The following is a 144,179-nucleotide window of genomic DNA, read 5'->3' on the forward strand; positions in this document are numbered from 1 at the left end:
AGAGATAGCGGATAAGACGGGAGTGGATCAAGTGTTCCAGGAGTTTAGAGATGAAGGGAAGATTAGAGACAGGTCTATAGTTAGCGGCAGTTTTGGTCGAGGGATGGTTTTTTAAGTAGTGGATGTATGATGGCATGCTTAAATGAGGAGGGAAAGATACCAGAAGAGAGAGAGAGGTTAAATATTTTTGTCAGGTGGGCGGTGACAGCAGGGGAGAGGGACTAGAGGAGATGTGACGGAATCGGGTCACTGATGCAAGTGGTTGGGCGAGAAGATGCAAGGAGCCTACTTACTTCTTCTGTGACTGGTTTAAAATCAGAGAGTGAGCTAGATGCAGTGAGGGGGGAAGGAAAATGCATGGTATGAGGTGATTGGGAGATAATTTCCTGTCTGATATGGTCAATTTTTTCTTTTAAGTAATTGGCCAGATCCTCAGCTCGAAGCTCCGTGGTTGGGGCCTGCACTCTTGGGTTGAGTAGGGAATGAAAAGTGTCAAAGAGATGTTTAGGGTTATTGGACAGTGAGGTGATGATGAGGGTGTTGAAATAGGTTTGTTTGGAGAGGTGAAGGGCAGTGTTGTATGTTCTAAGCATAAGCTTATAATGGATGAAATCTTCGTGTAGCTTGGATTTTCTCCACAGACGTTCAGCGCACCTGGAGCACCGCTGCAGGAAACATGTTTGCAGGGTGTGCCAGGGTTGTCGCCGTCTGTGTCGTGTTGTCCTATGTATAGGAGGTGAAATTTCATCCAGGGCGCTTTGAAGTGTTTCATTGTAATGCTTCAGTGTAGAATCAGGACATGAGAAGGAGAAGATAGGGGCCAATGATGACTGCAAGTTCTTCTTAAGTTTCTGAGTGTTAATGGCCTGTATGTTTCTATAAGTGTGGACAGTGGGGGTGACCTGAGTGGGATGGCAGTTCTTGATAGAGAATAAAAAAAGATTGTGGTCAGAGAGCGGGAGAGGGGAGTTTGCGAAATCATCCACTGCACAAAGCCGAGAGAAGACCAAATCAAGGGAATTTCCGTTTTCATGCGTTGGAGAGTTAGTAAGCTGTGTAAGGCTGAACAAGGAGGTTAGAGATAAAAGGTGGGTAGCAGATGGGGAGAGGGAAAGAACAATGAGGATGTTGAAGTCGCCCATGATGAGGATGGGGATGTCACAGGAGAGAAAATGTGGAAGCCAGGTGGCAAATTGATCCAGGAACTGATGGGAGGGGCCGGGAGGATGATACACCAGCACCACTCGCATGGAGAAGGGGGTGTAGGGTCTGACGGCATGGACCTCAAAAGAAGGTAAGACAAGTGAGGGTACTTGAGGGATAACCTGAAAGGTACATTTTGTTGATAGGAGCAGACCAACTCCTCCACCTGCTCTATTGTCTGATCTTAGAGTATGAGAAAAGTGTAGTCCACCATATGAAAGAGCAGCAGCAGCGGTAGTGTCTGACTGCTGGATCCAGGTTTCAGTACGAGCCAGGAGGTTAAGAGAATTAGAAAGGTAAAAGTCATGAATGAAAGAGAGTTTATTACACACTGAGCGAGAATTCCAAAGGGCACAATTAAGGGAGACAGAAGGCAAGCAAGGAACATAAATAAGATTAGAGGAGTTTCTGAGTGTAACAGTTGGGGGGGTTTGACTTTCTATAACATGGGGGACCAGGGTTGGGAGCAATGTCTCCTGCGACTAGGAGGAGGATAGAAAGAGTGAGCAGATGGTTAAGTGATTTGTGAGAGCGTCTCTGATGTTGAATGGTGGGACTGAATGGATCTGTGCAATTTAGCAATGTTAGCAATGTGAAAAGAGCGTGAGTGCTATACATAGGAGAGGAAAGGACTGAGGGGCCGATATGGATGGAGTGTAAAGAGTTAATGCCAGGGCGGTGGATGTGTATGAATGCAGCGGCCAGGATATGCACCAATGCATATGGTATATATTTGTTGTAATCGAAATGTACAGGTAATAGATGTATATAATCGTCTAACTAATTCTGTCTGTCTCTCTGTTTATAACGGAAATCCCAAGTCGCTGATTGGTCACGCCCGGCCGGCCGCAACCAATCAGCGACGCGGGATTTCCGTTACAAACAGAGAGACAGAATTAGTTAGACGATTATATAGGGAGCCGTGTAGGACGCAGTTGCAGAAATGAGGCCCTCACAGGAACAACTGTAATGTGGACATATCCGTGATGCGGTACCGTGCATCCCCATGTATGAGGCCGGCGTGCCGTCCGCTGCGGCAAGTCTCGCGATATGCCGCCTGCTCTCGCAGTGAGTTAGGCACCGGCTGTGGTTACCTGGCAACGCACTGACTCCAACAACTGAGCAGCGCAGCTATGGAGGGAGACAGAGACAACTTCTACCTGGACCGTATCCTGCATTCTGTGAGGAGGACGGCAACCGGTGTGAGGGGGCGGCACAGGGGGACTGTGGGGAGAGGCGGCTGTCACTGCAGCGCCGGCGTATGGGACACATTATGCGTCACAGCCGGCGTTATGCGGCTATCTGTGCCTGGACGGTGTGGCCGCTCCATGCCGCCCTGTGTCCTATCCTATATGACGTGTTCTGCCCTGTGTGTGTATGGAAGCAGTGCAGAATTATCTAAAACTAGATGGTGGCCCGATTCTAACTCATCGGTTTTCTAGAATAGGTATGTAGTTTCGCGGGCGGACTGCACCTGTCGCAGTCCGGCCGCGAATCTCGCGTTGCTGATTGGTTGCGGCCTGGCGCAACCAATCAGCGACATGCACAGTCCGACCGCGAATTGGCGCGGAATGTCGCACGCCACCCCTACCGTCGGGAGATCTCAGCGCTGAAATCTCATTCCTCGAGATCATGGTCCCGAGATCACATCTGCGCATGCGCCGGTGGCCATTTTTTACTGGAACCACCGCACATACAGGGAACCGTGGAAATGCCGGGGCTCTGGCCTGTCGGAAAATGACGGCAGAGCCCCAGGGCAGCGCCGGACACACATGCAGCACTGCTGGGCACCGGAGACAGCCGCAGCACCGGCCAGCAACAGCAGCGGCCAGCAACAGCCAGAGAAACCCGGCAGCAGCACAAGACCCCCGCAGCAGCGGCGCACATCGGAGCCCCTCTCATCCCTGAATGCGGCCTGCAGCATCACCCCACTCCTGCTTCCTCCAGCAGCGACCCTGGGACTCCACTATACCGCAGCCCCCAACCCAGGTAAGCAATAAGATGCAAGGATTTTATAAGAGGCACCACCATTTTATTAAAAAATATTTTTTTCTTATTTTTCTCCTCAAAATTTATGGTGCGTCCTATAATTCGGAACGTCTTATAAAGCGAAAAATACGGTATATACCAGATATAAGCTTGCACAACTTGAACAGACATACAGTGGGTCAGTCAGCAATAGTGCAAGTTCCACCACTTAAAAAGATGAGAGGCGTCTGTAATTTACATCATAGGTAGACCTCAACTATGGGAGACAAACTGAGAAAAAAAAATCCAGAAAATCACATTGTCTGTTTTTTTTTTCATTTTATTTGCATATTATGGTGGAAAATAAGTATTTGGTCAGAAACAAGCAATCAAGATTTCTGGCTCTCACAGACCTGTAACTTCTTCTTTAAGAGTCTCCTCTTTCCTCCACTCATTACCTGTAGTAAAGGCACCTGTTTAAACTTGTTATCAGTATAAAAAGACACCTGTGCACACCCTCAAACAGTCTGACTCCAAACTCCACTATGGTGAAGACCAAAGAGCTGTCAAAGGACACCAGAAACAAAATTGTAGCCCTGCACCAGGCTGGGAAGACTGAATCTGCAATAGCCAACCAGCTTGGAGTGAAGAAATCAACTGTGGGAGCAATAATTAGAAAATGGAAGACATACAAGACCACTGATAATCTCCCTCGATCTGGTGCTCCACGCAAAATCCCACCCCGTGGGGTCAGAATGATCACAAGAACGGTGAGCAAAAATCCCAGAACCACGCGGGGGGACCTAGTGAATGAACTGCAGAGAGCTGGGACCAATGTAACAAGGCCTACCATAAGTAACACACTACGCCACCATGGACTCAGATCCTGCAGTGCCAGACGTGTCCCACTGCTTAAGCCTGTACATGTCCGGGCCCGTCTGAAGTTTGCTAGAGAGCATTTGGATGATCCAGAGGAGTTTTGGGAGAATGTCCTATGGTCTGATGAAACCAAACTGCAACTGTTTGGTAGAAACACAACTTGTCGTGTTTGGAGGAAAAAGAATACTGAGTTGCATCCATCAAACACCATACCTACTGTAAAGCATGGTGGTGGAAACATCATGCTTTGGGGCTGTTTCTCTGCAAAGGGGCCAGGACGACTGATCCGGGTACATGAAAGAATGAATGGGGCCATGTATCGTGAGATTTGGAGTACAATCCTCCTTCCATCAGCAAGGGCATTGAAGATGAAACGTGGCTGGGTCTTTCAACATGACAATGATCCAAAGCACACCGCCAGGGCAACGAAGGAGTGGCTTCGTAAGAAGCATTTCAAGGTCCTGGAGTGGCCTAGCCAGTCTCCAGATCTCAACCCTATAGAAAACCTTTGGAGGGAGTTGAAAGTCCGTGTTGCCAAGCGAAAAGCCAAAAACATCACTGCTCTAGCGGAGATCTGCATGGAGGAATGGGCCAACATACCAACAACAGTGTGTGGCAACCTTGTGAAGACTTACAGAAAACGTTTGACCTCTGTCATTGCCAACAAAGGATATATCACAAAGTATTGAGATGAAATTTTGTTTCTGACCAAATACTTATTTTCCACCATAATATGCAAATAAAATGAAAAAAAAACAGACAATGTGATTTTCTGGATTTTTTTTTTCTCAGTTTGTCTCCCATAGTTGAGGTCTACCTATGATGTAAATTACAGACGCCTCTCATCTTTTTAAGTGGTGGAACTTGCACTATTGCTGACTGACTAAATACTTTTTTGCCCCACTGTATGTAGCATTCAGGATTAACGGCTTGCTGGCATAGGCCTCTTTCACACTTCAGTTTTTTACAATCAGTCACAATCCGCCAGGTTTTGAAAAAAACGGATCCTCAATTTTCTTTTGAGGATCCGTTTTTTTTCCTCATTGACTTCCATTAATGGCGGATTGTGACGGATTGCTGTCCGTTGCATCCGTTTTTTTTGAGGATCCGCCAAAAGTTGCTGTCCGTCACCATCCTCAAAGATTTCAAAACGGAGCTTGCTGCGTTTTTTAATCTGGCGGATCCTCCAGACACTCATTTAACCCGAAATTCTTTCTGGGTGCCGGACAAAAAAAATTCTCTCTCTCTCTCTCTCCCAGCGGTTCCTTTAAATTTCCTCATTTTCAGGATCCGTCTGAAAACGGATCCTGTGCCATCCGTTCACATCAGTTGAGAACGGATCCGCTTGTCTGACTTTTTGGCGGATTTGAACTGATGCAAAAAACTGAAGTGTGAAAGAGGCCATAGAATGGAGTGGATATAACTGCTATCACTGGTGTTACATAGGACTGCAGGTAGCATCTACATTATCTGAAATCAGAACGGTATTGTTGATGGTGTAATGTTTCTTCTAATGAGCATAAGGTAGAGTGATAGGATTGTGAGCTCCTAAGACCGGAGATGACGGGAGTGATAAATGGGCCTAATTTAACAAAACTGCCTAAAAGAAAAATCTCTCTGTTGCGCATAACAACCAATAGTTCAGTTGTAATTTTTTTAAACTGTTTATGTAAAATGAAAGCTGCGATTGGTTGCTATAAGAGACGGTTGTTCTTTTAGCCAGTTATGGTAAATCTGCTCCATTGTTCCGTTTTCTGCAGGAATATGACAGCGCTCTATTAGCCATGGTGTATGATAGTAGGCCGTGTTTAATACTAGGACTCTGTATATTGTGTGTACTCTGCTTGGTTGGCAGCTCTCACCCTTGACGCTACTATGTCCCTTCTCGTCACCTGTGCGCGCTGTGTCATGTCACTCTGTTGCTATGGAAACACATGCAGCCTCCTTCCTGCTGACTTCAGGCCTACGTTCCAGACTTGTGTTCACAGGCCAAAGCCTTGGGCTGCCACATAACAGGTGACACTGAGCCCCCCATTTATTAAAAGCCCAAAGGATGGGAGAATGTGGAACGTTTACACGTGCGGTTATGCCAGCTCCAGCCAATTATAGATACCAAGTAGAACCCTGAAGTTTGGCACTTAAGTCTTTTTACAAAAATGTAAGGCTGCCCACCTAATCTTCACTGCTGTTTGAGGCCTTCTACTGTAAAGTTGCTTTAGTTTGGATTGGTACAGGCTTTGTGTTGCACGGTGGATGATGGGGATGTTCACAGCTGTCAGACTGTTGTACTTTTCCATTATAGAGGATGAGTGGTGCCACCTGCAAACCCCGAAGCAGGAAGAGGAGACCGGATAATGCAGAGCTCTGCAGCAGCTGACATGACCTTGGCTAACAAACGGAAGCGCACCAAGCCCTCAGCAAACTGTAGAACTGCAATGCCAAGGAACGTGGATGTTCATCTTATTCCAAACATAATAGGTGCCCACTCCACCCAAAGACATGGATGACTGCAAGGGCATGACCTCGATATGTCATAGCAATGACATCACAACTATTTAATTGAGACTACAGTCTAGCCTAGATATACTGCAATTGTAACACGATCATCAGCGAGAAGTATTTGATCTCATTGGTTTTCAGCCTCTATATATAAAAAATATTCGACAGCAAGCAAAGATCTTAGAAATACTAATTGAACCTTAAAAATACGTAAAAGAAAAATTTAATTTAAAATAGGTATTTGGTGTAACCACTCTTGGCCTTTAGAGCAGCCTCACTTTTTTTCAGTACGCTCAGACAGTTTTTGAAGGAACTCGGCAGGGTGGTTGTTCCAAACATCATGAAGAACTAACCACAGATCTTCTGTGGATGTCACTTATTATTATTAATTATTTATATAGCACCATTGATTCCATGGTGCTGTACATGAGAAGGGGTTACATACAAATTACAGATGTCACTTACAGTAAACAAACTAACAATGACAGACTGATACAGAGGGGAGAGAGGACCCTGCCCTTTCGGGCTTACATGCTACAGGATGGTGGGGAAGGAGACAGTAGGTTGGTGCGTTGCAGCAGTTCTGGTGTTGGTTGAGGTGGTATCACCGGTAGTGGTGAGAGAGAAGGAGGTAGCGGGGTCATTGCAGGCTGTAGGCTTTCTTGAAGAGTTGGGTTTTCAGATTCCGTCTGAAGGATCCAAATGTGGTTGATAGTCGAACTTGTTGGGGCAAAGAATTCCAGAGAATAGGGGCTATTCGGGAGAAGTCTTGGAGGCGGTTGGGTGAGTAGTGAATAAGTGTGGAGGAGAGACGGAGGTCTTGGGAGGACCGGAGGTTACATGAGGGAAGGTATCTGGAGATTAGTTCAGAGACATATGGGGGAGACAGGTTATAGATGGCCTTGTAGGTCAGTATTAGTAATTTGAACTGGATACGCTGAGGGAATGGGAGCCAGTGAAGAGATTTGCAGAGGGGAGAAGCGGAGGAGTAGTGAGGAGAGAGATGAATTAGTCGGGCGGCAGAGTTAAGGATGGACTGGAGAAGTGCGAGGGTGTTAGCAGGGAGACCACAGAAATGGATGTTTCAGTAGTCGAGGCGGGAGATGATGAGGGCATGCACAAGCATTTTAGTAGATTGAGGGTTGAGGAAAGGATGGATTCTGGAAATATTTTTGACCTGGAGGTGACAGGAGGTAGAAAGAGCTTGGATGTGCGGTTTGAAGGACAGGGCAGAGTCAAAGGTTACTCCGAGGCAGCGGACTTCCGGTACTGGGGAAAGTGTGATGTCATTAATTGTTATAGCTAGGTCGGGTAAGGAAGATCTGTGAGATGGAGGAAAGATGATGAGTTCAGATTTGTCCACATTGAGCTTGAGGAAGCGAGAGGAGAAGACGGAGGATATGGCTGATAGACACTCTGGGATTCTGGACAGCAGAGAGGTGAAGTCTGGGCTAGAGAGGTAGATCTGAGTGTCATCAGCATAAAGGTGGTAGTGGAATCCGTGGGACTTTGAGTTGCCCCAGACCAAGTGTATAGATTGAGAAGAGTAGGGGTCCTAAAACAGCCTTGGGGGACTCCAACAGAGAGAGGGTGGGATGAGGAGTTGGTGACGCTGAATGTGCGGTTGGAAAGGTATGAGGAGATCAAGGATAGGGCAAGGCCTTTGATGCCGAAGGAGGAGAGGAGCTATAGTACGAGGCAGTGGTCAACTGTGTCGAATGCAGAGGACAGGTCGAGAAGCAGGAGTATAGAGTATTGTCCATTTGATTTGGCTGTAAGTAGGTCATTAGTAATTTTGGTCAGGGCTGTCTCAGTGGAGTGATGGGGCGGAAACCAGATTGTATATTGTCAAAGAGCAAGTTAGATGATAGGTGGGAGGAAAGTTCAGCGTGGACGTGCTGTTCCAGGAGTTTGGAAACGAATGGGAGCAATGATATTGGGCGATAGCTGGACATAGCGGTTGGGTCGAGGGTTGGCTTTTTAAGGATAGGCGTGATTGTGGCATGTTTGAAAGCAGAAGAGAAGGTACCGGACGTTAGTGATAGGTTGAAGAGGTGGGCTAGGGATGGGATAAGTGTGGTGGTGAGGTTGGAGAGGAGGTGGGATGGGATAGGGTCGATTGCACAGGTTGTGAGGTGTGATTTGGAGCAAAGGCGATTAAGCTCCCCTTCAGTGATGTGGGAGAGTGAGGTTATGGGGTTTGGGCATTGGTCTGGTATACAAAGGGGTTGTGGTGGTTGAGTGATGAAGACTTGCCTTGTTTGGTCAATCTTATTTTTAAAGTGTGTGGCAAAGTCCTCTGCAGAGATGAGGGAGGTTGGAGGAGGCAGTGGTGGGCGGAGGAGGGAGTTAAAAGTTTTGAATAACTGTTTGGGGTTGTAAGATAGGGAAGATACGAGGGTTGTGAAGTACGCCTGTTTAGCAGAGGTGAGGGCAGATTTGATATCGAGTGTTGCCTGTTTGAATGTGGTGAAGTCATCTTGCGAATTTGTTTTCTTCCAGCGCCGCTCTGCAATCCTGGACACTTGCCGGAGCTTTTTAGTGGTGTTATTGTGCCAGGGTTGTCTGTTGATACGTCGCATTCTGCCATGAACGAGAGGGGCAACCGCGTCAATGGCTGATGCAAGAGTGGCATTGTAGAAAGCAGTGGCACCATCTGTGTCATGGAGTGAGGATATGGATGCCAGTGGTAGAATAGAGTCAGAGAGCGTGTGGGTGTCTAGGTGTGCAAGGTTTCTGCGGGGGTGCGCGTGTTGCTGGACATGGATGCCAGGTGAGGACAGGGATGAGAAAGTGAGATGTTGGTCAGATAGAGGGGAGGTGGTGAAGTTAGAAAGAGAGCAGAGACGGGTGAAGATCAGGTCTAATGTGTGTCCGTCTGTGTGGGTGGCTGAGGAGGACCACTGAGTAAGTCCAAACGATAAAGTAAGGGACAGGAATTTGGAGGCTGCTGACTGAAGGGTATCAGTGGGGATGTTGAAGTCTCCCATGATGATAGTGGGGGTATCAATTGAAAGAAAATGAAGAAGCCAGGTAGAGAATTGGTCAATGAAGACAGTGGTTGGGCCTGGAGGTCGGTATATGACGGCCACTTGGAGGTTGGAGGGAGAGTAGATGCGGACAGAGTGGACTTGTGAAAATCCTTGTCTCTTCATATAATCCCAGGCAGACTCAATGCTGATGAGATCAGGGCTCTGTGGAGCCATAATATCACTTCAAGGACTCCTTGTTCTTCTTTACACTGGATTTTTTAATGACATTGGCTGTATGTTTGGGGTCGTTGTCCTGCTGTAGAATAAAATTGGAGCCAATCAGATACCTCCTTGATCGTACTGCATGATGGATAAGTATCTGCCTGTATTTTCCAGTTAATCTTGACCAAATTCCCAACTCCATTTGCTGAAATGCAACCAGTACCTCGTAAGGACCCTTCACCATGCTTCACTGCTGTCTGCAGTGCCACTCTCCAGGCCTTCAGAGATCAAAATGCCTTCTGTTACGGCCAAATATTTCACAATTTGACTCCTCAGTCCAGGGCACCTGCTGCCATTTTTCTGCACCCCAGTTAGTATGTTTTTGCCCATAGTTCAGTCGCTAGGCCTTGTTTCTATCTAGAAGATATGTTTTTTTTTTTGTTTTGTTTTTTTTTTTTTTGCTTCAATTCTGTCATGAAAAATTCTGTCCAGACTTCTCCAAACAATAGTTGGGTGTAGCTGAGTCTGACTGTTTGATGCCCGTTCTTAGCTGATGGCACTGCTGGACATTTTCAGATTTTGAAGAGAAGTAAGCATGATGTGTCTTTCTTCTTCTGCACTAAGTTTCCATGACCTACCTCTGAGATTGCAGCCCTTAATTTTTTGGTGTCCTCAGTGGTGATAAATGTAGGCAGATACTTAACTATTTTGCAATACCATTAGGAAGAATCTGGCTCCAAATTTATTCAGCAGGACAACGACCCCAAGCATGCAGCCAGTGTCATTAAGGCCTCATTCAGACAGCCATACATATTCTATCCTGGATTTTGTCAGGTACCCACTAAAAACTATGGTGCTTTTCATATGTTCATGTTTTTATTGACTCTGCGTCTGCAAAAAAAGTCACGGAGACATGTCCTTGTCAAGGTTCAAAATCAGCCATACAAGTCTATAAGTCTGTGGGTATGAGATAATCACAGCAGCACACAGATGCCATCTGTGCGCAGTTCTGTGTGCTGTTCGTTCTTAAAGGGAATCTGTCACCCCTGTTTTGAGATATCATATAATGATATCATTCAATTGTGTGTCACATAAGGATTCTCTTAGTATTTTTGCTTCCCCCTGACCCCGCACCTTTCATGCATAAATACCTTTTTTATATCGGTTCAGATGTATGTAAACTGCCGCTGGGCGGGGCTTATTCAGCGGCTCCCCCCCCCCCCCCCCTCCCTGTCTTGCTCTACATAAGAAGAAATGCGTAGAGCAAGACAGGGGGGAGCAGGTGAATAAGCCCCGCCCAGCGGACCGGACAGCGGCAGTTTACATACATCTGAGCCGATATAAAAAAAGGTATTTCTGCATGAAAGGTGCGGGGTCCGGGGGAAGCAAAAGTACTAAGAGAATCCTTATGTGACACACAATTGAATGATATCATTATATGATATCTCAAAAAAGGGGTGACAGATTCCCTTTAACATTGCTAAGGATTGTAGAAGCTTTGTAACTTACCGTATTTATTTTTTCATACGTGAAAATCACTGATAATCAACTGATGGTAAAAATGGAAACACTAACCAAACTCAGACCTTTTTTTTTTTGTGTACGTGAAAAATGAAGGACATCTAAATGAAAGCTAAGAACTATCTTCAGTGTAAAGAATAAAAGGTCCTGGAAGAGATAATATGGTCCCCATCAAGCCTTGATCTCAATGTAATTGAAGAGACAGAAGGATTTGCACAAGGGTACGTCCACAGATCTGTGGTTAGTTCTCTAAGATGTTGGGAACAATCAAGTTTCTTAAAAAGCCGTTTGCAAGCAGCTCTAAAAGACTTGATGCTGTTGGAACACAAAAGATGTTCACAAACCAAATATTGACTTGATTTAGATTTCTTTTGTTCATTCACTTTGAAAATAAACCATTGACACTTCTATTTTTGAAAGCATTCTTACATTGCAGCATTTCTTCCACACCTGCCTAAAACTTTTGCTCAGTGTAGTGTGTGAGTATATACCTGTCTATCCAATGTGTGTGTTTTATAGTGTTTGCAGGCCATCAGATGGCTAGACGAGTGTGTGCCAGGCTCCTCTACCCTGCAGCTGAAACAGTGAGAGCCTGGACTGCAGGGAATTGATGGCATGTGAGCCGCCTCTGCACCGCCGAATGACAGAGAGCTCACGGAGTGTAGGGGCCACCACATCTGCTTCCTGTTTTATGCCCTTTGAGGAATGAACCATTTTATACGAGACAGGTGCACTAACAGACTTCTGGCGGCCCTGCAATTGGGTGACCCCGTCTCCACATTGGGTACCCCAACCTTAATTAATAAAAATAAAACTGCTTGGATGGGATTCCAATCCTATATAGGTAATTGGGTCAGTGGAGGTGACCACGGTTCAGGTGTGATGACAGGTGGCCACCAGGGAGACTTGGCGACACTGATTCCAGAATATGACCAACTAAAATTCTTTTAAAACATTATTTTATCCAGCCCCCAAAAATCAAAGTAGATTCTTCACTGCGCAGTCATGTGGAAAATGTGAGTTCAGTCAGTAGTCGACTGCACTCTCTCCGCTTGGAGCGGCTCAGTGCGTGCGTTTCCCATCTGCCCAGTACAGACAGCCCACATGTTCTCCGCAGCCTGCAAGAGTCGCTGTTAATGCAGCAGCTCAATATCTGCCTCCCCTCCCCCCACCATTCCCTGCACTGCAAGCACCATGGGTTTTTTTTCTTCTTTTTACTCACAGCCATCTTGGCTGGAGGTTCTGTGCTGGGGCTGGCTCCTGCAGCTAATGCCGTCTGTGGGTTTAGTGAAAACTCCATATATTAGTCATAGGATTTGAAGGAAGGTCCATTGAGAGAGATCCATGTTTTTGTTTCCTTTTTTCCTTTTGTTTTTGGTTATCCATTTGAACTCACTTGCCACTTTGCAAATGTTCTTGTACATGGAGAAATAGTGTAATGTTTTTGTTCCCATCCAGTACGCCTCCCTTCTTACCATAAATTGCCACGGTTGTCTATAGAAGTTTAGATTATTCATATCAGGGATAAGGCTAGGCACAAATGAGTGCATGTGCCAAACCATGGCCATAAAAGCATAAGGTATATGCATGCTAGGGTCAAGTTGGGATGGATGCCTCGGAATCTGTCCACTATGGAGATCGTCTAGAAAAAAAAAAACATGGTGGCCCTTTGTAATAGGAAAGCACATTCTGCTTCTCTTTCCTATACCGTTGTTATCGGTATGCATGCACGTCAGACAGAGGATGCCAAAAAAAACCCCCACACATTTGTTGACTGAGCGCATATTTCCATGTTTCAATGCATTTATGAACCACAGCAACTCATCCACAAAGTGACGTGGTTGTCGAGTGTTTAGGGGCATAGTACATAAGTCACCAAAGCTCTGCTGACTTGATAACTGCAGGACTTCAAATCTCTTGTGGCATTAACATTAGCAAAAAAACTGCTTCATGACATGGGTTTCCATGGCTGAGCAGTTCATACAAGCTTTACATCACCAAGCACAATGTTAAGGGTCAGATGGAGTGGAGTAATGCACGCCAACTCTTGAGCAGTTGAAACCTGTTCTGTTGATTGACGGATCACACTTCTCTATCTCACATCTGATGGATGAGTCTGCATTTGATGAATGCGAGAAGAATGTCCCCTCCTGCACTGTGCTAGCTGTAAAGTTTGCAGGTGGAGGAACAACACTATGGGATAATTTTTCAGGAGTTAGACTCGTAGACTCCTTGGATCCATAGTAAGGAAAACCTAATGCTTCATCAGACCAAGAAATTTTGGACAACTGTATTTTTTTCAGTTTTGTGGGGTCAGTTTGGGTAATACCCTTTTCCCAATTACTGTGCCACAGTGGACAATGCAAGGTCCATAAAGGTATGGTGGGTTGAGTTTGCAAATACCTTTGGGATGAACTATAATAGAGATTTCGAGTGAGGACCCTCTACTCCAATATGAATGTCTGACCTCAGAAATGCTCTTTTGGATGAATGGGCAAAAATTCCCACAAACGCCTCCAAAATAAATTAAAAAGTATTGTGGAGCAAAAAATCACTGGCTCCCTGCTCAACAATACCTATACATGCTCTGGGCCTATCAGCGACAAGCAGCGGATGATGTAATGGAGGTCATAATGACGCCGTTGCATTGGGCAACCTGCTACATAGAGGAGACACTTGTCGAGGGAGCGGTGGCAGGTGAGTAGGATCCAGTTTGATTTTTTTCCTTTTACAAGTTACCATGTCCCCCTCTCCCCAGAGAGGGGGACATAATATATCGCTGACACAATAGGAGCCATTATAATGTCTAGGGTGCATATAAGTCGGGTGTAAACCGTAAACTGGAAGGTCCATGCAGCAGTTATTTTTTGTAGTGCTCAACTATAAGGGGCACTCACAACCAGATTCATATAAAAAAAATGTCATTGCGGCTTCACATATTGCCATGGAATACAGGAACGTATAGGCTAACAACATTTTTGCATGTAACCCATGCTTACTCTAAACAGTCATGATAGGCGATGCACCTCATTTTTTACTTTGTACCAGCACTCCTTACATTTGGTCCAGATGTTTTTAAATTATCAGCTTCTAGCTGTCTGTCTGAGGCTGTGCGGAAGTGAGGTTTTATTTTGGCTCCTTTCACTAGGTGTTGGTGCTGTGTGGCAGCCTTTGTTGCTGTGACTCCCAGCCGAGAGGACTTTGCCTTGCAGCATGGGTGCTGTGGACTGCTCCCCCTGTAGATGCACTATCACTTTGGTGGTGGTCGGTGCATGGCGCCACATGTTTAAGGTCAGGGACCCACTAACAGGTTTGCTATGACATGGCAGTAGGCCTCATACAGTCTGATCAGGATTTTGTTTAGCTGCAATAGATCAGTGTATGAGTTTTGGGTGCGTGGATCAAGTCTTTATTTTTGTACAGTTTCAATATTCAGAGTTGTCCCTTATTTTTCAAGACTTCCGCTCCTTCGCCATGGCAGATGGATATCCGCTTCTGAACCTTATCCTAACTGATGACATGCCTTTTTTGTCTAATCACTGCTTGGAGTTTTTCACATTTTCTGTGTCTTGTTTCTTCACTTGCTTTTTGAAGGTTAGCCACAGGTTCTGAATGGGATTGAGATTTGTGGAGTTTCCTAGTAATGGCCCCAAAATGCCAACGTTTTGTTCACTGAGCCATTTTGTTATCACTTTTGCCTTGTGACATGGTCTCCATCAAGCTGGAAAAAGCATTGTTCATCAACAAATTGCTCCTGGATGGTTGGGAGAAGTTGCTCTTGAACCATTGCAGTGTTCTTAGGCAAAATTGTGAGCGACGCCGCCTCCATGTATAAAAGGCACTCACACATGAATTGTCTCCGGATGCTTTTTCTGTTGGCATGACACAGGAATCATGGTAGCGATCACCTTTTCTTCTCCAGACAACCATTTTCCCATCTGAATTGGGGCTTCATTTTCTTTGATGACCTCCGCCCACCGACTGTTTGGGTTATCTAGAAAAATGATTGTCTGGAGAAGAAAAGATGAGCGGTGTGTGGTTGCTTTTCATCCATGGATGGTGCTCACTCACAATTTTCCTTAAGGATACAGCCAGGAATAATGAATGGGATCTATATACCTTCCAAGAGCAAATTCTCCCAACCGGGACCGTATCATAGGGCTAAAGTGATGAGTGGCTTGGCCAAGGCCAACAAATTTTTGAGATCTGTGGAGTTTCCTGGCCGTAGCTCCAAAATTTCAATCACATTGTGAACCTGAGATCAACCCTCAAAAGCAGGAGGACAAACAAATACACTAATTCTTATAAACGGAGGTATAAACTGATCTTGGTTTTATAAGGGGGCGTAATCTGGTTGTGCAAATAAGGTTAAAGTAGTTGCAATTCATATAAATCTGTTTTAATTGCAAACTCAATCCACTACGTGGAAAGTCCACACTGGAGAGAAGTGTAAATCTAAAGATGCTCCAAATTCAAAACTGTGCAGTATAAAGATGCATTTATTCATATAAACATCATAAAAAAAATATTTGGATCTTTTCTGGTGCCTGGAGGACAAGCCTTCATCTGATCATGGCCAGATATCAGAGTCTGCTGCGACTCTTGTTCTTTTGTTCACAAAACACCATAAGCGAAAGATGTGGGGAATTTGGCAGAATTATGTGACAGATGGAGCAAGAAAGCAACTGGAGTGATGGGCAGCAGTGCCTGCAGCATATGCCTCTGCATGTATTTCAGTGTAGCGGTTGTTCAGATGATCAGAGTGATCGGGGAGGAGGTCACCATGTGACTGATAGATATCCCCTACTTTAGGCTCTGCAGACGGCATCAATAACAGAATCACGCAGTGTACAGTAGAGCAGCTGCACAGACGCTGTTGTAACACACCAATTATAATATCAGTGGATTCTTATACAGATTACTGGATGAGGGTCCTACAATATGTAGTACCGGGAAGTTATTTACTAGTCTAAATCAGTGGGTAGTGAGCAGCCTTCTCTTTCTGTCTTGGTCAAGAATTGAGTCGGAATGGGAAGGTTCCAATCATCACGTGATGCTCCTTGACAGATATTAATGCCTGCTGTCTGGCAGGGGACACAGTTGCAAAAGTGGAGGAATGGTTCTTAGGGAGTAGTGATTATTATTATTATTATTGCATCCCCTGGACCAAACAAGTTTTTGTGAAAATCGACTTGAAAACCCTTTTAATGAATAAGAGAGCAGAATTGTTCTGTACAGATGACTTCTTTCAGGATCAAAGAACTGTGGGACTGATTCAGTAAGACAGGAATTAGCCACCCTGGTCTTGATGAGGGGCCGTGCTGGTATTAGACTCTCCTGATTCATGAAGAGGTGCTACGCCAGAAACCTCATACCAGTCCAGTACTGGAGTGAGATTTCTGGCACATCACAGTTCATCATAAATTAGATGGGCTGTGGCATCATGCCACTGTCCAGCCTCAGCCTTTCTGATTTTGGCAGAGCTGAGAAAAACCTGTCGTGAATACCTCGAAAGTCCTAAAATTTAGGAGCAACTTCAAATTGTGCCAAAATGTTCTGACTTTTCAATGCTTTTATGCCAGAGTGCTTGTGGGAAAAGCTTGGGAGTTGGACACGATGACCCCAGAGGTCCCTTACAACTCTACCATTCTATGACTTACTTACAGGGTACATGCTCATTTTGTTTGTTTGTTTTCTTTCTTGGTTTGTCTGTTAAATGGCAACAGTGTGAATGTGCTCCTCCACATTCCACATATACCAACTTATGTTCCAGCTCATTACTTTAGTTTTGCTGTAGTTTCTTGTACTTTGTCCTGGTCCTGCTCTGCCCCCACCTACCTTGAGGTCGGCTGACATAAGGTGAGGTTTAATACTAGAGATTGGAATATCGCTGATTGCGTGCACCTTGTCGCAGTGGAATGGCTTTTACATTTTTTTTTTAAATCAAAATAGTGTTAAGCACTCCACTAACTTTTTTTCTACATTAAATGTGTATGTACATGCATGTAATGTAGTGTGAATGTATTAATATGTTCACCTACCACCGCTTTCTCTGGTGTCCAGCAACGTGCTTCTCTATAATGTCACCGCTCGGCAGACTGGCCAGATCATGCTGTGCTCTGCGTGACCTGGAGGGCTATCTTACAATGGCAGCCTATGAAGCGTCAGAACAAGGCTCCATAGGCTTTCATTGTAAAATTGACTTGTGGCTCATGCATAGAGTGTAGAACGAGACGGCTAGTCTGAATCGCGGTAATGTCACAGGCAAGCGGAGAAGTAGAAGCTGGACACCAGAGAGCGCAGCGGTAGGCAAGTATATTAATACACTCACATTACATACATATACAGTACATACACATTTAATGCATAAAAAGTTAGTGGGAGTGCTTCTTTAGGTATGTTATTTACATGTACTACTATTTACTTATTACAGGGTATATGCTAATTTTGTTTTGTTTTTTTTCCATGTTTTGTGTGTCTCCATAGGCAAAATTTTCTGTGAAAATGTAATGTACACTGGTGCTGTAGATTCAATGATAGATCTGATAGGATCCAGCATAGGAGATTTGATTGCGTTAAAGGTTCTCAGCGCATCATGGCACAGCAAAACATGTAACTACAGCTTCCCACCTGCTTGTTTTCCCTCTGTCTCCACCCTTGATAGAAAATTCTCGTGAGTTTGTTGGGCAGTCGCTGCTCCTTCTAGCCCATTATATCCACTGCATTCTGTCACTTTATAATAAGAAATGTTCCCTCTCTTTTTCACGTCCGGAGACCTGTGCCCATCTATTGCTTCTCACAGCTGCGTGTTTGCGACATTTGTACCCAGCATAGTTAACATTGCAAAAAACTATTCTTCCTCTGCTTACATAGCCTAACAATTTCAATGTTGAGTGTATGAACCCACTATCGGGAATAGCAGCCTTTTGGACATAGCGTATTTTTGCTGCCTCCAAACGATGCGTTGTAACTATGCGGATTTAACGCGTCTAATGCATGGCTATGGTGAAACGACGCAGCGAAGACTAGCATTTCCGCTGCTGAAATCAACATGCTGCGGCTCGTAAACCCGCACCGCGGGTGAGTTTCCACAGCAGTAAACAGAAGCATGGGATGTCCATAAATCCAATCCCCTGTGCTTGTAATGTACAACGCATCGTTTTGGACGCAACACAAGTGCACGGCGACAAAACGCTATTCCTAATCGTGAGCACACAGCATTTTTATTTTTTCCCAAAAGTGAAAAACCGTGGAATTATGAAAATCACAGGATGGAGACATGATAATGATCTTCAGATGATGAAAAAATGGAAACCACATTTTCAAAACATCTTGATTTATTCAGTATTGAGTATGAGCACCACAGGCAGAAATACACTCCTTGGGCAATGCCATAAAGAGGCCTTCACAAAGGAACGCAAAAGTGTCTCAGGAATCATTTTTCAACATTACGCCAGGCCTCATGTTGCTTATGCTACTGTGAGCAGGCTGTGTGGCCTAAACGTGCAACTATGGCCCGCAGTGTCTCCAGACTTGTCTCCCATCTGGGACCTCATTAGCCAGCAATTACACAGGAGCTGCCAGCAGCGGATCTTGATGATTTGCCTAAGTGCATTAAGAGCGGCAGAATGTTCCTCAGACAACCATTAATAACCTCTCTGATCGCAGCCAAGGCCATAAGTGCGGGGATTTCTGCACATGGCGCTCCTACTCGATAATAAATATATTGGGATATTTTGAAAATTTCCATTTTTTCATCATTTGAAGATTAGCAACACATCCCTCCATCCTGTGATTTCCAGCAATTCATGACTTTTTCCTTCTTGGTGTTGCAATTTCTATGTCGAGGAGAGTATTTAACATATAGAGGATTGTCTAGACTTGATGCAATTGTGACGGTCCATAATCTTAAAAGATTCACATCAAGACCAATCTAAAGTCTTTGAATATAAACACAAAGTCAGTCAGGCAGAAATTTTGAAAATTGTTAGGAACTGAAACATTAGGGCACCATCATCGAGACCAGCGAGTTTCACTCCGGTCTTGATGGAGGGGAAGGGTGTAGCGAGGCTCAAATTGGCGTGCACCTGTGTTTGCACCATTACCAATCTCTCTCCAGTCCCTGTTCAAGTAAGATTTGTAACAAACACCAATACTTCTCTTGCCCCTGTCCTGCCTGAACGCCACCTACTTAGAGCTGAACTAAATTTCATGGGAACACCAAAAGTAACTTTTAGCACAGCCTTGAGTTTTCAAAGCTTTATCTGCCGTAGAAATTTTGATAAATTTGGTCCTAAGTAGGGTTGAGTGAATAGCTTTGCATACCTGGAGCGCTCCCAATAATCAGCTGTTCGGCTCCACCAGCTGCATGTGTCGCAGCCTGTGTGACAGTCACATGTGCATGGAGAGCCCAGCAAACAGGCAACAGATAATCGGGAGCGCTCCAGGTATCCGGGTTCCCGATGCAGGTATTCGGTAAGCACTATAGCTCTTCGGATAAGCACTTATCCAAAGCTATTCGCTCATCCCTAGTCCTAAGGATATAACATCTTTAACTATTTTTTTGGGGTTTTTTTCACATAAGTGCTGAAATTTGCAGAGTGAGGCTATTGGGACAAATGTAGATATAACAGATATAATAACTGAAAATGTCACATTGATTTTTTTTTTTTTTCTTCTTCTGCAGAAAAATTCCAAATCACAAAGCACCTATGAGTTACCAGCACTGTACAGGACAGAGGATTACTTTTCTGCAAGTTGCAAATATAAGAGAAACTTGAACTGAGTCCCAGGAGTTAGCCCCTGGTGGAGTGCACCACGGGCTGTAAGTATTAGGCTGGTGCTCCGCCGTGGTCACGCATGGAGCTGCTTACTTGGATGCAGATGTGCACTTAGTGCTCAGACATTTATTTTGCTTGCACAATGTTCATTAAAATGAGTTATAGAAACAAAATCTAAAGTTAGTTTTCTGTAAAATGGGCCTAATTCACATTTGGTTCCGTAATTGCCTGGTGGTGCAAGCTTCTCTGTTTAGCAGCATTTAGGATGTCGCAGGTTTCTAAGTTCTCAGAAAGACTGACATTTTGGGAGCTCGTAAAGCAGTATCTCAAAACTCAGCAATGAGGTGATATCTCCGACACCAGGGTGAAGCTAAACCCATCAGGCTAAGTTCCCAAGATGAGCTTTTGATGTTGCAGATTTTCTGCACCAATTAGGTTACTTGCATTTTTATCATGTTGTTGGCTTGTTTTATGTCATTTTAAATAAAGCTGCTTTGTTTTTGATACTTCCTGGTATTTGGCTTTGATAAAAATTAAATTGAATGTGTTAATACATTTCCATCGCGGAAACGAACATGGATGTGCATTTTTTGCATGCGGTTTTTCCGCATCTAATACAAGTCTTTGGGGAAAATCTGCGCACAAAACTGTGTACCCACACGAGAGATTGCCATGTTGTGGATTTGAAACTCGCACCACAGGTTAGTGTATGCAGAGATAAAATAAACCACAGTGTGCAGGAAATTTCTATAAATCCCATCCACTTTGCTGGAAGTGTAAGATGCTGCGTAGTTGACGAACCAAAAACACAGGGCATCAAAAACATATTGTGCGCACACCGTGTGAAGTGGAGTGAGATGGTGGAAATATACAAAAGGTAATTCCATTGTTGTTTTTGCCTTTACAGTGCTCAGAATGCAGCAAAAATGATCTCACTATATGATCCTCTACATTAGTAAGATGACTGATTAAAAGAAAATTAATTTTTTTAACCACTAAAATAAAAAAAGCATAAACTTTACACTTTTCTCAGACCTGTAGCTTTTACAATATTCTGTAGGCGTTTTTAGTTTGTGGTTTGTTTTTTTTTGTGCTGTAGTTTAGTTTACTGATACTATATTGGGGGGATATATGGTATGTTGATCGCTTTAAATTGCAGTTTTGGAAGAGTGGGACGGCGAGAGCAGCAACCAAAAAAATGGCAATTCTGTTCAGTTTTGTTTTCTACATTTACAGTACGGTTTACATCTTATTAGATTGAACTTTAACGGACACAGTGGAACCAAATGGTTTTTATTTTTTTACTTTATTTTTGAATGGGGTAACGGGTGACTTTTCAATTTGTACTTTTTTTTTTTTTTAAGGGACTTGATTGCTCACAGTTTAGACTTCTATACTGGCTGGGCTTCATAGGTTTACTAAGATAGTAGAAATGGGGACCTTCAACTGGACCCTGGCTGCTTTGGTAACCCTTAAGACTCCCTTTGATCTCCATTTCATTGCTGCTGACTGTGACTGACAGGGACATTTAAATGGTTAGACAGCAGCGATTAGAGCCAGCTTTGGTCACTGCAATTACAGGCAGATTCTGTGAAACACAGCCAGCGTGAATAGGTGATAAAAAGGTGGTGTTCCACTAAATACATTTAAGTAAAATAAAAAAAGGAGCGGATTCATCAAAGCTTGTAAGTCAGAAATCTTTTATAAAGGACTAAAAAGTTGCAAAAAGTTTGAATGGTGAGGGAACACTTAGCTAATTTAAATCTCCTGGTCCCGATGAATTACATCCTAGGATACTAAAAGTTAGAAGAGGAAATCGCAGGACCACTAGCCAGAATTTTTGAAAAATCCTGGAGAACATAAGAAGTCCCAAAAGACTGGAGGACAAATGTCCATTTCTTCAAAAAAAAGTAAGGAAGATGGAGCTAATAAATTACAGGCCAGTGAGCCTTACTTATATACCAGGAAAGATCTTTGAACAAATTATTAAAAAAGCATGTAAGTACTTGGATAAGAATACAGTAATTAACCAGAGCCAGCATGTGTTTGTAGCAAACAAGACATGCCAGACTAATTTCATTTCCTGCTATGATGGAATCACTGACTGGGTGGATCAGGGAAATGTGGTATATATAGTATATGTTGACTTCAGCAAAGCATTTGATAGAGTATCTCATACTATGCTTATTGAAAAGATGACCAAGTATGGGACTGACAAGGCTACGGTTAGGTGGATTCATAACTAGCTCAGTGATCATAAAGAGTGGTAATAAATGGTTGCACATCCAATTCAAAGTGTTTCAAGTGGGATACCACAAAGCTCTGTTTTGGCCTGAGTGTTAAATATTTTTTTTTATAAATGATCTAGATAAAGGGAACTGAATGTAAACTAATCAAATTTGTAGACGATGCAAATCCGGTACGGATAGCTAGCACGAGAGAAGACAGAAAAGATTCAGAAGGATCTAGATAAGCTTGAACAATGAGTAGCGACTAATAGACTGGTATTTAATGGAGAAATGCAAGATTTTACATCTGGGCAAGAAAAATGGAAGGAATAGAACTACTAATAGATCACAGACTGCACGTGAGTCAACAGTGTGATGAAGCAACAAAAAAGGCAAACAGTTCTAGGATGAGCATAGAGTCTACATCACATAGAATAATTATCCCAAACAGTTAAATGATCTAGGAATATTTAGCTGGCAAAAAAGGCAAGACATAGCCATCTGCAAATATCTGAAGGGCTGTCAGTGTACAGGAATCATCCTTATTCTCATTTGCACATGAAAACACAAGAAGCAATGGAATGAAACTGAAAAGAAGATACAGAAATATTTAACTTTTTGACAGTGCGGGTGATCAATGAGAGGAACAGGATGCCATGGGAGGTGGGGAGTTCTTCAATGGAAGTCTTCAGATACTGGCCAGACATCTGTCTGAGATGGTTTAGTGAATCCTGCATTGAGCGGAGGTTGGACACGACCCTGGAGGTCCCTTCCAACTCGAACATTATTTGATTCAGTTCTGCCAAAATAGGTGAAATTGAAGAGAAGCCAGGGAGCAACTGGGTTGTGCATGAGCATACACTGTACCAACTTTTTTTCCACCAAGTGCACTCATATTGGAAACACAGACATCTTTCCTGTAAAGAAGGCGCAGCAGGGTGTGTGTGTTTTATAGCAGGTGCAACAAGTTAAATGTCAATAGACTGAGGACTCGTTCACATTAGACAATTTACCCTGTTATACCACCAAAATGCCTACATGTTTGACAGTCATTTTACAGCCTGTTTAGACAGACCAACCATGCTCACAATGCAGTGACCACTCTGTAATAAGATCATGCAGTGCACATAGGCTGTCATTGCTTTTAACGGTGTATACACAAGACGATGCTGAAAGCGATGAGCGAGCGTGATCTGCAGCCTGGTTACACTGCATGATTATCGGGAAGTGAGCCTTCATTGGTTCTCCATAATTGTGCATTATAAAGGATCCATTAGGCTATGTTCACATGCAGCGTTTTTTTATGCAAATTAAAAGCTGCTGTTTACAGTACTAGCAAAAGTTCTCACAGACAATCTTGCAGTCTTTAAATTCAGTCCCCAAAACAGTGTTTTTAAAATATGCAGTGTGTCAATTCTTTCACCTATAGAAAGTGGAACAAATGAAGCTTTTTTTGGGGGGAATAAAACTAACTTACTATGGGCAACGCACAAATGTTATCAGCACAAAAGAAAAACACCTTTGCTGCAAAATGGGCGTTTTGAATGCATTTTTACGACCAACAGAGTAGACTTTGCAGGGGGAACAAAAACAAACGCATGTGAACAGAGCCCAATATAGTGCTAAGAAAGCTATGGAGTAGGGAAACTTCCCTACTTATCAGGCAATGGCTGGGAAGTTGTGTAGAAATCCGTATCTAGAAGGATAGCTTTACGACCTTGCCTTAGGCTACAGTAATAAAAAAGAGCGGTCATTAAATCACTCACTCTAATAAATATGACTGCTCATGTCATAAAAAATTAGGTAGAGGATCCACTCATGTCAGTTATGCCATAATTTTGAAAAGTTTGCAAAAAAAAAAAAAGTCATCTGTAAAATAAACCTTTTTTTATTTTTAAACATGGATAGCGAAGCCGATCCACTCAAATACGAATGAATTCCCGCTTCATCTCCTCTTATTGATTTATCAGGACATTCACATCAAAACCTCACTGAGGAAAATACAGTTTATGTTGGAATCCACACCAAACTTGGCCCTATCAAATTGGAAAAGGCTGCAAATTGTATTTATTTTTTTTAAACCCTCTTAAATTAACCACATCAGGTCTGAAAACCAAAATCACAAAACACATTTCTCAGCTTTTTTTTTTTTTTTGGCAAGTCTGCAGTGGATATATCCAGGTCACTCCTGGCTGGATTGAATAATGAGGTAGCGGAGCGACCGCTGGTGTAAGTGGTAGTACTAGTGCTGGACAGAGCGTGCACATTGCTCCGTCTCATCATTGCTGCTGCAGTCATTACATGAACTATTTCCTATTAAAAACGTGTCCAGACCTGCTTCACATGCAGCGAGAACCGTGGCCCTGTGATTGGTCGCGTGCCCAGTCGGCTTCCCATTACCTCACTGTAAGGCTATGTGCCCATGTAGCGATTCTGAAGCAGAATAAACCTGAGCAGAATCGCGCACCCTGCTCCTGGGAAAACACATGCGTTTTTTTACGCACTTTTGTAAGCGTTTGTCAAGCGTTTTTCCCATATAATTGATGGTATGCAGAATCGCGTGTGATTCCGCAAAATTAATGACATGCTGCGTTTTTAATCGCTAAGTGTTTCCGCAGCGGTTAAAAACGCACCATTGGCACAACATGTGCGGTTATCAGTAAAAAATCAATTGGATGCTTTTCTTAAGCGTTTCTGCAGCAGAATCGTGTCTAAAAGCGCTGCGGAACCGCTTAAAAACGCTACGCGTGCACACAGCCAAGAGGTTGCAATATGAAAGTTCTGTTGCCATAGAAACCTGCCATTTACTTGTACATAAACTACAGTATATGGAAAAGTATTGGGACACTCCGGTTATTGAATTTAGGCTTATCATTCAGTCCCCCGGCTCCTGCCTGCTGTATAGTTTGGTATAGAAGGGAAATGCTATGGGGATGTCTTAACTTTGAGGGAGGCCCGTTTCTGTCACCCAGTTGATAACGCAATGACCATAATAGCATGTTTAAGGGGAATTTGGTAATACCAGGATCGGCCACTGCAGAACTTAGGGTGCGTGCACACGCTGCGGATCCGCAGCGGTTTTGGTCCTGCGGCGCCGCAGCAGTTTATGCTGCGGTGTACAGTACCATAATATCCTATGGGAAATGGAAACTGCTGTGCAGACTATGCGGATTTGCTGCGGTTTCTAATCTGCAGAAAGAATTGACATGTCAATTCTTTCTGCGGTTTCCCATCTCCTCCATTGTAGAGGTGATAAACCGCAGGCTAAGCCGCAGATAAACCGCAGGTCTTTTGACATGCGGATTTTGCAAAATCCGCAGGAGAATCCGCAGCGTGTGCACATACCCTTAAACCTCAACCCCAGTCAACAAATATGATCATTACTACAACAGATTGTGAGCCCGGCCTCTCCTCCAACATCAGTGTCTGACCTAACAAATACTCTTCTGGATGAATGGGCAAAAAATATGAAAAATCCAGCACACCCCTCCAAAATCTTTACACTAACTCGGTGAAGAAAACTAACACAAATGTCCAAAAATACACAGTTCTTTATTGAATTTAAACAATAAGACATAAAATAGATGTAAAAGGTACCAATGTAGATGTGTGATGGTCCAGTGGGAAGAGACATTAGCTATAAGAATCCAGATATAACCACCAGAACAATATATAGGTTCCGATCAATAAATATAGGACTATTCCTGTATTCTGATAATAGATGTATAAATAGTTCAAATGGCAGAGCACGTAAAATAATACTAAAGGTATTACCTTAGCCCTGACCACGGGCAGAGACCAGAATACCATTATGATAGTGAATATATGTCTCTTCCCGTTAGACTATCATACATGTTTCCCTCTGAGGGTCCTTTTGCACCTATTTTATGCCGTATTATTTAATTTCAATAAAGATCTATTTTTGGACATTTGTGCTTGTTTTTATCAGGGAACTATCTTCATTGAGTTGAAGTAATGAAATGTTCTAGATAAGCGAACCGAATGTAAACTAATCAAATTTGTAGATTCTACATCTGGGCAAGAAAAATTAAAATTACATTTACAGAATGGGAGGATGGTAGGAATAGAACTAAGCAACAGCATGTGTGGAAAAGACTTGGCTATACAATAATGTCTGTAAAGCGCTGTGGCATTAAAATAAATACTAATAGATCACAGACTGCACGAGTCAACAGTGTGATGCAGCAGCAAAAAATGGCAAACAGCTCTAGGATGTTTTAAGAGAAGCATACAGTCTTTATCATGTGAGGTAATTATCCCCCTCTATTCCAGATGAGGCCTGACCGAGTACTGTGGCCAGTTCGGGGCACATTTTTAAAAAGACACTGAAAAACTGGAGCAAGTTCAGAGAAGAGCTACCAAGATGGGGAGTGGACCTCAAAGTATCTCCTACAAGGAATGGTTAAAGGATCTGGGAATGTTTAGCTTGCAAAAAAGCAGTCTATAAATATTTGAAGAGAGGGCAGTGTAGAGGGATCATCCTTATTCTCATTTCCACATGGAAACACAAGAAGCAATGGAATGAAACTGAAAAGCCGGATTACTTACCGGTAATGCTCTGTTAGTGAGTCCACGACAGCACCCACTGGAGGTATCGGATCCGCCCCATTTGGAACAGGAAACCCTACAGGAAAGATAAAAGGGGCGGTCAGCCTTTCCTCCTCAGTTTTGCATTTCAGAGTACCAGGAGGACCGCCAAGGATTAGGCAATGTTTTGTACTTATATCTTTACTTATCCAACTTTAGCAGATATACTTTTAACATTGATATTTGTAGCAGGGAGGGAAGTGAGCGGGTGCTGTCGTGGACTCACTAAAAGAGCATTACCGGTAAGTAATCCGTCTTTTTACCCTTCGCCACGACAGCACCCACTGGAGAGATTCCAGAGACCATCACCTGGGTGGGACCACCGTGCCAAGGACAGTCCTGCCAAAGCTTAGGTCAGAGGTAGACGAAAGATCCAGTCTATAGTGTCTATAGAAGGTAGAAGGGGATGACCAAATTGCCGCCTTACATATGGTTTCAATTGGAACGTCTCCCCTCTCCGCCCAGGAAGCCGCCATTGCTCTGGTGGAATGTGCTCTGATGTTTCCCAGAGGTTCTTCATTTTTTGCAGAGTAGGCTAAACGAATGGCATCCCTGATCCATCGGGAAATGGTGCTTTTTGTGACTCCATACCCTTTCTTAGGGCCCTGAAAAGAAATGAAGAGAGCCCTACACTGCCTCCAGCTTTCAGACCTCTCAATATACTTTAGGACAGTTCTTCTGACGTCCAAAGTGTGGAATTTCTGCTCTTCCGGAGTGGAGGGATCTTCAAAGAAGGTTGGGAGGAGTATCTCCTGAGACCTATGGTACCTTGTTGATACCTTAGGCAGGTATGAGGGGTCTGGCTTCAATATTAATCTATCCTGATATACCTGCAAAAAGGGTGGATCTATGGACAGGGCCTGGATATCACCCACTCTCCTAGTGGATGTCAGTGCTACCAAGAGGGCCGTCTTAAATGATAAATATTTAAGGGCTATCGTATCGGTTCAAAAGGTTGTTCTGTAAGGGCGTCTAACACCAAGTTTAAGTCCCACGTAGGGATTGTGGGTATGTGAACCGGAGTTATTCTTTCACATGCCGTAATGAATCGTGATATCCACTTATTCCCTGCTATATTATGGCCATACAGCGCCCCCAACGCAGACACCTGTACTTTCAGTGTGCTTACTGACAAGCCCAATTCCTTTCCCTTTTGTAGGAATTCTAAGATAGGGACTATCGGGACTTCTGCTGTATGAGATGCTGTATGAAACTCTAGGAATTTCTTCCATATTCTTTTATAAATTTGGGTTGTGGACTGCTTCCTGCTCTGCAGGAGCGTAGTAATTAATGATTGCGAAAACCCTCTTGATCTTAATAGGTGCCTTTCAAGTTCCACGCCGTCAAGTGTAAGTTGTCCACTTGAGGGTGGAAGAAAGGGCCTTGGGAGAGTAGGTCGGGGTTTGGGGGGAGAACCCAAGGGTCTGTCACTGACATAATTCGTAGCCACGAGAACCACGGTCTCTTGGGCCAGAATGGTGCTATCAGGATTACGCTCGCCTTTTCCTCTCTGATTTTCTGAATCACTTGTGGCAGGAGAATCAATGGAGGGAAGGCGTATGCCAGCTTGAATCTCCATGGGGCCTGAAGGGCATCCAGTATGTCTGGGTGATCTGCTGGAGACAGGGAAGCAAAGGTCTTTGTTTGTCTGTTTTCTCTTGTGGCAAAGAGGTCCACTTGAGGATGCCCCCATAGAGCCACTATGTTCTGGAAGATTTGGTGATTGAGGCACCACTCCCCTTGCCGAAGTGTGTGTCGGCTTAAGAAATCTGCTTCTTGATTGTCCTCTCCTCTGATATGAAGAGCTGAGAGGGACAACAAATTGCTTTCGGCTAAGTCTAAGATTCTTGCCGCAGAAGACATCAGAGTCTCTGATCGAGTACCTCCTTGTCTGTTTATGTAGGCCACTGTGGTGGTGTTGTCCGACAGGATCCTGACATGTTTCTGTTGGAGCTGTGGAAGGAAATAATGTAGAGCATAGTATACTGCTGTCAGTTCTTTTAAATTAGACGAGTATTCTCTTTCCTCTCTATTCCATCTTCCTTGACAAAAGCTATTCCCCATATGGGCTCCCCAGCCTTGGGGGCTAGCGTCGGTGGTCAGGATACTAGATGGTACTATGACCCATGGGACTCCTGAGGATAGATGGTCATCCTCTAGCCACCATTCCAGAGAAGTCAAGACCTCCTGCGTTAGAGTTATCTTACTCTCGAGGTGACCACCATGTCGCCTCTCCTCCTGGACGATCTGATGCTGGAGTGTGCGGACATGATAATGGGCCCACCGGACTGCAGGGGCACAGGAATCTAGCGACCCCAATAGCAACATTGCCCCTCTCAGAGACATGCGTGGTCTATCTATGGCTGCCTCTACTTTTTCTTTTGTTAGTGCAATCTTTACCTGCGGAAGTAGACATTTCTGGGTTATGGAGTTCAATTGGAACCCCAAAAACATCTGGAGGGATTGCGGAACGAGCCTGGACTTCTGTATATTGATGATCCAGCCTAGGTCCTGCAAGGATGAGATTGCATCAGCCACTCTTTCGGTACATTGGGTATCCGAGTTCCCGATTATTAGGAAGTCGTCTAAGTAAGGTACGATTACAGTATCTTTTTGACGAATATAGGCCATCACCTCTGCCATCACCTTGGTGAAGATTCTTGGCGCTGTTGAGAGGCCGAAAGGCATGGCTGTGTATTGAAAATGACGGACCTTGCCATCGAATACCACTGCGACCCTTAGATATTTTTGGTATCTATTATGGATAGGAAGATGATAATAAGCATCCTTTAAGTCAATCCCCGCCATCACACAATTTGGAAAGAGAAGCTTTATGGTGGATCTGATTGATTCCATCTTAAACTTATAATTTTTAATAAACGTATTAAGCTTCCTTAAATTAATAATTGTTCTAAATGTACCATCTGGTTTGGAAATTAAAAATAAGGGAGAGTAGAACCCTCTACCTTCCTGTTCCTCTGGGACCTCTACTAAAACCCCTTTGCATAGTAGGCTCCGAATCTCTTCTTCGAGGGCCTTTTGTTGGGCCATAGAGTTAAGGCGGGTTAGGACAAAGAAATCATAAGGATTTTGAAGGAATTCTATTTTCATTCCTTCTTTAATAATACTCAAGATCCATGGGTTTGAGGATATTTGTTCCCATTTTGGATAAAAGAACCGTAATCTACCCCCTACAGGTGGGTCTGACTCCTTAATTTCTATTTTCCCTTCGGAACGTTGGACCCCTGAACATGGTACCCTTTTGTTTCTCTTCTTTTGTGGCCCATCTATTTGGCCTTTCCATTTGCCTCCTTCTTCCAAACGGTCGCCTCTTAAAGGTTCTCCTATAGAAAGGGATAGAAGAGTCAGGGAACGCCTTCTTCTTTTCCTTTGGCGAGTATCTCGTCTAGGGCCTTCCCGAAGAGAAACTCACCCTCACACGGGGTTGCACAGATCTTAGCCTTTGATTGCGCGTCCCCCTTCCAGCTCTTCATCCACAACGCCCTTCTGGCGTTGTTCACTAGAGCTGCTGATCTTGCTGCCAGCCGTAGTGTCTGCCGACGCATCAGCCATAAAGGCAGCTGCCCCCCTTATCAATGGGATAGCGGTCCTTAATTTTTCTCTGGACACCTTTTGCTCTATTTGTTGATCCAGCTGGTCCAACCACACGACCATGGATCTAGTGGTGCATGTGCTGGCTACCGCTGGCTTAAATATACCCGTGGTAGACTCCCAAGACCTCTTCAATGATGATTCCGCCTTGCTGTCTAACGGGTCTGCCAACAAGCCTGCGTCCTCTACTGGAATAGACGATTGTCTCGAAGTAGAGGATATCACGGCATCCACTTTTGGCACTTTGGTCCATTTTAATAGTTCCTCATTGCTGAAAGGATACTTTCTTTTTGAGGCTGATGGGAGAAAACTTCTTTGGTCATTTTTTTCCCATTCCCTCTTTATTAGGGCCTTAATTGCCGGTATTACCGGGAACGCTCTCCTTTTCTTTTCCGCCAATCCCGCAAACATTATGTCCTGTGCGGTTTGGGCACCCCTTGGTTCCTCACACCCCATAGTGCTTCTCACCGACTTGACTAGGTTGTCCACACTGTCTAGGGGGAAACATGACTGTCCCTCCATGTCTGATGATGACGAGGATGTTAGTGAGGAGTCAGAGATTAACCCCCCTTCTTCCTCTGACTCTGAGCTGAGGGTTAACTGTTTCTTGCTGCCAGTCTCTGAGGGAGTTTTGGCGCGATTAATAGCCTGTATCTCCTCCCTGATTATAGCTCTAATGTCCTTTGTCGACAATGCGGTCCCTTGCTTTGTCTCTTTGGTGCACTGCTTACAGAGCTTCTTAGGGTAGGAGTCAGGGAGAGGTTCCGAGCATAGCGCACATTCTTTATGCTTGGATTTATCCTTTTTCTTGGTCTAGAAGGGGACACCAAGGCGGGGGGGTACGAGAGGTCAGCTTAGTATATGCTTTGCACACTCACCCAGTGAAGCCTTATATTACCGGATCAGATGGCTGAGACGTCCTAGGCCTTGATTCTCCTGCTTCATTCCTGCGGCCGGTGTTGCGGTCCCTGGTGGAGCTACCTCCTGCAGAATCCCCCGCTGGAGCGTGTGCTTCCGTTGGGGACAACATTGCTGCATCGGCGCTCAGCTGCGCTGCTGTTTAAATAACTCGCTCTTTTTTTTTTTTTTTTTCTTCCTGCCGTCCCCCGGAAGTTGCTCCTCCTCCCAGAGATCACCGCGCGCGTGCCCGACGCTCTCAGCCATCCCGCCCCGGAAGTTCAACCATTACTTCCGGGGGGGGGGGTCAGGAGACTGTGCGCCGGCCGGCTACCGCGCCGCTTCACCGCGCGGCCCTGCTCTCCATGCACCGCCACCGCCACTGGCGCCTCCATCCTCTCTCTTCTGCGCCACTGGCGCTCTTACCGCTCCCGGCAGCGGTGCGTCCCGGTGCCTGCCGACGCTCTCCTGGGTGAGACGGGGCGGCCCTCCCTGGACCCCGTCATCACCCTCCGCTCACCAGACGAGGGGGGAGCCGTCTAACGGAATCTCCCCCGACGCTGCCTCTGGACCGCAGCCCCTGCCGTTCCCAAGGAGACTGCACAGGCGGCATGCCTGGCCCAGGTATTCTTCCTGAAGGATATCGTGGCTCCGTTTGGAACAGGAAACCAAAACTGAGGAGGAAATGCGGACCGCCCCTTTTATCTTTCCTGTAGGGTTTCCTGTTCCAAATGGGGCGGATCCGATACCTCCAGTGGGTGCTGTCGTGGCGAAGGGTAAAAGGGAGATTTTTGAGCGTGAGGTAGATCAATGAGTGGAACAGGCTGCCACAAAAGGTGGCGAGTTCTACTTTAACCCCTTTCTGACATCAGATGTAATGTTTCGTCCACATGCCATGGGCCTATTGGACCATGGATGGAAAATTACATGTGAGGGTTGTGCGGGTAATCACCACCGGGTGTCAGCGGATTCTGACAGCTAACAGATTAGTTAGGATTAATACAGTTTAATTAAACTAGTGAGAAGTGTAAAGGAAACATTATAAAACTAGGGAGAAAAATACAGCAATAGGGTTTTAACAAAGGCAGATAAAAGTGTTTAAATAAGGTTATACTAACCTGATTTAGTTGTGTATACACATTTCAATCACTTGTGCATCCAGCGGCTGCAGGTCTAACCGGAAAAAACAAGGATTTGTTGATAATCTGTGCTGCTGGTATCACATACAATAAGTCTAAATCCAGACTGAAAGTACATGCATTTTTTCTTTATTTAGTCAATGCGTTTCAAAGTACCACAGACTTCTTCATCCAGACAAGAAAAGCAAAGCTTTTTTTGTCCAGATGAAGTCTGTGGTTTTTCTTGCCGTGATGAAGAAGTCAGTGCGTTTTTAAGTACCACAGACTAATAAAAATAACGCATGCAGATTATCCATAAACCATTCTTATCTGTAAAGTAAATGTTGGCTGACCAAGGTGAAATTGAACAATTCCTTATCAACTCAAGGGCCGACCAAAGTGTCAAAGTAAACAGTGTTCTACAAAGTCAATGCTCTGTCAATGGATTTAGGTAAACTATTCCCAACCATGTCACCATCCTCCGCTGTTACATATGCAATTATGTATATTTTTAATGAACTCATTAATTTTTTTTTTGTTCAGAAGTCACTTTTTTCATAAATATAGTGTAGAAAAGAATTCTGATTAATTTTACCCAAAATATGGTTTCACATGTCTTGCATTGATGACCTGAGTTCATGCTTATGTGGTGGAATCAAAGCTTAAGTTTGGGATCCTGAAAAAGGCAGCAAAAGCTGCTGTTTTAATATTGTCAAGAGCAGGTTTTGTCTGCAGAAAAAAAAAAAAAAAAAACACATAATGCAATGTGTGAACATAGCCTTAGTGTAATAGGAATAAATCCAGAAATTGCCAGGCTGAGACAAATTAAAACATGATTTCAAAAGTCACAGAGAAAACCAAAACAAACCCCATACAAAGTTTACATAAAATCTAAAGACTGGTGGTAATTAATAAACAAGGCCCAAATGAGATCATTTATTTTACAACCCTATTGTCAGCTGTTCTGATAAATCAGGTTTCTCATCAGTGTGCTCTGTTCTTTAGTGATATTTGTATGAGTGGCTTCACATACACACCTTATTCCATCCTGCAGAAGAGATTGCTACTGGTTAGTATAGAATAGTCCAAAAGTCATCTTATCTGATATATCTATTCTGCAGCAGCCGAACCTCATATTATAGCTCAGAGGCTACAAGCAATTAATAGGACAAATCTTGGTGTCGGACGTTCATGATGCAAGTCCAGATTGGCTCATGGGCTCCTGATCCAAACTTTTCCCCTATGAGCATATGTGATGAGTTTTGGGACAGAATATCAGCAGCCATTGTTCTGGGACCGTGAATGTTTACAAGTCTCCTTATGCTGTGAACCACTTCTGCAGCACTAGTGCCATGTATAAGAAAGTGTCCCCTTTGCTAGAGCCAGCAGGAGGGATCCTGTAGTCCTATATCATACTGTACAAACCTTTAATCAGCGCAGCACCTCGTGCTCATAGATGACAATATTTTATATAGAAGGATGCAGCAGATAACACTGACCTCTGCTGAGCATCCTCACTAATACAGGCTGATAACTATTCTTTCTATAGTTTTTCTGTAAGGCATACACATATTAAAAGCTGTAGGCCACAGGGATGCCACCAAGCAGGACAATACTGCAGATACTAACGGGACACGATAAAGGAACAAATTTAACTGTCCCAACAGTACAAACAGTAAGGATATGTTCACACATCGCATTTTTGATACAAAAAGACAGCATTTTACTATACCAATGTAAAGATTTCAGAAAGCTGCAGCCTATTTTTTTTCTTTGTCAAGTTGAAGCAATTCCATATCTGCACCATTTCAATTCACACTCAAGGCTCGTTCCGTTAACATGAGCAAATTTTCGGTCCAAGTACTGTCTGTGGATAAAATGCACAGCATCTGGACCAATATTACTCAATGAGGCAAGGTAGAAGTGTTTTTTTTCTAACCAGCACATGAAGAAATAAATTGCATCATGCTCAAGTTTATTTCGTAAATAAGATGAGATTCTCCAATTCAAGTCTATGGGTGTTGGGGGTGAAATCGGATGCCGTATGGAGCCACACTTTGATTATTAGGTATGCATTACAATTCTGTAACAGTAAACCGTAAATGGTCCTGTAAATTAATAGCTGCTGCAAAAAGAAAACTCACCCCATTTTTCTGAATGAAACTGAGCAATTTTTATACGGTCGTGTGACCCTACCCTTATGAAAGGGGAAAGAAAAAAAAAAGCACATCAAAAATGTGTTTTTAAAGCAGAATTTTTCCTTCTAAGAGACAAGAATTTGCTGCAGACATTCTGCATCAAAAACTTACATACCCCAATAGTATATTCAGCCAGAGCAGAATAAAAGTTTGTTCTTAGAACAGCTGCTGAGGAGTTTTACCTGAAACCTCGTACCAAAATTGCTGTAACCTGGCCATTTGCGGGACTTAGCAACGAAAACTAATGGCAGCAATGGCACGTAGTAAATGATTCATCAATAGGGATGGGCGGACGTGTGGAAGTTCGGTTTTGGTACTAGAACTATCTAGAACTATAAATGAACTTGAATCAGAACCCGAATCCCATAGAGGTCCATGGGAACCCAAACTTTGGTGTTGTGAAATGGTCTCTCTCGGAACTGCAAAATGGACTTCCACCAGAAGTGAGTGTTCGGCGTTCAGCACCGGGTATCCGGTACAAACCCCAAACTCTGCAGTTTGGATTCTTTCAGATCTATTCATGAATTCTTGTCACCAACTAGCACTCTGTGGATCTAACTCCTAAGACCTTCGGAGCTTGTATTTCTTTAAACATATTCACAAAAAAGATATCCAAACCCGATTTACTTTGGGGGCCAGTTTTAGGTAGGTTCTAAGACTTAAATTAGTTTTAGAACGCTGGATTCCTGCATGCCCTTACGACATGACTATCATACTTAATGAATTAGCCAGTCTTGACATAGGTAGGGCTTCCGTCGTATTCAGAGGGGTCAAATTGCTGAATTATCTGCAATGATAAATCGCTGCAAATATGGGGCAAGGGGAAAAAAAAAAACAAAAACAAAAAAAAAACAACTTTCCTCTAAGAGTTGAACCTCAAAATCCAGAGAAATTGGGTAGCAGAGGAACAAATGCAAAAAAATTTTGTTTGTAAAAGTACAAGTCATCAAACCTAGTGGCAGCAGTTTGTTGCTTGGAAGTATCAGAAGTTAAGATACCACACAACAACTCTGAAAAGGAAAGTTTCACTGGTTAGTAATACACTGTCTAATGTAACTATAGAAACAGGATGGACTGGTTTCCATGGTTACAGATGTTGGCAAGGCAAGGCAAGGCTTGGGGTATGTTCACACAGAGTGTACTTCAAAATTTGTACTGTGAAACCAAGCACCGAGTGCAATATCCCATCCCTACTTGTTTTCCCACCAAACGTCATCCTTCTCTTGCTCTGGTAAAGCCAGAGCTGTTAAAGAGGAGGTGGCGAGATGGATGCCAAAACTAGTAGGTGGGAAGGCGGACCCGAACTGTTTAGCCAAGCATTCACAGAGCTTCGTCTGATCATTTTGTGCAGACATACTCTCTTTAAAACAAAATACCAGAGTACATGGTTCATTGATACAGGAAAGGTTCTTCTGTTGCGGGTTTTAAATCCGTACTGTGGGGAAGGGAGGACGAGCAACATGTTATTTACTGAATCCACATCAAACCGCAATTTCCATGTGGCCCCAAATGTAAAATATACTATATACAGCAGGTGAAGTATTGACCATGTCACCAATTTTCTAATGTATTTCTAAAGGCATTACTGACATTGAAGAATTCTCACCGAATGTCAGTAAAAACCCATTCAAGCCACACTAAAGAAAATCAAACCAATGAGGTCATAAATTAATTTGTGCGCAATGAGAAATGACACAAAGAAAACGCACTGAACACAAGAAGAAAGAACAGTCCAAAAGCCATGTAAATGCATGACACCAGCTGGCATCTATTAGAAAGCAATCCTGACACTTTGTGAAAGGTATTAGCTGGTTCAACTGATGACCTATAAAAAGGTGTCATTACCAAGGTACCACCCAAGAAACATCTCATGTTGGGTAACACCAGTGAGCTGTCTCAAGACCTTTGCAGCCTTGTTGCAAAACATACTGATGGCATTAGTTGCAGAAGAATTTCTAAACTACTGAAGGTTCCAGTGAGCATTGTTGGGTCCCTAATGTGGAAGTGGAAAGAACATAATCTCACCATAAACTAGCTACAATCAGGTGCTCCCCACAAGATTTCAAACCAAGGAGTGAAAAGAATCAAAAAAGTTCTCCAAGAGCCAAGGACCACCTGTGGAGAGCTACAGAAAGACCAGGAATCAGCAGGAACCACTCTTTTAAAGAAAACAATAGGTAATACACTTCAACCTCCATGGCCTGTATGCACGCTCACCACACAAGAATCCATTGCTGAACGATAAGAATGTTCATGCGAGTTTACAGGTCGCTCATCATCATTTAGACAAGCCTGTGAAATACTGGGAAAATATAGTCTGGTCAGATGAGACCAAAAATGGAACTCTTTAGATGTCATAATACACACCATGTTTGAAGGCCAAAAGGCACTGGACAAATATACCAATAAATTCTTGATATAATACTGCTGACATCTACCAGGATGATGAGGATAAAACAGGGGTGGATATTTCAGCAAGATAATGATCTCAAACAGATCCAAGGAAACTCAATTGGTTTCAGAGGTAGAAAATAAAGCCGCAAGACAGGCCCTGCCAGTCACCTGACCTGAATTCAATAGAAAATGTATGGAAGGAACCAAGAGAGCATGCAAGAATGGACCAAAACCACACCTGAGCAATGCATGCTACTAGTTTCTCCATCCAGGAAGTACTTATCAAAACACGTTCACCTGTTTTGTTTTTTGGTGCGTATTACATGTGTCATTTGTCTACAGTACATGTTTAATATAGATGTGTTTTTGGTGACTAAAAATAGCAAAACAGATTTGCGTTTTTTTCTTTTTGCAATCTCATTGCTTTCTATGGGTAAAATCTACTGAAAGAATTGACATGCTGCAGATTTTAAAACACTGCTGTTCTCAAATTAAGTCAGGAGAAGAAAAAAAAAAGCCAAGCATGCGCACATGAGAGTTCTGAAATTTCATCGTTTTAGCTGGAACGGTAAAATGCAGCTTCTTTTTCGCCTGAAAAAACCCCCCACAATGTGTGAACATATCCTTTCTTAATTTGCAGGCCTGCAAATGTTTATTGGTACTGTGTAACTTTTGCTGAGTGTCAAGTCTAGTAACCACCACCAATGCAACCTATAGATCAGCAGCCATAAATGCAATATTGAATGGTTACTTTAAAGGGAAACGGTCATAACAAAAAAAAAATGCAATTAACCTGCAGATATGGGGTTAATCTGTTGGAAGGAAATGAACAGTATCCCTCCCCCCTGGCTACAGTGAGCAGCTGGAACCACACCCCAGCACTGACTGACAGCCAGCTAAGCACCGGATCCCTGCCGGGGCCACCACTCACTATATACGGAGCGGTGATAAAGGCGTCACGACTTCAATGACTGGAGGCTGTCAGGAGAAATAAAGTAAATTTCCTCCCGGTAGCCGTGCCTTCAGTGCGGCAGCCACACAGCTTCACAAAGCTATTAACCTGCAGACTAACCCCATGTCCTCAGATTATTAGTGTTTTTGGACATGGCAGATTCCCTTTAACGTAATATGCAAATATACATCTATAGAAGTGGACGTAAAGATTGTCATCACCCTAGTACATATATCCACAGAACCAAGCCAAAGATTGACATTAAGCACAATACAGCTTTTTATTTAGATGCTTAAATGAATACAAAGGGAAAGAAAGATCACAAAATACTACTACAACAGTGTGCCAAATAGTAGATGGAATAAATGAACATCACTAGGTGGGCAACTAAATATACTAATAACGAAAATACGGCATTGTGTTTTCTGTCTTGATACTTTAAACACAATACATATTATACAGACCTCTACCTTTAGAAAGGTATCAGAATATGTCAACTAGCAAACATTGTGTGTGGATTTTTTATTTTTCTTCTTTGCAATGGAACTCCCTATTTTAAATCGTGCTTACAGACAGGGCAAGCGGCCATTCTGAGAAATGATCCAGCACCCTGGCTATACCATCATTGGGGTCCATTTATCATCATTGTGACATTACCTGCCTGCCAAGAAAAAAAAAGGCTTGGCTTCACTCCTTTCCCAAACGTTCGCTCTGCTGAATGGTCGCCGCAGCAGGATGCTAGCACCGTGGACACTATTATAAAGTTACCTCTCTTCCAGGATATTAGGTTTTCCATCAGCTCAATTTTTCAGGGTTTGGGGGCAGCAAACAAAGTATTGATTACAATAGTCCAGATATATTTTATATGACCGTATCCATCTTCAGATTGTACAGATTATGTGCAAAAACCAAAGTTCTTTGAAAATTCTTAAGTGTTTTTTTTTTCCATATTTTTTCCTCTTTTTGTTTAACTATTGCAGTTTCAAGCCTTTTGCTAAGTAAACTAGATACAGCGTTAATTACACAGCAGGCCATCACTAAATTAGAAAAAAAATCTATAGTGGGTACACAAGAACAATTTGATAAGTCACTTTGAAGAAGTCTAAAATACTGTACAAATATACATTTTGCCTATTCAGAATGATTACATTGACAAGGGTAGTGAGGGAAGAAAAAAAAAAAAAATTAGTATCCCAAAAACCTATACACAGTGAGCCACAAAATTTTGAATAACCTGCAGAGGGAGTCCTGTAGTTTAGAGGATGGAAACCTTGCGCTCTGTGAGGTTTGCCAGGTTTCTCTGCATCAAGTCATTTTTTTTTCTTTTCTTTTTTTTAAAGTTTTCTTTTTTTGTAAGAGAAAAAAAATAGAAAAATAACACAAACTAATAATGATCATGAAAAACTCAAAGGAAAAAAAATGCAGATAAAACATCTGAGCATTTTGTATCATCCAATGTTGCGCGTCACATCGGTATGTGCCAAATGCAGGAGGACATAAAGAGCCATCGAAACCAAAGAGTGGATAACCCAGCGTCCAACATCGTCACCGTGCAGTAAACAGTACGCTGGGGTAGCTTATCAGTTCTGCTGTAATGAAAATATCAGCTACGAGGCTGTACACACAAGTGGTATCTAAAAGTTTAACCTATACTTGTTGGCTACTGAGTCCTACTCCTTGTATACTGTTGTGCATTTTATCTGTAACAGTCACGTTAAAGTGATCTTTATCTTCTCGGTCGTTTGTGCTAGTCTGCCATTCCATTGGTTTCTCAAGCAAATTTTCCTCTTTCACGGACATGTTAGGTAACAAGAGAGACTTCTCTTTAGACCAGAATTCATCGGATTTGTCATTAGAGTTTGTTTTGCACTTGACTTCCTCCTCGTCGCCCTCAACTAAATTATCTTTTTCAATATCTTGGCCGTTTTCAGGATCTTTACTGTGGTTGGAATCATTCATCTGAATTCCCTGCTTCACTTCCAGATTGCTGTCCTCAAAGTCCAACTTGGATTTCATGGGCTCCCTCTCTGGGATTGTGATCTTTTTCTCCGGCACAGGGGAATCTTCCAATTCTCCGTCGTTGTCAGAGCTGTCCAAAACGATTGCATTAGAGTGGTCGATCGCCTTTGATGGAGTGTCAACACTTTGGTTTTCTAGCGCTTTGACAGGTTGCTCTGAAAGACTTGTGTTGTGTTCCGAATTCGTGGACTTAACATCCTTCTCGGGGGTTTGCTCAACACCACTTTCGTTCGAATCCTCTGCTGCATTTTCAGATGCATCGGACGAGCTGGACTCGTTTAATTTCTTCTTCTCTATTGTTTTACTCGCATTAGGGGCAGACTGACTTTCGTCGATGTTTTCAAACTTCCATTCATCACCAAAGTCCATCTCGTGTTTGACTTTATTCAGCTCCCTCATGTTGAAGCCCAGCAAAACATTGAGCGTGTATCTTTCACAATCTCTGGTGCACTTTTTTCTTTTATTACTGAAATGGTTAGAAATATCATTCTTCCATAACCACAAACTGGCTGCCAACTTTTCAATTTCTCGTCTGCTCGCATAGGGCTGCATATTGAAGTATTTTGTAAGGAATGTCTTTCTGGCTTCATAGGAGTCATCTTCGTGGCCCCTGGGGTCCAGAGCCAAGACCACTGGCTCTTCAGGCTTATCATCTAAAATAATTGGGGCATCTGGGTCGTCATCAGGTCTTCTCCTTTTGGCAAAAGATAAATCAATAAAGTCATTGGAACGTTTCATTGGTATTGGTTGAGATGGGTTGATTTTGATGATACCACCAGTCTTCTCTTGCCCGTTCTGGGTTTTGCCTACTCCTCTGCAATGTACGAGATGCAGCGTAATAGTTGAAGCTGTCATGTTACTCGTGTACACTCCTAGACAATGGATGCATTTGTAGGTGAGCTTTTTCTCAACAGGATGGACGGTCTGGATGACTTGATGTCTTTCCCTCAAATGATGGGCAAGGGCATCAGAAATAGGACCCTTCAAGATGGAAAAGCAGAGAGGACAAAGGGTTTTGCCTACATCTTTCTTGTACGGCACAGCAGTCTGTGGTACATTTTTGATGGGTGGTTCCACCTTCTCCACTGTCTTTGCTTGCGTTTTTGGAGTAGGAGGAGGAGTAGCTGGTTGGTTCTGGGCATGGTAAGCTACAGATTCAGCCGGGGCATCCCTTAGGTTGTACGTCGTGACCAGTAAGTGGATATTGGTGTGGCTTCCTTGTTGTAATGTCAAGTCGAATGTCAAAGTGGAATCAGTTTTTGGCGCCATTTCTTCATCTGCATGAACCATTCTCATGTGGGCTGCCATTTTCTCAACGTCGTTGAAAGTTGATCGACAGTAAGGACAGGAGAGGCCATGGATCAACATGTGGTTTAGCAATGTGTCAGTTGGCAAGTATCTGTTACAGTATAGACATTTGCTTGTGAAGTTATGTATTTTCATTATGTAGTTTGCCACCGCTGGGACTTTTTCAGCTTTGTGCTCCTTTTCAAAGTGAATGCTGTACACATTTTCTGGAAATAACTCGTTGCAAATTGTACATATCTTCCATTTTTGGGTAGAGGAAGGGTTGGCGGCTGCTGCAGCAGCGGCGGCCGCCGCAGCAACAGCAGCAGCGGTGGGTTTTGCACCAGGCTGAATCAGGCCACGAGATGGAATATGGGTTGGCGTCATGGAAGCTGGTTTAAGGTGGCCACCTGAAAGGCTGGAGTTTCCAGACTGAAGAGAGTACCTTAAAGGAGCTTGCGATCTTTGCTCATTACTAAGAGAGTAAGATCTCACGTTACCACCAGGAAGCATCTGCTTCATTGACTGGGATTGCTGAGGGATCGAAACGGGGGCATTACCACCCATTCCTAATCTCATCTGTGGCCCAACAGGATACCCTGAAGACAATCCTTTCACCCCATAGTTATTCTGCTGCATATGGACGTTGGACATCATGTTAGGATTCATTGAAGGCTTTGGTATTGAAAGTCTGTTCACCATTTGTTGAGAAGGAAGAGTTCTGACATTTCCTGGGGACATTGGACCCATTCTTGGTGGAATGCCCATGGGTTTTTTATCTTGTGGCTTTGGAGCTATCAGCATCAATGGCTTTGATCTAGGAACGACCACATTTGTATGTCCTATCATTGCTGTCACTTGGTACCCAATTCGCTCATGGTCTTCAATTACATGCTGAACTAAGGTTTCGTATGTCTTAGGCATAAACAGGCATCGCTTGCAATGAATGCTGCAGTCATTGCTTGGGCTTGCCCCTATAGGCATGGCGCCATTCAGTGATTTGTCACTGGCTTTTGCAATGTATGGGGCCGCGACGTGCTGGAAGTGTTCCCTGTATATGTGTTTTCTCACCACATCATAGAGAGGATCTCTGTAAGTGCACTTTTTACAATAATAAACCGCTTGCTCCACGCTGTCGGCCTGCTTAGGTTTAAGGCTGTCGAACTTTGCTTTATCTTTAAAAGCGCTGATGACTGGGCTGGGCTGAGGGTTGTTTGGTGCGTGGAATACCTTAATGTGCATTTCCAAAGTCTTTCTGTTTCCATTGTAGGTACAGTATGGACAGTTCAGAAGGATCCGATTCTCAAAGTCTTCATTGTGGACGTTTCGAAAGTGACTTTTGTAAGCAGAAAAAAACTTGGACGAGAACGGACACTGGCTGCAGCAGAACTGTTTAGTTCTGTAGTCCTATAAGAAAAGAGAAAAAGTTTTCAGCACGATTACATCCAGCTCATTCACAATATAAATACATTTATAATTAAAACATATATATACATATACATATATATATATATATATATATATATACACACACACACATACATACATATATACACATACATACATATATATACACACACACACACACACATACATACATACACACACACAAACACACGCAGCTGTGGCCAAAAGTATTGACACCCCTGCAATTTTGTCAGATAATACACTTTCTTCCTGAAAATGATTGCAAACACAAATTCTTTGGTATAATCTTCATTTAATTTGTCTTAAATAAAAAAAAAAAACACAAAAAGAATTGTCTTAAAGCCAAATTGGATATAATTCCACACCAAACATAAAAAAAAGAGGGTGGACAAAAGTATTGGCACTGTTCGAAAAATCATGTGATGCTTCTCTAATTTGTGTAATTAACAGCACCTGTAACTTATCTGTGGCACCTAACAGGTGTTGGCAATAACTAAATCACACTTGCAGCCAGTTGACATGGATTAAAGTTGACTCAACCTCTGTCCTGTGTCCTTTTGTGTACCACTTTGAGCATGGAGAAAAGAAAGAAGACCAAAGAACTGTCTGAGGACTTGAGAAACCAAATTGTGAGGAAGCATGAGCAATCTCAAGGCCACAAGTCCATCTCCAAAGACCTGAATGTTCCTGTGTCTACCGTGTGCAGTAAACATATGCAAGACACAAGCCGCGGAGACACCATCACATGTTTCTCAACGCAAGCAATGACTAGCCAGGTCTTTCCCCGGGAGGGAACAACCACGGGAAGGGCAGTCTCCAATGAAGGAAACCACCATTGTCAAAACATGGCATCCATCCACAGACAGCTGTTTCGGGGTATTGCCCCTCATCAGTGTGGAGTAGGAAACTGGCCAGCAGGAGCAATGCCTAGTAGAAGACTGTGAAAAACCGTGCGCAGTGTCATCAAGAAGTTTAAAGCCCATGGCACTGTGGCTAACCTCCCTAGATGTGGACGGAAAAGAAAAATTGACAAGAGATTTCAACGCAAGATTGTGCGGATGTTGGATAAACAACCTCGACTAACATCCAAACAAGTTCAATCTGCCCTGCAGTCCGAGGGTACAACAGTGTCAACTCGTACTATCCGTTGGCGTCTGAATGAAAAGGGACTGTATGGTAGGAGACCCAGGAAGACCCCACTTCTTACCCCGAGACATAAAAAAGCCAGGCTGGAGTTTGCCAAAACTTACCTGAAAAAGCCTAAAACGTTTTGGAAGAATGTTCTCTGGTCAGATGAGACAAAAGTAGAGCTTTTTGGGCAAAAGCATCAACATTAAGTTTACAGGAGAAAAAAAAGAGGCATTCAAAGAAAAGAACACTGTCCCTACAGTCAAACATGGCGGAGGTTCCCTGATGTTTTGGGTTTGCTTTGCTGCCTCTGGCACTGGACTGCTTGACTGTGTGCATGGCATTATGAAGTCTGAAGACTACCAACAAATTTTGCAGCATAATGTAGGGCCCAGTGTGAGAAAGCTGGGTCTCCCTCTGAGGTCATGGGTCTTCCAGCAGGACAATGACCCAAAACACACTTCAAAAAGCACTAGAAAATGGTTTGAGAGAAAGCACTGGAGACTTCTAAGGTGGCCAGCAATGAGTCCAGACCTGAATCCCATAGAACACCTGTGGAGAGATCTAAAAATGGCAGTTTGGAGAAAGCACCCTTCAAATATCAGGGACCTGGAGCAGTTTGCCAAAGAAGAATAGTCTAAAATTCCAGCAGAGCATTGTAAGAAACTCATTGATGGTTACCGGCTACTGGCTAAAGGTTGTGCAAACAAGTATTAGGCTGAGGGTGCCAATACTTTTGTGTGGCCCATTTTTGGAGTTTTGTGTGAAATGATCAATGTTTTGCTTCATTCTCTTTTGTGTTTTTTCATTTAACACAAATTAAATGAAGATAATACCAAAGAATTTGTGTTTGCAATCATTTTCAGGAAGAAACCGAGTATTATCTGACAAAATTGCAGGGGTGTCAATACTTTTGTCCACAACTGTACACACATTATAATATATATATATATATATATATATATATATATATATATATATATATATATATATATATACACACATACATACACACACACACACACAGTACAGACCAAAAGTTTGGACGCACCTCATTCAAAGAGTTCATTACTTTCATGACTATGAAAATAGTAGATTAACTCTGAAGGCATCAAAACTATGAATTAACACATGTGGAATTATGTAATTAACAAAAAAGTGTGAAACAACTGAAAATACTGTATGTCTTATATTCTAGGTTCTCCAAAGTAGCCACCTTTTGCATTGATTACTGCTTTGCACACTCTTGGCATTCTCTTGATGAGCGTCAAGAGGTAGTCACCGGAAATGGTTTTCACTTCACAGGTGTGCCCTGTCAGATTTAATAAGTGGGATTTCTTGCCTTATAAATGGGGTTGGGACCATTAGTTGTGTTGTGCAGAAGTCTGGTGTATACACAGCTGACAGTCCTACTGAATAGACTGTTAGAATTTGTAATATGGCAAGAAAAAAAGAAGCTAAGTAAAGAAAAACGAGTGGCCATCATTATTTTAAGAAATGAAGGTCAGTCAGATGGAAAAATTGAGAAAACTTTTGAAAGTGTCCCCAAGTGCAGTGGCAAAAACCATCAAGCGCTACAAAGAAACTGGCTCACATGAGGACCGCCCCATGAAAGGAAGACCAAGAGTCACCTCTGCTGCGGAGGATAAGTTCATCCGAGTCACCAGCCTCAGAAATCGCAGGTTAACAGCAGCTCAGATTAGAGACCAGGTCAATGCCACACAGCGTTCTAGCAGCAGACACATCTCTACAATAACAGTTAAGAGGAGACTTTGTGCAGAAGGCCTTCATGGTAAAATAGCTGCTAGGAAACCACTGCTAAGGACAGGCAACAAGCAGAAGAGACTTGTTTGGGCTAAAGAACACAAGGAATGGACATTACACCAGTGGAAATCTGTGCTTTGGTCTGATGAGTCCAAATTTGAGATCTTAGGTTCCAACCACCGTGTCTTTGTGCGACGCAGAAAAGGTGAATGGATGGACTCTACATGCCTGGTTCCCACCGTGAAGCATGGAGGAGGTGGTGTGATGGTGCTTTGCTGGTGACACTTTTGGGGATTTATTCAAAATTGAAGGCATACTGAACCAGCATGGCTACCACAGCATCTTGCAGCGGCATGCTATTCCATCCGGTTTGCGTTTAGTTGGACCATCATTTATTTTTCAACAGGACAATGACCACTAACACCTCCAGGCTGTGTAAGGGCTACTTGACCAAGAAGGAGAGTGATGGAGTGCTACTCCAGATGACCTGGCCTCAACAGTCACCAGACCTGAACCCAATCGAGATTAACAAAAAAGTGTCAAACATATAATTCCACATGTGTTAATTCATAGTTTTGATGCCTTCAGAGTGAATCTACAATTCTCATAGTCATGAAAATAAGAAAACTCTTTGAATGAGGTGTGTCCAAACTTTTGGTCTGTAATATATATATTATATATATCTGCTGAAAATAAACTTAAGAAAAGGTGTGTTGGCACTTATTTGCCTTATAAAATTAAGATATATAATAAAGTAACGCTTAGAATTAAAACACACTTAGACAGCAGCTCACTTTGTAAGGAGTATTTTCTGGAAAGAGACAGCTCACAGCTTTTGATAAGGAAATTGTAAATAAAAGTAGGCCACTCTTAATTCATGACAATTCCTTTATAGGTTTACTAGATGGAGGCCCGATGCTATCGCATTGGGAGGGGGGTAATGTCACGATGGGGGCAGGCTTTGTGGCATTGAGAATCTTCCCCCCCCCCCCCCATGTGCTCACCCACCTATCCACGCTCTCTTTTCCCATGTGCTGACTTCTCCCGTCTGTGCTCTCTTCTTTGACCTGTCTACCCCATGTGTGATCCCCCTTGTCTGCTGTCTCTTTCCTGTGCTGTGTTCGCCCTCATGTGCTGTCCCATTTGAGCTGTCTCCCCACTGTGCTCTGTCTCTCTCACCCCTGTGTTTGACCGTGTACAGAACATACCACAGCTCCTGGGCAGGGGAGGAAGCAAAAGACAATACTGACATTGGATACATTTTGTGAGGTAAAATAATGTTTAAAAAAGGTCAGTGAAATATTTTACCTCACAAAATGAATCCTCTGCGATCCCCTGCTGTAATGTCAGTGTTGTTTTTTGCTTCCTCCCCTGCCCAGGAGATGTGGTATGCTCCTTACACGGTCAGACACAATTTTTAAAATGAACTTTCGTTCGTGGGAAAACCCCTTTAATGTGACTGGTTTTCTCTGCTTGTAGACATGTTGCGCATCTGCCACCGGGATCAGCTGAATGATTCACTGCGCCTGTGTGGAATTCGCGCAGGCGCAGTGCAAAGGTGTCCTGCTGGTGGTACCGCAAGTGAGAGAGTGCGTGAGAGTGTGTAAGTGTGTGTGGTGCGACAGTGTTCTGCTGGTCATACCGCGCAATAGGTTGGTACCAGCAGAAGTTTCCATATTGAGACACCCATCACTTGGGTGTCCCAATATGGTGGTCGGTGAACTTCCTCCGCTTGGAATTCTGGGATAAGGTGACATCTGGACAGAACAGGAAATGAAAACATTACAAGGCAATTATATAAACAGATGCTGCCTTACAATATATCAGAGTTTAGCCCTGTCTCAAAGAAGGAGCAACAGCACAGCGCCATACACTGGATAGTGCCTGTTGCAGAGAACTTTTGCTCATTTCCTATTCAGTATCATAAGACTGGACAACCCCTTAGAAGGGACGGTCAGCACAGAGTAACCGTTAAACCCAAGTATAGACGCTTTGTGCACCAGAGCCAATCATTAAATACACCTTTCCGCCTGCTTCTTTTCCATCTATCGCTATTCCCAACCCCTTATTCTTTGATTGACAGCTCTTGCTTCACAGAGCCAGAGAAGAGTGAAGGTAGTTGGAAACTGAGCAGGTAGGAAGGTGTATTTAACCCCTTCACCACAAATTATGTACATTTACGTCATATGTCGTGTCCCTGCCTTTCCCAGCAGATGACGGCTGATTTAATCAGCCATTGTGTGCCTAACACCCAGAGCTTAGCCATCAGTTGTTAACCTGTTAAATGCCACTGTCAATCTCTGACAGTGCCATTTAACAAGCGCTCATCGGCACGCCTGTGATATGATCACAGGGTGCAAATAGGTTGCCATGACAGTCTAGGACCTACTGAAGACCCGAGCTTGTCATGACGATTCTCCTGTGAAAGCCAGCCCATGACTGGCGTTCATAGGAGATCGTGATTTTCACTACACATTGCAGTGCGCACTGCTATGTGTTGCACAAGCGATCAGACTAATGCAGCTTCAAGCACCCTAAGGGGACTATTAAATACAGTGTTAAAAATTACACAAAAGTTCACCATCCCTTTTTGTCCTATTAAAAATATAACAATTTGGGAGGTTGGGGGGAACCCACAGATTTTTTTTGTATTGCTGCGTTTGTAAGAGTACGATTTATCAAAGTATAAAGTAAATTGATTTGACCAGTAAATAATGTAATGAAAAAAAAATAAAAAAATCAAACCACCAGAATTAAAAATTTTTCGCTACCGCAATAAGAGGTGATCAAAACATTGTATCTACCCCCCAAAGTGGTAGGGAGAATAAAATAATCCTTCATAAAGCTCCATATTGCAAAAATGAATTTTTTTTTTTTCACTAAAAAAAGAAAACAAAAGACAAAACAACTGTTTGGCATCTGCATAAACGTACTGACCTGGAAAATCATACTACTGGGGTTAGTTGTACTGAATAATGATCATCACAAATGAAAAATTACAAAATTTAAAAAAATGTGCATTTTTTTTTTTGCAATTTCAACCCCCCTCACCCCATTCTCCAGTGCACCACATGATAAAATGAATGGCTTAATTCAAAAGTGCAACTCCTCCTGCAAAAAAATAAGCCCTCATGTGGACAGAAAATAAAGCTAAGGCTCTTGAAAGAAGGGAGAGGAAACTGAAAATGACAGTAGCGAGAAGAGGCTAAATAGGCCACGCCATAATGCACGAGTGTCTGCATTTGGTTTAAACAATAGTTCTGTGCTGACACCCCCTTTAACCCCTTCATGACCCCGCCTAATTTGACCTTAATGACCAGGCCATTTTTTGCAATTCTGACCAGTGTCCCTTTTTGAGGTAATAACTCAGGAACACTCCAACGCCTCCTAGCGATTCCGAGATTGTTTTTTCGTGACATATTGGGCTTCATGTTAGTGGTAAATTGAGGTTGATAATTTTTGCGTTTGTGAAAAAAACGGAAATTTGGCGAAAATTTCGCGATTTTCAAATTTTGACTTTTTATTCTGTTAAACCAGAGAGTTATGTGACACAAAATAGTTAATAAATAACATTTCCCACGTGTCTACTTTACATCAGCACAATTTTGGAAACAAAATTTTTTTTTGTTAGGAAGTTATAAGGGTTAAAAGTTCACCAGCGATTTCTCTTTTTTATAACAAAATTTACAAAACCATTTTTTTAGGGACCACCTCACATTTGAAGTCACTTTGAGGGGTCTATCTGGCAGAAAATACCCAAAATTGACACCATTCTAAAAACTGCACCCCTCAAGCTCCTCAAAACTACATTCAAAAAGATTATTAACCCTTCAGGTGCTTCACAGGGACTAAAGCAACATGGATGGAAAAAAATGGACATTTTTCCAACTAAAATTTTCTTTTAGCATCAATTTTTTCATTTTTACATGGGTAACAGGATAAAATGGATCCTAAAATTTGTTGGGCAATTTCTCCTGAGTACACCGATACCTCATATGGGTCATAAACCACTGTTTGGGCGCACGGCAGGGCCCGGAAGGGAAGGAGCGCCATTTGACTTTTTGAATAGAACATTAGCTCCAATCGTTAGCGGACAGTCCCTGTGTGCCTAAACATTGGAGCTCCCCACAAATAACCCCATTTTGGAAACTAGACCCTGGAAAATAAATTGTGCATCCCAATATATTGAGGTACAGGCTCCGCCGCTTGAAATGTTATGCTAGAGTAATTTACACATTTGTGTGGCACAATTTGACGAGTTCACCATGGCGCAAAACTGAAAAAAAGCTGGATTTTTTTTTACGTAACCATAAGTTGTGCAAAAATGTTATCACCTCAAAGAGTAAAAAAAAAAAACACCCAAAAAAATCCTTTATGAATCAGGGGCCTAAGTTATATTTTTTATTTTAGTTTGGACTTCCACCACAAATGGTGAGGTCAAGGTGCACAGCTAATTACACGGGGGCCAAGAGGCACTACACAAACCATACACCTGCATGAGATTCACTTTATCGGGACCAGGATTTAGCTTTTGGATAAAAAAACAATACGCCCTTCTCACTTGACAGCAAGCAGAATGGTAAATGGAGACTTTTCAAAAAACTAATAATCCTAATAAATCTATTTATGCATGAGGGTGCTATTTTTTATTTTTCTACAAGTACCTGATTTTTAGTGAATGAGGGGTCCCAGAGTCCTACATCGTCCCATGACGTGTTCTTCACGTAGAAGTCATTGGGTTCAAATGGCTTAAATTCCTACAACAAAAACAGTATGTAAGAGGTGTATTTAAAGTGGGAAGAAACACATACAAGTCCATATTCAGTAAATTAAGTTACAATAAAACCCTTGATAGAATAAGTTTGTATTTTGGCACAACTTGTACCAGATGTATAGATCTAACATTGTCATTTTTACAGCAATGTTCTTAAAATATTTGGCTTCTTCCGCTATACACTTTGAACCTGACAAATCAACAACCATTTAATCGGCTGACACATTGTGGCAAGCTAAAAATTTTTTTTTTGACAAGCCATACAGTGCTGGTCACCATTATTGGCACCCCTTCATTTTTTTCATAGACTGTACAATATCTTGAGAAATAAATGGAAATGTACCAACATTCACATCAAGATTTAGTTTTAACTTGTGGTCCAAAGTAATACAACAATAAACATTCTTTAGGTCTAAAATCTCTTTGATAATTCTTAGATTTCATTATTCCTGTGATATATCAAGGCCTCCAGTACCAGACACAACAAAAAAAAAAAAAAAAAAAAAAACCCACAGCATTATGGATCCTCCGCCATGCTTAACTGTTGGTAGGATGCTCCTTTCCTTATAAGCTTCATTGCCTTATCTGTAAACAAACTGTTGCTTTGCATTGGCAAAAAGCTCTATTTTTGATCATCTGTACACAGTAGTTTCCCAGAAGGATTGTTGTTTTTCAAGGTACCCTTTAGCAAAAGACCAGTCCTTCCTTTTCATGCCTTTTCTTCAGCAATGGTTTCTTCCTTGACCTTCTCCCATTAAGCTCCGCTTGGTTTAGTGTGCAGCGTATGGTACTTGTTGAAACCATGACCCCAGACTGTTCCAGGTTGGCCTTCAGATGTTTGACTTTGTGTTTTTTCCACCATTCGCACCAACCTTTGAAGACATCTTGTCAATTTTCCTCTTTCCCCCACGCCCAGGGAGGGTCTTGACTGTTCTATGCTTGACAAACTTTTTATTAACATTGAACACTGTTGAAACTGGGATACCAAGGTCTTTTGAGATGAACTTATACCCTTTGGAAGTCTTACGTTTGCTAATAATAGCCGTTCTGATGTCATCAGGCAGCTACATTGCCTTCATCATTGTGAGAAAGGAACAGGGCCTACCATGTGACTTTACAAGTCATCATTCATTGGCCAATTCACGTCACATGGGCACCGACAATCACAGGTGATTCTCACTTGTGATTTACCATACGAGAGTCAAAATCTGCTTCCGTACTAATTTAATGTAAAGGGTGTCAATGCCAGTGTCACAGCAAGCTTTAGGTTTTTCTATTTTTCACTCCCATTTTGTTTTAAGTTACTGTTTATAATTTGCTCGTTTGTATTCAACACAAGTGCTCTATAAAAAAACAAAAAAAACCTCACTTAATTTTTTTCCTGGAGATATTCCACTTTATGTGCTTACACTTTATGGGTGCCAATAACGATGAGCAGGACGGTATACCAAAAGGAGATTTTTTTAAAATTGTATTTTTATAATTTAAAAGAACATCAATTATTTCTACAATAAAACACTGAGCCAGTGCAATGCAGAAGGTTTACTGCAGCACTTAGGGTATGTGCAGACGCTGCTGAATCCGCTTCAGATTAATCCGCACGGATTTTGAAAAAAACCGCAGGAAAAAACCGCAGGTCAAAAGACATGCGGATTATCTGCGGTTTAGCCTGCGGATTCACCATCCCCACAATGGTGGAGATAGGAACCCGCTGCGGATTCCGCAGAAAGAATTGACATGTCAATTCTTTCTGCGGTTTCAAAACCGCAGGAAATCCGTGCGGATTTTTCCGCACCGTCTACACTGCGGTTTTTGTTTACCATTCATTTGAATGGTACTGTACACCGCAGCTAAAACTGCTGCGGGTCCGCAGCGGCCAAAACCGCTGCGGAATCCGCAGTGTGTGCACATACCCTTACAGGGCAGATTCTGACCCCTCTTCAAGGCACAAGTAGTGTTCCATCAGTATTTGTAAGTGAAGACCAGGAATAGGAGCTAACAACACAAGCATGATGGATTGCACTCCTGTTTTAGGCTATACACTGAGTAAAATACCACCATGTGAATGTGGCCTTTCTGCTAGTGAAAGTCCATACAGATAATTTTGGGGCTATAAAAGCAAATAGGTCCATGCCCTGATAAAGCCAACTATATAACACTCACGTCTACATGGTCTTTGCAGTACTCCAGGCCAATATCACCCAATATCTTCTTCACCGTCTTCCTGGCTTTTCGTAAGCTTCCCAGATTATTTACCGGAAGCTGGAACATTATTACTGCCTGGAGAAATACAAAAAGGTGCTACATTTAATAAAATAAATGGATAAAATACATAAGAAAAAAAAAACCCATACAGCAGGGTAAGATTGGGAACATACCCAGTAGTAAAACCTGCCTGAATATGTCCACAAAACATAGATTTCAGCTGAATTCCTAAGCAAAACGTATAACATTGGGGTTGGAAGATGCATCTCCTAATATGATGGATATCCATTCTGAATTGTATGAGAAACACATCACTACAATTACACTAAACTGAATTTTTAATTTAAAGGCGTTTTTCAGGTTTCAGGAAACACTTAGTCCCTGGGGGTAGCTTGTTTTATATAAAACGGTACTTAAAAGTGAATCTGACAGATTGTTTTTGTTATGTAATCTGCGACCCTGATTCCAATGATGCGTCACTTACTGGGCTGCTTTGTCATTCTGTTACAATCACAGTTTCTCTGTTGCAGATCTAATATTATTATTATTAATAATTTTATTTCTATAGGCCGACATTTTCCGCAGCACTTTACATTTCAGATGGGATTTGTACAGACGATAGACATTACAGCATAACAATAATCACATAGATCATAACAGATACCAAGAGGAATTAGGGCCCTGCTCGCAAGCTTACAGTCTATGAGGAAAGAGGTAGACACGAAAGGTGGGTGGTAACAATTGCCTTCATTGTTCGGACCAGCCATAATGTTAAGTGTGTAACAGCACGGATGCAGCGGGCTAATAGATGCATAAAGCATGTGGGAACATGATGCGGGGAACCTGGTTATGGTAAAACTTTTTACTGTGACACACAGGGATAGTTAGGTTAATACGTTGAGGTGGTAGGCCAGTCTGAATAAATGCGTTTTTAGGGCACGCTTAAAATTGTAGGTATTGGGGACTAATTGTATTGACCTGGGAAGTGCATTCAAAAGAACTGGCGCAGCACGTGTATAGTCTTGTAGACGGGAGTCGGAGGTTCTGATTGAGGGTGCTAACCTCAGGTCATCAGCAGAACGGAGGGCATGGGTAGAGTGGTAGACTGAGACAAGGGAGGAGATGTAGGGTGGTGCTGAGCTGTGGAGTGCTTTGTGGGTGAGGGTAATAAGTTTGTACTGGATTCTGGAGTGGATGGGTAGCCAGTGTAATGACTGGCACAAGGTAGAGGCATCGGTGTAACGATTGGTGAGGAATATGATCCTGGCTGCAGCATTCAAGACAGATTGGAGGGGGGAGAGTTTGGTAAAGCCCCCGTTACACACTGCGATATCGCTAGCAATATCGCTGTAAAGTCACCGATTTTGTGACGTTGCAGCGATATTGCTAGCGATATCGCTGCATGTGATACTTACCTCCGACCGGCTCCCCCGCTGGTTATCGCTGATCGCGCGAGAAGCTCCTGGACCATTCCTCGTCGGCCGCTTCCTGCTGTGACGACGAGCGACGCGTGGAGCCAGGCGGGAGGACGCAGGATCGCCGCGTCTGACAGGTACGTAGCGATCCCCGTCCCCAGCGATGTCGCTAGTGAGATCTGCCTGTGTGGCAGCTCACTAGCGACCACCTAGCGATGCACCAGCGATCCTGACCGCGTCATATCGCTGGTCGGGATCGCTGGTGCATCGCTAGGTGTAACGGTACCCTTAGAGGGAGACAGATTAGAAGAGAGTTACAATAGTTCAGACAAGAATGAATAAGAGAAAGAGTAAGATTTTGCAGAGTCAAAACTAAGAAAAGGTCGAGTTCTAGAAATGCTTTTGAGGTGCAGATAACAAGAGCGAGCCAGTGATTGGATGTGGGGGGGCAAATGAAAGCTCGAAGTCAAGTATGACCCCAAGACAGCGGGCATGTTGCTGGGGAGTAATAGTGGAACCACACACAGAAATGGCAATGTCTGGTATAGGTACATTAGTAGCGAGAGGAAACACAAGGAGTTCAGTCTTTGACAGGTTCAGTTTCAGATACAGTGAGGACATGATGTTAGACACAGCGTTTAGACAATCGCTAGTGTTTTCTAAGAATGCAGGCGTGATATCAGGAAAAGAAGCGTATAATTGGGTGTTGTCAGCATAGAGATGGTACAGGAGACCAAATCTACTGATTGTTTGACCAATAGGGGCAGTGTACAAAGAGAAGAGGAGGGGGCCTAGAACCGATCCTTGAGGAACCCCAACAGTAAGGGGAAGGTGAGAGGAGGAGGAACCAGCAAAAGATACAGTAAAGGAGCAAACCAGGAGAGAACGGTGTCCTTGATGCCGATAGAGCGGAGCATAGTGAGGAGGCGCTGGTGATCTACAGTGTCGAATGATGCACATAGATCCAAGAGAATTAGCATTGAGTAGTGACCGTTAGATTTAGCTGTTAGTAGATCATTAGAGACTTTAGTGAGGGCAGTTTCAGTAGAGTGTAAAGATTGGAAACCGGATTGGAGAGGGTCGAGAAGAGAGTTATCAGAGAGATAGCGGATAAGACGGGAGTGGATCAAGTGTTCCAGGAGTTTAGAGATGAAGGGAAGATTAGAGACAGGTCTATAGTTAGCGGCACAGTTTTGGTCGAGGGATGGTTTTTTAAGTAGTGGATGTATGATGCAAAAGATACACTAAAGGAACGGTCAGAGAGATAGGAGAGAACAGTGTCCTTGATGCCAATGGAATGGAGCATAGTGAGGAGATCTAGGAATGATGAGCCTTGTATAACCCTGCCACACCACTGAGACAACTGTGTGCTCTGTGCACAGGCAGAAAGCTGCTAATCAATGGAATACAGCTTAGGAAGTGAAATTGTTAGAATCAGGGTCTCAGCCCTAAGGCTATGTGCACACGTTGCGGATTCCGCTGCGGTTTTTTCCGCGCGGAAACACAGGTAAAACCGCAGGTAAAGTGACCTGCGGTTTTCCTGCGTTTTGGTCTGCGGTTTTGCCCTGCGGTTTCACACCTCTACTATGGTAGAGGTATGAAACCGCTGCGGAAACCGCACAAACAATTGACATGCTGCGGTTTGTAAACCGCAGCAAAACCGCGCGGAAAAAACCGCACCGTCAGAACAGCGTTTTTGAAACCCCATAGGGTTTCATTGTACTGTACTTGGTCAGCGGAACTGCTGCGTTTCCGCTGCGGAAACGCAGCAGAAACCGCACCGTGTGCACACAGCCTAATGAGTTTTTTTTTTTTTTAATTTTTTTAAATTAACTATATATGTGAAAATAAACTTTGCAAGATGTCTTCGAGAAATCCCTTCTTTCTCCTCCTGAATTGTACATCCTCAAAATTCTCAATTCATGGGTAAACTGTGTCTTCAGTGAATGCAGTCTTCCCTATTACAGGGATAGGAGATGGCTATTGGTGCTCAAAGTGCTATGAAGAAGTAATGCATTTCAGGAGAACTTGCAGCAGAAAAATTTCTATTGAAAAAATTAGGCGGTGGTATACCTGTTCAACGCATAGCGTTGACGGGCTGCGTTAACGCTATAGCATAACACGATATGCGTTATGCTATACCGCTAGCGCTGATGATTCATCAGCGCTAGCGGTGACGGAGCCTCAGACGCTGTAGTCCGCATCCGAGGCTCCATCAGTGAATGACGGCACATCTCGAACGTGTGCCGCTTTACGGCATGCTTCGGGATACGCCACATAATGGGGGTCAATGGCAGCGTTAACAGACTGCGTTACACCGTGGTGTAACAGTCCGTCAACGGACTGCCTAAAACGCAGTGTGACCCCGGCTTAAGTGGCAGGTGATGGTACAGAGCGCTGGTTTTGGATTATGGCTCTGAAGCGTCAAGCTGCGCCTTTGTTTCCAAGCATAACCCACATATGGTACACTACAGCACTGCCGAGGCATGTAACCGTATCAGCATGCCAACAGCATCTGCTCACAGAAGCCAAAACTGCAAGCAGCCGGCAGATTGTGTATATCTGTCACTATACCATAGGTCAATGATGTTACATAAACTTCAGGATACTGTTACTGGCTGTAAAAATTAAAGTATCCTGAGGATTGAGGAATACAGGAAGGCAAAATAACTAAGGATTGAAGTTGGATTAACATCTCTGTGTATCATTGCTTTAGTGAAACTAAACTTTGCTTTGGACACCACCATTTCTTTAAGCTACATGATACGGTTTCTTCCTATTAGTAATTATGGTAGGACCCAAACAATGAAGTAATACATCAGTTCCAAAGTCCACCTATGCGTTTGTTCAGTCAAAGGCCTGTTTCACACTTCAGTTTTTTGTGTCAGTCAAAATCCGCCAAAATGGCGGAAAGCGGATCCGCTGCTAAACTGATGTGAATGGATGAGAGAGAGAGAATTTTTTCTGTCCGCCAGAAATGATTTCAGGGTTAAATTTCCGCCTGACTTCCTTCCTCCGGGCATGCGCACTCTAAAATGCGGATCCTGCAGCAAAAAAACATTGCATGGTCCGTCCGGGCATGTCGGCGGACGCAAAAAAACGGATCCAACGGATGCCCATCCCTCAAGATCCGCCAGTAATGCATCTCAATGGGGGAAAAACGGATTCGCCAAAAAAAATGGCTTTTTTTTTTTTTTTTTTTTAAACGGCGGATTGACTGATGGTCAAAAACGGAAGTGTGAAACAGGCCAAAGATGAGAGCACAAATAAGAAGCCATCATTACCAAATAACGGGTTCCCTGAATTGTGCAGGCAGCCCAAACTTCGTATATAGTGTTCTGGATCTCCACCTGAACCAGAGGTTACCAGTTAGAAAGTACTCTACCATAAGACGCCCAAGTGCAATAGACAGATGTGTTAAGTTGAGAACAAAAAAAACAATTTTTGCAAATTTCTGAGCACCAATTACTTCTAACTAAAATAGAATGCAATGAATCCATCCAGCGAGATGCAAAACACCAAGAAGTCAAGTGGCCATAGTGCCTACAAAACTGTTGCATTTTAGGATGTTCTCTTTAAGATTATGAAGGATAAATTTGCTCCTTGAGTTTTTTATATCAATTTATCAAACACTTTTTGCACCCCATTTACTATAAAATGAAACTATCAGCCTTGTATAACAACGGAAAAAAAGACAGGCGTATTGTACTAGAATGAGGGCGTGACCAGGACAGCAAAAAAAATTAGCCAACTAATAAGGTGGTGTAAACATACAATAGACAAAACTTAAGATTCGCCCTAAAAACCACTCTCATCGTCCAGCAACACAACCTGACAAAATGTAATAAAATAACCTTTTATTTCATAGCCGTGGTAAGATCAGGAACCTCAGTTCAAAAACCTTAGGCCAGTCTCCTGGGAATCTTTGCTTTTTTATTTCAATGTAAAATAAAGGGGTATTTTAAACTTTTTTTTTTCTTTCATGTGCTGTGAAACATTCAAGACATTTGGAGGTCCTTTACTCTTTTCATGGAGGTTTTTCCTGTGCATCGTCTAAAATTTTAAGTCTGCTGTAGGCAGGGCTGTGGAGTCGGAGTCGTGGAGTCGGAGTTAGTTTTGGTTGGAGTCGGTAGAAATGTACCGACTCCAGCTTTAAAAAAAAATGTATTAATATTTCATAATTGAACTTTCATATGAATTTTATAAATGTTACTCAAATATATATGTTCTATCAAACTATGAACAACAGTGATAAGCAGTTCTGCTGGAGATAGAGACATTTCTTACTTCTTGTGTGTCACTGTTCTTCACTGCCCTTATCTAATCTTAAACTTGGTTAACCTCATGCTGCCCCAACCCCCCTACTTACAATGTATGAAACTGAAAGTGAAAATGTGTTGCAAATTCTTAGTAGTAAAGCTCCTCCTCTAGACTAGATCATACTAGGTGTGCGTCTTCCAAGCATCTCACAGCTGCCTGCTACTCAGAAGAGGAAGACTGTAAGAAGTATTATCCTTTCAACAAACTTTGCATCAGTTAACTGTGAGTACATGAGGAATAATAACAGTATTACTGACCACTATATCAGTTGTACGACCTGGCAATAATTTTGTACAATTGTTTTTAGGAAAAACAATTGTCATTTGGATTGTGAATGCAGAAATAAAAACCTGAGAATGTCAAAGAAGCATCACATTAAATCAGCTGTATTTGAACATTTCACCATCACTCAAGATAGAAAACATTATGTCTGTCAGTGTATGACAAATGATCCAGACGAAAACAAATGCTGTGAAGCCAAGATGAGTGCATATTCAGGCAAAGATAAAAATGCTCCTACCAGAGCTTCTAATCTAAAGAGACATTTACAGCGCTTTCATCCAGAAGTACTGAAAGCAGTGGATGAGAAAGACTGCATCCAAACCAATGAACCAGTGCCCAGCTCTTCCAGCAAAACAAAGGAGCAGAGAACTTTGCAGCCATCAGTTGCAAGATATTTTGTCAGTGACAAAGTTACTGTGACAATGACAGTAGATACATTTAAAAAACAGATCATAGAGCTTGTTGTAAAGGATAGTGTGCCTATTTCATTATTTTCACGACCAGCTTTTATGTGTCTGAATGGGGAAATGGCCCGCAAGCTTGGTGTTTCTCTGGAGAGAGAGAGTATTAGAAAATTAGTAATCGAAGAAGCTTTTAAACAAAAGGAAGAACTTAAAAAAACTCTCAAGGGACGCTTTCTGTTTCTTAAAATGGATGACTGCACACAACAGCTAAGTAAAGGAAAAGAAGCTCTGTTTGAAATAGCAGTAAGGATGAAAGGGTTGCAGAACAGTCAGGAGGAACAAGAAGAATTTGGTCGTCCTGCCACATCTTCACCCTCATCAACTGATGAAGAATTTAATTTCGAAAAATATTTGGATCACAAGGACCGTGCAAAGCGTTCCCGCATAGAAGAGTCATCCCCATCAAGGAACACAACCAGTACATTTCAGCAGAATTTTTCATGTGCACTAAAAGAAATTGAGAAATTTGACCGTTCATCAAAAATAACAGTGCAACAAGCGATTCCTCTGTATCCTGACATTGTCAGAGATGTTGCCCGAGTGGTTACTGCTTTGCCACCAACACAAGTTAGTGTAGAGAGGTTGTTCTCTGCTCTCAAAATAATTAGATCAGATTTGAGGGCATCCATGAAGGAGGATCTGACAGAGGCAATACTTCTTCTGAGGACAAATTTATAGATTTCTTCTTATTAACTACAAAAGTGTTTATTGCATATTTACTTACAGTTTAGAAAAGTTTATAAAAGTTATTTGCTATATTCTAATTGTATTCTAATAAATGTAGTTTTTGCTCTAAGTGGTCTGATTACTTATATGATGGTGAGAAACTGAATAAGCACGATGTTTAATATTTTACAACAGTAAATTTGTTGTTATGAATTGGCCATTTATGAAGGAGTCGGAGTCTGAGTCGGAGCCTGATAAAATCCAGGAGTCGGAGTCGCAACTGTGGCTTACCGACTCCACAGCCTTGGCTGTAGGTAGTCTTGGTAAGTAAGCAGAGATCCTCTTTTATTCTTAAAATACGCCACATTCATCCAAGGTTTTCATACTGTTTGATAAATCGGGCATCTTTTAAGACTGATTAATCAAAGTCTGCACAACTAAAGAAAAAGTAAGCACTGATCAAAATGTCCCCGAGTAGTCTACACTGTACTTTTACAAAAATTTTGAACATGTCATATAGACGTCAGATATTGTTCTGTAGGTGTTCGGAAGCCACGGCCGCCAATCGCTTAGGGTATGTACACACGCTGCGGATTCTGCTGCGGATCCGCCTCTGCAGATCCACAGCCGTTCCGCAGGCAGTGTACAGTATAATGTTATCCTATGGGTTTTCAAATCCGCAGTGCGGAAAAGCTCCGGTTTGAAATCCGCAGCATGTCAATTCTTTCTGCGGATTCCGCTGCGGTTTGACACCTGCTCCATTGTCCAGGTGTCAAACCGCAGGTCACTTTACCTGCGGTTCCACACGGAAAAATCCACAGGTAAGTCCGCAGCGTGTGCACGCAGCCTAAAAGAAGCGGCGCACAGCCAAGCACTGATCCATCTGACACTGGAAACTGACTCTACAGACTTTCTTTGGAGTTCCTCACTTTAGAGCCAGATGAAAGCAGCTCTTTGGTTCCATTATTTAAGTCACTGGCTGTGCCACAAGAGCCAAGAACACCCCCAATCAAATCCTTTTGACACGTTTTAATCAGGGCTGTGGAGTCGGAGCTCATTTTGGTGGAGTCGGAGTCGGTATAAAATGGACCAACTCCAGACTCCTAAAATATATAATAAATTGGGTACAGTAGTTCAATGCAGAATGCGCTGAATATTTTTTCATAGGAATTTGGGAAAGTTATCAAAATGTCCTATAAATGGCTGTTCTATTCCTGATCTAAGACTACATTCACACAGCGTTTTTGCTGCGTTTTTTGTGGATACGTTTTTCAGCTGCAAAAGCAGATCAGCTTTTTAAAAAACCGCTTCACCTGAAAGGTTTTTGAGCTCATAGATGTTTTCAATAGCAAAAGCAGATTAGAAATCTGCTCTATCCATCCATTTATCCATATCTATCCATATCTTATCTGTACCAAAAAGAATCAAAGCCGTGTAGCACACAGACTAAAGGGCATGTCACACTAAGAGATATCGCTAGCAATATCGCTATAACTTGTGACGTTATAGCGATATTGCTAGCGATATCGCTGTCTGATACTTACCTACGACCGGCTCCCCCGCTGGTTATCGCTGATCGCGCGAGAACGTTCAGGACTGTTTCTCGTCGTCAGCTTCCTGCGGCGCTTCCTGCTGTGACGACGAGCGACGCGTGGAGCCGGGTGGGAGGACGCAGGATCGCCTGGTGTGACAGGTAAGTAGCGATCCCCGTCCCCAGCGATGTCGCTAGTGAGATCTGCCTGTGTGGCAGCTCACTAGCGACCACTTAGCGATGTACCAGCGATCCTGACCGCGTCATATCGCTGGTCGGGATCGCTGGTACATCGCTAAGTGTGACAGTACCTTAACACTCCTTTTTTTAGCACCAGTCAGGTACACCTCATAGCTGCCCAAAAGGACAGGTATTGCTCGTCTTCAGTAACACATCAACATCAATTGATAGTTGGAATAAATAGACTGCATTCATCACCACATGTTCTTAAGGCGCAGGCTTTATTTTCAAGTGTAGGGGTGTGCAGTATGTGGTTCTGCAGCAGCTGAGGTGTGCGGTATGAGGTTCTGCGGAACAGTATGAGGTTCTGCCCCCGCTAGGTGTGATCCTGGCTACGCCCATGGTGTGAATGTAGCCTGAGGATCTAGGCTTTGTCTTAGCTGAGATAAGTCATAGTGTTATATATATTGGCATTCTCTTGATGAGCTTCAAGAGGTAGTCACCGGAAATGGTTATCACTTCACAGATGTGCCCTGTTAGGTTTAATAAGTGGGATTTCTTGCCTTATAAATGGGGTTGGGACCATTAGTTCTGTTGTGCAGAAGTCTGGTGGATACACAGCTGATAGTCCTACTGAATAGTGTTAGAATTTGTATTATGGCAAGAAAAAAGCAGCTAAGTAAAGAAAAACGAGTGGCCATCATTACTTTAAGAAATGAAGGTTCAGTTAGTCCGAAAAATTGGGAAAACTTTGAAAGTGTCCCCAAGTGCAGTGGCAAAAACCATCAAGCACGACAAAGAAACTGGCTCACATGAGGACCGCCCCAGGAAAGGAAGACCAAGAGCAGGGCTGTGGAGTCGGTAAGCCAAACCTGCGACTCCGACTCCGAAATTTCCCTTACACCGACTCCAACTCCACGACTCAGACTCCCACACATATTGCTTATATTTAAGTGAAAAATTTATTGTAGTACAATGTGAACCTCAGACATTTAATCATTTTTAGGATCCAATAATCAAGATATTTATATAGAACAGAATATATATTGGTGTACTACCCGGTTTTTATTCTTTTTGGTACAGATACGATATGGATAGACAGATATGGATAAATGGATAGATAGAGCAGATTTCTAATCTGCTTTTGCTATTGAAAACATTATCTATGAGCTCAAAAACCTTTCAGGTGATGCAGTTTTTTAAAAAGATGATCAGCTTTTGCAGCTGAAAAACGTATCCTCAAAAAACACAGGAAAAACGCTGTGTGTGAATGTAGCCTTAGATCAGGAATATAACAGCCATTTATAGGACATTTCATAACTTTCCCAAACTCCTATGAAAAAATATTCAGCACATCCTCCATTGAATTACTGTACCCAATTTATTATATATTTTAGGAGTCGGAGTCGGTCCATTTTATACCGACTCCAACAAAATGAGCACCGACTCCGACTCCACGACTCCGACTCCACAGCCCTGACCAAGAGTCACCTCTGCTGCAGAGGATAAGTTCATTCGAGTCACCAGCCTCAGAAATCGCAGGTTAACAGCCGCTCAGATTAGAGACCAGGTCAATGCCACACAGAGTTCTAGCAGCAGACACATCTCTACAAAAGTTAAGAGGAGACATTGTGCAGCAGGCCTTCATGGTAAAATAGCTGCTAGGAAACCACGGCTAAGGACAGGCAACAAGCAGAAGAGACTTGTTTGGGCTAAAGAACACAAGGAATGGACATTAGACCAGTGGAAATCTGTGCTTTGGTCTGATGAGTCCAAATTTGAGATCTTTGGTTCCAACCACCGTGTCTTTGTGCGACGCAGAAAAGGTAACCTGGATGAACTCTACATGCCTGATTCCCACCGTAAAGCATGGAGGAGGTGGTGTGATGGTTTGGGGGTGCTTTGCTGGTTGACACTGTTGGGGAATTATTCAAAACTGAAGGCATATTGAACCAGCATGGCTACCACAGGATCTTGCAGCAGCATGCTATTCCATCCGGTTTGCGTTTAGTTGGACCATCACTTATTTTTCAACAGGACAATGACCCCAAACACACCTTCAGGCTGTGTAAGGGCTATTTGACCAAGAAGGAGAGTGATGGTGTGCTACGCCAGATGACCTGGCCTCCACAGTCACCAAACCTGAACCCAATCGAGATGGTTTGGGGTGAGCTGGACCGCAGAGTGAAGGCAAAAGGGCCAACGAGTGCTAAGCATCTCTGGGAAGTGGGAAATCCTTCAAGACTGTTGGAAGACCATTTCTGGTGACTACCTCTTGAAGCTCATCAAGAGAATGCCAAGAGTGTGCAAAGCAGTAATCAATGCAAAAGGTGGCTACTTTGAAGAACCTAGAATATTAGACATATTTTCAGTTGTTTCACACTTTGTTAATTATATAATTCCACATGTGTTAATGTGTGTTCATAGTTTTGATGCCTTCAGAGTGAAACTACAATTTTCATGGTCATGAAAATAAAGAAAACTCTTTGAATGAGGTGTGTCCAAACTTTTGGTCTGTACTGTATATATGTAATAGATATTACATAATGTAGTACATATTTACAATTTATTACAGTTTGTGTTCTAAAGTTGTATTCCAATAAAAATATATTATGTTCTGTCTAAATATCTTGATTGTTTTATCATAAGATTAAATATCTGACGTTCACATTGTACTACAATAAGTTTTTCACTTAAATGTAAGCAATATATGTGGGAGTCGGAGTAAGGAAAACTGAGGAGTCGGGAGTCGCAGGTTTGGCTTACCGACTCCACAGCCCTGGTTTTAAGAACAAGTCAAAAGTTTTTCACACTTCAGTCATTTGGCTGTAAGGTCAATGTTACATGGTGGTTTTGGACATGGGTGGACACTTCTTTAACCATAGGAATGTGGCGTCTCACAATGTGTGCAACTCCCTGTAACAGATACAACAGGCCACGCCTAACCTGAAAGACTACAGAAAATCAGAGACCCTACAACTAAAGGCTGAACCATGACGGCAACATTAACGGTTATTGAGGTCATAGAGTGAATGCAAGTCCAGTGCCTACGGCAACCATAGCATAACAGTCATATAATCCTGGCATAAGCTCTTAGATCTAATGGCTGCTATGCTGTGAACATTGGGCACATCAGTCTGAAGCAGGCCTAGAAATGTAGAGCTGGCTTAGGACATTAAGAGCCAGGAAACCTTCAAAGACACTAGGGTCAGTAACAACTGTGTAAACACACCCCAAAACACATCCGATTGTTGGCACCAAAACGGCTTGTCTGTATTACGGAAATTACACAGTGGTAGCTTTTAAGTCCTACTTTTATAAGCAAGAGACGCAACTGACTCATGTAGTGTTATTTCTTATCATATAATCTGCTGCTAAATGTACCACGTGTGAAAAGTGAATAAGGAAGCAGAACAATCGGCTACTGCAGCATCGGCCATGGCTGGATTGTAATATTTCATCAATTTTCATTGATGAAATATTACTTTCGCTCTGATTGGCTGTTTCACTCAGAGCGATCGTAGCCACGTGGTGACCTTTCATTGACCCCGGTCACCCGAGCCACAGGGGGGGCTTTGAATTCATGACAGGGTATGCGTCATGGGTCGAATTGGCACCGATTTTCATGACGCATACGCTGTCACAGGTCGGGAAGGGGTTAAAAGAAGTTTGTTTCTATCGGAATCTATGATCCCTGCACACATTCATAAAAAAAAGTCAGACAGTGGTCCTGTACACCAGGAAAAACAGTAACATGTTAGTCTAATGGCATAAACTAGTCTAGGCAACCTTAGGCTGTGCCCAGTTCATCACAGCCGGGCAAGATTATTGGAAGCAGGGTAACCCGATCGCAGGAGAGCGCAAAGGAAAGGGAGAAGCTTGAAAGGTTTTCATCTTTATTAAGTTCCAGTACGAGTTCCGACGGGTAACATCCGTCTTCATCAGGTGACACAGTGGTTAGCACTGCAGGCTTGCAGCGCTGGGGTCCTGGGTTCAAATTCCATCCCCCACGCCTCAAGGAACCAGGGCTGTGGAGTCGGGTAAGCCAAACCTGCGACTCCAACTTCTCAATTTCCCTTCCACCGACTCAAACATATATTGCTTATATTTAAGTGAAAAATTTATTGTAGTACAATGTGAACATCAGACATTTAATCATTTTTATGATACAATTATCAAGACATTTAGATAGAACATAATATATATTTATTGGAATACAACTTTAGAACACAAAAAACTAATAAATTGTAAATATGTAATACACTATGTAATATCGATTACATATACAGTTTTGGCCAAAAGTATTGACACCCCTGCAATTGTCAGATACTCAGTTTCTTCCTGAAAATGATTGCAAACACAAATTCTTTGGTACTATTATCTTCATTTAATTTGTCTTAAATGAAAAAACACAAAAAGAATTGTCCTAAAGCCAAATTGGATATAATTCCACACCAAACATAAAAAAGAGGGTGGACAAAAGTATTGGCACTGCTCGAAAAATCATGTGATGCTTCTCTAATTTGTGTAATTAACAGCACCTGTAACTTACCTGTGGCACCTAACAGGTGTTGGCAATAACTAAATCACACTTGCAGCCAGTTGACATGGATTAAAGTTGACTCAACCTCTGTCCTGTGTCCTTGTGTGTACCACATTGAGCATGGAGAAAAGAAAGAAGACCAAAGAACTGTCTGAGGACTTGAGAAACCAAATTGTGAGGAAGCATGAGCAATCTCAAGGCTACAAGTCCATCTCCAAAGACCTGAATGTTCCTGTGTCTACCGTGCGCAGTGTCATCAAGAAGTTTAAAGCCCATGGCACTGTGGCTAACCTCCCTAGATGTGGACGGAAAAGAAAAATTGACAAGAGATTTCAACGCAAGTTTGTGCAGATGTTGGATAAAGAACCTCGACTATCATCCAAACAAGTTCAAGCTGCCCTGCAGTCCGAGGGTACAACAGTGTCAACCCGTACTATCCGTCGGCGTCTGAATGAAAAGGGACTGTATGGTAGGAGACCCAGGAAGACCCCACTTCTTACCCCGACACATAAAAAAGCCAGGCTAGAGTTTGCCAAAACTTACCTGACAAAGCCTAAAACATTTTGGAAGAATGTTCTCTGGTCAGATGAGACAAAAGTAGAGCTTTTTGGGTAAAAGGCATCAACATAGATTTTACAGGAGAAAAAAAAAGAGGCATTCAAAGAAAAGAACACAGTCCCTACAGTCAAACATGGCGGAGGTTCCCTGATGTTTTGGGGTTGCTTTGCTGCCTCTGGCACTGGACTGCTTGACCATGTGCATGGCATTATGAAGTCTGAAGACTCCCAACAAATTTTGCAGCATAATGTAGGGCCCAGTGTGAGAAAGCTGGGTCTCCCTCAGAGGTCATGGGTCTTCCAGCAGGACTATGACCCAAAACACACTTCAAAAAGCACTAGAAAATGGTTTGAGAGAAAGCACTGGAGACTTCTAAAGTGGCCAGCAATGAGTCCAGACCTGAATCCCGTAGAACAACTGTGGAGAGATCTAAAAACGGCAGTTTGGAGAAGGCACCCTTCAAATATCAGGGACCTGGAGCAGTTTGCCAAAGAAGAATGGTCTAAAATTCCAGCAGAGCATTGTAAGAAACTCATTGATGGTTACCGGAAGAGCTTAGTCGCAGTTATTTTGGCTAAAGGTTGTGCAACCAAGTATTAGGCTGAGGGTGCCAATACTTTTGTCTGGCCCATTTTTGGAGTTTTGTGTGAAATGATCAATGTTTTGCTTTATTCTCTTGTGTTTTTTCATTTAAGACAAATAAAAATGAAGATAATACCAAAGAATTTGTGTTTGCAAACATTTTCAGGAAGAAACGGAGTATCATCTGACAGAATTGCAGGGGTGTCAATACTTTTGGCCACAACTGTAATAATATATATATACACACACACATAACACTATGTAATAAACTATGTAAGTGGCAAAAACCAGTTTTCAACAAAAACATACTAAATAACATTTGTGCAGTCTATGAATTTGTTCTAAGAAATAGAATTGCCTCCATCAGATCCTCCTTCATAGATGACCTAAAATCTGACCTAAATTTTAAGGCCAGAAAACAACCTCTCTACACTAACTTGGGTTGAGGCAAAGCCGTAACCACATGGGCAACATCACTAACAATTTCCAAGTATAAAGGAATTGCCTCGCCACAGTCAGTTTTGATGAACGGTTGAATTTTTCTTTTTTCCTTTGAGAGCAAGTGAAACATTTTGCTGAAATATGGTCAATCTGCTTGCTATAGGAGACGGAGTGAAATCTTTTTCCTTGCGGCAACACTTTGCCTGCTCCATGTCATCCAAATACTTGTCAACGTCAAACTCCTCATCTGATGAGGAAGAAGATATGGCAGCAGTAGCAATGTCAGGACCCAAGTCCTCTTGCACCTGGCAGCCCTCCTGTAGGCCACTCATCCTAACTGCTACCTCAGTCAGAGCTTCTTTTCCTTTAGTAAGCTGTTGATCATCAAGCAGTATACGATGAATTGGGTCCACATAAACAGCTGCCAGAAAATTTTTTATTTTCCAATAGCTGTGTCTCTCTCCGTTTCATTGAATCAGAAATGCCATCTGCGATTAAACCTCATCTTTGGGACAGGCAAAATAGCAAGTTCTTCCGCTCCCTTATGAAAATGCCAGGAGTTAAATCCTCAGCTTGGAATTTTTTAGTCACCAGTAAGGGCCCCGTAACACATAGTGACGCACCAGCGATGCCGACAACGATATTACCTTGTCAGGATCGCTGGTTTGTCACATGATCGCTGGTGAGCTGCCAAACAGGCAGCTTCACCAGCGATCAGCACCAGCGACACGTGGGTAACAACCGACGCACGTCGCTTAGTTACCCACTGTGTACCTTAGTTACCAGCGTGCTGGTGCAGGGAGCTGGTAATCAAGGTACACATCGGGTTTTTAATTGGCGCGCCGCTTAGAAACCCGATGTTTAGCTTAGTTACCAGCGGCAGTTCGCTGGTCTCCCGCCTGTCACACGCAGTGATGCGGGCTGACCAGCGATCAAAAAAAGTGTCCTGGCCATTCCAGGACGATCAGCGATACCCGGTAGGGGCGCCGGTCGCTTAGAAGTGTCACACACAGCGATCTCGCTGGTGAGATCGCTGTTGCATCACAAAACTTGTGACTCAGCAGCGATCTCGCTAGCGAGGTCGCTATGTGTGGTGGGGGCTTAAATGGGTAATTAAGCAATTCCTTCAATTCAGCCACCTGTGTCCATTGACCTTCATTAAGGGTTACCTGAGGGTTTGCCATATCTATAAGAAGCGGTTTTAGTTCAAGCAATCGCTCAATCATTAAATAAGTGCTGCCCCACCGAGTGGCTTGATCGACAATTGCCCCTTTCCCAGCACGTCTCTTCAAGATGGAATCAATTTTAGGGGTTCTGGCGGCAATAACCAATTTCCTCACTTTTCCAATCTGATTTCCAGCATGTCCCTCTTGCAGACTATCTCTTATTGCCAGCTGCAGCGTGTGCACAACACAGCGCATGTGATGAATATGAAAGTGTTTTGAAGCAGCTTCAACAAGATCATCTATTTCTACAGTATAATTTTGCTGTTCTTCTGTTATAATACCTGTTTGTTCCTCAGTTACATGAACAGCACTGTGGCCTTCCATCTCAAACATACTGAATCCTAAATTTTCTTCTAGCTGTTCATTACTCTCATTTATCAGTTTAATTGTACTTATGTTTGAAGCATTGTCCGTTACAATAGCAAGAACCTGCTCTTTGAGTTCGTAATCTTGCAGAACTTTTTCCACTAAGGCCTGGAGAAACTGGCTGCTGTGATGAGCTTTAGTATCTTTTACTGCCAGTGTCTTGGTAACAATTTCTTTGATGTCACAAACATATCGAACATTGATGGCAAAATAGTTCACTCTGACGTGTGCAGGCATCCATTTTAAGAAACATCAAGATCTTCCTTTTGTTTAAGGGTTTCTTCAATCACTAATTTTCTAATACTTTCTCTTTCCAGAGAAACACCAACTTTATAGATAGCAAAAGCAGATTCGAAATCTGCTCTATTGAAAACATTATCTATGAGCTCAAAAACCTTTCAGGTGATGCGTTTTTTTTTAAAAAGCTGATCTGCTTTTGCAGCTTAAAGCCGTATCCTCAAAAAACGCAGCAAAAACAATGTGTGTGAATGTAGCCTTAGGAATTTGGGAGAGTTATGAAATGTTCTATTCCTGATCTATGAAAAAATATTCAGCGCATTCTGCATTGAACTACTGTACCCAATTTATTATATATTTTAGGAGTCGGTCCATTTTATACAGACTCAGACTCCACAGCCCTGACTGAAAAGTGCCAGGTCTGTGCAGTCGGTAAGCCAAACTTCCGACTCCGAAGCACTGGTCACTACTGAGCACGTACATTAAAGGGAATATGTAACGCTTTTTTTGCCCTATTGGCTGCCGGCATAGACATTGGGGGCTTATCTACAGTATTCTGTAAATAAGCCTCCGATGTAACTTGAAAGAGAAGAAAAACATGTTATATTATACTCACGGAGGTGGGCGGTCCGATGGGTGTCGCCGTCCTGTCCGGCGCCTCCCTTCTTCATGTGATGACGTCCTCTCCTCCCATCCTGTAATGGCTCCGGCGCAAGCACACTGCTCTGCCCTGTTGAGGGCAGAGCAGAGTCCTGCAGTGCGCAGGTGTCGGGAGAGGTCTGGCACCTGCGCACTGCAGAATTCTGCTCTGCCCTCAACAGGGCAGAGCAGTGCGCCTGCGCCATTACAGGATGGGAGAAGAGGACGACATCGCATGAAGAAGGGAGGCGCCGGACGGGACGGTGACACCCATCAGACCGGACCGCCCACCTCCGTGAGTATAATATAACGTGTTTTTCTTCTCTTTCAGGTTACATCGGAGGCTTATCTACAGCATTACAGAATCCTGTAAATAAGCCCCCGATGTCTATGCCGGCAGCCAATAGGGCAAAAAAAAAGGGTGAAAGATTCCCTTTAAGTGCAGCACAGATTCATGTCACCTAAAAGCTGAAATTTTTAGGTCAGGAAAAGAACAGACATTTATAGGACGTCATAACTTTCCCAAATTATGAAAAAATGTTACTGCACACAAATTTGGTACAGCAATATTACATATTTTAGGATTCTGTTCATTTTATACTGACTCCACAGCTTTGAGGATGCATAATTCTTTAGGCAATTGAGATATTATGGCGCTTTATACGCAAGACATCGATGACAGTTAATAGCGACCAAGCAAGTGCAAGACACTCCGGTCACTCAGCAGAAGACAAGGAACCAGGGACCTGAAGGCCGACAAGACAACTATTTTCAGTTTTTCCTCCCCAGCCTCTAGGCTCATCACCCATTCTATTCCAGAATGATAGGTTAAACGCTACTTATCTGACATACATTGCTGAACAAAGGCACAATGCCATATTTTAACAATTGTCTTAAAATCATAACGGATTAAAACCCTGCCCCCACCAAAGAAAGGACAATTTCCCCCAGAGTTTCCCATTCTAATTATTCCAATGGGAGACCTTCAGGCTCCCTAATGTGCAAGAGTGTGACGTTTGTTGCTAAGCAGGCCCCAACATACGAGAGCTGCCGCCTGGCAAATTCCGTAGCTCGTCTTTGCCACCGCCAGATAATCGCACTCAAACCAACAGGTGGTTTCCGTTCATTGGTAGCTCTGCTCCTGGAACCGGATTGTCACCGGGTGTCAACGTCGAAGCGAGCAAATACCACAGAGTAGAAGCTACATCTGATAGGGAGTCTTCCCACCATATATTCCAGGATGAAAATGGTGCCTTGAAAGCATCTAGGGGCTGAACAGCAGGCAAACCCAGAGTAAGAATGACCAGCCCCCACAGTTCAATAATTACAGTGCACACTATCCATACTACTTCCAGAAACTACTGTTCTCTAGTGGCAGGAAGGAACAAAGATGACCGTTTAGCACTAACATGCAGGATAAAGATCGGCCATCACCTGGCATGCACGCATGGCTTGCTGCAAGGACAATAGTCCAGCCAAACTAATAGATTTATCCTACAGAAGCCTGAATGTGATCAGAGGACCAACAACCCCAGTGATCCAGAGAAGAGGATCTAGTCTCCAGCAAGAAGATGGCTCCACGTGCCTGGGCACGTTTCATTGTAAGGATGTGGGAAAGAGCGCATACGTCTTTATTACAAGCGTCTCTGCACCTACTAACTTAACCCCTTTACCCCTCAAGGTGGTTTGCACATTAATGACCGGGACAATTTTTACAATTCTGACCACTGTCACTTTATGAGGTAATAACTCAAATACTTCAACAATTCCCACTGATTCATAGATCGTTTTTTTCATGACACTGAACTTCACGATGGTGGTAAAAGTTCTTGTGAAAAAAATTCAGCAATTTTCAAACTTTGAATACTTATGCCCTTAGAGAGAGATAGGTTACACAATAGTTAATAAATAACATTTCCCACATGTCTGTTATTTCAGCACAATTTTCAAAACAATTTTTTCTTTTGTCAGAAAGTTATAAGGGTTAAAAGTTGACTAGCGATCTCATTTTTACAACAAAACCATTTTTTTTTTTTTATGGACCACATTACATTTGAAGTGACTGAGGGGTCTATATGACAGAAAATACCCGAAAGTGACACCATACTAAGAACTGCACCCCTCAAGGTGCTCAAAACCGCATTCAAGAAGTTTATTAACCATTCAGGTGTATCACAGGAAATTTTGGAATGTGAAAAAAATGAACTTTTAATTTTTTTTCACAAAAATTTTACTTTAGACCCAAATTTTTTTTTATTTTTGCAAGGGTAAAAGGAAAAAATGGACCCCAAAATTTGTTGTTCAATTTCATCTGAGCATGCTGATACCACATATGTGGTGGAAAACCACTGTTTGGGCGTGCGGCAGAGCTCAGAATGCAAGGAGCGCCACTTGACTTTTTGAATGCAAAAGTTGCTGGAACAATTAGCGAACACCATGTTGTGTTCGGACAGCCCCTAATGTGCCTAAACAGTGAAAATTGTTGTCCCCACAATTTTAGACCTCCCCCTTTTTTTTTTTTTAATTTTCACAAGGGTAATAGGATAAATTGCACCAATTTGTTGTGCACTTTTTCCTGAGTACACCAATACCCCATATGTGGGGGAAAACTACTTTTGAAGCACAGTGCAAAGCTCTGAAGGGAAGAAGCGTCATATTGGAGTTCAGATTTTGCTGGAATGGTTTAAAGATGCCATGTCACACTAGCAAAGTCCCTGAGGTGCTAGATGAGAAACTCCCCCCATATGTGAACTCATTTTACAAACTACACTCCTCACTGGATTCATGTAGGGGTGCAGTGAAATTGACACCACACGTGCCTCACAGAATTTTATACCATTGAGTAATGAAGAATAAACTGCATTACTTCCACTAAAAATGTTTTAGCCCCAAGTTAATTTTTTTTAACGGATTATGGGAGAAATTTTTACAACAAACTGAGGTCCATTCCCCCCCCCCCCCCCCCCCCCCCCCGAGTGCACCAATACCCTACATGTAATCGGGAAATACTTTTTAGGTACAGTGCAACGTTCAGACGGTAAGGAGCGCCATGTTCTAGTGCAGATTTTACTGTTCTGGTTTGTGTGTGCTATGACCCACTGGGAGAGCCCCCGTGATGCTAGCACAGCAGAACCCCCGATAAGTGACCCCTTTACAAACTACACCTCTCAATGAATTCATCTAGGGGTACATTGATCATGTTGACACTGAATTTTATACCATTACACAGTGAAGAAAAAATTACATTTTTACCATCAAAAATTTTTTAGCCCCAGATTTTTACATTTTCACACAAGTGGGTAAAAATGACACCATAATTTGGTCCACAATTTCTACTGAACGAAGCAATAACCCATATGTGGTTGTACAGTACTGCTTAGCCACGCGACAAGACTTGGGAATGATGGAGTGCTATTTGCCTCCTGGAGCGCAGATTTTCCTAGAACAGTTTGCAGACTCCATATACAGAGCCCCAAATTGTTAGAAGAGCAGAATTCCAGCTCAAGTGAGTGACCCCAGTTTGGAATTTATACCCCTATGGAAATTTATTTACTGGTGTGCAGATGATTTTTACTCCATGGGTGTTTTCCAGAAACAAGCAGCAGTGGATCTTGATGAGTAAAAATTGCAACCAGCCCTTATAGTGACCATTATGCTAGCCCAGCTTAAGTTTCCGGAGACATGCACCCCTAAATATTGTGGGCTCTCTTCGCTACAGCAATGCCAAACATGTGGGCGTTATATGTGGTTTAGGCACACTGGGACATTTGGATTTGGGAGAGCAGAAGTTGCCGAATTTCTTTTGGAAGGTGAGGGCCATTTTGCTTTTCAGAGTCTTTGTACTACCAATTACGTGGAAGTCCCCTATATTTACGTTAACAGACGAAGGACCTGAGTGGGGACATGCTTTTTTTGCGGGTTGAGTTGAAGCTTTTATTAGGAACAATTTACATAACGTTTGGGGTCACATTTATCTTGCGCTCTACACACTTATATTGGGGTTTCCATTTAAAGCTCTGACTTGATTCAGATGATAGCCCTGAGGGATCCATTCATTATACTGAGGCAGCAGTTACTTTATCTTCTGTTCAGCAGTGTACTTCTCAGAAGTGCACAAAACTGTGGCCGACTGCACTTTTATGCTCGCTTAAAAAAAAAAAAACACTGCCGGATCATAGGCCAGATGGAGTCCACAGTGCCTCCATCTGCCTCATTATAGGGAATCATCCACCAGGGTCTCCGTCTGAATGACGCATTTCAGAAAATTACACAGAAACCCCGATGCAAGTGCTCAGCGCAATATAAATGTGAGCGGAGCCTTACTGCGATCTTTAGGAGGCAGAATTAACAAATCAACAGCAGGTCAACAATTGGTTTTATTTGTTACACCGTTCCATGTGCGGTATAAGTGATTAGGCAACTTTTTTCTGTGGGCAGGTACGATTACAGCGATACCAGATTTATATTGGGTTTTTATGTTTGGCTGCCGTCACATACTAAAAGACGCTTTTTATTACAAGAACTAGTTTTTGCATAGCCATATGCACAGTCATGTGAGGGCTTGTTTTTTTGCGGAACGGAACATTGTTATTGGTTTTCGGGCACACATTTTTTGATCACTTTCAATTCTGATTTTTAGGAAGCAGAATGAACAAAAAGCAGCAATTCAGGAATTTACTTATTTTTTGTGCCATTCAGCATGTGGTAAAATTGACAAGGCAGTTTTATTCTTTGGGTCACTACAATTACAGCAATACCACATTTATATAGTTTATTTTATGTTTTGGCGCTTTTACACAATGAGGCTGTGCGCACACAGCGTTTTTTTTTAGCAGATTTGCCAATAAATCCGCTATAAAAACGCTAAAAATAAGCTTCCCATTCATTTCCATGCATTTTGCACTTTTTGTGCATATTGATGCGTTTTTACCGCAAAAAAAAAAACGCTTTGCGGCAAAAAACGCAGCATGCTCATTAATTTCGCGGATTTTTCCGCATTTCTGGCCATTTCTATGGGTCTGGAACCGCGCTGAAAACATGCACAAAAAACACGTGTTTTTTGTGCAAAAAACGTGCAGAAAAAACTGCGTGGTTTCTGGGAAGGGAGTCTGGTTTTTAAGCAGAAATTTTCTGCTACGTGTGCACATAGCCTAAAAACTGTTTTGCAGAACAACATGACATTTTCAGCGGTTCCATGTTTATTTACATTTGTCTTTTTGATCGCGTTTTATTCCACTTCTTGTTTAGTGGTATGATAAAGTATTGTTTTTTTTTGTTTTGTTTGTATTTTTACAGTGTTCACAGTAGGTTTTATAGCTTGGGCTGTTCCGGACGCGGCGATAGTAAATGTGTACTTTCATTGTTTATATTTTTCATAAAAAATATTTATGGGAGCAATATGTATTTTTTGATTTTTTAAAAAATATTTTTACTACTTTTTTTTTACTTATTCCAACTATGGGACTTTCACTTTCTGCAGTTCTATTGCATTTATAAGGTAGAGCAAATGCAGGAGCAAAAGTAAGAGCATACAGACATTGCAGCAGATAATTCTTATTGTGAGGCAACACATTTCACTGCCTGTTTTTAAAAAAAGGTTTTGCTTCAAAGAATTAATATTTGTGATCCCATGCTGTAATGTCTGTATACTTGGTTTTCTCCCCTTCCCCTGCCCAGGAGCTGTGGTATGATCAGACACAAACATTACACAGCAGGGACACATTTATAAGATTATCTCAGTAAAGGAACATTCCATTTAATCACATCCAATTGTGGACAGCATTATTATTCCAAGATCTGTTGATTAAAATTAACTTTTGTTCGTGGGACAACCCTTTTAAGTAGTGTCATGGCATCAAATATTTTTCTATAGTAGTTCGTTGTACCAGTCAGGAAAATCTAGTGAAGAAACAATATGAAAGTCAGGCTGAAAATGCACTTGGGGCGAGTCAACGGACTGGGAAGTCATGCACAGGCCCCTCGTGCACTTACTGGCTGATATGCATATGGCTTTTTTACTAGATTTCTCATGAGTGGCTGATTGGGCCACTTCTAAAAATATATCAAACTAGCTGAAGAGCCCGCGCTTCCCGGGCATAGTAACTAACTGTGGTTAGTTATAGCAAATTATAATTATCCTCCATCCCATAGTCCCGTGCCCATATACCCATCATACATATCCACGATCCCATAGGCCCGTGCCCATATATCCATCATACATATCCTCCATCCCATAGTCGAGTGCCCATATACCCATCACACATCCTCCATCCCATAGTCCCATGCCCATATACCCATCACACATCCTCCATCCCATAGTCCCATGCCCATATACCCATCACACATCCTCCATCCCATAGTCCCATGCCCATATACCCATCACACATCCTCCATCCCATAGTCCCGTGCCCATATATCCATCATACATATTCGCCATCCCAGAGTCCCATGCCCTTATACCCATAATACATATCCTCCATCCCATAGTCCCATGCCCATATACCCATCATACATATTCGCCCTCCCATAGTCCCATGCCCATATACCCATCATACATATTCGCCATCCCATAGTCGAGTGCCCATAAACTCATCATACATATCCTCCATCCCATAGTCCCATGCCCATATACCCATTATGACATCATCACCATGGCAACCGTTATGACATAACCGTCACCATTGCAACCTATGATGAATCAGCGTCGCCATGGCAACAATTGTGACATCATAATGAAGGGCGGGGCTTGATGCACACATACTTTCCCCATTATGTAGATAGGGGCAAAATTGTTTGGTGAATTGGAACGAGCGGGGTTAAAATTTCGCCTCACAACATAGCCTAGGACACTCTCGGGGTCCAGACGTGTGACTGTGCAATATTTTGTGGCTGTAGCTGCTACGGTGCGGATGCCAATCCCGGACATACACACCCACATTGAGCTTTATATATTAGCTTTTACTTCGGGAAAAGCGACAACACAACAATACTTCCAAAAATGTGCAGACAAGTTCATTTGTAATATCATATACCTAAAGAAAATTGTCACCTAGCGCTGCATCACTCTCAGCTCCTTGCTCTGCTGTGCTAGAGTCCGCTCCATTATGTGCGCACGCTGATGGGTCCTCGCAGCATCAATGAGCTACACAATTCTGGGAGAAACGGGCAATCAATAGCAGTAGGTTGCAGCGAGCCGCAGCTCATGAATACAAGGATTCCAGCACTGCAAATGGTAGTCTGGGATTTAAAAACGGTGGAAAACACACAGCACTGGACTCAGTCTCTATTACTGCTCAGGTACAGCAGTATGAACTTGGTGACATACTGCCTCAACGTTGTAATAACATTAGAAGTTATCTTTAAAGTAACTTTATAAATCGTAACAGTCATGTTCATTCCATAGATCAATAGTTCACATCAAAATAAAACTGTCATTATCAGAGAAATCTGCTTTCAATGCTAGAATTCAGTCAGTATCAAAATTCTCAATTCATGGGTAAAATCTGTGTTCAGTGAAGACAGACTCCCCCATTACTGAGATCTGAGAGGGCAGCTGCTACTGATCAGATTCTAAGGCTATGTGCCCACATAGCTTTTCTGAAGAATATTCCTGAGCGGAAACACACCCTGTTCCCGGGAAAACGCAAGCGTTTTAAACTTTTATGAAGTGCTTTTGTAAGCGTTTTAGCATGCGTTTTCCTATGCATTTCTGCAATACAATTGTATGTATGCGGAAACGCACACGTTTCCGAAAAATTAATGAACATGCTACGTTTTTTCCACTAAGCGTTTCTGCTGCGGAAAAAACCGCACCATTAGCACAACATGTGCGGATTCCATGATTACATTGGATGCTTTTCTTAAGCGTTTCCGCGGCAGAAACGCGCGTCTAAAAGTGCTGCGGAAACGCTTAAAAAACGCAACGTGGGCACACAGCCTAAAGCTTCTATGTAGATGTGAGGCGCTAGAAAGCTCATCCTTCCTATCTACATAGAATCTTACCAGTAGCAGCCACCACCTATCTCAGTAACAGAAAAGTCAGTCTTCACTGAACACAGATTATACCTCAGAAGTGAGAATTTCGATAATGACTGATCATTTCTGGGAGTAAAAACAGTTTTCTCTCATAAAATATATTACAAAGTTGCGTATTTTCTTGTGTACCATTCATTTATGAAATTACTATAAGTACTAGGGGTCTGATTGCTGGGATTCCCACAGATCTTGGTCTGAAAGGGGGTGGGACGCCAAGGACCTCTAATCCATTCAGTCTTTGTGGGACTAACGGACAGGGCTGTGGAGTCGGTAAGCCACAGTTGCGACTCCGACTCCTGGATTTTATCAGGCTCCGACTCCTTCATAAATGGACAATTCATAACAACAAATTTACTGTTGTAAAATATTAAACATCGTGCTTATTCAGTTTCTCACCATCATATAAGTAATCAGACCACTTAGAGCAAAAACTACATTTATCAGAATACAATTAGAATATAGCAAATAACTTTTACAAACTTTTCTAAACTGTAAGTAAATATGCAATAAACACCTTTATGCAGTTAAGAAGAAATCTATAAATTTGTCCTCAGAAGAAGTATTGCCTCTGTCAGATCCTCCTTCATGGATGCCCTCAAATCTGATCTAATTATTTTGAGAGCAGAGAACAACCTCTCTACACTAACTTGTGTTGGTGGCAAAGCAGTAACCACTCGGGCAACATCTCTGACAATGTCAGGATACAGAGGAATCGCTTGTTGCACTGTTATTTTTGATGAACTGTCAAATTTCTCAATTTCTTTTAGTGCACATGAAAAATTCTGCTGAAATGTACTGGCTGTGTTCCTTGATGGGGTTGTTTTATAGGGCAGGTCGTTACGGACGCGGCGATACCAAAATGTGTGCACTTTTGTTTTTTTTTTATTTCAAAAAAATGAATTTATTGGGGGAATATTTTTTTTTAATTTATTTGGCGATTTTTTTAAAATTATTTTAACACCTTTTTTTTTTACCTTATTACATTGTCCCAGGTGGGACATCACTGTCCTGTGACAGATGGCTGATCTGTCACATCACAGATCACTGTGACAGATCAGCGATCTGTCACAGGCAGTGCAGCAGGCTCTCTCGTGCCTGCGCTTTGCAGGCACTGAGGAAGCCGGCTCCCTGCAGGCCCCCGTCGCCATCTTGGATTCGGGGGCCTGCAGGGAAGGAGCCCCCCGCACCAGCGCTGCGCATTGCGCTGCCGTGGGGGGCTCAGGGAAGCACGGAGGGAGCCCCCCTCCCTGCCGATGCTTCCCTTTAACCCCCGGTACACCGCGATCGTGTTTGATCACGGTGTGCAAGGGGTTACCGTGTCGGGGGCGGTCTGTGACCGCACGACACATTGTGTCGGGTGTCAGCTGTGATAATCAGCTGACACCCAGCCACGATCAGCAGCGCTCACCACGTGGGCGCCGCTGATCGCTATGACGTACTATCCCGTCTCTGGGAATTAAGTCCCAGGGCACATGGACGGGATAGTACGTCATATGGGATTAAGGGGTTAAAAAACAAGACCTGTCACAGTCAAAAGTGCCCAGTGTTTGCTCTTCCGTTATTCCTGCTGCTCCCGATTATTCCTTTTTAATCTGTCATATGGTTCCTAGAGACATGAACTTTTTTTTAAATTAGTGCAAATTGTTATGATCTTTACTACAGTAGAGAGCATTGCTCACAGGATTTTCTGGGGGTGTCTGTTCTGACTGCTCTTCATTACTCTGAGCAGCACCCCCTTGTGAAGTCCAATAAAAAGGCCTGTCTCAGGAACTGTATGTTTGTTTGTTTTTTAAATCATCAAACAAAACAAAAAACACCACATTACTCAAAGAACAGGGAACAAAAAAAAAATAAAAAATGAAAACTGCTCACTTTTAACCAGGTTCTGGGAATCTGTCACCATGTTTTTGCCAACTAATCTGCTAACAAGCGATGTGTAACTTGCTGGACTTGTTGCTGTACATAAAATCAGTTTTAATCAGCAGGAGATCATTAGAGGACAAGTAACCTGCTGCCATGTAATCCTTCATATTCATCAGTTTTCACACCATCCCTCCACTGATTCGTATCTTTCTGTGTACACTGCATAGGCTGAAAGATTCCCATTAGTGGTGTGGGCAGGGTTATACAGAGCTCAGTATTCAGAGAACTGATAGATCTGCAGCAGAGAAAACTTATTTTATCAAAACTGCACCAAACAGCCAAGTTAGTGACTTCGCTGGGATCGGCATCTCTGCCCGTATATCATTGTGCGCTCAGATGGGGTAGCAAAAACCTGGTGATAGATTACCTTTAAACTTTTTTTTTTTTTTTCAAATCTAGACTATAAAGAAGGTCTAAGATGAACAATTTAACTGTTTGCATTGAAGCCTACTGCACCATATAGGAGCAGTGACATCAGGCACACACAATGTGAAAAGTTTTTTGAATTATGCAATAAAGTTGAGCTCATGGAGGAGTTTCTTTAACTACATAAATAGTTAAAAACTAAAAAATGAGTGTTGGTCCCCTTAAAAATAGTCTGGGTGAAATGGTGGATGAGAATGAGGAAAAAGCCGATATGCTAAATGACTTTGTTTCAACAGTATTTACACAAGAAAATCCCATGATGGATAACATGATCAGGGATAAAAATCTCCATTAAATGTCACCTGCTTAACCCAACAGGAAGTACTGCGGCGTCTAAAAAAATCACTAAAATTGACAAATCCCCGGGCCAGGGGTCAGTATTGGGCCCGCTTCTTTTTAACATATTTATTAATGACCTTGTAGGGGGCAGAGAGAGTAGAATTTCAATATTTGCAGATGACACTAAACTCTGCAGGGTAAGGCCGATTTCACATTAGCGCTTTTTCAGCGCACGCACGGACGGGGGTAGCTCCGCCCCCGAGCCGGCTCTCTGCCCGGCGTGCCCGCCCCTTGCTTGTAGCGCCGCCTACTAGCGGACAGCGGCGCCTGCGATCGGCGCACCCTATCTTTAGCATAGGGTGCGCAGATCGTGCGCAGGCCGTGCGCTAGTTGCGCTTTGACCTGCGCTGCGCACTTTTGACGGTGCGCCGTGCGCGCCAAAATCAAACTTTTCGGATTTTGGCGCGCACGGCGCACCGTCAAAAGTGCGAAGCGCAGGTCAAAGCGCAACTAGCGCATGGCCTGCGCACGATCTGCGCACCCTATGCTAAAGATAGGGTGCACCGATCGCAGGCGCCGCTGTCCGCTAGTAGGCGGCGCTACAAGCAAGGGGCGGGCACGCCGGGCAGAGAGCCGGCTCGGGGGCGGAGCTACCCCCGGCCGTGCGTGCGCTGAAAAAGCGCTAATGTGAAACCGGCCTAACCAATACAGAGGAGGACAATTTTATATTACAGGAGGATTTATGTAAACTAGAAGCTTGGGCTGATAAATGGCAAATGAGATTTAATGGGGATAAATGCAAGGTCATGCACTTGGGTAGAATATACAAAATGTATAATTATGTGCTTAATTGTAAAACTCAGCAAAACTGTCACTGAAAAAGACCTGGGTGTATGGGAGGACGACAAACTCACATTTAGTGGCCAGTGTCAGGCAGCTGCTGCAAGGGAAAATAAAATAATGGGACGCATTTAGGCTATGTGCCCACGTTAGTGTTTTTAAATGCTCAGGAAGCTGATCCCCTTCCCAGAAAACACGCGTCTTTTTTCCAGTTTTCCGCGCGTTTCTTGAGCGTTTTTTGCACAAAAGACGCACGTTTTTGATGCGTTTTTTGACGCTCGTTTTCTGGGAAAATTGGGGAAGGCTAAAAACGCTCAGCAATGCGGAAATTAATGAGCATGCTGCGTTTTTAGACGCTAAGCGATTCCTGAGCGTTTAAAAATGCATGAATTGGCACAAAAAGCCAAAAACGCATGCAAATTAATTTGAAGCTTCTATTAAGCGTTTCTGCAGCGTCTGATCCGGCACAAACGGTGCGGAAACGCTTAAAAAAACGCAACGTGGGCACACAGCCTAAAAGAGGCATAGATGCTTATGAGAACATAATTTTACCTCTATATAAGTCACTAGTGCGACCACACTTAGAATATTGTGTACAGTCCTGGTGTCCGGTCTATAAGAAAGACATAGCTGAACTGGAGCGGGTGCAGAGAAGAGCGACCAAGGTTATTAGGGAACTGCAATACCAAGACAGGTTATTACACTTGGGGTTATTTAGTTTGGAAAATCGAAGGCATAGGCCTGTTTCACACTTCCGTTTTTGACCATCAGTCAAAATCCGCCATTTTTTTTGGCGGATCCATTTTTTCCCCCGTTGATATGCATTACCGGCGGATCTTGACGGATGGCCATCCATTGGATCCGTTTTTTTGCGGATCCGTCAATTTTTTTTGCGTCCGCCGAGATGCCTGGACGGACCATGTAAAGTTTTTTGTGCTGGAGGATCCACATTTTTATAGTGCGCATGCCCGGAGGAATGAAGTCAGGCGGAAATTTAACCCTGAAATAATTTCCGGAGGACAGAAAAAATTCTCTCTCTCTCGGGCAGCGGTTCCTTTAAAATTCTTCATTCGGCGGATCAGTCAAAAAACGGTCCAGTGGCATCCGTTCACATCACTTAACAACGGATCTGCTTTCCGCCATTTTGGCGGATTTTAACTGACACAAAACAACTGATGTGTGAAACAGGCCTTAGGCGTGATCTTATTACAATGTATAAATATATGCGGGGACAGTACCAAGACCTTTCTAATGATCTTTTTACTCTTAGACCTGTGACGGCGACAAGGGGGCATCCCCTACATCTGGAGGAAAGAAGGTTTAAGCATACTCACAGATGCGGATTCATTACTGTAAGACTATGGAACTCTCTGCCATATGATGTTGTAATGAGTGATTCCCTACTAAAATTTAAGAATGGACTGGATGCCTTTCTTGAAAAGTATAATATTACAGGGTATATACACTAGTTTCCTTAATATTACGTTGATCCAGGGAGCTAGTCTGATTGCTGTATGTGGAGTCGGGAAGGAATTTTTTCCCCAATGTGAAGCTTACTGTTTGCTACATGGGTTTTTTTTTGCCTTTCTCTGGATCAACATGTTAGGCTTAGTTAGAATAGGATATGGGTTGAACTAGATGGACTTAAAGTCTTCCTTCAACCTTAATAACTATGCATCCTATTGCCATGGCTGAATTTTCCACAACAATTGGTCATGCTAAAATGTAACAGGCCCAATCTTATCTGTCCCCAGACATCTATTTTTGTGGGAGTTTACAGACACCCACAAACATGAGATGGTCAGACATAGCAGCAAAATAAATAAAATAAATTGGTGGATCTGGATGATGTTCATTTGGTGTCTATCGGGCATTTATGACAAGCCTCAGACAGGAATTGATCACATTATTATTGTAGGGTTTATAACAGAAGCCACGGCGATCTTCCAAAACAGATCAGTAATACAAAAGGTAATATTGGTGTCCCATGGACTTATGTGGTCAAATCAGCTAACGTCATTTCAACAAGATCTGCCAGCAGTAGTACAGGTTTTATGCACAAAATCTGCGCACATCTTGCCAAATGTACGTGTAGGTGTGATGTCATCACGCCACTTATCTCCAAAGTGGTGCCCACAATAATCACATAGCACAAAGATACACAGGATATTACCTCAAAGCGTAATAGTCTTTTGACCAACAACTGAAATAGAAATATAGAAATATAAGCAGAAGCCCGACACCACAAAAAAGAGAAACGAGGACAAATGCTTCCCCCACAATTCTAAAGTCAGGGGGTATTTCTCAGCTTGTATTCTCCATTAGACCCAATGCGCCGGCAAATATGTATAACACGTAGGGCTCTGGAGTCAGAGTTGGTGTCCATTTTGGCAGAATCGGTATAAAATGGACAGACTCTTAAAATATATAAAATTGGGTACAGTAGTACAATGCAGGTTGTGCTGTGTTTTCTTAAGAATTTGGGAAAGTTATGAAATGTCCTATAAATGCCTACTCTATTCCTGATCTAATGGGCTCGGCTTTTAGTGGAGATGAATCTGTGCTGCTCTTTATGTACATGCTCAGTAGTGAGGCAGGGCTGTGGAGAGGAATCTGTGCTGCTCTTTATGTCCATGCTCAGTAGTGAGGCAGGGCTGTGGAGAGGAATCTGTGCTGCATTTATGTACATGCTCAGTAGTGAGGCAGGGCTGTGGAGAGGAATCTGTGCTGCATTTATGTACATGCTCAGTAGTGACCAGGGCTGTGGAGTCAGAGTGGAGATGAATCTGTGCTGCTCTTTATGTACATGCTCAGTAGTGAAGCAGGGCTGTGGAGAGGAATCTGTGCTGCACTTTATGTACATGCTCAGTAGTGACCAGGGCTGTAGAGTCAGAGTGGAGATGAATCTGTGCTGCTCTTTACGTACATGCTCAGTAGTGAGGCGGTGCTGTGGTGTCAGAGTGGAGATGAATCTGTGCTGCTCTTTATGTACATGCTCAGTAGTGAGGCAGGGCTGTGGAGAGGAATCTGTGCTGCTCTTTATGTACATGCTCAGTAGTGAGGCAGGGCTGTGGAGAGGAATCTGTGCTGCTCTTTATGTACATGCTCAGTAGTGAGGTAGGGCTGTAGAGTCAGAGTGGAGATGAATCTGTGCTGCTCTTTACGTACATGCTCAGTAGTGAGGCGGTGCTGTGGTGTCAGAGTGGAGATGAATCTGTGCTGCTCTTTATGTACATGCTCAGTAGTGAGGCAGGGCTGTGGAGAGGAATCTGTGCTGCTCTTTATGTACATGCTCAGTAGTGAGGCAGGGCTGTGGAGAGGAATCTGTGCTGCTCTTTATGTACATGCTCAGTAGTGAGGCAGGGCTGTAGAGAGGAATCTGTGCTGCTCTTTATGTACATGCTCAGTAGTGAGGCAGGGCTGTGGGGTCATAGATGAGATGAATCTGTGCTGCTCTTTATGTACATGCTCAGTAGTGAGGCACGGCTGTGGAGTCAGAGTGGAGATGAATCAGTGCTGCACTTTATGTACATACTCAGTAGTGAGGCAGGGCTGTGGAGTCAGAGTGGAGATGAATCTGTGCTGCAGGTTTGCTGTGTTTTCTTAAGAATTTGGGAAAGTTATGAAATGTCCTATAAATGCCTACTCTATTCCTGATCTAATGGGCTCGGCTTTTAGTGGAGATGAATCTGTGCTGCTCTCTATGTACATGCTCAGTAGTGAGGCAGGGCTGTGGAGTCAGAGTGGAGATGAATCAGTGCTGCATTTTATGTACATGCTCAGTAGTGACCAGGGCTGTGAAGTCGGAGTCAGAGGTGTGGCTTACTGACACCACAGAACTGATAAAAGGGGTAGCCAAGAAAAGTGTAATGAGTAGTGTTGAGCATTCCGATACCGCAAGTATTGGCCGATACTTGCTTCCGATATTTTTTCAATATCGGAATTCGGCATCGGAATCGGAAGTTCAGTTGATTGACGGCCTGACGTCATCATGATGCGCGGTGTGTGCGCATCATGATGCGCCGTCATTTCGGGCCTTCCGGGGGTCTCTGCCGGCCTGCCGGGGGGCTGTGTGGACTGCCCGGGGTCTGTGCCGGCCTGCCGGGGGTCTGTGCCGGCCTGCCGGGGGGCTGTGCCGGCCTGCCGGGGGGCTGTGCCGGCCTGCCGGGGGGCTGTGCCGGCCTGCCGGGGGGCTGTGCCGGCCTGCCGGGGGGCTGTGCCGGCCTGCCGGGGGGCTGTGCCGGCCTGCCGGGGGGCTGTGCCGGCCTGCCGGGGGGCTGTGCCGGCCTGCCGGGGGGCTGTGCCGGCCTGCCGGGGGGCTGTGCCGGCCTGCCGGGGGGCTGTGCCGATGTCCGGGGGTCTGTGCAAGCATCGTCCGATGGGACTACAAGTCCCATCGGGCGATGCTTGCTACCATGACAGTAATTGACACATTAGCCAATGATGGGACAGTAGTAGTCCCATCATCCGGCTAATGTGTTAAAAAAAAAAAAAAAAAAAAAAAAAATACTACATACATACTACATGCATGCTACATACATACTACATGCATGCTACATACATACTACATATATACTACATACATACTGCATGCTACATACATACTACATATATACTACATACATACTACATACATGCTACATACATACTGCATGCTACATACATACTACATACATACTGCATGCTACATACATACTACATACATACTACATGCATGCTACATACATACTACATGCTACATACATACTACATACATACTACATACATACTACATACATACTGCATGCTACATACATACTACATACATACTACATACATACTACATACATACCACATATATACTACATACATACAATACATTCATACAATACATACATAGACATACAGTACATATAACATAGAGTAACATACTTACCAATACTTGTCACATTGTTCCCCGAAGCCATTGTCTTTTCCAGGATAAATATTAACATATCAAACCACAAAAATACTCACCCACGATCCGAAGCAGTCCACGAGTGTGTCCCACGACGATCTTGGGTAGAGAACTGCAGCATCAGATGATGCTGCCGTTCTCTACGGGCTGCAGGAATCCAATGACGGAAGGTAGGTATCCTTCCGCACTGTATTCCTCCGCCACTTAAAAAAAAAAAGTCCCTAGTCTCACTTTATGCCATTGCTGTGTGGGAATTTCCCACACAGCAATGGCATAAAGTGAGACTAGGGATTTTTTTTTTTTTTTAAGTGGCGGAGGAATACAGTGCGGAAGGATACCTACCTTCCGTCATTGGATTCCTGCAGCCCGTAGAGAACGGCAGCATCATCTGATGCTGCAGTTCTCTACCCAAGATCGTCGTGGGACACACTCGTGGACTGCTTCGGATCGTGGGTGAGTATTTTTGTGGTTTGTTATGTTAATATTTATCCCGGAAAAGACAATGGCTTCGGGGAACAATGTGACAAGTATTGGTAAGTATGTTACTCTATGTTATATGTACTGTATGTCTATGTATGTATTGTATGTATGTAGTATATATGTGGTATGTATGTAGCATGTAGTATGTATGTAGCATGCATGTAGTATATATGTGGTAGGTATGTAGCATGCATGTAGCATGCATGTAGCATGTATGTAGTATGTATGTAGTATATATGCAGTATGTATGTAGCATGTATGTAGTATGTATGTAGCATGCATGTAGCATGCAGTATGTATGTAGCATGCATGTAGTATATATGTAGTATGTATGTAGCATGTAGTATGTAGCATGCATGTAGTATATATGTAGTATGTAGCATGTAGTATGTATGTAGCATGCATGTAGTATATATGTGTTATGTATGTAGCATGTAGCATGCATGTAGCATGCATGTAGTATGTATGTAGTATATATGTGGTATGTATGTAGCATGCAGTATGTATGTAGCATGCATGTAGTATATATGTAGTATGTATGTTGCATGTAGTATTTATGTAGTATGAATGTAGCATGTATGTAGTATGAATGTAGCATGTATGTAGTATGCATGTTGTATGTATGTAGCATGTAATTTTTTTTTTTTTTTTTTTTTTTTTTTTTTTTTACATTTAACACATTAGCCGGATGATGGGACTACTACTGTCCCATCATTGGCTAATGTGTCAATCACTGTCATGGTAGCAGGCATCGCCCGATGGGACTTGTAGTCCCATCGGACGATGCCTGCACAGCCCCCCGGCAGGCCGGCACAGCCCCCCGGCAGGCCGGCACAGCCCCCCGGCAGGCCGGCACAGCCCCCCGGCAGGCCGGCACAGCCCACCGGAGCCTGCACAGACCCCCTGGCAGGCCGGCACAGCCCCCCGAAAGGCCCGTACAGACCCCAGAGAGGCTGTACAAGGGCAGGAAAGGGTTTTTCTTATTCCGATACCGGAAGTCCCATAGACTTGAATGGGACTTCCGGTATCGGAATCGGCGATACCGATACTTTTTTTAAAGATCGGCCGATACCATCCGATACGATACTTTGAAGTATCGGACGGTATCGCTCAACTCTAGTAATGAGGGTTATGGAATCAAATTGTATGGCAACACCAAGGGTCAGAGAAATGTGTCACAAAATACAGTGACAGAATCAGTGTGATCCTAAGACAATAGGGTTTACAATGGATACAGAAGCCCAGAGAAGATCACCAACATCATTTAGAGCACAATCAATCCAATAGAACTAACAATCAATTTATACAAGGGAACCACACAAATACCATGTAGTCACAATGATTGTGCGATACCCACTAACCATCTAGATCTCCTTAGGCTATGTTCCCATGATGAGCTTTTGGTGCGTTCTTTGATGTTGCAGAATTTCTGCACATATTTAAAAATAGGATACTTGCATTTAACATGCATTTTTAATGCGTTGTGTCTGTTTTGTGTATCATTCTTTAAAAAAAGCTGCCTTTTTTAATTTCTGGTACTTTTGAGTTCACTGAACTCTTTTTTTGACACTTAGGTGCAGATTACTTGCGTTTTTAGTACGTTTCCACCTCACTAAAAATGCAAGTGCGTGTTTTTGTTACCTGCTGTTTTCCGCATCCAATTTAAGTCTGTTAATTGAACCGTGTGGATTCACCGCGTCCAGTACATTGTATGGGTGAGATTTCACTTGCGGAGGCTCACGTCTCCACAAGATAAATTTACATGCTGCGTTCTGGAAAGACGCGCCGCATGTCCCTCTCTGAAGGTTGGCCATGGGTTTCTTTGAAATCCCATCCACTATGCTGTAACATCTTGATGCTGCGCGAGCACGCAGTGTCCAACCCGTAGCGTTTACTGACCGTGTGCACACAACCCAAGATGTTGTGTTTTTGACAGACAAAACGTACAGCGCCAAAATGCGATAAAAGATCAACGTGGCCCTTTACATGTGAAGCCCAATCTTGACATTGGAACATTTCTAGAACAATAAGACCATTACGATATACTCTCGGCAGACTAAACGCAGGAATCTTTGCCAAAGTTCAAATGAATGTGAATGGTGCTCTTTGAAATCCATGCGATTTCCACCAAAGCATAATAGGTGGATATTCAACCACAGACATTTCTGGTGTGTGAATATACCCGTGGGCACGTCTCAGGAATTTTTCCAAATGGAAATCTGACCACACTCCCAGTACACAGCTATTGATGTGAATGACCCTTTGCTTAAAATGTTTCCAGTAAGAGACAGCTCTGGGCAGTGCACAATAGGTTTAACCACTTGACAGCCTTGGCATTCTTGAAATCCGCCATGACTCGACTTCACAAATGTCATCTTTTCTTATGTCTATCAGAGGTTTCCAATTAATTTCTGCTTTACGTTTGAATGGAAACATGGCACTAAGAACATGTATATAATCATACCAAGCACCTTATATTTTAACTGCAGATGTGATATTTGCTATATATTCATCTTAAAAGGGTTATTACCAACTTCATAGATCAGTAAAATCAGATACTGCTTGTAAAACACAAGCGCATTTACATTTTTCTTCTGAGCTTATACGCGTTGCTTTTAAACTGACGGGACTGTTGAAGTTCAGCGCTGTGCTTATAAAGCAGCAGTGGTCGGTCTCCCAGGCAACAAACTGTAAACAAAAGAAGTTAAAGGAAACCTGTCACCCCCCCCAGGCATTTTTAAGTAAAAGAGCCACCTTGTGCAGCACTAATGCTGCATTCTGTCAAGGTGGCTCTGTTACTTAGCTTCCGTTCCACCGCAGAAATAATAGTTTATAAAAATTGTTCAAAAATACCTGAAATTTGCTCTCAGATCACATCCCGGCCTTCATATCAGGCAGTTATCTGCAGCTCTCATGCCCAAGATTCCCAGCATAAGTGACTGCGGGGCGGGATCTGTGGCCGTGCGATATGAAGGCCGGAGTGTGATCTGAGAGCACTGGCACGTCGGGCAGCGCAGACTGCGCATGCCCAAGAAGAGATAGTACAGCACAGGCGCCGCATTTCAGAAGAAAACTGAGGAGGCAGCGCCAAATACGAAATGAGTGACGGATGCGAGGCGTCTGTCAGAGGGGGAAAGACCTGCCCCACTGTCGAATTTCAGGTATTTTTGAACAATTTTATAAACGATTATTTCTGCGGTGGAAAGGAAGCTAAGTAACAGAGCCACCTTGACAGAATGCAGCATTAGTGCTGCACAAGGTGGCGCTCTTACTTAACACCTATGGGGGGTGACAGGTTCCCTTTAAGACCAGCTTAGTGCAATTAGAACCAGCCATTGGCTGCAGTGGTCACATGTCAGCCCTGGAATGTTTGGGAATTAGTAAAGAAATGTTGGGCTTTTCTTAGGGAGTAATCTCCCTTTATAAAACGAGGACCTGTAACCAGATAAAAAGAGGGCAATTTTTTTTTTACTATTTTGCTCCAGCTGCTCCCCTAAAGATTTTGTCTTTTTTTTCTTGTTGAGAACACCAAGAAAACAGCACTGCTTTTATCATCTGTCCTGGGTTCTCTGCAGAGTCTGTGACTGTTCCTGGTGTCCATTATTGGATGCGGTACTGACACCGGATTCGGACACCTGCCGAGAAGCCACAATGGACCTGGCGAGAGCGAGTATAGGCCCCCGTCACACTAAACGATGTCCCAACGATCCGACAAGATGGGATCACTGGGACATCGTTAGACAGCTCCAGCGATCAGGACCTGCGACGCTAGTTTCTAAAGTAAACGTCGGGTAAACAGGAGCCGCGCGACTCCTGGATACCCTCTGTTTACCTTGGAAACCGGCGTACACGCTGGTTTCCAAGGTAAACATCGGGTATCTAGGAGCCGCGCGACTCCTGGATACCCGACGTTTACCTTGGAAACCAGCGTGGAAAATGCAGCAGCTACTGGTGAATTTAAAAAATAAAAATATATACCAATAAAAGTAAAATTAATTGAGACATCAGTAGGTTAAATGTTTTTGAATATTCATATTGAATCAGGAGCCCCACATAATGTTCCATACAGTTCATGATAGCCCCATAAGATGCTCCATACAAAATACACCCCATATAATGCTGCACAAAGGTTAATAATGGCCCCATAGAATAATATGCCCCATATGCTGCTCCATAAAGGTTATGGCCCCATAAGATGTTCCATAGATTATGCCCCCATAAGATGTTCCATAGATTATGGCCCCATATGCTGCCCCCATAAGATGCTCCATAGATTATTCCCCCATATGCTGCCCTCATACGATGCTCCATAGATTGTGGCCCCATGTGCTGCCTCTGCTGAATTTAAAAATAAAAAAATGACACTCACTTCTCCGTAGCTGGGGGCCAGGTGCCGGTGTCACTGCTGGCACCTGAGATATTCACCTGTCCTGCGTCCATGGCTGCTTACTGCTCTCTGGCACGTCATCTCTCATTGACGTTCAGACTGCAGGGGGCACGGCGCGCACTAACCACTTCACCGTGCCCTCTGCTGTCTGAACGTCACTGACAGATGACGTGCCAGACAGCAGCAAGCAGCCATGGACGCAGGACAGGTGAGTATCGCTATACTTACCCGTCCTGGTGCTTCAGCCCCCAGTTTCTCTGCGATCTCCCTTCCTGCCTTCAGCAGTCATGTGGTACCGCTCATTAAAACTCATGAATATGCGCATATTCATGAGTTTAATGAGCGGTACCATGTGACCGCTGAAGGAAGGGAGATCGCGGAGAAGCTGGGGGCTGTAGAGACAGCGTCAGGATGGGTAGGTATGACCTGACACCACCACCCCCTCTGACCCCCTGGTGTATATGACTCGAATATAAGCCAAGAGGGGAACTTTCAGCCCAAAAAAAATGGACTGAAAATCTCGGCTCATATTCGAGTATATACGGTAGTAGATGTCAGGAAACACTGATGTGCAAGCGTTTTCTACATGGAAATTCCAGATAGGCCTGACAAATCTGCATAGTCAAATCAATACCAATGCCATATGAAGCCATTTGTATGTGGCAACCAGTCCTAATAAGAACAGCACCTTAGCTATGGGGGAATTTATGGTTGCAATCCATTTACCTTGCAAAGTCAAAACTTATAGCGCACACCCTATTTGGCAATAAATTGTCTTTCAGTCTCTACAATTCCTAATAGTCTTTAGAAAAGTAGTTTAAGACAAGGCCTCTCATAGTATTGTCAAATTTATTAAAATGTAAATTAGAAATTGGTGTTAAATTTCTTTTTGTGTACGGCGCACACAAGACCATAGATGAGAGTCTTTACATTTTAGGTGCATCTTAATTTGGCTAACTTTATAAGACTAGTGGGAAAACAAAGGGGACGCAAAAGACTTCAATAAACCCAGTGTTAAGAATAAACATACAAATATGGACCTATGTTCCAAACTAGTTTATTCACCAAAATGATAGAGAAGTAGGCTGAAGTAACCTCCAGAAAACGAGGGTATGTCGGAGACTATATGGCTGATGATTCTTTGTTCTGGAAATCAGAGCAGACTCCAGTGTACACTACCACATGAAAGTACATCCTGCCTTTTAACTAAAAGGTGGGAATCCCCTTGTAAGGGCCCCGTCACACATAGCGACTCACCAGCGATCCCAACAACGAACTTTTCAGGATAGCTGGTGTGTCGCTACATGATCGCTGGTGAGCTGCCAAACAGGCAGATCTCAGCAGCGATCAGGACAGCAACACGCGGGTAACAAGCGACGCACGTCGCTTAGTTACCCGCAGTGAACGTTAACATACCAGCGCGCTGGTAACCAAGGTAAACATCGGGTTTCTAAGCGCCACGCATTGTCAGCATTTCATAAGATTTTAAACTTCTTACAAAGGGCTGAGTGCCCACGTTGCTTTTAAGAGTTTGCGCCGCAGAAACGCTTAAAAAAAACGCATTCCCATGCAATCCTATGGGATTCCGCAGTTGCTGTGCCCATGCTGCAGATTTTACCACTGCGGAATCGCATAGCGGCAAAATCCGCAGCATGTCCATTATTTCTGCGGAATCGCGGCGATTCCGCCGCCATAGGATTGCATTGAAACTCTCACTTTATGCATGCGGCTATGCCCACCATGCGTAAAGTGAGCACTTCACGTGCAGATGGTACCCAGGGTCTGGAGAAGAGAATCTCCTCCATGCCCTGGGTACCATATTCCTGTAAAAAATAGAATTAAAATAAAAAATAGGGTTATACTTACCCTCTGTAGGCCCCGGAAGTCCTTCCCTCCCTCATTGGCGCTGGCGGCAACTTTCGTTCCCAGGGATGCTTTGCACTAATGACCTCTGATAACGTAGCATCGCGCCAGACCACTACATCAGGTCATTCGTGCAAGGCATCCCTGTGAACGCAAGTTGCCACCAGCGCAAATGAGGGCGGAAAGGACTCACGACGGCCATGACCTTTTCTCATATGTGGTAATTGGATGCCGCCGATTCCCTTATTTTGTACCTATCCACACCCCCATTTTTTACATATTGTATTTTACCCTATTGAGTATAATAGAAATCTTATACTTTATTTACTGCTCTTGATTCCATTTTTTCTTTGGTTGGAATAGGACCTCTGATAACGTAGCATCACGCAAGACCACTACATCAGAGGTCATTCGTGCAAGGCATCCCTGTGAACGGAAGCTGCCACCAGCGCAAATGAGGGTGGGAAGGACTCCGAGGGCCGACACAGTAAGTATATCCAGATATTTATTTTTTTTTTTATTATTTTTAAACATTTTACTATTGAACTTTGCTTGACAAGTGTGACCAACCTGTCAATCACTTTTCCAAGCGATGCTTCAAATCTCTTGGAAAAACACAAGCATTCTACAAGCTAAAAACGCTTGCGTTTTGCGGGAAAATGCATGCGAATTCCGCATGCGTTTTACCAGCGGCAGGGAGTTGCGGAAATGCTGCGGACATTTCAGCAGAATTTCTGCAACGTGGGCACATAAACATGATTTGTAAGGCTAAGTAAAGATTCAATATTTACAGCGTTGTCCCTTATTTTCCAAGACTTCTGCCCTTCGCCCTCACAGCTGGATAACAGCTTCTGGGCCAAATCCTGACTGATGACTGCCCATTTTGGTCTCATCAGTGCTTAGAGCTTATCACAATTTGTGTTTTTGCTTGTCCACCCACTTTTTGAGGTTTGACCACAGCTTCTCTGTGGGAATGAGATCAGGGAAGTATCTTGGACATGTACACAAAGTTTCAATGTTTTGTTCACTGAGCCACTTGTCACTTTTGTCATATGACATTGTCTCCATCTACTGGAACAAGCATTATTCATCATGAAATTGCTCCTAAATAGTTGGGAGAAGTTACACTTGGGAGGATTTCTAGATACCATGCTTTATTCCTGGTTGTGCTCTTGGGACAAATTTGGGAGTCCACACTCTTGCATGAAAAGCCCCCACACGAGTGTTCTCAGTATGCTTACATTTGTTATTACAAAGGACTCATGGTAGCGCTCACCTTTTCTTCTCTAGACCATCATTGTTCCAGATGTCCCAAATAGCCTGAAAGGGCTTCAGAGAAAAATATCCTCCAAGAGCAACTTTCTGATGAACAATACGTTTCCAGCACGATGGACACCATGTCACAATCAAGACAAGTGATCACAAGTGGCTCGGTGAACAACACAAATTTTGAGGCCATGGTTTATCTCCAAGAGGAACAAAGGATAAAATCTGGTGAAATTCAAAATGTCCAATTCTTGTTTACCGATAGTTGGACAAATCTAATTTCTGTCACACTATAGTAATGTGACTGTTTACTTCTTGAATTAAAACAAGCTCATGAATATATTACCTAACCTGGTGTTCACATAGCTGCCTACATCACTCACATTTCCTTCTGTGAAGAGATCAGTGATAGAATCTTGGTGAGTTGAGTGGTAAGTCTGAAAAATGCCTGCAATGACTTTCAAGTTAAATGGTCACAGCAAGGGAAGCAGCCTGTGCCAAATGGAGGGGAAAAAGGTGAAAAATACTTAGTCACAGCAAGGGAGGCAGACTGATGTAAATGGTTATTCCAGTGACAACCTTTAAATCAGTGCATGTGTGTGTGCGTTGCAACTGCCGAGATCCCCAAAACAGGGCTTTACTCTATTCATTCCCAAAGACGATCAAATACTCCAGCAGTTCCATGGTGAATACATGGAGCGGCCGTCAAGCATGTGCAGGGCAGTTCCATTCTAAAGGGCCTGTCACACTAAGTGATATCGGACTGGTTTTTGTGACGTTATAGCGATATTGCTAGTGATATCGCTATGTGTGATATTTACCCTCCGACCGCTCCCCCCGCTGGTTATCGCTGATCGCGCAAGAACGTCCTGGACCGTTTCTCGTCGTCAGCTTCCTGCTGTGATGAGCGACGCGTGGACGTGGGCACGTCAGGATCTCCTCGTCTGACAGGTAACGACCCCCGACCCCTGCGATGTCGCTGGTGAGATCTGCCTGTGTGGCAGCTCACTAGCGACCACTTAGCGATGCACCAGCGATCCTGACCGCGTCATATCACTGGTCGGGATCGCTGGTGCATCGCTAAGTGTGACAGCACCTTAACAGAGATAAAGTGACCTGTTCTAGTGATCAGTGGAGGTGCCAAAGGAGGTGTCAAATCTTATTTAACAAAGGAAAGTATTAAAACTCTGCTGTGGTGTTCACAATCCTCTTGCAATAGGACAAGCTGGTTGGCAAAAAAAAGTGCTAGTAATGTCCCAAAAGTAATAGGAAAGAAAAAATAACTTAACTATGCCAAAGGAGTTGAAAAGAAAAGTCTTGAGTGAGGAAAAGAAGGGCTCAATTCAGGCTTTACTAGCAGAGGGATACAGTGAGCGTCATGTTGCCTCCATTCTTAAAATTTCTAAGACGGCAGTCCATTACAACAAGGTCAAGCAACAGACATTGGGGACCTGGAGAGACGTACAAGCCACATTGTCTTGCATCCACTGTGAAATTTGGTAGAGGATCGGTGATGATCTGGGGATGCTTCAGCAAGGCTGAAATTGGGCAGGTTAATCTTTGCGAAGGACGTATGAATCAAGCCGCATGCAAGGTTAGGAAAAACAGTTGATTTCTTCTGCTCAGGCAATGTTCGCCAACTCTGAGGACTGGTTTTTCCAGCAGGACAATGCGCCATGCCACACAGCTAGGTCAATGTGTGGATGAAGGACCACCACATCAAATCCCTGTCATGGTGAGCCCAATCTCCAGACCTGAACCCCATTGAAAACCTCTGGAATGTAATCAAGAGGAAGATGGATAGTCACAAGCCATCAAACAAAGAGCAGCTGCTTACATTTTTGTACCAGGAGTGTCATAAGGTCACCCAAAAGCAGTGTGAAAGACTGGTGGAAAGCATGCCAAGACGCATGAAAGCTGTGATTAGAAATCATGGTTATTCCACAAAATATTGATTTCTGAACTCTTCCCGAGTTAAAACATTAGTATTGTTGTTTCTAAATGATTATGAACTTGTTTTCTTAGCAATATTTGAGGTCTGCAAGCACTGCATTTTTTTGTCATTTTCACCATTTCTCATTTTCTGAAAATACAAAATTTAGTGCTTGGAAATTTGAAGACATGTTGTCAGTAGTCTATAAAATAAAAGAGCAATTGACATTTTACTTAAAAATATACCTATAAAGAGAAAAAAAAAAATAATCAGACAAACTGAAGATTTTGCAGTGGTCTCTTCATTTTTGCCAGAGCAAGCTAGCTATATAATATACACACGCGCGTTTGTATCCTCATCATACATCTATATTGATGGAAAACTGGAAAACTAAAGCTGTGGCTTATGGGAGAGCAGGAGGTAAGTTGTCTGGAAGTGAAAGAGTCAAAAAACATTGAAGGAGAGTCACCCATCTCCACAAATATCCCTCATTCACAATATGCCATGATAATGTGACTTTTATAATAGTGGCCTGTCATGTGACATCACTGATTGGCAGAGGTTGGTCATGCTGGTGACCCGTCATGTTACTGATACGCCATCATGGGGGATGGTAAACAATGAATGAGCGGTGGGAGAAAGGAGGAAAATTAAAAGGGAAGCACTTTACAAAGATGTGGTCTTATTTTAGGCATACAAGAGGCTTATTACTAGAGAATTCCTGCAAAATCCACTGCACTCTCACCAGGAATGATTTGGTAAAGCTCAGCAACTGGTGACATTTTACTTACAGCAGGGACCATATTCCTGAGATTATTATTTAGAAGGGGGGTTACATACAAAGTTATAGATATCGTTAACAGTAAACCAATTTACAATGACGGACTAGTACAGAGGGGAGAGGACCCTGTCCTTGTGGACTTAACATTCTGTGGGATAGTGGGGAAGAGACAGAAGGTCAGGGGTGCAGCCGCACTGGTGGTGATGAGGCGGCAGAATGGTCATTGCAGGCTGTAAGCTTTCCTGAAAAGATGGGTTTTCAGGTTCCATTTGAAGGATCCGAGGTTGGTGGATAATCGGACGTGTTGAGGCATGGCATTCCAGAGGATAGGGGATATTCGGGAGAAATCTTGGAGGAGGTTGTGTGAGGAACGAATAAGTGTGGAGGAGAGTAGGAGGTCTTGGAAGATTACGTGAGGGAAGATATTGGGAGATTAGTTCAGAGATATAGGGTGGGGAAAGGTTGTGGATGGCTTTGTAGGTCAGTGTTACGCTATATACACACGGCGCGGATTCTGCTGCGGATCCGCAGCGTTTCTGGCCCTGCGGGTCCGCAGCAGTTTCTGATGCGTTGTACAGTACCATTGTTTTCAATGGTAAAATAAAAAACGCAATGCACATGCTGCGGATTTTTCAGCGGGTTACAATCCACAGCATGTCAATTCTTTGTGCGGAATCCGCTGCGGTTTCACACCTTATCCATTATGAGGTGTGAAACCGCAGGACTTTTGACCTGCTGATTTACCTGCGTTTTTTTACAAATCCGCGGGGACAAATCCACAGCTCTCAAAAGTACGTGTGCACATAGCCTTAGTAGCTTGATCTGGATTCATTGGGGAATTGGGAGCCAATGGAGGGATTTACAGAGGGGGGAGACAGGGGAGTAGCGAGGAGAGAGGTGGATTAGTCGGGCAGCAGAGTTGAGGACAGACTGGAGTAGTGCAAGAGAGTTAGCAGGGAGGGCACAGAGGAGAGCGTTGCAGTAGTCAAGGCAGGAGATGATGAGGTCATGTACAAGAGTTTTAGTAGATTGAGGACTGAGGAAGGGACGGATTCTGGAAATATTTTTGAGTTGGAGGCGACAAGAGGTGGCAAGAGATTGGACGTGTGGTTTGAAGGACAGGGCAGAGTCGAAAGTTACTCCGAGGCAGCGGATTTCACGTGCGGGAGAGAGCATGATGCCATTTACTATAATAGATAGATCGGGTAGGGAAGATACGTGAGATGGAAGAAAGATAATGAGTTCAGTTTTGTCTACGTTGAGTTTTAGGAAGCGAAAGGTGAAAAAAGAGGATATGGCTGATAGACACTCCGGGATTCTGGACAGCAGAGAGGTAGATCTGAGTGTCATCTGTATACAGGTGATACTAGAAGCCATGGGACTTTATGAGTTGTCCTAGGCCAAGAGTATAGATGGAAAAAAGTCAGGGCCCCAGGACAGAGCCTTGGGGGACTCCCAACAGAGAGGGGGCGGGATGAGGAGTGTGGGAAACGCTGAATATGCAGTTGGAAAGGAATGAGGCGATCCAGGACAGGGCAAGGTCTTTGATGCCAAGGGAAGAAAGAATCTGTAGCAGTAGGCAGTGGTCAACTGTGTCAAAGGCAGAGGACAGGTCAAGAAGGAGGAGGATGGAGAACTGTCTGTTAGCTTTGGCTGTGAGTAAGTCATTAGTAATTTTGGTCAGGGCAGTTTCAGTGGAATGGTGGGGGCGGAAGCCAGATTGCAGGATGTCAAGGAGGGAGTTAGACGAGAGGTGGGAGGAAAGCTGAGCATGGACATGCTGTTCAAGGAGTTTGGAAGCAAACGGGAGCAGTGATATGGGGCGTAGCAGTTGAGTCAAGGTTTGATTTTTTGAGGATGGGTGTTATGGTGGCATGTTTGATTATATAGAAGAATATTTAGAATTGAGAGCCCTCAGTGGTTGATATCTTTTAATGGCTAACTGAAAAGATAGTAACAAATTGCAAGCTTTTGAGACTACTCAGGTCTCCATCAGGTTAGACTAATACAACATCTGAAGTATCACATTTATTTATATGTTTTGTGTATAAATATGAGATTCTTCAGATGTTGTATTAGTCAATGCCTGATGAGTCCTGAGTAGTCGCGAAAGCTTGCAATGTGTTACTATCTTTTCAGTTAGCCATTAAAAGGTATCAACCACTGAGGACTCTCAATTCTAAATATTCTTTTATCTACTGGCTAACACGGTACAAAGATATATATCTCTCCTATATCAAAATATGGGATTAGCTACAGATTTTAAAAAATGTGAACTGAAAAAATATATAGCCAATATCTAAAGGCCCCTCCATACACAGACTAGAATACTGACATTCATATATGGGGGCCTGCCGACTTAAGATGTCAGGAGACATTAGAATTTTTAACGGCTGATACTTTTGTTCTCCCTAGAAATAATGTCTGCCAGTGGCTCTCAGAGAACAGAAACACTTAGCCAAGCGTTCCTGTATGTGGGGCAGTTGGGAGAGATTGCACTCAGCCGAGCAATTGCTCGACCACCAGCTAATGTGTATGGAGGGCTAGAATTGGAGTGAATCACATCGCACAATAGTAATTGCAGCCAATAGAACCATTTTTGTTTAACCTCCCGCAGCTCTTCTTTTGGTTATCTGGCCTGGTGTGATGTCATACAAGTCCTACTAAAAAGATGAGGCTGCACCTGGCTGGCTGATCAAAAGAGAAGTGAATGCCATTAGGTAGAGGGCGCAGCTCAGGGCTCCGGTACAGAAGCCACAGACTACTGACAGAGCCAAGGGACAGGGTCCTAAAAATCTATCTGCACAAACTAATAGTGTTCTTTAGAGCCTGGGGCTACCGGGCCCAGGAATATGTCAGTGCTGACCTGAACAAAGGACAACCATATATTCATTTTTCAGAACTGTGTCTATCTCACATCCATCATGGGCCTCCAATCTGCCATAAATAAATATGAAATATTGTGCAATATACAAATTTTTTCCAGCAAAACTACAAACCTGCTAGTGGGGTTAGTCGGGTACCATTGATGTTTTTTCGTGTATCGGACCTTGCGGAATGAAATCGGCCGACAAGCACTGGCCAGGGCAGATTCGTCTGATCTGCGTATTTACTCTTATTAGGCCGGTTTCACACTAGCGCTTTTTCAGCGCGCGCACGGCCGGGGGTAGCTCCGCCCCCAATCCGGCTCTCTGCCCGGCGTGCCCGCCCCTTCCTTGTAGTGCCGCCTCCTAGCGGACAGCGGCGCCTGCGATCGGCGCACCCTATCTTTAGCATAGGGTGCGCCGATCGTGCGCAGGCCGTGCGCTAGTTGCGCTTTGACCTGCGCTGCGCACTTTTGACGGTGCGCCGTGCGCGCCAAAATCCGAAAAGTTTGATTTTGGCGCGCACGGCGCACCGTCAAAAGTGCGCAGCGCAGGTGAAAGCGCAACTAGCGCACGGCCTGCGCACGATCGGCGCACCCTATGCTAAAGATAGGGTGCGCCGATCGCAGGCGCCGCTGTCCGCTAGGAGGCGGCGCTACAAGGAAGGGGCGGGCACGCCGGGCAGAGAGTCGGCTCGGGGGCGGAGCTACCCCCTGCCGTGCGCGCGCTGAAAAAGCGCTAATGTGAAACCGGCCTTAGAAAGTTTAGAAATATTAAGCCCAAGTATAAGTTATGCTTTCTCATCAAAGACCCCTGTATAGTTAACAACAGGACTAAGCATATTCATGAAATTATTCGCGATATCCTGAAGCTATCAGGACAAGAGACATCCGAGACCCCCACCCCACGAACAAAAGGCCAACAAATCAGACACCAATGTTCATGACACCAGACATATAAAGAGCAGCAGGAAGAAGACCACCACAGGCCACGGAACCCCCACAAAGCAGTTGTACTGAGACTTCCCCTAAAATGCTGCCATACCAGAGAAATAAGTTGTGCAGGACACAGCTGAGAGCGACATGTCTGGCTCCACCACCCCCAGAGGATTCTCTGCACAGCGCTGCTACAGTATATGACATGGTGAAGCTAAATGCAAGGAACAAAGACAAACCTTTTGCTTCTCAAAAAATTAGATCAAGAACGTAAAGCAAGACTGGAGCTGATGCCACAGATGTCGGGGGTCTTCACACAGCACAAGGGGGGGCAGGTCACATCCATGCATCCAGTGTGCAGCGAGGCCTCCTGGAAGAGAAGTACAGACAGGGTCAGCCCACTCCGGGGGCAGCTGTGGAGGCCTCACTGAGCTCTAGCGGGAGCATCAGCTGGTGGAGTGGCACTAGTGCAGCACTATGGCCAGCACAGACAGGCCGCCTGCCTCCCTCCTCTCCGCAGTCTCTGCTGCCTTGTAGGAGGCGCTGTGCTGCAGTTCCTGCTTCAGCCTCCCCTCCCCCACACTCCGGAGCCTTACCCAGCGCACAGAATGCGCCCCCTACAGGCTTGTGGGCGCCTCTGCTGCGGTGCATGTTGGGTGGAGGCACAGACGAGCTGGTCTTTTCCATGCCCGGCCTCAGTGCTGCGCGAGCGCCCAGCGGGGACGGCGGTAGTGGAGACCGGGCAGCGGTGACGGCAGCGGAGACCAGGCAGCAGAGGAACCCGCACCGCGGCGGAGAGCGGACACATGGCCCGACACCGAGCGCGCCTTTTCACAGCAGACTGGGCCCGCCCCCGACATTAACCCCTTCCCGGCCCGCTCTGCTTCCCGGTGTTACAGTTCAGCGCCAGTTGCAAATTACACGTGTGCGACAATTTACATGACAATCTGACGATGACAGCGACCAAGGCCATCACCCGGCAGGTCAGGGTGCAACCAGCATAGAGGAGGGATGGATCTCTCCAAACACCCAATACAGGAGGGGTGGGAGGTTGTGCAGCCTCCCCCATACAGAAACAAGGGGTTGGATATACCCCCCACAAAAACAGGAGCAATGTGATATAGTCCCCTCCATGCGTTAGCGGTGTAATGCAAAATCCCCCCCTTACAGGAGTAGTCTCCCCCCCCCCCCATACAGGAGGGGTGTAATGCAGTGTCCCCCCCCCCCCATACAGGAGGGGTGTAATGCAGTGCCCCCCCCATACAGGAGGGGTGTAATGCAGTGCCCCCCCCCCATACAGGAGGGGTGTAATGCAGTGTCCCTCCCCCCATACAGGAGGGGTGTAATGCAGTGTCCCTCCCCCCATACAGGAGGGGTGTAATGCAGTGTTCCCCCCCCCATACAGGAGGGGTGTAATGCAGTGTTCCCCCCCCCCATACAGGAGGGGTGTAATGCAGTGTTCCCCCCCCCCATACAGGAGGGGTGTAATGCAGTGTCCCCCCCCCCCATACAGGAGGGGTGTAATGCAGTGTCCCCCCCCCCATACAGGAGGGGTGTAATGCAGTGCCCCCCCCCATACAGGAGGGGTGTAATGCAGTGCCCCCCCCCCCCCATACAGGAGGGGTGTAATGCAGTGCCCCCCCCCCCCATACAGGAGGGGTGTAATGCAGTGCCCCCCCCCCCCCCATACAGGAGGGGTGTAATGCAGTGTTCCCCCCCCCCCCCCCCCATACAGGAGGGGTGTAATGCAGTGTTCCCCCCCCCCCCATACAGGAGGGGTGTAATGCAGTGTTCCCCCCCCCCCCCATACAGGAGGGGTGTAATGCAGTGTTCCCCCCCCCCATACAGGAGGGGTGTAATGCAGTGTTCCCCCCCCCCATACAGGAGGGGTGTAATGCAGTGTCCCCCCCCCCCATAAAGGAGGGGTGTAATGCAGTGTCCCCCCCCCATAAAGGAGGGGTGTAATGCAGTGGCCCCCCCCCATAAAGGAGGGGTGTAATGCAGTGTGGCCCCCCCCCATACAGGAGGGGTGTAATGCAGTGCCCCCCCCCCATACAGGAAGGGTGTAATGCAGTGCCCCCCCCCCCCCCATACAGGAAGGGTGTAATGCAGTGCCCCCCCCCATACAGGAGGGGTGTAATGCAGTGTCCCTCCCCCCATACAGGAGGGGTGTAATGCAGTGTCCCTCCCCCCATACAGGAGGGGTGTAATGCAGTGTCCCCCCCCCCCATACAGGAGGGGTGTAATGCAGTGTCCCCCCCCCCCCCCCATACAGGAGGGGTGTAATGCAGTGTCCCCCCCCCCCCCCCATACAGGAGGGGTGTAATGCAGTGTCCCCCCCCCCCCCATACAGGAGGGGTGTAATGCAGTGTCCCCCCCCCCCCCCATAAAGGAGGGGTGTAATGCAGTGTCCCCCCCCCCATAAAGGAGGGGTGTAATGCAGTGTCCCCCCCATACAGGAGGGGTGTAATGCAGTGTCCCCCCCCATAAAGGAGGGGTGTAATGCAGTGTGGGCCCCCCCCATACAGGAGGGGTGTAATGCAGTGTGGCCCCCCCCCATACAGGAGGGGTGTAATGCAGTGTGGCCCCCCCCATACAGGAGGGGTGTAATGCAGTGCCCCCCCCCATACAGGAGGGGTGTAATGCAGTGCCCCCCCCATACAGGAGGGGTGTAATGCAGTGCCCCCCCCCCCCCATACAGGAAGGGTGTAATGCAGTGCCCCCCCCATACAGGAGGGGTGTAATGCAGTGCCCCCCCCATACAGGAGGGGGATCAATGTAATGCAGTGCCCCCCCCCCCCCCCCCCGTAAATAGGAGGGTGGGGTGGTGATGTAGTGTTCCCCCAGTATACAGTAGGGGGGGATGAGATGTAGTGTCCCGTATACACGAGGGGGGGGGGGGGAAGGATATAGTGTCCCGTATACACGAGGGGGGGGGGGGGGGGGGAGGGGATATAGTGTCCCGTATACACGAGGGGGGGGGGGGGGATATAGTGTCCCGTATACACGAGGGGGGGGGGGGGGGAGGGGATATAGTGTCCCGCATACAGTAGGAGGGGAAGGGGGATGTAGTGTCCCGCATACAGTAGGAGGGGAGGGGGGATGTAGTGTCCCATATACAGTAGGAGGGGGGATGTAGTGTCCCATATACAGTAGGAGGGGGGATGTAGTGTCCCATATACAGTAGGAGGGGGGATGTAGTGTCCCATATACAGTAGGAGGGGGGATGTAGTGTCCCATATACAGTAGGAGGGGGGATGTAGTGTCCCATATACAGTAGGAGGGGGGATGTAGTGTCCCATATACAGTAGGAGGGGGGATGTAGTGTCCCATATACAGTAGGAGGGGGGATGTAGTGTCCCATATACAGTAGGAGGGGGGATGTAGTGTCCCATATACAGTAGGAGGGGGGATGTAGTGTCCCATATACAGTAGGAGGGGGGATGTAGTGTCCCATATACAGTAGGAGGGGGGATGTAGTGTCCCATATACAGTAGGAGGGGGGATGTAGTGTCCCATATACAGTAGGAGGGGGGATGTAGTGTCCCATATACAGTAGGAGGGGGGATGTAGTGTCCCATATACAGTAGGAGGGGGGATGTAGTGTCCCATATACAGTAGGAGGGGGGATGTAGTGTCCCATATACAGGAGGGGGGGGGATGTAGTGTCCCATATACAGTAGGAGGGGGGATGTAGTGTCCCATATACAGTAGGAGGGGGGATGTAGTGTCCCATATACAGTAGGAGGGGGGATGTAGTGTCCCATATACAGTAGGAGGGGGGATGTAGTGTCCCATATACAGTAGGAGGGGGGATGTAGTGTCCCATATACAGTAGGAGGGGGGATGTAGTGTCCCATATACAGTAGGAGGGGGGATGTAGTGTCCCATATACAGTAGGAGGGGGGATGTAGTGTCCCATATACAGTAGGAGGGGGGATGTAGTGTCCCATATACAGTAGGAGGGGGGATGTAGTGTCCCATATACAGTAGGAGGGGGGATGTAGTGTCCCATATACAGTAGGAGGGGGGATGTAGTGTCCCATATACAGTAGGAGGGGGGATGTAGTGTCCCATATACAGTAGGAGGGGGGATGTAGTGTCCCATATACAGTAGGAGGGGGGATGTAGTGTCCCATATACAGTAGGAGGGGGGATGTAGTGTCCCATATACAGTAGGAGGGGGGATGTAGTGTCCCATATACAGGAGGAGGGGGGATGTAGTGTCCCATATACAGGAGGAGGGGGGATGTAGTGTCCCATATACAGGAGGAGGGGGGATGTAGTGTCCCATATACAGGAGGAGGGGGGATGTAGTGTCCCATATACAGGAGGGGGGGGGATGTAGTGTCCCATATACAGGAGGGGGGGGGATGTAGTGTCCCATATACAGGAGGGGGGGGATGTAGTGTCCCGTATACAGTAGGAGGGGGGCTGTAGTGTCCCGTATACAGTAGGAGGGGGGCTATAGTGTCCCGTATACAGTAGGAGGGGGGCTATAGTGTCCCGTATACAGTAGGAGGGGGGCTATAGTGTCCCGTATACAGTAGGAGGGGGATATAGTGTCCCGTATACAGTAGGAGGGGGATATAGTGTCCCGTATACAGTAGGAGGGGGATATAGTGTCCCGTATACAGTAGGAGGGGGATATAGTGTCCCGTATACAGTAGGAGGGGGATATAGTGTCCCGTATACAGTAGGAGGGGGATATAGTGTCCCGTATACAGTAGGAGGGGGATATAGTGTCCCGTATACAGTAGGAGGGGGATATAGTGTCCCGTATACAGTAGGAGGGGGATATAGTGTCCCGTATACAGTAGGAGGGGGATATAGTGTCCCGTATACAGTAGGAGGGGGATATAGTGTCCCGTATACAGTAGGAGGGGGATATAGTGTCCCGTATACAGTAGGAGGGGGATATAGTGTCCCGTATACAGTAGGAGGGGGATATAGTGTCCCGTATACAGTAGGAGGGGGATATAGTGTCCCGTATACAGTAGGAGGGGGATATAGTGTCCCGTATACAGTAGGAGGGGGATATAGTGTCCCGTATACAGTAGGAGGGGGATATAGTGTCCCGTATACAGTAGGAGGGGGATATAGTGTCCCGTATACAGTAGGAGGGGGATATAGTGTCCCGTATACAGTAGGAGGGGGATATAGTGTCCCGTATACAGTAGGAGGGGGATATAGTGTCCCGTATACAGTAGGAGGGGGATATAGTGTCCCGTATACAGTAGGAGGGGGATATAGTGTCCCGTATACAGTAGGAGGGGGATATAGTGTCCCGTATACAGTAGGAGGGGGATATAGTGTCCCGTATACAGTAGGAGGGGGATATAGTGTCCCGTATACAGTAGGAGGGGGATATAGTGTCCCATATACAGTAGGAGGGGGATATAGTGTCCCATATACAGTAGGAGGGGGATATAGTGTCCCATATACAGTAGGAGGGGGATATAGTGTCCCGTATACAGTAGGAGGGGGATATAGTGTCCCGTATACAGTAGGAGGGGGATATAGTGTCCCGTATACAGTAGGAGGGGGATATAGTGTCCCATATACAGGAGGGGGGATGTAGTGTCCTGTATACAGTAGGAGGGGGATATAGTGTCCTGTATACAGTAGGAGGGGGGCTGTAGTGCCCCATATACAGGAGGGGGGGGATGTAGTGTCCTGTATACAGTAGGAGGGGGGCTGTAGTGCCCCATATACAGTAGGAGGGGGGATGTAGTGTCCCATATACAGTAGGAGGGGGGCTGTAGTGTCCCATATACAGGAGGGGGGATATAGTGTCCCGATGTGACATGAGGTGTCCGCTGCCTCCACACACTGCACTCATACTGGGGATGGTGTACACACATTACTCTGCGCACAGCCCCTGCATGTGAGGACACACAGGGTACACATATGTGTGCGTGTGTGTATCTGTTCCTCCTATGTATGCCGGGGCTCCTGATCCCGGGGCGCCGCTCCCCTCCTCCCGGGTCCTTACGTACCTCCGGTTGTCGGCTGTCAAGCTCCCCCTCACCGGCCGGCAGGGAGGGGGCGGCAGGCCCTGGCGGGAGATGAGGAGGAGGATGAGGCGGGAGCCGGCGGCCGGGGTCCTCCTCCAGACAATACACCGCGGCTACGATCCTGCCCTGGCCAAAATGGCGTCCGAGAAAGATCGGATGTGGCGTCAGCGGCTCATTAGCATGTGGGGGGACTCATTGTCCGTGAGGGGGGGCGAGGAGAGCCCGGGAAAACACAAACCTTTCCGGCCTGACGGGAGTTCCCGGGTGGTGTTTCCGTCCTTGCTGTTGAGGTTTGTGGGAAGCTCTTTGTCCTGGAGCCGAAAGCGGGAGGACGGTGCCGACAGCTGCACTCAGCCTCCAGTAGGGGGCGCCTCACTCTGACGGAAGGATACGAGAGGACGGTGTGAAATCACGGCGGGGATGTTCAGTGTGTGCTGTGTTTTTTTTCCCTCTTCTCTTTAGCATATCCTTCCGCTGCCGGGGCTACATGCTGGAGTTGGTCACATGGTGCTGGGTGCTCAGTGCTGCAGCCATGCGGTTAGGGTGTGGATGGCAGGCTCAGGGCCCCCATTTCCTGCTCTGTGCAGCATGTAGCTCACACAATGGCCGGCAGCAGGACTGCCTGGGGCCCTCTCTCCTACTCCCATGCTGCCCTAGGGGCCCCCATATTGGCCAAGGGCAACTGAAAGAACACAACCAACACCACCAACAATGATATGGTTGGGTTTTTTCCAAGCAGATACATTCTGGCCAATGTTTAGGCCTCCAGACCCGATTTGACAAAGTCAAAGTTGGAGAACCATTGGTTCTATGATGACACTGGTGTAGCTGCTGCAGCTCTTCTTTGGACCCCAGATGCTAGGCATTATCCTAGCTATGACTGGGATTTCCTTCAGTCTATGTACCAAATACCAGAAATCCGTTGTGTTGGCCACCACTATGGCTTCTGCAAAAGCATTTGGCCATGACATAGTGTCTACCCAAAAGCCATAAGAGAAATGTAGCCACTTTCTACCAGAAATAACGGAGTTCATGCCCATCTGTTCAGCTGTAATACCTGACCTGGCCATTGACAAGAATGGCGCTGTTCTTGGTGCAGCTGCTCTTCTATAGCTAGAGCCTGGTCACCATTGGTTGCATGTTGGGAGCAGCCTGTATTTAGCTCATGAGCCACTGAGTCTTAGCAGTAGTCTTCCTCTACCAGCGCTGATCACAAAGTGACCCACTCTCCCGTCCATCTCAGAGACTGAGGGAATATTCTCAACCAAGAGATTGTATTTATTCAGCTTCTCTCACACAAATTAAACATAACTTACTATGAACTTCAGTAAAAAGTTCCCACAGGGAATGTGGACGTCCCATGGGGGTAATGGACGGTCTTGGTGCTTGGGACTCTTTCTCTGTGACAGTGCTGGGATCAGGGAGCAGTAATGGCAGCTTTGTGTAACCATTACTTGTGGCATTCTGTATATGCCCACTGGCATCATATCGAGGAATGAGGGCCGATAATGAGGATTGGGAGGCATTAGGCCTTATGGCGCTGTCTGCAATCATTCCTCTGTAATACTATGCTCTATTCCTGTGGGTATTGTCTGGCATAATTTCAGACACTTGCTATAAGCAGGGCATGGCACTATATATGTGGGCACTGTATGACACTTTATATGAGTAGTATATGGCACCATTTACAGTGGCTTGTGAAAGTATTCACCGCATTGGCATTTTTCATGTTTTGCTACCTCACAACCTGGACTTTTACTAGTTTTTTTTTAGGGTTTGCATCAGTTGATGTAAAGAACAGGCCTACAACTGAACATTTTGGTTTTCTTTTTATTGAGATGCCACCAACAAATAGGACAAACTATAGCACTTTGTAGAGCTTCCTTTTGCATCAATTACAGCTGCAAGTCACTTTGGATAAGTCTCCATGAGCTTTCCACATCTTGCCACTGGAAGTTTTGCCCATTTCTCAAGGCAAAACTGCTCCATCTCCTTCAAGTTAAATGGTTTCATCTGGTGAACAGCAATCTTCGAGTCTGACCAGAGATTCTCAATTGGATTAAGGTCTGGGCTTTGACTAGGCCACTCCTAATCATTTCCACATTTCCCATTAAAACCACTAGCGTGTTACTTTAGCAGTATACTTTGGGTCATTGTCTTGTTGAAATGTGAACCTCCATCCTAGTCTCCAATCACTGACAGACTGAAACAGCTTTTCCTCAAGAATATCGATTATTTTACTCTTCGCCACGACAGCACCCACTGGAGGTATCGGATCCGCCCATTTGGAACAGGAAACCCTACAGGAAAGATAAAAGGGGCGGTCCGCCTTTCCTCCTCAGTTTTGGTTTCCTGTTCCAAATGGAGCAGGATCCTGCAGGATCTTACCTGGGCCATGCATCCGCCTGTGCGGTCTCTTCGGGAACGGCAGGGGCTGCGGTCCGGAGGCAGCGTCGGGGGAGACTCCGTTTGACGGCTCCCCCCTCGTCTGGTGGCATAGTGGTAATGGCCGGGTCCGGGGAGGGCCGCCCGGTCTTACCAGGGAGCGCGCCGGTCTGGCATCCGGGAGATTCCCCCCCCCCCATCCCCATCGGTGGGGGTATAGCGTGGATGGTGAGGCCATGTGCGCGCGAGCCGCGTGTGTTAATAGCGGTGGCGCGGGAGCAGGCCGGCGCCCGACGCTCCCATACCCCGGAAGTAATGGTTGAACTTCCGGGGTAAGATGGCGATGACGCGGCGCATGCGCCCTGTGACAGGGCGACTTCCGGGGCAACGATACAGATAAAACAGCGCTGCAGCGCTGCAACATTGGAACATGTCGTCCCCCGCAGAGTCGCAGACCCCAGCAGGGGATTCAGCTGGGGGCAACTCCACCAGGGACCGCAGCGCCAGGACGGAGACTGCCCGCAGGAGCGAGGCAGCAGAAACCCGATCCAAACCGTCTCAGCCATCTGAACTGGTATTAAGCTTCACTGGGTGAGTGTGCAAAGCATATGCTCTACCTATTAAGCTAACCTCCTCTCCTCCCCCCCCCCTCCCCCCTCTCTTTACCTTTGACCTCCCGTTTCAGTCAAAGAAAAAAGGAAAAACAAAACATAAAGAATGCGCATTATGTTCAGAGCCTCTCCCTGACTCCTACCCCAAAAAACTCTGCAAACAATGCATTAAAGAGACCAGGCAGGGGCCGACGATATCTTCTCAGGATATCCGAGCCATAATTAGGGAGGAAATACAAGCCATCAACCGCGCCAGCACTCCCGCAGAGTCCAGGCATAGAAAACAGGTTATTGTTAGTTCAGAGTCAGAGGAAGAACAGGGGTTAAACTCAGGCTCCGCATCCACGTCCTCATCATCATCCTCGGAGGCGGAAGGATGCGCATGTTTTCCTCTGGACAGCGTAGATAACCTGGTAAAAGCGGTTAGAAATACTATGGGGTGTGAAGAGGAAAGGGGAGCCCAGACCGCGCAGGACATTATGTTTGCGGGATTGGCAGAAAAAAAGAGGAGATCATTTCCAGTAATACCGGCAATTAAAGATCTCATCAAAAGGGAATGGGAAAAACACGACCAGAGGGGTTTTCTCCCATCCGCTTCAAAACGGAAGTACCCGTTCACTGATGAAGATCTATTAAAATGGTCTAAAATACCAAAGGTGGACGCTGTCATATCCTCCACTTCCAAACAAACCTCGATCCCGGTCGAGGACGCAGGATTGTTAGCAGACCCATTGGACCGAAAGGCTGAATCTTCGCTCAAAAGGTCCTGGGAGTCCACCACCGGGGTATTCAAACCCGCAATAGCCAGCACATGTACTGCTAGGTCAATGCTGGTATGGCTAGATCAATTAGACCAGCAGATTGAGCAAAGAGTGTCAAGGGAGAAACTGCGTGCAGCCATCCCTTTGATAAGAGGGGCAGCTGCCTTTATGGCAGACGCTTCAGCGGACACCCTAAGACTGGCAGCAAGGTCGGCAGCCCTGGTGAATAACGCCAGACGCGCGCTTTGGATAAAAAGCTGGAAAGGGGATGCACAATCAAAATCCAAAATTAGTGCAACCCCATGCGAGGGTGAGTTCCTCTTCGGAAAAGCCTTAGACGAAATTCTCGCCAAGGCAAAAGAAAGAAAAAAGGCCTTCAGTGATTCTCCCATTCCGTTTTATAGGAAAACCTTTAAAAGACGGCCATTTGGGAGAAGAAGACAATCGGACAGAACGAGATGGGCCACGAAAGACGAAAAGCAGAAGGGTACCATCTTCAGAGGGCCAACATATAGGAGAGAAAAAAATTAAAAGTTTAGACCCACCGGTTGGGGGCAGATTAAAATTTTTTTTTACCAAATGGGAACAAATTACGTTAAACCCATGGATTTTGAATATAATCAAGGAAGGAATAAAGATTGAATTCCTTCGAATCCCCTATGAGTTCTTTGTTATAACTCGCCTTAATTCCTCACTTCAGCAAAAGGCTCTCGAAGACGAGATTCGAGTCCTGCTAGCTAAAAAAGTTTTAGTTGACGTCCCTGAGGAACAACAGGGTAGAGGCTTTTACTCTCCCCTGTTTTTGGTGTCTAAACCAGACGGTACATTTAGAACCATTATTAATTTAAAGAAGCTAAATTCATTTATAAAAAATTATAAGTTCAAAATGGAATCGATTAGATCCACTATAAAGCTTCTTTTCCCAAATTGCGTAATGGCAGGGATTGATTTAAAAGATGCTTATTATCATCTCCCTATACACAACAGATTCCAGAAATACCTAAGAGTCGCAGTGGAAGTCGAGGGCAGGATTCGTCATTTCCAATACGCGGCCATGCCCTTCGGGCTTTCCACGGCACCAAGAATATTTACCAAGGTGATGGCAGAAGTGATGGCCTACCTTCGCCAAAAGGACACACTAATTGTACCATATCTAGACGACTTCCTAGTAATTGGGAATTCAGTCAAACAATGTACTGAACGCGTGACTGACGCAGTCTCCTCTTTTCAGAGCCTTGGCTGGATCATCAATATCCAAAAGTCCAGACTCGATCCGCAATCTCTCCAGACATTTCTAGGATTTCAACTAGATTCCTTGACCCAGAGATGTCTACTACCCCAGGTAAAAATCATCCTCACAAAACAAAAAATACAAGCAGCTATAGATAAACCACGTGTATCCTTAAGAGGAGCAATGTCACTATTAGGATCACTAAATTCTTGCACCCCGGCAGTCCGGTGGGCCCAGTACCATGTCCGTACACTACAACACCAGATCCTCCAGGAGGATAAGCGACATAGTGGTCATTTACAGAGCAAAATAACCCTGTCACAAGAAGTCTTGACTTCCCTAGAGTGGTGGTTAGACGATGACCATTTATGTTCAGGAGTCCCATGGGTTATAGTTCCATCCTGTATTGTAACCACCGATGCCAGTCCCCAGGGCTGGGGAGCCCACATGGAGAATGGGTTTTATCAGGGAAGGTGGAGTAAAGAGGAATGTGATTACTCATCTAATTTAAAAGAACTGACTGCAGTGTTCTATGCTCTATACAACTTCCTTCCGCAGCTCCAACAGAAGCATGTAAGGATCCTGTCGGACAATACCACCACAGTGGCATATATAAACAGACAAGGAGGAACTCGATCAGAGACTCTGATGTCTTCAGCGGCAAAAATTTTAAACTTAGCAGAAAACTATTTTTTGTCCCTCTCGGCCCTTCATATAAGAGGCGAGAGCAATCAAAAGGCAGACTTCCTAAGCCGTCACACTCTACGACAAGGAGAGTGGTGCCTCAATCGGAAGGTCTTCAGGGACATAGTAGCCGCATGGGGACAACCCGAGGTGGATCTTTTTGCCACAAGGGAGAACAGGCAGATAAAAACCTTTGCCTCCCTATCTCCGTCAGATCACCCAAACATACTGGACGCCTTTCTGACTCCATGGAATTTCAACCTGGCGTATGCGTTCCCTCCATTGATCCTCCTACCTCAAGTAATTCGGAAGATCAGAGACGACAAAGCAAGAATAATCTTAATAGCACCGTTCTGGCCAAAAAGACCGTGGTTTTCGTGGCTGCAGATTATGTCGATAACAGATCCTTGGGTCCTTCCGACTGCCAATCTACTCTCCCAAGGTCCCTTTTTCCACCCTCAAGTGCTCAGCTTGCACTTGACGGCGTGGAATTTGAGAGGCAGTTATTGAGGACAAGAGGATTCTCGGAGTCCTTAATTGCTACACTACTACAAAGTAGAAAACAGTCCACGACCCAGATTTACATTAGAATATGGAAAAAATTTCTTCAATTCCATACAGTACCTCATACAACAGAAGTTCCGATAATCCCAATCTTGGAATTTCTGCAGAAGGGGAAAGACTTAGGCTTAGCAGTAAATACACTGAGTACAAATATCGGCATTAGGAGCACTATATGGCCATAATATAGCGGGCAACAAGTGGATAACTCGTTTTATTACAGCATGTGAACGAATAACTCCAATCCACATACCCTCCGTCCCTACATGGGATCTAAATCTGGTCTTAGACGCCCTAACGGTAGACCCCTTTGAGCCGATCGACACAATACCCTTCAAATACTTAGCACTTAAAATGGCCCTCTTAGTATCACTAACCTCAGCTAGAAGAGTGGGTGATATTCAGGCCTTGTCAATAGATCCACCTTTTTTTCAAGAATACCAAGACAGATTGGTATTAAAACCAGACCCTGCCTACCTGCCAAAAGTGGCAACAAAATACCATAGATCTCAGGAGATACTCCTCCCAACCTTCTATAAAAATCCCTCTACTCCGGAAGAGCAGAGGTTCCATACTCTGGACGTCAAAAGAACTGTCCTAAAATGTATTGAGAGGTCCAACAGTTGGAGGCAGAGTAGGGCCCTATTTGTTTCATTTCAGGGCTGTAAGAAGGGGTATGGAGTCACGAAGAGCACCATTTCCCGGTGGATCAGAGAGGCCATTCGTTTAGCCTACTCCGCAAAAAACGAAGATCCTCCAGGGAACATCAGGGCGCATTCCACCAGGGCAATGGCAACCTCTTGGGCGGAAAAGGGAGATGTTCCGATTGAAACTATATGTAAGGCGGCAGTTTGGTCATTACCTTCTATAAGCACTACAGACTTGATCTTTCATCAACCCCTGACTTAAGCTTTGGCAGGACTATCCTTGGCACGGTGGTCCCACCCAGGTGATGGTCTCTGGAATCTCTCCAGTGGGTGCTGTCGTGGCGAAGAGTAAAAAGCCGGATTACTTACCGGTAATGCTCTTTTAATGAGTCCACGACAGCACCCGTTCACTTCCCCCCCTAAAGATATCAATAGTTAAAGTATTACCAAATAATGGATAAGAAAGATGTTAAAATAAGAGAACATTGCCTAATCCTTGGCGGTCCTTCTGGTACTCTGAAACGTAAAACTGAGGAGGAAAGGCGGACCGCCCCTTTTATCTTTCCTGTAGGGTTTCCTGTTCCAAATGGGCGGATCCGATACCTCCAGTGGGTGCTGTCGTGGACTCATTAAAAGAGCATTACCGGTAAGTAATCCGGCTTTTCGCACCATCCATCTTCCCCTCGACTTGGACCTTTTTCCCTGTCCCTGCAGCCAAACAACATCCCCACAGCATGATGCTGCCACAACCATGTTTCACTGTGGGGATGGTTATGTTGGGGCGATGAGTTGTGTTGGTTTGGCGCCGGACAAAGCGTTTACCTTGGTGGCCAAAAAGTTGAATTTTTGTGTCATCTGACCACAGCATCTTCCTCAATACATTCGGGGAGTCTCCCACGTCTTTTGTCAAACTCAAAACGAGCCTTACAATTTGTGTATAAGTAAAGACTTGTTTCTTCTCACTCTTCCATAAAGGCCACCTCTAATTGGTGTACAGCTTATTGTGGTTGTATGGATAGATACCCCAGTCTCTGCTTGGGAATTCTGCAGATGCTTCAGGACTAACTTTCATCTCTATGCTGCCTCTCTGAATAATGCCTTCTTGTCCATGCTGAGGGTTTTGGTGGGGGGCCCTCTCTTGACAGTTTTGTTATGGTGCCATGTTCTTTCCATTTGATGGTAATGGATTTGATCGCGCTCCGAGGGATCAACAGAGATTGGGATATTTTTTTTTATTACCCAAACCTGATTTATATTTCTCAACTTTGTTCCTGACTTGTTTTGGACATTTCTTTGGTCTTCCTGGTGTTGTTTGGTTAGTGGTGCCTAATGCGTAATGGTGTTGCAGCCACTGTGGCTTTACAGAAAAGGTGTGTCTATACTGACAGGCAATGTGACACTTTGATGGTGCACAGGTGGACTTCCTTTCATTAAGCATCTCACTTATGAAGGTAATTGCTTGCACCAGAAATTTCTAGGGGTTTAATTGCAAAAGAGATTAATATTGGCACATGCCAATTTTTAGTTATTTGAGCCCATAAATTATATTGTATGGCTATATTTTTCTCACTTCATGTCACCAACCAATATTTAGTGCTGATTCATCACACAAATCGGCTTCCCAAAATATTTAAACACAAGATGTAATGTATAAAAATGGGTAAAAAGCTAAGGGGAGGGGGATACATTTGCAAGCCATTGTATGTGTGCACTGTACGATTCTTCACAATAGCAGTGTATGGTACTTAACATGAGCAGCGTATTCATGTGGGCACTGTACGACCCTCATATGAGCAGGATATGGCACTATTCATATGGGGAATGCAAGTCATAGCACAATAGATGTATTGAACAGTAATTTATAGAGGTTCTTTAGAATTAATAGCAAAAAAGTAGGAATAAAATGTAACCTTTAATATACTTGATAAAAACACCCTAGTTGGGGACACAGAAACACTGACAAACAACAACAAAGAAAAATATAAAGTGTGTAAACAGCTACATTTTTCATAAAATGTAGTCATATCAGTGTGTATAGATTTGAATTCCTATAAAAAGGAGGTTTTGGGTCCTAAATATACGACCTATAGAAAATTCACCATCAAATCAAAATAGGAACAACCTCACCCATGTTAGAGGATGTCCGGAGTAATTCACACAAGATCCTTCTGTAAAGAAAAGGCGAAGAGGAACCGCAAATAGTATCCCAGAAATAAAGAATCCAAAAATTTTTCTCCCAGGAGGGGTGAATTTTCTATACTAAGGGCATATATTTATGACCCAAGACCTCCTGTTGTGAGAAGAATGAAGAAGTAACGTAAGTGCCCCCTTATTTGTCATAGCTTGATGTATGAATAGCTGTGATTTTTACATACTTCTCATGTTGACTACCATTTTGGACGTGTGGCTTTTTTTTAAGCTTGTGCCAAGTTTCTAAAGCTCGTGTGACACGTTCTACCTGTAAAATTGTCATTCACCCTACTGACGAAAATAATTAAATTAGGGGTAAAATTGAGCAACATTAACCCTTTTTTATTTTTTAAACAATTTTACAGCATTGGGTTTCGGTGAATGTCATAGAAAATATTAAAATCTCTAAGCCCTTTTTGAACCAGGCACTCACCCCCCTCCCTCCTTCCCTCGCACACAGATTTTCAGTGAGGAAGCAAATAGCTTACAGTCTGAGCCTCTTGGAGTAGGCTGTATGGATATTAGGAATTAGGAAGTTACGTTTAGTTGTGAAGTGAACCATCCTAATTAAAATGCAGGCAGTCTCTTTTAGGACAAAAGACCCCTTAGTTCTGTTCCTTTTGTTCTGTAACCCACACCCCGAAGCTATACGGTACCAGAACCTGAACCAGGCCTCCAGTCAGCCTGTATAAAATACTGGTGGTGGCAGAAAGTAGTCTGCGGTTATCGTGGAGTTTGCAGTGACTATCAGAAGTATATACACGTATTCTATGAGTTAGAATTGGAGGTGTATATATCATACGCTCACTGTTAGTTCCCAATAACTGGCCTATTCGTGGAAGTGGTGGGATGGCTTTTGCATTTTTTTTTTATCAAAAACATGTTAAGTACCCTATATTATTTTCATGTACTATTGTGTTTATTTACTGCACGTTATTTATTCGTAAAAGCAGCCTGCGGCCTCCTCCGTTGATCGTAGGTCAATCGCGTAATTGTCTGGACGATAGGGGAGCTGCAGAGATAACAGCAGGTGGATCTGGGATACGACCCTCCCAGCTACAATTTTTGACAAATTGGTGGCCGCTGTGGGATTCTGACTGACTCTTCCAGTGTCCTCTCCTTGACAGTGAGCATGCCCCCAAAATACAGAAGAGAATTCTCCTATATCCACGCGTCACTTTTCTGCATTTAGTATATTGATAAACATTCCCCCTCCCTTTCAATATATGGGTGAAAGTGAATGGTGGCAAAACATTTTATACCAGATGCATCTGTTGTGTGCTAATGTGCTATAGGTTGGGTAAAGACCTGGTGATCTACCTCATAAAACTTTCACCATGAAACTCTATGGATCAGAATCAATATGGTTCAAAAATGGTGCTCAACTAGGAACCAGGGCTAGATCCAAAATAATCAGGACATGGAAGACGCAAGAGGGGATAATCCACATGGTGGCCCAATTACTTATGTAGTCCTTGATAAAAAAAAAAGGCTCCTTGAGCTGCAAAGAACAAAATACCATCAGAACATGAGAGGGATAAAAATTGGAAAGCTGGACATTATCAAGAGGGAAATGGAAAGAGCGAATGTGGACCTAGTGCAAGTCAGTGAACGGCATTGGATTGGATCTGGGGATTTCAGCTCAGACTACACCATTTAATACTCTCGCAAGACAAAAAGAAGGGGAGCTGCCATTGTTACCAACAAAAGGATTGCAAATTACGTACAGACCCCGTAGTACATCAGTTATGTGGTCATATCCATCCACATCAGAGGGAATGTGACCATAAACCAAGTCTATGCACCAACAGCAGGTGCATCAGAGCAGGACATTTAGGACTTCTATGCCCAGGTCCAAAGTACACTCAACAGAACCCCAAGAAATGATATTCCTTACATTATGGGTGACTTCAATGCCAAAGTTAGAGAAGAAAAGGATGCAGGCGTGATCGTCAGAGGGAAGAGGAATGAAGCTGGGGACCACCTTGTGCAGTTATGTCATGAGAATAAGCTTAAAATCACCACCAACTTCACCCAGCCGAAGTGGTGCCACTACGCCTGGACATCTTCCAATGGACAGCATCGCAACCAGATTGACTATATTCTCTGCCAACGAAAATGGAAGGGATCAATTTTCTCTGCAAAAACACTACCAAACGCAGACGATGGGTCTAATCACCAACTCCTAGTAGCCAAAATGAGTGTGCGACTAAGCAAGATCAAAGATTGATGTCAGTAAGATCCCTGTGTAGTATACAATCAAAGTGAGTAACAAGTTCATCCTGCTTAGGCAAGAAGAAGTGGCCCAGAACAATTGTGAACAGGGACAGAAGAAATCATTACTGAAACTGCTGAAGAACATGTGCCATACAAAAAGCCAATACGTGGTAGAAATTGGTCTACTGCAACCACCCTTCAAATCGCTAGTAAGAGGAGAGAAACCAAGGTTAAAGGTAGGTTGAATGAGGCAAGGCAACTCAATACTGAGTTCCTAAAAGAAAAGTTCTAAAATGGGTGCCACAAAAAGGAATTATTTGCCATAATGGCAAAAGGGAAGAAGCAGCTTTTCTTAGCATTGAAAACAACCTGAGACTCTGCCCTGAAGCTCTGAGACGTGAACAATTATGAAAGCCGACAGAAGAACAATCCATGCCGTTGCGTTGTGCTGTTGGAAAAGACTTCTTCAAATCCCATGGATAGCTAAGATCGCCAACAAATATGTTCTTGATCATGTAAACCCAGAATTCTCCATGGAAGGCACCAATTTTGGTGACCAATTTTGGAAAATTAACTAAAAAGGGAGATGCTACTCAGAACGGTCAGAGGTAAAAAGAAACTGAAGAATGAGGGCCTCTTGGCTGAACACCATCAAGAATGACACCGGATGGAATAGAAACAGAAGCGAATGTTTATTCTATCATATCTTATAGCACAACAATACGTTTTAGAATTGTCCTATCAATACATGTTTTGTATCACATTTTCACACTTTCTTTTGCAGTAATTGAATGTGGAACTGCTACTTTCAGTAAATTCACTGAAAGCAAGAACAAAATGTGTGAAAACCAATATGTACAACAAGTATAGGAGAAAGTACAGAACTTTTTATGTAGCTGGAAGTTTTTTATTTTTTGAATCGGAAAAAAACCAAAACTTTAATAATGCAAAGTATGGGGGACGAACATATTAACTGCACATCCCGTGGAAGCGTGGAGATGACTTCAAAAGTCTTTTGGTAGGAGTGATATTTAATGCTTGCCATGACTCAAATGTCAACGGTATGGAAAATCATACAAGGTTTTTTTAATCTATTATGGAAAGAGTCTGAGACTTCAGATATAGGAAAATATTATATTTTTCTGTTATTCTCAGCTGTGATCTCTGTAAGCGTCATTTAAATCGACCGTGCATCTACTAAAATGATTGCTCAGGAATTTTCATGTTCTTTATAGTCAGAGCAGTTATTTTCATTTCCTTCGGTTAGCTGGGACTGGAATTAGTAATTTCAGGACACCATTTTGAAGTTAAGAACATGGTGTCTGATCTGCAGGAGAAGCTATAGATTTGTGGAAAATGAAAAATAATCAGTAGTTTATTCATTATAATTCCTGTTATTTCTATGTTTAGGAGTCAAGTGGGTGGGCTTAATCCGTGAATACGTTCTCCCTTTGCATACATACATGATAGTAAAGGGGTGGTCCGAAGTCCAAAGTAATTTTCATCCTAAATCCCTAACTATTTAGTACCAGAATCTAAACTATTTTCTAATTTACTTGAATTAAAATCTTTCCCTAACTACACTATGTAACTGCTTTTTTTTATTTTTTTCTAACTACTTCCTTTTTTTATTGCACTTCTTTTCTGAATCCCAGTACATGCTGGGATTCTCAAATAAAGCGTCATTTGGGGCAGAGGCTGTGGTAACTGTCACAGCCTCTGACCCCTCCCTGAAATGAGGTGTCATCAGTGCAGTGACCTCCAGTTTAGGGGCTGGGAAAGTCCCTGCATGCTGTGCGATGTGTACAGTGACAGTGCACTCTCTGTTGTTTGCTCAGATCAGCAGTAACAAGCCAACAATAGATGGCTGTCAGAATACCTGGCGTGCAGAGATTAACGCCGCCCCCTCAAGTGATGTCACTGTTATATGAACGCCAGGTACTCAGACACCCCTTTGTTGCCGTCTTCTTACTGCTGATCTAAAGCAGTGACAGAGTGTTAGGTGTCGGGTTCCTGCAGCTGCATAGCGGGAATCCAGAGCCTTGCATCCAGCGGGTCTCCCATTCTCCACTGACCGCTCAGGAGCCTGCACAGCAATCTCAGCATCCCAGGCGCTCTGCTCAGACCAGCTCTGTAGAACTGGTTGTTGCTGCCACCTCTGGGTCAGCAATAGCAGCGCAGGCTGTCCTGCAGCAAGCCATTCCAGAGGCTAAGTCCTCTTGTCGTGCTACTGGGCATGCTCACGAGATGATCTCCCATTGGAGATCGGGAGTCATGTGCTCAGGTCCTTCTCCTGATCTGATTGGTCCATCTCAGAGATCTGGAAGGTCTCGGAAGCGCACAGCTATAAAAGGCCCGCATTATGCGCTAGTATAGACTCTAATTACTACTGTGTGAATGGTGATGGATGTATGGACTGCAAATGACTCATTAAGATTCCCCTCCCTCTGATATTACGAGTGCGTTTAGGGATCTAGTTATAGAGTCAGCGCCAGTCACTGGCAAGTTACTGGCCACACGGCACATCCTCCACAGTGCTAGCGTCCGACAGTGCGCCCCTCTTGGGCACTGTTGCATTGCGGCTGGGTCAGTCGCTGCGCTGCTGTAGCATCACTAGTTGGCGTCCGCGGTAGCGATACCGCACGCACGGTAGGTCTAGACGGACATCGCCCTGAGTCTTGGGCTTAGTCCTTTGCCCACATACCGTGCATGCACTTCGCTGAGTCCTGTGAGGTCAACAGGCTCGGCATTTATGTTTATGCCTTAGGCGACTCTGTGAATCAACAGAGTACGCCCAGCGCACATTGGGTGACGTATAACCCGCGTGTGCTATACCGCCATATAGCGCATCTGCCATTGTCTAGCAGCGGTTTTAACACCTACTGCACGGTGGACCCCGGGCGGCGAACGCACTTTCTATTATTTAATATTTAGTGCGTTCCGCCGTCCCTAACACAGAGAGTGCACTGTCATTGCGCACATCACACAGTGTGCAGAGACTTGCCCAGACAATGAAACGGAGGTTACAGATGTTGCTTCATTTGAGTACCTCAGCATGTATTGGGATTCGGAAACAAAGCGTCATCAAAAAAGAAGTAGAAAAAAAATAACTAAAAAAACGCAGTTATTGAAGTTAGGGAATGTTTAATTCAAGTATATTAGAAAATAGTTCAGATTATTGCAATAAATAGATAGGGATTTAGTATGAAAATTAGTTTGAACTTCAGACCACCTCTTTAATAACTAAGTACTGCTCAGTGGACTCATAAGCACAGAAAGAGCAGGGATACTGACGAATTGCTCCCACAAAACTATATATCAATCTGCTCAACTTCGGCTTCATAACATGTTGACCACAGACACACCTGCATGTCCAATGTCACAGGTTTACAAGTCTGAATTTAAAATCAAAGGAGAGCATGGTCGTGTTATTTTTGTTGTTTTCCTTTATGTGTTATTTCTTCCTAATAGAGTTATAAACACAAAATTCTAATAAAATACATATTAAAAAATGTTACTATCCTAAATATATAGAGTAATTAGAGTAATTTTTATGACATCTTTTGGATATCTTTCCAGAAACTAATATTAAAATAATACAAGCTCAGTCCTGCTTGAAAAAAGAGAACCGATTCATACACCTCAAGTCAGAATTAGTCTTATTTTCTAAATTAAGGCACTGGATATAAACTTTCCTGTCTTTTGTAATTTTAGTTAATGAATAAATCAGTTGGACAAGACAAGCCAAAATGTTGATTTCTCGCTGTCAATTTCAATAGTAAATTACCTAATATACTAAAATCACCAGATTTTTTAATGTCTGAACTAAGACAGTTACTACCTTAATCAGCGCCTGTGCTGTACTCAATAAAGGGGTATATAAGAAGGACAGCGATCAGAAGCTGGGAGGAGGGATAGATGCCTCAGCAAGGAGGCCTATCAGACCAGACCGGCAGGATTTACATGGAGTGTGGGAGAGATTCAAAAGGTTTTTGGGTGTGGGGACCAGAACATAGAAGAGGTGTAAATCTTTTCATAAAGTAGAAAGAAGTATACCTGTGGCCCCTGAGGATGTGGTTGGCTGACACAGAAGTGTGGCGGCCACCATTGAAGAAATCAGTGGCGGGCACAGAAGAACTGTGGCGGTGGCTACTGAAGCTACGGTCACTTTTCCATCACTCCCCGAAACAAGACATCATCAGGGGATGACAGTGATCTAAGCTATAGGGAAATGACTGCAGGGCTGCCACCGATTAAGTCATGTTTCAGGGGGAGAGGGGTAGGCGGCATTGTAGGCATTGGACCACCCCTTTAAATGCCCTGGTGGCGTTTACAGATATTTACACAAATATGAATAGCCACAGAATGTATGTAAGATCCTTGAGATTATTAATACCCTATTTTGTGCAAGGCTAAAGAACTCCCACCCCCCGCAAAAAAAAGTACCGTAAATGATTTTTTCGTTAGACTGTGTGATTCCAAAGCGACTGAATGAGCAATTAAGCTTTGCTCCCTTTATTTGACTTTAGTTTCCTAGCTATCCTAATTTGGGTATTCTTGGTACCCGAGTACCAGCCATATAATTATAATGGCATGGTCCTTTCAATTGATAACATTTTTTCTCATCTCCTTCCCCGGCCCATAGATGGACACGCTATTATTCGTATAACACCCCTGGCATTATATACTGTCCAGACAGTGTATTCTCTTCACTAATATTCAGATAGGCCCTATTGTTGATAACGACCTAGGTTCCATGGTTGCTATATTCTATCTTTATTATTCATGCATAATTAGTTTACCACTTCTCTGCCACAATCCATTGCGCAGACGCCTGTTAACGGCAATTTGGGATTAATATTTACTCATTGTGTGATGCACATGGGGTTAATATTATTGTGTTGGATAAGCTCTTCAACATGCACTTGTTAAAGGGGTCCGAAACTAACATAGATTTTAATCCTTACTGCCTATTTATTGTAATAATCTAATCACTTTTCCACTAGACTCTTTAATTAAAGTCCCTACCGTTTCCTCTCTGATCTACCATTTTTATTTTTTTACTGACTTTTGTTTTGATGTATGCTGTATACTCAATTGAGATTTCATCAGGGGGCAGAGGCAGTGGTCATTGCCGCAGCCTCTGTCCTCACCCTTAAACGAAGTGTCATTTGGGGGTGGGCTAATCCTTGCTCTACTGAGCATGTGTCGATTGTCAATTCCAACATATGCTCAGTACAAACTCCCTTGTAATTGTGCAACATTCTTTTCAATACACAGTGACAGTGTGCTCCCTCATCGGCTTTAACGATAAGTGCCGAGCTGGCAAGAGAGCGCACTGTCAGTGTGCATTGTAAGTCAAGAACGCGGAGAGTAAAGACCAGTTCTACCTTGAATTAGACATCACGTTCGTGGGCGAAGGTGGTCTCTTCTGCTCACCGCAATTGAATAGTAGAGCGGTGCTCACATGGTAATTATACAAAGTTGCCTAAAGACACGCCACCCATATAATACAGTGAGTTACACCCCCTGGCAAAAAAAAACAAAAATTAACACTTAATAAATATCTCTGGAACTGTATAATGGATTTAAAAAACAAACAAAGAAAAAAAACCCTGAATGCTCAGTGGGAATAAAACAATCTCAAAAGTGTCCACTTTTGATCTGGTGACAGGTCCTCTTTAAATCAGTTATGGGTTTTGCTGTGGCCTGGTATTTCGCAACTGAATCATCACTAAGGCTGGTTTCACATTAGCGTTTGTGAAGCTCCGCCCCTGCTGACCTTCAGATATGCTTCAGTGATCATCTAAAATGGCAACATGCAATAATGATTCTACCTATATGAAAGTAAGTGCCCCCTTATATGTCATAGCTTGATGTATGAATAGCTGTGGTCTTTGTATACTTCTCATGTTGACTACCATTTTGGACGTGTTTCTTAATTTTTTTAAGCTTGTGCCAAGTTTCTAACATGTTGCATTTTGGTGCGATCGCCACACCATCAAAAGAACGCATGCGGTGGCAAAAGTATACCTGCGCATGGCCTGCGTACCCAATGCTAAAGATAGGGTACGCAGGCCGCATGCGCCCATAGGCGGAGCTGACCGGAGGAGGCGCGGCAGGGGGCGAAGCTTCACGGCAAGTGTCCGCTGCGCCTCGAAACGCTAATGTGAAACTAGCCTAAGAAAGTGTCATAACATCTTGACCCCAGCCTCCATTTTTTTACACTCGCACCTCAGTAGAATGCACATGAGCACAGAGGCCCAAGTCTCACCGGAGCAGTCACCAGAGTCAGGACCTGCTTCTCCACACTGACCGGTTGCCCTTTGTACTCCCTTGATGAACCTCTGAATTGTAGAAGGGAAACACGTTTGGAGTATAATACATCAGATAAGTATATGGGGGTCCGACAATATTACAAAATGTTTATGTTTAGGCTTTTTTGCTTTTTATCTTGACATGTATAAGGCCAGGGTCCCACTTGCAACTGCAAAGCGAGAAACTCGCGCAAGTCTCTCGCCTTAATACCCGGAACTACCACCAGCACTGGGAACCGGAGCATTCAGCTGCATAGAAATACATGCAGCCTCACACTCCTGTCCCGAGTGCCGGCAGCAGTGCCAGTTATTGAGGCGAGAGACTCACGTGAATTTCTCGCATTGCAGTTGCCTTAATAATCATAATCGAGGGATAGCATATGTATCGGGTTTCTATATATTGACGCATTTTTCATTTCTAATTTAGCTATGATTTCTTGCTTATGAACCCGGAAGATCAGGGATGTACACCGTGTGCAGAATTATTAGGCAAGTTGTATTTGAGAGGATTCTTATTATTGAACAACAACTATGTTCTCAATCAACCCAAAAGACTCAAATATCAAAGCTTAATATTTTTGGAAGTTGGAGTGGTTTTTTTTTTAGATTTGGCTATCTTAGGAGGATATTTGTTTGTGCAGGTAACTATTACTGTGCAGATTTATTAGGCAACTTAATAAAAACCAAATATATACCCATCTGACTTGTTTATATTCACCAGGTAAACCAATATAACAACACAAAATTTAGAAATAAACATTGCTGACATTCAAAAACTAAAAAAAAAAAAAAAATCAGTGACCCATATAGCCACCTTTCTTTACGATGACACTCAAAAGCCTTCCATCCATAGATTCTGTCAGTTGCTTGATCTGTTTACGATCAACATTGTGTGCAACAGCCACCACAGCTTTGCAGACACTGTTTGGAGAGGTGTACTGTTTTCCCTTCATGTAGATCTCACATTTTATGAGGGACCACAGATTCTCTATGGGGTTCAGATCAGGTGAACAAGGGGGACATGTCATTATTTTTTCTTCTTTTAGACACTTAATGGGCAGCCACGCTGTGGAGTATTTGGATGCATGTGATGGAGCATTGTCCTGCATGAAAATCATGTTTTTCTTGAACGATACCGACTTCTTCCTGTACCACTGCTTGAAGGTGTCTTCCAGAAACTGCCACTAGGTCTGGGAGTTGAGCTTCACTCCATCCTCAACCTGAAAAGGTCCCACAAGTTCATCTTTGATGATACCAGCCCATACCAGTACCCCACCTCCACCTTGCTGGTGTCTGAGCCGGAGTGGAGCTCTCTGCCCTTTACTGATCCAGCCTCGGGCCCATCCATCTGACCCATCAAGAGTTACTCTCAATTCATCAGTCTATAAAACCTTAGAAAAATCAGTCTTAAGAAATTTCTTGGCCCAGTCTTTATGTTTTATCTTATGTTTCTTGTTCAAAGGTGGTCGTTTTTCAGCCTTCCTTAGTTTGGCCATGTCCCTGAGTATGGCACACCTTGTGATTTTTGATACTCCAGTAACGTTGCAGCTCTGAAATATGGCAAAACTGGTGACAAATGGCATCTTGGCAGCTTCACGCTTGATTTTACTCAATTCATGGGCAGTTATTTTGCGCCTTTTTTTATCAACACGCTTCTTGCGACTCTGTTGAATATTTGCCATGAAACGCTTGATTGTTCGGTGATCACGCTTCAAAAATTTGGCAATTTCAAGACTGCTGCATCCCTCTGCAAGGCATCTCACAATTTTTTGACTTTTCAGAGTACATCAAATCTCTCTTCTGACCCATTTTGCCAAAGGAAAGGAAGTTGCCTAATAATTAAGCACACCTTATATAGGGTGTTGATATCATTAGACCACACCCCTCCTCATTACAGAGATGCAAATCACCTGATTTATATAATTGGCAGTTGGCTTTCAAGCCTGTACAGCTCGGAGTAGGTCAACATGTATAAAAAGGATGATGTGATCAAAATACTCATTTGCCTAATGATTCTGCACACAGTGTATGTTTGACCCAGAAAGTGTTTTGAAGTTGAAGGAACAGGAGGGGCATCTCCTGGAAACCATGCAGATTTCTGCCCTATTGTATCAATGATACACTTGATTACTGCTGTAAAAAATAATGTTAAAGGGGTTTCCTCTTGTTCCTTTAGGAGCACACCACTCGTCTGCTTCCCAAGGGGCGTTACGTTCTCTATGAGTGACAGTTTACACCAGCAGCCTGGCTCTCTTTCCCAGGCTGCTAGCATTGGCAGCTTTGCCTCTGCAGCATAGACGTGCAGGGAGAATGAGGTGGGTCATATCCAGCGCTTGCAGACTCAAAACCATAGAGCATGCATCCACATACTTCTTGCCTAGAAAATCGGGCACTTCTAAGACTGGCATCTAGTAAATGTGTGTGGCCTGCTTAAGCCCTTTTTGAAATCCCAATTAGAACCCTACGAATAGAATGCGAGATCACATGACTTAGTATTCACAATGGTTCCGTCAGTGGAGCAGAACATTCTTACAAACCTACAGATATTCTGCTACAGTTGAATTTTATACTATGATCATGGTAAAAACTAGAAATCTGCCACCATTAGATGTTTAGAGCAGATGTAAATCCACAAGTAAAGGAAGTAAAGGCCCATTCACACTTGCTAGTAGCAGCAGTTAAAAGGGCACATTTACTGGCTTACTTAGAAAGGTTTCTGGTTGGCCTATCTGCATAGAGCAGGGGTGGGCAAAGACCGTGACTGTTGTGGAGGGCCGATCCAATAGGCCAAAATTAATTCTGCTCTTTATTATCAATATTTTATAATTATTATGTTATTGATAATTTTATGCCCATGGACGGGATAGTACGTCTCAGCGATGAGTGGCGCGCACGTGGTGAGTGCCGCTGATCGCGGCTGGGTGTCAGCTAATTATCACAGCTGACACCCGGCACAATGTGTCAGGGGCGGTCACGGACCGCCACCGACACGTTAACCCCTTGCACACCGCAATCAAACATGATCGCGGTGTACCGGGGGTTAAAGGGAAGCATCGGCAGGGAGGGGGCTCCCTCCGTGCTTCCCTGAGCCCCCCACGGCAGCGCAATGTGCAGCACTGCTGCGGGGGGCTCCTTCCCTGCAGGCCCCCAAATCCAAGATGGCAACGGGAGCCTTCGGGGGCCTGCAGGGAGCCGGCTTCCTCAATGCCTGCAAAGCGCAGGCATGAGGAAGTCTGCAGCACTGCCTGTGACAGATCGCTGATCTGTCACAGTGATCTGTGATGTGACAGATCAGCGATCTTTCACAAGACAGTGATGTCCCACCTGGGACTAAGTAATAAAGTTAAAAAAAAAGATCGCCAAATAAATTTGAAAAAAAAATAATTCCCCCAATAAATCCATTTTTTGGAAATAAATAAAAGTACACATATTAGGTATCGTCGCGTCCGTAACGACCTGCCCTATAAAACTGTCCCATTAGTTAACCCCTTTAGCAAACCCCTTAAAAAATAAAAATAAAAAACGAAGCAAAAAATAATGATTTATCATACCGCCAAACAAAAAGTGCAATAACGTGCGATCAAAAAGACGCATATAAATATCCATGGTACCGCTGAAAACGAGCCGCCATATAGCATCATCAGCAAAAAAATAAAAAAGTTATAGCTCGCAGAATAAAGCGATGCAAAAATAATTATTTTTTATATAAAATAGTTTTCATTGCATAAAACCGACAAAACATAAAAAAACGACCTAAATGAGGTATCGCTGTAACCGTACTGACCCGAAGCATAAAACCGCATTATCAATTTTACCGCACGCGGAACGGTTTAAACGCACCCCCCCCAAAAGAAATTCATGAAACACTGGTTTTTGTTTATTCTGCGTCCCAAAAATCGAAATAAAAAGCGATCAAAAAATGTCACGTGCCCGAAAATGGTACCAATAAAAACGTCAACCGTCCCGCAAAAAATAAGACCTCACATGACTCGGTGGGCCAAAATACGGAAAAATTATAGCTCTCAGTATATGTGGTGATGCAAAAACTATTTTTACAATAAAAAGCGTCTTTTAGCGTGCAACAGCTGCCAAACATAAAAACCGCCATAAATAGTAAATCAAACCCCCCGTTATCACCCCCTTAGTAAGGGAAAAATAATAAAATTAAAAGAAAATGTATTTATTTCCATTTTCCCATTAGGGTTAGGGCCAGGGCTAGGGTTAGGGCTAGGGTTAGGGCTGAGATTAGGGTTAGGGGTGTGTTGGCGTTAGGGTTGGAGTTAGAATTGCAACATGGCGTCTGATCTCAATTCCAGCCAATTCTGAGTTGAAAAAGTCAAATGGTGCTCCTTCCCTTCCAAGCTCTGCCATGCGCCCAAACAGTGTTTTACCCCCACATGTAGGGTATCAGCCTACTCAGGAAAAATTGCAAAACAACTTTTGGGGTCCAATTTCTCCTGTTACCGTTAGGAAAATAAAAAATTGGGGGCAAAAATATCATTTTTGTGGAAAAAAATGATTTTTTTATTTTCACGCCCGGGTGTTATAAACTTCTGTGAAGCACTTGGGAGTTCAAAGTGCTCACCACACATCTAGATAAGTTCCGTGGGGAGTCTAGTGTCCAAAATGGGGTCACTTGTGGGGAGTTTCAATAGTTTAGGTACATCAGGGGCTCTCCAAACGCACATGACACCCGCAGACCATTCCATCAAAGTCTGCATTCCAAAACGTCACTACTTCCCTTCCGAGCCCCGACATGTGCCCATACAGTAGTTTTCTCCCACATATGGGGTATCAGCGTACTCAGGACAAACTGGACAACAACTTTTGGGGTCCAATTTCTCCTGGTACCCTTGGGAAAATAAAAAAAATCGGTGACTAAAAGATCATGTTTGTGTAAAAAATACAAATTTTTTATTTTCACGCCCAGGCGTTATAAACTTCTGTGAAGCACTGGAGGGGTCAAAGTGCTCACCACACATCTAGATAAGTTCCTTGGGGGGGTCTAGTTTCCAAAATGGGGTAATTTGTGGGGGGTTTACACTGTTTTGGTACATCAGGGGTTTTCCAATCGCGACATGGTGTCCGATCTCAATTCCAGCCAAAAACGTCAAATGGCGCTGCTTCCCTTCCGAGCTCTGCCATGCGCCCAAATAGTGGTTTACCCCCACATGTGGGGTATCAGCGTACTCAGGACAAATTGCACAATAACTTTTAGGGTCCTTTTACCCTAGAGAAAAAAAAAATTGGGGGTGAAAAGATCATTTTTGTGGAAAAAATATGATTTGTTAATTGTACCGCTGTACGTTATAAACTTCTGTGAAGCCCTTGTGGGTTCAAAGTTCTCACCACATATCTAGATAAGTTCCTTGGGGGGTCTAGTTTCCAAAATGGGGTCCCTTGTGGGGGGTTTCCACTGTTTAGGTACATCAGGGGCTCTCCAAACGTGACATGGCATCCGATCTGAATTCCAGCCAATTTTGCATTGAAAAAGTCAAACGGCGCTCCTTCCCTTCTGAGCTCTGCCATGCGCCGAAACAGTGGTTCCACCCCACATATCAGGTATCAGCGTACTCAGGACAAATTGCACAATAACTTTTGCAGTCCAATTTCTCCTGTTACCCTTGGTAAAATAAAAAAAATTTGAACCTGAAGTATTTTTTTTGTGAAAAAAGTTAGATGTTCATTTTTTTTTTAAATATTCAAAAAATTCCTGTGACGCACCTAAAGGGTTAATAAACTTCTTGAATGTGGTTTTGAGCACCTTAAGGGGTGGTTTTTAGAATGGTGTCACTTTTGGGTATTTTCTATCATATAGACCCCTCAAAGTGGCTTCAAATGTGATGTGGTCCGTAAAAATAAAATGGTGTTGCAAAAATGAGAAATCGCTGGTCAATTTTTAACCCTTATAACTTCCTAACAAAAAAAAAATTTTGGTTCCAAAATTGTGCTGATGTAAAGTAAACATGTGGGAAATGTTACTTATCAAGTTTTTTGTGTGCCGTATCTCTGTGATTTAAGGGCATAAAAATTCAAAGTTGGAAAATTGCGAAATTTTCAAAATTTTCCGTTTTTTTCACAAATAAACGCAAGATATTTGAATGAAATTTTACCACTAACATGAAGTACAATATGTCACGAGAAAACAATGTCAGAATCACCGGGATCCATGGAAGCGTTTCAGAGTTATTACCTCATAAAGGTACAGTGGTCAGAATTGTAAAAATTGGCCCGGTCATGAACGTGCAAACCACCCTTGGGGATGAAGGGGTTAATATTATTTGTATCAGAATTGTATATTGAGCAGAATTAAGTATGCTGACATCCCCCTATATGTCGTTTGAACCCGAGCACAACCCCTTCTGTGTATTGTATGAGCCCCCCCAACAGCCCCTTATATGCAGAATGAGTCCCACACAGTCTACCTATATACACTGCATGAGCACCACACAGCCTCCCTATATACTGCATGAACCGCACAGCCTCCCCACATACTGCATGAGCCCCACACAGCCTCTGTATATGCACTGCATGTGCCCCACACAGCCTCCCTATATACACTGCATGTTGCCCCATGTTAGGATCCCCGAGGGTGAACCCACTGGACCACGGCAACGAAGCTCCCCTGGGCGAGCGGACCAGGTGGACCACCCCCTATACAGGGAGTGTTAGGGACAGGCCCAGGGAAAGCTTACCACGGCAGCTGGTACCCAGGCAGACGGGGGAGACCAGACAGGCAGTAGGCAATGTAGCTGGAAGAGCGGTGAGAGCAAGATCAGGAAGTGCGGAGACACGGGCAGGCACGGAGGAAACCCAGGAACTAGAGCAGGACGGAGACACCGGGTGGTACGGCTGGAACACTGGGGTACAGGCTGGACGAATACACTGGACGGCACGGCAGGAACACAGGAGACTGGACCGGGGTAGAACGGCAGGAACACATGAGACTGGACCGGGGCAGGATGGCAGGAGTTCAGCAGACCGGAGACACGGGAAGGCAAGACAGGAACACTGGAAACAGAGGAGAGAACAGGTAACACGGATGGGAATACAAGTAATACAGCAGGGAGCGGAGGAAGCAGCGGAGTACGCCAGCAAGAGTGGGGCCAGAATCACAAGGAAGTACAAGTGACGACCAGGCAGCGTCACGAGGGAGCGACGGCCTGATATGGGAGAGGAGGAGCTTCCGGGTCATGGTCCTCCTGACCATAGAGAGGACCAGGAGGAGCGATCGGCTCACAAAGGAGGAAGTACGTGCGCCCGGTGAGACCTGCGTGGGGCGCGCGCCCAGGAGGACGCCAGCGCTGTCATCAGAGCAGGGGAACAGACGGGGACGCGCCAGGAACCTGCGGTCAGGTGAGTCTGATGGGGCACAGGAGGCGGCGGCGCGACAGGAGCGGGCGGCGACGTGACAGTACCCCCCTCCTTATGTTTCCCCCTCCCAAGACTGGAGAGAAATCTTGCCAAAATCCGGGGAGCTTGAATGTTCTCTCGAGGCTCCCAAGATCTCTCCTCAGGGCCAAAACCCTTCCAATCTACCAGAAAGAAGGTCTTTCCCCTTAGCTTTTTCATGGCGAGAATGTCTTTAACCTCAAAGGCATCATCGGCGGAAACAGGCTGGGGAGTGCGGGTGGTAGTGGCATGGAATTGGTTGAGGACCACAGGTTTCAGAAGAGAAACATGAAAGGAATTGGGGATGCGAAGTGAGGCAGGGAGCTTTAACTTGTAAGAGACATCGTTGATGCGAGACAAGACCTCGAAGGGTCCAATATACCGGGGACCCAATTTGTGCGAAGGGACCCTAAGGCAGATGAACTTGGAGGATAACCACACTCTGTCGCCAGGATGGTAGAGAGGTGGGTCCAAGCGCCTCTTGTCTGCGTGTCTCTTCATCTTAACCTGCGCTTGTTCGAGAGCGGTTTTGGTCTCCTGCCAGATCCTGGAGAACTCCCCAGACAGAAGATCACCGGCCGGCACACCCGAAACAGGAGGGATCGGTAGAGGCACGCCTGGATGAAGCCCGTAGATGATGAAGAAGGGAGACTTGGTAGAAGACTTGTTGGCGTGATTGTTATACGCAAATTCGGACCATGGGAGCAAGTCTGACCAGTCGTTCTGGTGAGCGTTGGAGAAATGACGGAGGTAATTAATCAAAATTTGGTTAGTACGTTCTGCTTGACCATTCGTCTGAGGGTGATATGCGGAGGAGAAATCCAGTTTGACGTTCATCGACTTGCAGAGCGCTCTCCAAAATCGGGAGGTGAACTGGACTCCTCTATCAGAGACTATACGTTGAGGGAAGCCATGGACACGAAAAATATGGTGGATAAAAATCTTTGCCAATTCAGGAGCCGAGGGTAATCCAGACAGAGGGATGAAATGAGCCATCTTTGAGAATCTATCCACAACGACTAAGATGACCGTACATCCAGAAGAATGAGGCAGGTCAGTGACAAAGTCCATAGCAATGTGTTGCCAGGGAGCCGAAGGAACTGGAAGCGGGTACAAGAGTCCAGAAGGTAATTGCCTGGGGACCTTGTTTTTGGCACAGGATGGACACAAGGCTAAAAAACTACGAACATCTTGGGGAAGAGTGGGCCACCAATAGCGTGAGACCAGACGAAGGGTCTTTTTCAACCCAACATGGCCTGCGATCTTGGAGGCATGACCCCAACGCAAGACTTGTTTCCTGTTGGTCACTGGGACGAAGGTCTTACCTGGTGGTAGGGTAGCCTAACTGAGGGGTGTTACCGTGATGATCTTGGAGGGATCCAGGATGTGCGCAGGGTCCTCCTCGGTATCGACAGCAAGAAAGGATCTGGACAACGCATCAGCCTTGACGTTCCTCCTACCCTGGCAAAAATGCAATTCAAAATCGAAACGGGCGAAAAATAAGGACCATCTCGCTTGTCGTGGATTAAGTCTCTATGCCGATCGGATGTAAGCCAAATTCTTATGGTCCGTGTAGATCTTAAAAGGATGCACAGCTCCTTCCAAAAGGTACCGCCATTCCTGCAACGCCATCTTGATGGCCAAAAGCTCCCTGTCACCAATTGAGTAATTCCGTTGCGGAGTGGAGAACGTCTTTGAGAAGAAGCCGCAGGTGACCAATCGCCCGGAAGGAGACCTCTGAGAGAGTACGGCTCCGGCCCCGATGGCAGAGGCATCCACCTCCAAAATAAAAGGTTTATTAGTCTCCGGGCGGTGAAGGACTGGAGCAGAAACAAAGTCTTGCTTCAGGGCAAGGAAGGATTCTTCGGCCTCTGAGGACCAAACATGCGGGTTGGCCCCCTTACGAATCAGAGAGGAGATGGGAGCGGTCAGGGAAGAAAAATGAGGGATGAATTGCCGGTAGTAATTGGCAAAACCCAGGAATCATTGAATTGCCTTGACTCCATGAGGTTGTGGCCAGTTGAGTACGGCTGACACTTTCTCTGGATCCATGCTTATGCCCGAATCAGAAACAATGTACCCCAGGAACGGAAGAGAAGTTTGTTCAAAGGAGCATTTCTCCAGTTTTGCATATAGGCGATTCTCCCTCAGGCGTGAGAGGACTAGACGAACTCTTCCTATGGGCAGCCAAATCCGAGAAGACAAGAATATCGTCCAGATACACTACCACACAAGAGTACAGGAGATCTTGGAAAATGTAATTCACGAATTCCTGGAATACTGGGGAAATATTCAGAATTGAGAGTCCTCAGTGGTTGATACCTTTTAATGGCTAACTGAAAAGATGGTAACACATTGCAAGCTTTCGAGACTACTCAGGTCTCTTCTTCAGGCTAGACTAATGCAAAATCTGAAGAGTCACATATTTATGCACAATACAACACAGAAAAAATGCAATGGATAAGACAAATGACGTGAAGCAGAACTATCAATATGGGAGAGGGAGAAACATAAATATTGGACCAGTACATAGATAAGGAGTCCGGATGTTTTATAGTCCTCTGATTGGGGTTTCCTAATGTGTTGTGATGCCCCCCACCAGGTCTTGAAAGCAAATTCCTTAATTGATGTAAAAAGACATAAATCCATGCAACACATTCATTCCAGACCCGAGAGTGTCAAAGGTTGTCATAAATTTATACTCCCAAACACGTCTCTCTCTCTGAGAATACTGGGGGGCATTGCACAAGCCGAAGGGCATGACCAAATACTCATAGTGGCCATCCCTGGTGTTGAACGCGGTCTTCCATTCGTCACCAGGACAAATGCGGATGAGATTGTAGGCTGTTGTGAGTTCATTTTCCCCTTCACTACTGAGGCCCGAGGAACTCCCTCTTCTGGTGAAGAAAGGTAGTGAGCCTGATTGTCAAACACCTGGGGCTGATGATGATGACTGGCTGAGTGGAGTTAATGACTGGATATAAGGCTGCCGACGCCCTTCTGGCCTGCGGGTGATTTCTCTGTGGACTTCTAGGAAACCAGTCTGATTCCTGCTCATCTAAAGCTAAGATTTTTGCTTTGCCTTTTTGCATTAGTGTTTTGTTTTCCTTGCTTTTCTGGATTCTGCCATTCCCTGCTGGGGTGAGCTGAATCTCCTTTTGCCTGTTGCTCTGTCTTCATAATATTCTTGAGTACTGACATAGCCTTTTTTGAAGCCTAGCGTCTTCAGGGCCTTTTTTACTGTCAGTTGTTGGCTCTTATTTTCATAGGGTTTTTCACGGATTGTAGACAGCAGCCTTCCTGTCCTTTCCTATCTAAGCTAGCTGGGGCCCCATCTTTGCTCAGTCTATCTTTCTGTCTGTGTTAGTGTTTTCATCTTGCTTCACGTCATTATATGTGGGGGGCTGCCTTTTGCTTTGGGGTCTGCTCTGGGGCAGTTTAGATTTCTCTTTCTGTCTTTAGGCTATGTAGTCCTCCGGCTGTGATCGAGGGGCCTAGGGCATCGTAGGAGCCCCCCACGGCTACTGCTAGTTGTGTTGATAGGTTCAGGGGTCTGCAATCCGATAGCTGCCAACTTCTCTGGTTTTCTGGACTTAGCTAGCATTTCTATTTTTGCCTCCTACGGTGACTCAATCATAACAGAATCACCCGCCATACCGCAGATCCTAGGGTACTCAATTGCAGGAAAGAATTGTATAAAAAAAAAAAAAAAAAAAAAAAGGTGTGTATATTTTTTCCTCTATATCTCTGAGGCCGTAGGGGGAATTTTTTTTTCTCTCAATGGAGATAAAGCAATTGTCTGATCGTGTGGAGCACCTCGCTGCGGAAGTGCGGGGAATTTCCGCCTACCTTGCTCATTCACATGCTGCTGAACCAAAGATTCCTACACCTGATGTATTTTTTGGGGATCTGTCTAAATTTTTGAATTTCAAAAATAATTGTAAATTATTTTTTGCCTTGAAGCCTAACTCGTCAGGGAGCTCCGCGCAGCAGGTTAAAATTGTCATCTCTTTGCTGCGTGGCGATCCCTAGGATTGGGCGTTTTCTTTGAAACCAGATGATCCTATTCTGACTAATGTGAACGCATTTTTTCAGGCCTTGGGGTTGTTGTATGATGAACCTAATGCCATTGATCAGGCTGAAATGACCCTGCTGGCATTGAACAAGGGTCGTGATTCTGCAGAATTGTACTGTCAAAAATTCCGAAAGTGGGCAGTACTTACTACCTGGAATTATAATGCCTTGGCTGCTCTCTTTCGGAAGGGGTTGTCAGAAGCCGTAAAAGATACTATGGTGGGATTTCCTGTTCCCTCTGGTCTTGACGATTCTATGTCTTTAGCCATTCAGGTTGATCGCGTTTGCGCGAACGCAGAGCTGCACGAGAGGTGTTGCCACCTGTTGAACAGATGTCTGAACCTATGCAATGTGATAGAGTGTTTTCCAGAGAGCAGCGTCAGGAGTTCAGAAGGCGTAATAAGTTGTGTTTTTTCTGTGGAGATGCCTCGCATATTATTTCTGTCTGTCCTAAACGCGAGAAACGCCTTGCACACATGTTTTCTGTTGGTGGTGTTCAACCTAAGTTTCTTCTGGCTATTACTCTGATCTGCTCCCTGTCCACATTTTCCACCAAGGCTTTTGTGGATTCGGGAGCAGCTCTAAACCTAATGGACTTGGATTTTGCTAAACGTTGTGGATTTCCGATGACACTTCTGCAGACGCCTATCCCTTTGAGGGGGATTGATGCTACTCCTTTGGCTAAAAATAAACCTCAGTTTTGGACCCAGGTGGTAATGCGGGTCGCCCCAGACCATCAAGAAAATTGCAGGTTTTTGGTGTTACATAATCTGCATGATACTATTGTTCTGGGGTTTCCCTGGTTACAAATTCATAATCCAGTTTTGGATTGGAAATCTGTGTCTGTGGTGAGTTGGGGTTGTCGGTGTGCCTTTAGTGAGGCTCCGGTGTTTTCCACCTCTCCCCAGTCGCATGATGTTCCTGATTATTTGGCGGACTTTTATGATGTATTTAGTGAGAATGAGTCTGCGTCTCTGCCTCCTCATAGGAGTTTTGACTGTGCAATTGAACTGAGCCCGGGGTGTAAATTTCCCAAGGGTCGGCTCTTCAATTTATCTGTACCCGAGCACGAGGCTATGCGATCCTATATTAAGGAGGCGTTGGAGAAGGGTCATATTAGACGATCCTCGTCACCCTTAGGTGCCGGGTTTTTTTTTGTAGCCAAAAAGGATGGATCATTAAGACCTTGTATTGATTATCGTGCTCTCAACAAAATTACTGTTAAATATCAGTATCCGTTACCCCTGATTTCTGATCTATTCTCCAGAGTTAAAGGTGCTTGCTGGTTTACCAAGCTTGACCTCAGGGGGGCGTATAATCTTATTCGCATTAAGCATGGGGATGAATGGAAGACGGCGTTTAATACTCCGGAGGGACATTTTGAGTACCTGGTGATGCCTTTTGGGCTCACTAATGCCCCTTCTGTCTTCCAGTGCTTCATGAACGATATTTTCCGAGATTTTGTCGATAAATTTTTGATTATCTATCTGGATGATATTTTGATCTTCTCCAAGGATTGGGATTCTCATGTGGAACATATTCGGACTGTGTTCCGGATCTTGAGGGAGAATTCCCTGTATGTCAAAGGATCTAAATGCCTTTTTGGAGTACAGAGGATTTCTTTTTTGGGATTTATTTTGTCCCCGTCAGCTATTGAAATGGACCCGGCCAAGGTACAGGCCATTTACGATTGGGTTCAGCCCACTTCTTTGAAGGCCCTCCAGAAGTTTTTGGGTTTTGCTAATTTTTATCGGAAATTTATAGCAAAATTTTCTAGTATTGCCAAGCCATTGACTGATTTGACTAAGAAGGGTGCTGATGTGTTAAATTGGTCTCCGGAGGCTGTTTCTTCCTTTCAGGAGCTGAAGCGAAGATTCACCTCCGCCCCGGTTTTGCGGCAACCTGATGGCTCACTTCCGTTCCAGGTAGAGGTGGATGCTTCTGAGATTGGTGCAGGAGCTGTTTTGTCCCAAAAGGATCCTGTAACATCTAAAATGAATCCCTGTGCTTTCTTTTCCCGAAAGTTCTCTCCATCTGAACGTAACTATGATGTGGGGAATCGGGAACTGTTAGCCATGAAATGGGCATTTGAGGAGTGGAGACATTGGTTGGAGGGAGCTAAGCATCAAGTCGTGGTCCTCACTGACCACAAGAATTTGATTTACCTAGAGTCGGCTAAGCGCTTGAACCCTAGACAGGCTAGGTGGGCCTTGTTTTTTACACGTTTTGATTTTGTGTTTTCTTTTCTTCCTGGAACTAAGAATGTCAAGGCTGACGCCCTCTCTAGGAGCTTCTTTGCTGATTCTCCTGTGGTGACCAAGCCTGCTACCATCTTAGGCGAAGGGGTAGTTCTTTCTGCCATCTCGCCCGATTTGAGACGTGCTCTGGAAGAGTTCCAGGAGGACAAACCTGAGCGTTGTCCCAGTGGAAAGTTGTATGTTCCTGACCAGTGGAAGAAGAGAGTGATGTCTGAAGTTCATTGCTCTGCTTTGGCTGGTCATCCAGGTATTTTTGGTACTAGAGATCTGGTGAGTCAGTCTTTTTGGTGGCCCTCCTTGTCTCGTGATGTCAGGAATTTTGTGCAGTCCTGTGGGACGTGCTCACGGTCTAAATCGTGTTCTCGCTCTAGTGGGTTGTTGATGCCTTTGCCTGTCCCCAAGAGGCCATGGACCCATATTTCAATGGATTTCATCTCTGATATGCCTGTCTCTCAAAGGATGACTGTTATTTGGGTGATTTGTGATAGGTTCTCTAAGATGGTTCATCTTGTACCACTCCCTAAGTTGCCATCTTCCTCTGAATTGGTGCCCCTGTTTTTACAACAGGTGGTTCGCTTGCACGGGATTCCTGAGAACATTGTATCTGACAGAGGAGTCCAGTTTGTGTCTAGATTTTGGAGAACTTTCTGTTCCAAGCTGGGAATTCAGTTGTCCTTCTCCTCTGCTTTTCACCCTCAGACCAATGGGCAGACAGAGAGAACAAACCAGACCTTGGAGTCATATTTGAGATGTTTTATTTCTGCTGATCAGGATGATTGGGTTTCATTTTTGCCCTTGGCCGAATTTGCTTTAAATAATAGAGCTAGTTCTGCCACTTTGATGTCACCTTTTTTTTGTAACTTTGGGTTTCATCCTCGATTTTCTTCAGGGCAGGTGGAGCCCTCTGCCTGCCCAGGTGTTGACACTGTGGTGGAGAGAATGCACCAGATCTGGGACCAAGTGGTGGATAAGTTATCTCTCTCCCAGGAAAAGGCCCAGCGGTTTTCCAACCGACATAGGACCATTGGTCCCCAGTTTAAGGTTGGTGATATGGTGTGGTTATCATCAAAAAATATTGCTATGAAGGTGGCTTCTCCTAAGTTTAAGCCTAGATTTATTGGACCTTACAAGATTTTAGAGATTATTAATCCGGTCTCTTGTCGTTTGGCTCTTCCTGTCACATTTAAAATCCATAATGTGTTCCATAAATCTTTGTTGAAGAGGTTTGTTGAACCTGTTGTTCCGGGGGTTGCACCTCCAGACCCTGTATTGGTTGAAGGTAACATGGAATATGAGGTAGAGAAAGTACTGGATTCCCGTCTGGCTAGACGGAGACTCCAGTATTTGGTTAAGTGGAAGGGTTATGGTCAGGAGGATAATTCCTGGGTCTCTGCCTCTGATATTCATGCCAAAAGATTGGTGTGTGCCTTTCATCGGGCTCACTCTGATCGCCCTGGTGGCGTGGTTGAGGGTTCGGTGACCCCTCCTCAAGGGGGAGGTACTGTTGTGAGTTCATTTTCCCCTTCACTACTGAGGCCCGAGGAACTCCCTCTTCTGGTGAAGAAAGGTAGTGAGCCTGATTGTCAAACACCTGGGGCTGATGATGATGACTGGCTGAGTGGAGTTAATGACTGGATATAAGGCTGCCGACGCCCTTCTGGCCTGCGGGTGATTTCTCTGTGGACTTCTAGGAAACCAGTCTGATTCCTGCTCATCTAAAGCTAAGATTTCTGCTTTGCCTTTTTGCATTAGTGTTTTGTTTTCCTTGCTTTTCTGGATTCTGCCATTCCCTGCTGGGGTGAGCTGAATCTCCTTTTGCCTGTTGCTCTGTCTTCATAATATTCTTGAGTACTGACATAGCCTTTTTTGAAGCCTAGCGTCTTCAGGGCCTTTTTTACTGTCAGTTGTTGGCTCTTATTTTCATAGGGTTTTTCACGGATTGTAGACAGCAGCCTTCCTGTCCTTTCCTATCTAAGCTAGCTGGGGCCCCATCTTTGCTCAGTCTATCTTTCTGTCTGTGTTAGTGTTTTCATCTTGCATTATATGTGGGGGGCTGCCTTTTGCTTTGGGGTCTGCTCTGGGGCAGTTTAGATTTCCCTTTCTGTCTTTAGGCTATGTAGTCCTCCGGCTGTGATCGAGGGGCCTAGGGCATCGTAGGAGCCCCCCACGGCTACTGCTAGTTGTGTTGATAGGTTCAGGGGTCTGCAATCCAATAGCTGCCAACTTCTCTGGTTTTCTGGACTTAGCTAGCATTTCTATTTTTGCCTCCTACGGTGACTCAATCATAACAGTAGGCCCCACGAAGATCCAGTTTGGTGAAAATTCGTGCCCCCCGCAACCGATCAAACAGTTCCAGAATGAAAGGAAGCGGGTACTTGTTCTTGATAGTGATATCATTGAGGCCCCAGTAGTCGATGCAAGGACGAAGAGCCCCATCCTCCTTCACGAAAAAGAAGCCCGCGCCTGCGGGTGAGGAAGACTTCCGGATAAAGCCTCTAGCCAGATTTTCCTGGACATACTCCGACATGGCTTGGAATTCAAGAGGATTCAAAGGATAAATTGGGCCCCGGGGTGGAGTAGAGCCTGGAACGAGATCGATGGGGCAGTAATAAGGACGATGAGGGGGCAGGCACTCTGCCTCCTTTTTGTTGAAAACGTCCGCGAAGGACCAATAGGCTGAAGGCAAGCCCACGCTGGAGTCCTAGGCGACTTGATTGGCTGAACGGGAAGAAGGCACGAAGAGTGGCACGCTGCCCCATCGAAGAATGTCCCCAGATCGCCAATCGAGAATGGGCTCATGAGTCCTTAACCACGGAAGGCCTAAGAGGAGCGTCTGGGATAGCGAGGGCAGTACAAGGAAGGCTATCCTCTCCCGATGTAGAGCTCCGACTTGTAATTCCACTTCTTCGGTGACCAAAGTAACGACCTCCCGCAGAGAAGCGCCGTCGACAGAAGCTAACTGCTGAGGAGACTCCAAGGATCTGACAGGTATCCGCAACTTTTTGACCGCTTCGAGCTGTATGAAGTTCCCGGCAGCTCCAGAATCAATATAGGCCAGCTCAGAGACGCGGGAGGCACCAAGATTCAATAGGACAGATAGGGTCAAGGGTGGATAGGTATCACTAACACCTAGGGAGGCCTCTCTTACCTGTCCTAGGTGGAGGCGTTTCCCGGCCTCACCGGACATGAGCTCAAAAGATGGGAGGAACTGCCGCAGTAAAGACAGGGACGCTTGTCGAACCTCTCCTGGCGGCGCTGCTCTGCCGGTTTGAGGCGATCTACCTGCATAGGTTCCGACGCCGGGGCAGCGAAGGTAGAGCCAAACCACGGACCAGAGGGACTACGCGTTGCTAGGGAAATGCGGGGAAGTCTTCTCTCCCTGGCGGACTCGCGGGAGCACTCCTGGAATCGCAAGTCAATGCGAGTTGCCAGGGAAATGAGATCCTACAGGGATGTGGGAGTGTCCAGACCCGCCAGCTCGTCCTTGAGACGAGCAGACAAACCCCGCCAGAATGCTCCCACCAAAGCCTCGTTGTTCCACCCAAGCATAGAGGACAGGGTGCGAAACTGAATGGCATATTGGCCCACAGAAAGAGTACCCTGGCGGAGATTAAAAAGGGACTCCGTGGTTGAGGCCAGGCATCCCGGTTCGTCAAAAACCTTGCGAAAGGTCTCGAGGAACGTGGGGAGCTGGGATACCACCGGATTGTCTCGCTCCCAGAGAGGGTTTACCCAGGCCAATGCGTCGCCCTCCAAGTGGGATACCATAAAGGCCACCTTGGCACGGTCCGTAGGATATTGCTGAGGCAGCAATTCAAAGTGCAATTGGCACTGATTAAGGAACCCCCTGCACAATCTGGGGTCCCCGCCATACCGCGGAGGCTTAGCTAAACGGGGCGGTGGATGTGGTAGCGGCGCCTGAGCAGGGGCAGCCGCGGCAGACTGGAGAGAGAGGAGTCGGTTGTCCACCGAGGCCATATACTTTAAAATATGTCCCTGAGTATCACGTTGCTGGGCGAGTTCCTGCTGGAGACTGGCCAGCTGGGATGCACTTCCGGGATCAGAGGGCTGTAGTGCCGATTGCCGGGATTCCATAGATTTTAGGAAAGTCATGATCCGGGCCTGGTTGTCTCGTAGTGTCGCCAGTTCCTTCTGGGTGGTTGCTGAGGTACCAGTGGGATTCATGGCCTGATCGTACTGTTAGGATCCCCGAGGGTGAACTCACTGGACCACGGCAACGAACCTCCCCTGGGCGAGCGGACCAGGTGGACCACCCCCTATACAGGGAGTGTTAGGGACAGGCCCAGGGGAAACTATTACTGCGGCAGCTGGTACCCAGGCAGATGGGGGAGACCAGACAGGCAGTAGGCAAGGTAGCCAGAAGAGCGGTGAGAGCAAGATCAGGAAGTGCGGAGACACAGGCAGGCACAGAGGAAACCCAGGAACTAGAGCAGGACGGAGACACCGGGTGGTACGGCTGGAACACTGGGGTACAGGCTGGACGAATACACTGGACGGCACGGCAGGAACACAGGAGACTGGACCGGGGTAGAACGGCAGGAACCCAGGAGACGGGACCGGGGTAGAACGGCAGGAAAGCAGGAGACTGGACCGGGGAAGGACGGCAGGAGCTCAGGAGACCGGAGACACGGGAAGGCAAGGCAGGAACACTGGAAACAAAGGAGAGAACAGGTAACACGGATGGGAATACAAGTAATACAGCAGGGAGCGGAGGAAGCAGCGGAGTACGCCAGCAAAAGTGGGGCAAGAATCACAAGGAAGTACAAGTGACGATCAGGCAGCGTCACAAGGGAGCGACGGCCTGATATGGGAGAGTGAGGAGGAGCTTCCGGGTCATGGTCCTCCTGACCATAGAGAGGACCAGGAGGAGCGACCGGCTCACAAAGGTGGAAGTGCGCGCGCCCGGTGAGACCTGCGGGGGGGCACGTGCCCGGGAGGGCACCAGCGCTGTCATCAGAGCAGGGAAACAGACGGGGACGCGCCGGGAAGCTGCGGTCAGGTGAGTCTGATGGGGCACAGGAGGCGGTGGCGCGACAGGAGCGGGCGGTGACGTGACACCCCATAGCCTCCCCATGTACAGCATGTCGCCCCCATATGCAACACCATGTGCAGCATGTCACCCCATATACAGCACCATGTCACCCCCACGTGCAGCACCATATCACCCCCCATGTGCAGCACTATGTTGTCACCCCATGTGTGCAGCACCATGTCACCCCCTCATGAGCATCATGCCCCCCCCATGTCCTGCACCATGTTGTCACCCCCCATGTGCAGCACCATGTTGTCACCCACATAGCCTCCTCATGCCCACCCAAATAGCCCATACACATAAGGGAAAAAAAATAAAAAAAACACCACATACTCACCTCGTCCCGTTCCCTGGTGCTATGCTTCTCTCCCTCACTCCCTGTCTCCGGCGCGCGGACTCTCCTGAGTAAACAGCTGACGCAATGACATCATTTCATTGTGTCAGCTGTTTCACACGCTGATTGGTGGAGGAAGTGGCCGGAGGCCACTCCTCCACCAAAGGAGTTAGCAGCACCGCACAGAGCTGCGGCGCACATAGAAACAGCTAGCGGACAGGCGGGCATCTTGTGGCCCGTGGACCTCTGATTTCCAGCCCCATGACTGTCTCGGCCCGCAGGCCAGACTGAGACAGCCAGAGGGCCGGATGTGGGCCGCACTTTGCCCAAGTCTGGCATAGAAAATATCTTAGTTATCGGCAGCACATCTATCATCTACATCCTGGGATAATGT

General features: G+C 44.6%; 1 protein-coding gene across 3 annotated transcripts; it reads right to left on the bottom strand.

The window, feature by feature from the left end:
• Window positions 1-38,306: 38,306 nt before the first annotated feature.
• On the bottom strand, window positions 38,307-107,540 carry ADNP (activity dependent neuroprotector homeobox). 3 transcript variants are annotated; one of them, XM_073580606.1, is made up of 5 exons: window positions 107,309-107,540; window positions 101,293-101,423; window positions 52,615-52,731; window positions 50,342-50,434; window positions 38,307-42,764 (listed from the first exon to the last, which is right to left on the bottom strand). In XM_073580606.1, exons 3-5 carry the CDS (start codon window positions 52,720-52,722, stop codon window positions 39,699-39,701), a joined length of 3,267 nt encoding a protein of 1,088 aa, XP_073436707.1. In that variant the 5' UTR covers window positions 52,723-52,731; window positions 101,293-101,423; window positions 107,309-107,540; the 3' UTR covers window positions 38,307-39,698. The 3 variants fall into 3 exon arrangements, with proteins under 3 accessions (XP_073436707.1, XP_073436706.1, XP_073436708.1); XM_073580605.1 differs by lacking the exon at window positions 107,309-107,540 and adding an exon at window positions 107,053-107,226; XM_073580607.1 differs by lacking the exon at window positions 107,309-107,540 and adding an exon at window positions 101,650-101,849.
• Window positions 107,541-144,179: the final 36,639 nt, after the last annotated feature.

This window comes from Dendrobates tinctorius, unplaced genomic scaffold (genome assembly GCF_039654945.1).
Source record: "Dendrobates tinctorius isolate UK_male_01 unplaced genomic scaffold, ASM3965494v1 ptg000065l, whole genome shotgun sequence".
Classification (NCBI taxonomy): Eukaryota; Metazoa; Chordata; class Amphibia; order Anura; family Dendrobatidae; genus Dendrobates; species Dendrobates tinctorius.

Excerpts from the sequence above, each read along its gene's own strand:
- ADNP (XM_073580606.1), bottom strand. The coding sequence starts at position 52,722 with ATGTTCCAGCTTCCGGTAAATAATCTGGGAAGCTTACGAAAAGCCAGG. Across the intron at positions 50,435-52,614 it reads ACTGCAAAGACCATGTAGAC|GAATTTAAGCCATTTGAACC; the intron begins GTGAGTGTTATA and ends TTTTTGTTGTAG. Across the intron at positions 42,765-50,341 it reads CCTCATTCACTAAAAATCAG|GACTACAGAACTAAACAGTT; the intron begins GTACTTGTAGAA and ends CTTTTCTTATAG.